This window comes from Ranitomeya imitator, chromosome 7 (assembly GCF_032444005.1).
Source record: "Ranitomeya imitator isolate aRanImi1 chromosome 7, aRanImi1.pri, whole genome shotgun sequence".
NCBI lineage: Eukaryota > Metazoa > Chordata > Amphibia > Anura > Dendrobatidae > Ranitomeya > Ranitomeya imitator.
In genome coordinates, this window is record NC_091288.1 from 10588302 (window position 1) to 10732480 (window position 144179).

Consider the following 144179-nt stretch of genomic DNA (forward strand, 5'->3'; position numbering starts at 1 on the left):
GCCATGTAGGTTGAGTGGTCAGCATGCATGCATACAGGCCATGTAGGTTGAGTGGTCAGCATGCATACAGGCCATGTAGGTTGTGTGGTGAGCATGCATACAGGCCATGGAGGTTGTGTGGTCAGCATGCATACAGGCCATGTAGGTTGAGTGGTGAGCATGCATACAGGCCATGTAGGTTGTGTGGTGAGCATGCATACAGGCCATGGAGGTTGTGTGGTGAGCATGCATACAGGCCATGGAGGTTGAGTGGTCAGCATGCATACAGGCCATGTAGGTTGAGTGGTCAGCATGCATGCATACAGGCCATGTAGGTTGAGTGGTGAGCATGCATACAGGCCATAGAGGTTGTGTGGTCAGCATGCATACAGGCCATGTAGGTTGTGTGGTGAGCATGCATACAGGCCATGGAGGTTGTGTGGTCAGCATGCATACAGGCCATGTAGGTTGAGTGGTCAGCATGCATACAGGCCATGTAGGTTGTGTGGTGAGCATGCATACAGGCCATGGAGGTTGTGTGGTCAGCATGCATACAGGCCATGGAGGTTGTGTGGTGAGCATGCATACAGGCCATGTAGGTTGTGTGGTGAGCATGCATACAGGCCATGTAGGTTGTGTGGTCAGCATGCATACAGGCCATGTAGGTTGAGTGGTGAGCATGCATACAGGCCATGTAGGTTGAGTGGTGAGCATGCATACAGGCCATGTAGGTTGAGTGGTGAGCATGCATACAGGCCATGTAGGTTGTGTGGTCAGCATGCATACAGGCCATGGAGGTTATGTGGTCAGCATGCATACAGGCCATGTAGGTTGAGTGGTGAGCATGCATACAGGCCATGTAGGTTGAGTGGTGAGCATGCATACAGGCCATGGAGGTTGTGTGGTCAGCATGCATACAGGCCATGGAGGTTGTGTGGTGAGCATGTATACGGGCCATGTAGGTTGAGTGGTCAGCATGCATACGGGCCATGGAGGTTGTGTGGTGAGCATGCATACAGGCCATGTAGGTTGTGTGGTCAGCATGCATACAGACCATGTAGGTTGAGTGGTGAGCATGCATACAGGCCATGTAGGTTGTGTGGTCAGCATGCATACAGGCCATGTAGGTTGAGTGGTGAGCATGCATACAGGCCATGTAGGTTGAGTGGTGAGCATGCATACAGGCCATGTAGGTTGAGTGGTGAGCATGCATACAGGCCATGTAGGTTGTGTGGTCAGCATGCATACAGGCCATGGAGGTTATGTGGTCAGCATGCATACAGGCCATGTAGGTTGAGTGGTGAGCATGCATACAGGCCATGTAGGTTGAGTGGTGAGCATGCATACAGGCCATGGAGGTTGTGTGGTCAGCATGCATACAGGCCATGGAGGTTGTGTGGTGAGCATGTATACGGGCCATGTAGGTTGAGTGGTCAGCATGCATACGGGCCATGGAGGTTGTGTGGTGAGCATGCATACAGGCCATGGAGGTTGTGTGGTCAGCATGCATACAGGCCATGTAGGTTGAGTGGTGAGCATGCATACAGGCCATGTAGGTTGAGTGGTCAGCATGCATACAGGCCATGTAGGTTGAGTGGTCAGCATGCACACAGGCCATTGAGGTTGTATGGTGAGCGTGCACACAGGCCATTGAGGTTGTATGGTGAGCGTGCACACAGGCCATTGAGGTTGTATGGTGAGCGTGCACACAGGCCATTGAGGTTGTATGGTGAGCGTGCACACAGGCCATGGAGGTTGTGGTGAGCGTGCATACAGGACATGGAGGTTGAGTAGTGAGCGTGCATACAGTCCATGGAGGTTGAGTAGTGAGCGTGCATACAGGCCATGGAGGTTGTGTGGTGAGCGTGCATACAGACCATGGAGGTTGTGGTGAGCGTGCATACAGGCCATGGAGGTTGTGTGATCAGCGTGCATATAGGCCATGGAGGTTGTGTGGTGAGCATGCATACGGGCCATAAAGGTTGTGTGGTGAGCATGCATATGGGCCATGGAGGTTGTGTGGTGAGCGTGCATACAGGCCATGGAGGTTGTGTGGTGAGCGTGCATACAGGCCATGGAGGTTGTGTGGTGAGCGTGCATACAGGCCATGGAGGTTGTGTGGTGAGCGTGCATACGGGCCATGGAGGTTGTGTGGTGAGCATGCATATGGGCCATGGAGGTTGTGTGGTGAGCGTGCACACGGGCCATGGAGGTTGTGGTAAGCGTGCATACAGGCCATGGAGGTTGTGGTAAGCGTGCATCCAGGCCATGGAGGTTGTGGTAAACGTGCATACAGGCCATGGAGGTTGTGGTGAGCGTGCATACAGGCCATGGAGGTTGTGTGGGGAGTGTGCATACAGGCCATGGAGGTCGAGTTCATTACTTATAGTTTTCTGTGAAACAAATGTACCTGTTGATTCTAGGTCTTTCTGTACATCTCCACAGGTGTCCTTGGCTCCTGGACAACTCTTCTGATAATTATTTACACTCCTCTGTCTGAAATCTTCTGGGGAGCACCTGGTTGTGGCCGGTTTATGGCAAAATTATGTTCTTTCCACTTCCAGGTTATGGTCCCAACAGTGCTCACCGGATCCTTCAGTAGTTTAGAAATTCTTCTGTAACCAATGCCATCAGGATGTTTTGCAACAATAAGGTTATGACGGTATTGAGACAGTTCACTGGTTTAACCCATCATGAGATGTTTCTTGTGTGGCACTTTGGTAATGAGACACCTTTATATAGGCCATCAGTTGATCGACTGATATTTATCACTAAGACTTTAAGCGGCAGGATTGTTTTCTAATTACTGATACATTTCAGTAGGTGTTAGGACTTCCCAGGGATATTTGCTCCTCTCTTTCTCCACGTGTTCAGTACTTTTCCCTGTGTCATTTATCATTATTACATACTTTATGGACATCTCTGGTGATTTATTTCCAGTGTGTATTGGATGTTCCCGACATCTCAATAGCACCTTCAGAAACACTTATTTCTCCCGCTGTACATAAACCTAAACTTCTGCAGTCAGCGCAGCGCTTTCTTTCCGGTGCCCAAGATCTCCCATGAACACGTCTGTCATCCGGCTGCAGGAAATTTGCTCCTGGTGTTTCTTATCCATCAGGACCTGAATCGGATAAATGAGCAGCTGGGAAAGGCCGAGCGGGAAGCTTCCTCATTTATGAGGTGCGTGGTTTACACTGCCCCCGATCAGCGCAGGGATCAGCGCAGGGATCAGCGCAGGGATCAGCTCCTATTCAACCAGATGCAGACAGAACGTCAGCATGTTATTCATGAGACTTGGCAGAGAACGGTGAAATACTTCTGTTATTTGTCATTCACGTCGCCCCGTCTGCCTGCTGCGGGCAGATCACAGATGAGGGGCATCGGAGGGATTGTACAGGATTAGGAAAACATGGCTGCGGCTTTCAGAAACACATCTGTCTGCAGGTAGTGTCTGGTATTGCACCTTATGGGGTTGAGCTGTAATACCACACACAACCTATGGGCAGGGGTGGCGCTGTTTTTTGGAAGAAATCAGTCATATTCTTCATGAAGTCACAAATGAATTGCAGTAAAATTGTAATTATGTTACAACTTTGATGGTTTCCTAAAAATATAATAATTTGCATGTGACTATTAGGAAATATTCAGCTTGAAGTTCCACCATGATTGACACTGCAGGGATTTATGCCCTTATGAAAGTCGCCGTCGTCACAGCTGTAAAAGTGAGATACGGCCGGTGTGGCGAAGCGGGCTCCCGCTACGTGGCGGGTCTGGCGGGGCGCGCTCCCGTTACACGGCCCGTCTCGCGGGGCGTTTCCCTAGGTTAATACCTATGAAGTGACACTAATTGGGCATCTGAGGTTTTCCAGCACATGTGGGGAGTTGGTGGCACCAGTCTGGTCTGAGCCCACAGAAGACAGATGTGCCAGGACACGCAGAGCATAGCAGCCATGACAGCGACATGTACCATGCCCCGCACCGATCTGGCAGGGTCCTAGGTGGGCGAGTGCACGGGGAACATTCATTATCCTGCCGGTGGTCTCAGTGTTACGACGACCCCTGTATAAATAATGCAATGTGGCTTTGCCTGTTAGCTATTGCTCCATGTTATCAGCCATCAGGTAATTAACAAGAGCGGTCTCCCGTCATCGGCATGGTCACATCATGGACAGGCTCCACTGCAGGCCAGGCAGATGCAATGTATTGTTCCCAGTTATCAGCCATATGTGGCTGATGTCAGGTGTACGGTTACTGGCCCTTTAAATGCCCGGTCCATGAAAATCGTTGAATCATTTATCCTTATTCCATCAGTGTCGGACACTCGGATTATATTTTATCTTTTCTGTTAAAATCCCCCCAAAAATAATAAAAATGTTGGCACAGAAAAGATTGGAATATGAGAACCAGATGTGCGACGTCACTGATACCGGGGCCGATAATCGGAAAAGTCGCCAGTCCGGCATCTGTAACATGGCATGACCACACGAGCAGCGACGTCTCCGCTCTTCTGTCCTGAGGCCGTGAGTGAAGAGACGTAAGATGTAAAGCACTAGGTGTCAAGATCTGCTCTAGTCACAGCCAAAGCTGCACTCACAATCCCGTGTCCGGAGGCATTCAGCCCACTAAGACTCCGTGATCATAAAACAAAAGATTCTCCTTATGTATTATTGGTTTTCAAAATCTACGCTTGCTTTCAACGGGTCACATCTTTACTGCACAGTTTTTCAATTAGGCATCAGAGTTACAGGACTAAAAACTTTCTGGGGTCCGGTCATCTTGCTGTGAGCCCCTCGTACACCAAAATCAACCCTCATTGGGTCATAAATGTGAATTGCTCTGAAGTTACTCCTTTCTTTCACCTTCTACCATTGCGTAGGTCAGTCCTTACTGCACTTCAAGCATTCTATTCAAGAACCAGGGGGCTCTGGATGAGCAGTTTTGTCTGCTCTGTATGGACGTAGCTCTTAAGGGCACAGATTCGAATTATCGCCCATTGGTTCAAAACAAAAGAGCTGATACCAGAGAGCAGCAGCGGAACAAAAGTCACAACAAATTGAAACCTTTATTGCAAGGAAGTAAAACAGACGCCCGTAAAGTCAGACTTTATACACATCGTATAAAAAGAGTCGCCGGCAGCAGCTGCGCCCGCACGCTGGGTACCAGAGCCGCCAGCCTGTGCCAATGTATCGCTACATTGTAACCAGAAACACGTTACAGGCCAGAAAGAAAACTCATTACTATTCCTGCAAGGAATATAGGAATTATTCATCGCTGCATCCACCTGCGATCACATCATCCACAGGAAAATTATAAATAGTTTTTAAAGGGGGGGAAAAAAAAAAATAGAAAAATAACCTGAGCGGCGCATTTTGAGAGCTGAGGGTCAGCGGCATTCCACTATCGCAGTGTGGACGGCGCGTCAGATCTGCAGCAGCAGAACCGCGGGTTCATTTGCGGAAGCGCTTGAAGAGCGGGTGCACGTGTTTGTTGCCGGCGCCCTTGTTCCTGGGAGCCTGATATTCCATGTACACCGTGTCGTCTGCCCCAGACATGGAGCTCATGGTGCCGACGCGCCGCGCGACCTGCGGAGGGGAGCACAGAACGAAGGACAATCAGGGAATGTATCACTTGTGTCTGGTTTTTGGCGCATTTTGCAACATTTATTAACCCCTTACTGCTGCAGTCTAATTTACTTTTTTTCCCTTCACTTCTTTCAAGAGCCATCACTGTCCCAAAAGGAGGACGTCGTATGAGGGCTTGGGTTTGTTTTGCAAGAGAAGTTGTTTTGAATGACAATTTCCTTTACTAACAATATACTAAAAACAGCAGGGGGAAAAAAAAAAAAAAAGAAAAAAACCTCAAGTAATAAAATGGGTAAAAAAAAAAAAATAATAAAAATTTGCCATTGATTTTTATGCTCTGTTTTTACAACACTGACGAGATTCATCAGCTATGTGTGTTTCCAGAGATGGCAAACTTGTAGAATGTAGAATGTAGAGTGTAATATATATATATATATATATATATATATATATATATATATATATATATATATATATATATATATATATATTTATTTTTTTTTAAAAGAAAAGCATTATAATAAAAAAAATTAAATTACCGTAAATATTACATTTGTCAACATTTTCACAGACTCCTAACCAAATGTTTTTTTCCTTTATCTTTAAAAGGAGATTTTTTTTTTTACTTTATATTTTCGTCTCGTTTAGGGACTTGAACCCAAGATATTGCAGTGTATAGTGAAAAGTGACGTTCTCAGTTAAAGCTCGGCCACAGGAGACCCAAAAAAAAAAAAAAAAAAAAAACACAAACCAACAAGCCCCACATTCTTCAAAAATTCCCCAGCGCATCATGCAATGTGACGAGTGCCGGTCTATCAGATATTGTGGATTATCAGCCTTCATGATGGGCGACCAATGGTAAGACATCCTCTGGTATTATATTCTGGAAACGAGCACCAGATTATCAGACGCTCCAGATTACTGGACGCTCCAGATTTCCCATTGGCTGGAGTGAGGATTTTTTCACCATCTCAGTCTGGGGGTGGACAGGGCGTTACTGTGGAGTTCCCCTTTAAGACACCGATGTCCACTCATGAAGAGGAGGTTACAAGGCGACGCTCTCGTACTTACGTGGGTGGAAGATTTGGATCCAAACTCTCCGGCCACCACTTCCTCTTCGGCGTCGAGGTCGGAGGCGGCCAACACTTTCTGGAGGAGAAGCTGCTGGTCATTCTTGGTGGAGAAGCTCAGGTCCTCCTCCTCCATGCCGGCCAGCTTTGTGATCACCTGGTCGAAAGGGGACAAGAAAATTAATTGGTCGTCACAGTTATGTAAATGAGCAGCAAGGTCGCTATGAATACTTTATCTCATGGCCCCTCCTCCCTGCAGATGCCACGCCCTCAGGAAGAGCAGTAAACCTGCAGTAGTTACTTTATTTGGCCCCCTTGTCCCCCCATTACCTGGCAGTGATGGAGTTCTGCTTCTATCGCCCCCTCCCTGCTTATCCCCCTGTCTGGATGACCCCTTTAAATACATATAAAAGAGTAGTGGTTGTATCTTCCGTACAGCAGACTGCCTCTCAGTGCTGCACAGACTTGTCGTAGATCTCAGGACCCCTCCTGCCCTTACCTTAAAGCTGTAGCCCTGATCCACCAGGAACCTCTGCCTCTTGGTGGAATAGGCCATTTCCTGAGTGTCCTGCGACACCAGAGAATAGAAGAAGGCGTTGTATTCCTCAGCCACCATTCCTGGAAAAAAAGAAAACACATGACACGTATAGGTATAAGAGGGGTGTACGCCCTGGTAAAGGGGGTGTCCAGCTAGGCGCCCTGGGTCAGGAAATCTGCAGAACAGTGAATATATCATCTGTATGAACACAGGGGAAAAACATAGAATGTGTAAAGCAAAGGGTTAAAAAAAAAACCCCACCCATATGGACCTGTTATTTCACAGTTGAGCGTTTGTTACAATGTATACAGCCAGTGTATGTTGAGCCCAATTCATCAGAAGAACCAAGTCCTTGATAGTTTGCTACAATGTATCAGTGCAGGTACCGTGGATTGTCCGGACAGGATACAATTGTAACAAGCTGTTCAGGATTCACCCTCTGAAGACGATGTTTCCATTCAGTAAAAGCAGCAGAGATGGTGACAAACCTGTGGGATTGGAGACATCATTCTTTTGGTTATCTTACGTTTGCGGAACATTTATTCCGGCTTTTGTAGGTTTTTTCAGCCCCCACATCCTTTAGCTTTAAGGCTATGTGCACACGATGCGGATTTTGCTGTGGATCCGCAGCGGTTTCCCATGCGTTTACAGTACAATGTAAACCTATGGGAAACGAAATTCGCAGTGCACATACTGTGGAAAAAAAACGTGCGTAAACGTAGCGGATTACATTCCGCAGCATGTCAATTCTTTGTGCGGATTCCGCAGCGGTTTTACACCTGCTCCATTATAGAAAACCGCAGGTGTAATTCCGCAGCGGAATCCGCAATAGAAACCGCAATAAATCCGCAGGAAAAATCTGCAGCCCTCACAGATACGTGTGCACGTACCCTTACCGATGTGATTGCGGTTTTCATTATCCGGAGATTTTCGGCTAAATCATTTGAAGATTTTAAAAATTAAGGGCGAATCTATTGGGCGGTGAGAGGACACGTCTCCTCCTACTGAGTAGAAAATGTGACTTTAACCCCTTCATGACCCAGCCTATTTTGACCTTAAAGACCTTGCCGTTTTTTGCAATTCTGACCAGTGTCCCTTTATGAGGTAATAACTCAGGAACGCTTCAACGGATCCTAGCGGTTCTGAGATTGTTTTTTCGTGACATATTGGGCTTCATGTTAGTGGTAAATTTAGGTCAATAAATTCTGCGTTTATTTGTGATAAAAACGTAAATTTGGCGAAAATTTTGAAAATTTCGCAATTTTCACATTTTGAATTTTTATTCTGTTAAACCAGAGAGATATGTGACACAAAATAGTTAATAAATAACATTTCCCACATGTTTACTTTACATCAGCACAATTTTGGAAACAAAATTTTTTTTTGTTAGGAAGTTATAAGGGTTAAAATTTGACCAGCGATTTGTCATTTTTACAACGAAATTTACAAAACCATTTTTTTTAGGGACCACCTCACATTTGAAGTCAGTTTGAGGGGTCTATATGGCTGAAAATACCCAAAAGTGACACCATTCTAAAAACTGCACCCCTCAAGGTACTCAAAACCACATTCAAGAAGTTTATTAACCCTTCAGGTGCTTCACAGCAGCAGAAGCAACAAGGAAGGAAAAAATGAACATTTAACTTTTTAGTCACAAAAATTATCCTTTAGCAACAATTTTTTTATTTTCCCAATGGTAAAAGGAGAAACTGAACCACGAAAGTTGTTGTCCAATTTGTCCTGAGTACGCTGATACCTCATATGTGGGGGTAAACCACTGTTTGGGCGCACGGCAGGGCTTGGAAGGGAAGGAGCGCCATTTGACTTTTTGAATCAAAAATTGGCTCCACTCTTTAGCGGACACCATGTCACGTTTGGAGAGCCCCCGTGTACCTAAAAATTGGAGCTCCCCCACAAGTGACCCCATTTTGGAAACTAGACGCCCCAAGGAACTTATCTAGATGCATAGTGAGCACTTTGAACCCCCAGGTGCTTCACAAATTGATCCGTAAAAATGAAAAAAGTACTTTTTTTTTCACAAAAAAATTCTTTTAGCCTCAATTTTTTCATTTTCACATGGACAACAGGATAAAATGGATCCTAAAATGTGTTGGGAAATTTCTCCTGAGTACACCAATACCTCACATGTGGGGGTAAACCACTGTTTGGGCACATGGTAAGGCTCGGAAGGGAAGGAGCGCCATTTGACTTTTTGAATGAAAAATTATTTCCATCGTTAGCGGACACCATGTCGCGTTTAGATAGCTCCTGTGTGCCTAAACATTGGCGCTCCCCCACAAGTGACCCCATTTTGGAAACTAAACCCCCCAAGGAACTTATTTAGATGCCTAGTGAGCACTTTAAACCCTCAGATGCTTCACAAATTGATCTGTAAAAATGAAAAAGTACTTTTTTTTCACAAAAAAATTCTTTTCGCCTCAATTTTTTCATTTTCACATGGGCAGTAGGATAAAATGGATCATAAAATTTGTTGGGCAATTTCTCCCGAGTACGCCGATACCTCATATGTGGGGGTAAACCACTGTTTGGGCACTCGGCAGGGCTCGGAAGGGAAGGCGCGCCATTTGACTTTTTGAATGGAAAATTAGCTCCAATTGTTAGCGGACACCATGTCGCGTTTGGAGAGCCCCTGTGTGCCTAAACATTGGAGCTCCCCCACAAGTGACCCCATTTTGGAAACTAGACCCCCCAAGGAACTTATCTAGATGCACATTGAGCACTTTAAACCCCCAGGTGCTTCACAGAAGTTTATAACGCAGAGCCATGAAAATAAAAAATAATTTTTCCTTCCTCAAAAATGATTTTTTTAGCCTGGAATTTCCTATTTTGCCAAGGATAATAGGAGAAATTGGACCCCAAATATTGTTGTCCAGTTTGTCCTGAGTACGCTGATACCCCATATGTGGGGGTAAACCACTGTTTGGGCGCACGGCAGGGCTCGGAAGGGAAGGCACGCCATTTGGCTTTTTAAATGGAAAATTAGCTCCAATCATTAGCGGACACCATGTCACGTTTGGAGAGCCCCTGTGTGCCTAAACATTGGAGATCCCCCAGAAATGACCCAATTTTGGAAACTAGACCCCCAAAGGAACTAATCTAGATGTGTGGTGAGGACTTTGAACCCCCAAGTGCTTCACAGAAGTTTATAACGCAGAGCCATGAAAAAAAAAAAAAAAATTATTTTCTCAAAAATGATCTTTTAGCCTGCAATTTTTTATTTTCCCAAGGGTAACAGGAGAAATTTTACCCCAAAAGTTGTTGTCCAGTTTCTCCTGAGTACGCTGATACCCCATATGTGGGGGTAAATCACTGTTTGGGCACATGCCGGGGCTCGGAAGTGAAGTAGTGACGCTTTGAAATGCAGACTTTGATGGAATGCTCTGTGGGCGTCACGTTGCGTTTGCAGAGCCCCTGATGTGGCTTAACAGTAGAAACCCCCCACAAGTGACCCCATTTTGGAACTAGACCCCCAAAGGAACTTATCTAGATGTGTGGTGAGCACTTTGAACCCCCAAGTGCTTCATAGAAGTTTATAATGCAGAGCCGTGAAAATAATAAATACGTTTTCTTTCCTCAAAAATAATTATTTAGCCCAGAATTTTTTATTTTCCCAAGGGTAACAGGAGAAATTGGACCCCAATAGTTGTTGTCCAGTTTCTCCTGAGTACGCTGATACCCCATGTGTGGGGGTAAACCACTGTTTGGGCACACGTCGGGGCTCAGAAGGGAAGTAGTGACTTTTGAAATGCAGACTTTGATGGAATGGTCTGCGGGCGTCACATTGCGTTTGCAGAGCCCCTGGTGTGCCTAAACAGTAGAAACCCCCCACAAGTGACCCCATTTTAGAAACTAGACCCCCCAAGGAACTTATCTAGATATGTGGTGAGCACTTTGAACCCCCAAGTGCTTCACAGACGTTTACAACGCAGAGCCGTGAAAATAAAAAATCATTTTTCTTTCCTCAAAAATGATGTTTTAGCAAGCATTTTTTTAGATTCACAAGGGTAACAGGAGAAATTGGACCCCAGTAATTGTTGCGCAGTTTATCCTGAGTACACTGATACCCCATATGTGGGGGTAAACCACTGTTTGGGCACACTTCAGGGCTCGGAAGTGAGGGAGCACCATTTGACTTTTTGAATACGAGATTGGCTGGAATCAATGGTGGCGCCATGTTGCGTTTGGAGACCCCTGATGTGCCTAAACAGTGGTAACCCCTCAATTCTACCTCCAACACTAACCCCCCCACACCCCTAACCCTAATCCCAACTGTAGCCATAACCCTAATCACAACCCTAACCACAACCCTAATTCCAACCCTAACCCTAAGGCTATGTGCCCACGTTGCGGATTCGTGTGAGATATTTCCGCACCATTTTTGAAAAATCCGCGGGTAAAAGGCACTGCGTTTTACCTGCGGATTTTCCGCGGATTTCCAGTGTTTTTTGTGCGGATTTCACCTGCGGATTCCTATTGAGGAACAGGTGTAAAAAGCCGCGGAATCCGCACAAAGAATTGACATGCTGCGGAAAATACAACGCAGCGTTTCCGCGCGGTATTTTCTGCACCATGGGCACAGCGGATTTAGTTTTTCATATGTTTACATGGTACTGTAAACCTGATGGAACACTGCTGCGAATCCGCAGCGGCCAATCCGCAGCCAAATCCGCACCGTGTGAACATACCTTTAGAATTAGGCTATGTGCACACGCTGCGGAAAACGCTGCAGATCCGCAGCAGTTTCCCATGAGTTTACAGTTCAATGTAAACCTACGGGAAACAAAAAAAAATCGCTGTACACATGCTGCGGAAAAACTGCACGGAAACGCAGCGGTTTACATTCCGCAGCATGTCACTTCTTTGTGCGGATTCCGCAGCGGTTTTACAACTGCTCAAATAGAAAATCGCAATTGTAAAACCGCAGTGAAATGCGCAGAAAAAAACGCGGTAAATCCGCCATAAATCCGCAGCGGTTTAGCACTGCGGATTTATCAAATCCGCAGCGGAAAAATCCGCAGAGGACCAGAATACGTGTGCACATACCGAAACCCTAACCCTAGCCCTAACCCTAACCCTAACCCTACCCCTAACCCTAACCCTACCCCTAACCCTAGCCCTAACCCTACCCCTAACCCTACCCCTACCCCTAACCCTATTCTAACATTAGTGGAAAAAAAAAATTTTTCTTTATTTTTTTTATTGTCCCTACCTATGGGGGTGACAAAGGGGGGGGGTCATGTATTATTTTTTTTATTTTGATCACTGAGATATAATCTATCTCAGTGATCAAAATGCACTTTGGAACGAATCTGCCGGCCGGCAGATTCGGCGGGCGCACTGCGCATGCGCCCGCCATTTTGGAAGATGGCGGCGCCCAGGGAGAAGACGGACGGGACCCCGGCTGGATCGGTAAGTATGATGGGGTGGGGGGGGACCACGGGGGGGGGGGGGGGGATCGGAGCACGGGGGGGGGGGGGAATCGGAGCACGGGGGGGGGGGATCGGAGCGCGGCAGGCGTGGAGCGGAGCACGGGGGGCGTGGAACGGAGCACGGGGGGGCTGGAACGGAGCATGGGGGGTGGAACGGAGCACGGGGGGGTGGATTTGAGTGCAGGGGGGGGTGATTGGAGCACGGGGGGAGCGGACAAGAGCACGGGGGGGAGCGGAGCACTGGATGGAGGGGAGCCGGAGCAGTGTACCGGCCAGATCGGGGGGCTGGGGGGGCGATCGGTGGGGTGGGGTGGGGGCACACTAGCATTTCCAGCCATGGCCGATGCTATTGCAGCATCGGCCATGGCTGGATTGTAATATTTCACCCGTTATAATGGGTGAAATATTACAAATCGCTCTGATTGGCAGTTTCACTTTCAACAGCCAATCAGAGCGATCGTAGCCACGAGGGGGTGAAGCCACCCCCCCTGGGCTAAACTACCACTCCCCCTGTCCCTGCAGATCGGGTGAAATGGGAGTTAACCCTTTCACCCGATCTGCAGGGACGCGATCTTTCTGTGACACAGCATATGCGTCACAGGTCGGATTGGCACCGACTTTCATGACGCATACGCTGTGTCACAGGTCGGGAAGGGGTTAACACCAGTTTTTTTTTTGTTTTTTTTTTATTAATATTTTTATTACGTTTAAAAATGGAAAATAAATTAACAGCGACAACAATCAGAATCATAGAAATCGTGTAATAAGTGTCATCAATGTCCACTGAGGCCACATCAAGAGGAGACTGAAGATTAAAAGACAAAGGGAAAAAAAAATGGCGACCGCATCGTAGTCAGTAACAGGTACGAGCCGCAGCCGGGCTTATAAAGAGGCATAAATCAGAGGACGCAGGCAGAACGCCGGGCGAGGGAGGAGATGAAGGCGGCACGGGGGGGGGGGGGGCCGCAGGGAAAAGTCAGCCCCCCCACATGGTAAAGTCATAGAGTCAGAGGCCGTGAGAAACGTTCAAGCCTATTAGCTGCATTTAATAAGTGACGGAAACGCACGGTCCGGTCGTCTCACCTCGTTCCCCAACTGTGAGCCCAGCTGTGAGACCACGCCGATACGTGGGAATAATCCACCCATAGAGCGATCAAAACAGCAGTGCAAAGCGGAAACTATCAGGGTGCACAAACTTTACAGCAGAGTCATGTGATGGCCGCCAACAGCTCAACACTCAGCTCTCCAGGACTCCTGACCGGCGAACCTAATTATGTGCAGGAGCGACAGAAACAAGACGGCCAAACTAAGCAGTGTAAAATATGTACACAGTGACTGCACCAGCAGAATAGCGAGTGCAGCTCTGGGGTATAATACAGGAGGTAACTCAGGATCAGTAATGTAATGTATGTACACAGTGACTGCACCAGCAGAATAGTGAGTGCAGCTCTGGAGTATAATACAGGATGTAACTCAGGATCAGTAATGTAATGTATGTACACAGTGACTGCACCAGCAGAATAGTGAGTGCAGCTCTGGGGTATAATACGGGCTGTAACTCAGGAACAGTAATGTAATGTATGTACACAGTGACTGCACCAGCAGAATAGGGAGTGCAGCTCTGGGGCATAATACAGGATGTAATGTATGTACACAGTGACTGCACCAGCAGAATAGTGAGTGCAGCTCTGGGGTATAATACAGGATGTAACTCAGGATCAGTAATGTAATGTATGTACACAGTGACTGCACCAGCAGAATAGTGACTGCAGCTCTGGGGTATAATACAGGATGTTACTCAGGGTCAGTAATGTAATATATGTACACAGTGACTGCACCAGCAGAATAGTGAGTGCAGCTCTGGAGTATAATACAGGATGTAACTCAGGATCAGTAACGTATGTACACAGTGACTGCACCAGCAGAATAGTGAGTGCAGCTCTGGAGTATAATACAGGAGGTAACTCAGGATCAGTAATGTATGTACACCGTATCTCTGTAAATTTATACGGTTTGTCTCCTGTGTTGGTATAAGGTGGACATGCATTGATCGGCTGGGATGCAAATATTTGCCTCTGGGATAATTCTGTATATTTAATAAATCTGACTGATAGATATATTGGGAGGGTGTTGCCAATTCCTTGCTCCATAGTTATTTTCCTGTGGATCTTCCTGATTATTAGCCAATATGTGGACCTTGCGAGTCCCACGTGACGGAGCAGCGCTGATCTCCAGGATAGCATTATATGCACTGCAGGTATCTGCTGACAGAGCTTTACCTTTCTTTGCTCTCAGGACACGGCCCAGACGCTGCGCCTCCTGCCTGCGGGACCCTCCGTGTGAGGAGATCTGGATCAGAACATTGGCTTCAGGTAAATCAAAGGAAGTGTCACCAACCTGCCGAAAACAAAATGTACCGAGTGTTCAGCTAAAATACCCAAATATAGAAAAGGAATTGACAACAAATTCCCTCCGGTCATCGGTCAGTGACCCGTTACTCCGAGCAGCCTAGAGTTTAGTTTTATGTATTTTTTGTATCGCTTGCAGTCATTGACTAGAACCTGGAAACCTGTCATTAATATCCGGGCTTTGCTTGTTACTGAGTAGCGGGGAGTATTCTCAGTAGGGTGCTGCAATGTGAATCATGAAACATATGACCGACCCTTAGACCTCCTGAGAGTCCTGCTCATAAATGAAAGCCAACACCGTAACCAGCTTTTCAGATTTTCTTTCCCTTGATCCAGCAAGCAGAGATCTTGAGAATGGTGACAAATGTCAATGAAGGCGATTGGAAAGCAGCAGATATTTGATTTGCCTTCTTACCTTTGATATAAAGATGGTATTGATTTTTGGATTGTGCTTAAAGTTTTGCAGAATTTGCATCCGTTCCCCCTGGGAGGTCGGGCCGTAGATGTAAGGTCTGGGGAAAAATAAAGAAAGTTAGTTTTACGGCGGCCTTAAATCAATGTTTCACCATAGGATCCTGAATGACAGTATTCACATCCAGAGCTGCACTGATAAAGCATGAAGCTATAGAGCAGATCAGATGAAGCTCAGTGTCTGCAGATCCTGTGCACAGGTTTAGACCCGACCTAAGCAGGAACTTACGGCCTCGTCTGTAGGTAACAAGACTCCAATACATGTAAATAGAAAAAGCTTTGAAAACTATTTTGACAGTAAGAGGCCGAGCACGTATAAGGGGTCGCACCCCAGAACGGAGGGATAGGTGACATAACGCTCCGAGGTCATTCCTTGCCCACTCACACGGAACAGTGAACACGTCTAATGACATTCCTCCAGCAGCGCTGCCGCTAATCTCCTTTCGGGCCAATTTGAGAAAGATTAAAGGATCCTTCCCAGAAATTAAAAACAAAACAAAAAAACACAGACTTGTCTGGATTGAGGATCAGCATTCAGTGTCGTATAATAATAACGCACAACGTTGGGTCACGCCAGTGCAAAGCAGAAGAAAGGAAGAGTTGCACATCTGCGGTCGCAACGCAGGACAATTGCCGCCCCGTCAGGTCGCTTGTAACCACTTGTCAGAAACTGATACATTTGTAGACTTAACTGGAAACAATGTATCACTGAGGGGACAGACAAGTAATGACCAGATGGTTTGAAAACGTTTGATACTCTCCAGTGGGGTGTATGTCGCCGCCGGGTAGGAGATGGACCATTTACAGGATCACCGTTATTTTACGAGCACTGATGTCACCCTGTAGCCTTATTACAACTAACGATTGTGAAAAATATAAACGATGGATTTTTAATTACAAACTGCAAGCGACGAGTCCCGAACAGAGTCCCGTACAGAGCCCCGTACAGAGCCCCGTACAGAGCCCCGTACAGAGCCCCGTACAGAGCCCCGTACAGAGTCCCATATCGGGTCCCATATCTGACCCGTTTTTTTGTTTTTACATTCTATTTTCAGGGTTATATGGAGACTTTTGGGCCCCAGAATGTGTCTGACGGCTGCTGCAGTGAAGTCGCACGACTTTCTGGTACGATCTGGCCGGGAGTCGCATGTTGGTCACAATTTGCAAACACAAGATACTTCCATTGGTCTCCCTGCTGCAAAAGTCATTCATGATCGCTGACTACAGCGGGACTTCAGACGTGTCGAATTTGTATCACATCACATGTAACAGAACAGCCACATTTACACTTGGCCTGTTACAATGCAACCTTATCATCTGGGCACTGAAAAACATTGCTGCTTTCTTTAAGAAACACCCCCACATCGGACCTCAGGTTGTGTCTGGTATTGCAGCTCAGCTGCTTTCAACTGAATAAGGCTAAATTTCAAAAGCACTAATAATCTGTTAACAGGTGTGGTGGTGTACTCACAGCAACACTGCTCAGTACTACTGAGTAATGTCCTTTATGCTGCCTCTCTGTAATGTGTGTTTTAGATCATCTAGCGTTGTATTCACAGCTACACTGCTCAGTACTAATGTAAACGTTCTTGCTGCTGCTTTTATTAAGAGCTGGATTCACAGCTACACTGTTCAATAATGCTGCTGCAACGTTTGATCATGTGCTACATACAGACATGGATTCCTGCTTTCTCGTCTGTGTGCTGTGTATGGGAGACATAGCAGTTCATCTACCCCTACAGAGACAACTGAATATTAGAGATGGAGCGGAGGGAAAAACTGGTGCAAAAAGCAAAATACAAGTAAATATAAAAGGCCAGAAATCGTTCTTTCTTAATGTACATACACGAGCAGTCGGCCGTTTTGACAGGTTCACATATTTTTTTTGCATTATTTTCTTTGTTCTCACTACCAAAGCAGAAATCTTTGCACCGCTGGAAGTTTGAAGTCAAACGCCCCAGTAACTGACCCTCTGCTAAAAAAAAAAAGTTTAAAAAAAATCCCATGAGCTTGCGGGGAGCTGGCGGCTCATTGTCATGCAGGGCCACTTACTTGTTGAGCCTGATGGCGTACTCCTTCAGCGCAAACACATTGTCTGCGAACACAATGATCTTGTCATTCCGCCGCTCATGGAACTTAATCAGGAACTGGCAGGCTCGGAATTTATTTGGGTTCATGGTGTATAACAGAATCCGCTTCTTTGTCTTGATGGCGACGTATTCTCTGTAAAACTCGGGGGACATGGGGCACCAGACCTGAGGGAGAAAGGAAGGAGAGGCGGAAGCAGGCGGCCACCATGGAGGCCTAGGCCGTATTCTGTACACACAGCTCGTTTGTCTGGTGAGAGGAAGAAGCTGAATAGACCCCAAAGGTAAAAGCCCCAATACGAGCCGCGGGGTACAAGAGCGGCTCACCACGGCAACAGCCTCCTCCGACCGCCGGGAAGAAAAGACGACGTCTTAATCAGCTCCGAGGCTTTCATGGAATTAGCTGAAGAAAAAAGCAACAACGAAAGCGGAACGAGGAAAAAAGTGACAAACAGAAGAGAGTGTGCAGGAGGGGCGAGGAAAAAGTTATGGGGGGCGAAGACATTTAGGCAGTCAGGAAACGCGTCATACTATGACGAGCTGTGAGAAAGGATATTGCAGTGCAGGTATGACGGAGATTCGGGAGCCGGGACCGCGCCATCCGCAGCCGGAACCAACTTACAGGATCGGAGTAAACTCTGATCTCGGCCACTTAATCCGTCCTACATAAAGGTGGACACCTAGCAGTGTCATAGTGCTCGCAAAAACCTGGCCCCAATCTGGAAAATACCCAGAAGGCTCAAACTGGACAGTGTCTTTAAGGGGGTTAACAAGGCATAAAAGCTCCATAAAATACCACTATAACGCAAGATTTAACTCTTGCATGGACGTCGGCCATTATAACAAGGCTCCACCCCAGCAGACGACGCCTGGCAAGACCCTGCATTGCCCGAGACAGAATAGTAAGACTACACTAACAGCTCGGATAACGATCACTACCACAACACCGACCTATGGGGCACGCCCAGAAATGCCCCAACAGTGCCCTCTCCACTGTGCATAAGAAGGTGACAATGGCGCCGTGCAGACATTGCGGGGCACTCGGTCCTGAAGAAGGCAGGTCCATGATGAATAGGGATGAGTAGCCCCCAACATAACCCACCTGCCCCCTTACCTCCGCGCACTGCACCTTTGCGATGTAGCCGTTGTTCTGCAGCTCCATCCAGTTGGCTTCGTACAACTTTGGGCCAATCAGAAAATTCAGGTCGACTATTTTGTCGTCCTCTCGGACCAGAGTGGCAGTGAGCCCGAGCTTACAGTGAGCCTGGACGATGGTCAGGACGCGGCGGAACATCTTTGCTGCAAGAAATAAAAAGCAGATGCAAATCAACGTAAAGAAGCAGAAGGTTATAGAAGTCTAATCATAAAGACGAGAGAAAGTGCAGCATTGGATGTAACTGGAGTAAAAAACAAACTTTGCTCCTGTGTACCTGGAATGGTATGCACCTCGTCCAGTATCATCAGACCCCACTCCTGACTTTTCAGCCACTCCATCACCCGCTCTGCTTCCCATGACCTCTTGGTTGTGTGCCCCAGCATGGAGTACGTGCTTATGGCGATGGAGCACCCGATGGGCTTGTCCTTGGCGTCGGAGGTGAAGCGACAGATCTGGCTGTCGTCAATGGTCGACCACATCTTAAACTGCGCTTTCCACTGCTCCACTGACACGGCAGAATTACCCAGCACCAGGCACCTTTTCCGCACGGTGCAGGCGGCGGTGACACCAACCAGAGACTTCCCGGCACCTGCAGATAAACGCTCTCATCAAGAACATCAGGTCCAGCTGCAGCACAGATAAACAGGACGAAGAAGAGTCCTGAAACTTTCTATTACACTTGTATTCAGGTATCAAGATCTCTGCTTCGTGTCATTGAATGAAACCATTCCCGTTTACATCAGCACAACAAACTCATCCTGACCCAACATGATACTGCTGAGAGTTTGTTACAATTGCATCCATGTCGTCTAAACATCTCAAACTAGAAGACCTTACCTGCACTAACACATTGTAACAAACTATCAGTGCATAGGATACATAAGATACAATTGTAACAAATCCTCTATTGACAGTAGAACACATTTTGATTGATTTGATACATTGTTGCCACCAAGATCTTAAACAGATCCTGAGGCATTGGGTTAATAAAAGCCTAAACAATTGCATAAATATTGAGCCCCCATGTGGAATAGGCAGCTGGAGAGGAGGGAGCGGCTCTCTGCGACCCTGGATATTGCACTGACCACCTGTGATCCATTGCCATCTGTCCTGCTGAAAACTGCTGGTATATTGCGCCCTCTGCTGGCAGCTCCCCTCCACTGCCGCAATTACTGAAAATGCCCCCTCTGCTGGCAGTTCCAGCTTGCTGCGTCCACCCCTCACCGACCATTGTCAATGGGGTAGAGGGAAATTCTGAGAACTGAAAGTTGGATAATGCACTGACCTGCACTGATCCTGAGCACTGGGTGCAAAGACCATAGGGCAATGTCCGAGCAAGTGCAGGCGTGCGCTCTGCGCCATTCATAGGACAGGGAATAACTTCCAGTTCTCAGAATTTTCAGCGTACGGGTACCACCACATAGGAAACCACTGAAGGCTGAACCGACAAAGACCCTCACCGCAGGGGAGCACAATCACCCCGGAGCGGGCACGGCCGTTGCCGAACATCTTGCGCAGGCTCCTCTCTTGGTAGGGGCGCAGGACAGCGGTGGGCTTCAGGTCAATGTTGATGTCCGGGTTCATGGTGTCATTCCTGAAGTCGTACTCTGCCAGGAGCGGGTACTCCAGGTGGATGCACCGCTTCTGGAGATCCTCAATCAATTCCTGAAAAGGACACCATGGCAGCCATTACTAGTGAGGAAGACGGGAGGCCGGGGAAGACGGGAGGCCGGAGAAGACGGGAGGCCGGAGAAGACGGGAGGCCGGAGAAGACGGGAGGCCGGAGAAGACGGGAGGCCGGAGAAGACCTAGATTTACTTTGCAGCAACTTTGACAATACTTGTGCTTTTTGCTGCCGATGTGGGACCATTATGACCACATCTATCGTCAGGCTAGAGAGGAAAGCAAATCAGAAGTGTAGAAGCGACTCACATCGCTCTGTCTTACAGTCAGCAAGCTGGTGGACCGATGCCTACGACAGCGAGAAACAAATACGAGCGGTTTTACCTGTTTAACCTCGAATGATACCGTCTGTGTCTCTTCCTCCTCCTCTTCTTCTTTGTCCATCTGTTCGTAGAACTCAAACAGGTCGGCCGGGACGTCGGTCTTATTCTGAGCCCCCGGGACCTGGGAAGTGGAGGGGTCCCCGGCCGGATCTGTCGTCTTGGAGATCTGGGAATAAATGCGTCTTAAGAAGAAGTCTCATCTCCGGTCGGCCGCAGAACATACTGCAGTCAGCATCTAAACGTGCACCAATGTGAATGAGCTGCGCTGCAGTGTAAAGCATGGGGGAGCAAGTCTGAGAATACATGAGGTGGAGGGCGAGGACTTCACCTTTCCATATGTGCAGGGACAGTACGTCCGGATGAGGGGCACGTGCTGATTTTGCCTCTTTCCTATTTCTTCTAGAAGTTTCATGAAGTTTCTTTAGTGGCATTTCGTACAGGATAAACGACAATGATCGTTCCTGGCAGACGGGTTCACAGTATAACTCTGCTAGCAGTCAGTGAATGGACTTACCGCGGATTTGCTAGTAAAGGTCTCGGTGATCAGCTCCGTCTCTTCTCCCTCCTCATTCCTCAGTCTGCAGCCGCGGACAACTCTGTCTTTAAGGAGATCCTGGATGACGTCTGGGTGAGCGCTCTCCACGAAGTATCTGCAGGTCATGTGATCATATTTAGGCCACGTGGAAACGCTGCATGTTCTTCCCGGACGTCCCCCCCTCAAATTACACGATAGCAATCTGCTGCATTTATTGTGGTTGTGGTTTTTGCAATGAGTTTTTGATGCAAATTTTGCCGGTCTTAATGCTTTTTTAGAGCAGAAATACAAATGTTTTTAATGCATTTTTTATGTCTCTACAACTATGTTCCACGAAGCACAAATAATGTGTTTTCTGGGGGCGGAATATTCACTGTTTTTACAGTTCAAGCACAGTGTATGCGACTTCATGAAAACTCCTGCCCACCGGTCAAAGAAATGAGAAATTTTCATTTTTTTGTCTCCATAGTTTTATATAAGGAGCCCGAGAAAAAACATTTGTAAATCTGCAATCGCGTATAAATGTAGAATCGTATCATCCACAAAAAACTGTATGAAAAATGCTGACGAAACCTGTAATCGATTGTGTAACACAATGACGTCTGAACTAAACTGCAGCGAAAATGCAAAGAGCAAAGTCGCATATTTTAGTGCGAACAAGAGCGCAAAATGTGCTGGGAAAATACGAGAAAACATGCAGTCTCCACACTTGGGAAGGAGTAAGGGACTACAGTTAATTTAAATTACAAAAAAAACAACTTCAAAGTGAGGTTCTGCAGCATCTTTAAAACCACAGCGGTCAGGAGAGTTCATGGAATCACATGGCTTAACAGCAGCTCAGGATACGTTCACACAACGCGTTTTTGCTGCATTTTTTCTCTGTAGGAAAAACTCAATCACAAGGAAATAGAAGCAGCTAACCTGTATTAAAATATGTATTTCTGATGCTTTTTTGGCAGCACAGTTTAATTGGTCTGTGACAAAAAGAGTTGTAAGGTTATGTTCACACGTGGCGTTTTTGCAGAGACGTTGGTGCGGTTTTCTTTGTGGCAAAAAAAACGCTGCATTTTACAGAACCGGCAGAAAGAATGAGATTTTTTTTAAACCTGCAGCCGTCAATTCCTTCACCTTTTTCTCCCATTCAAATGAATGAAAAGAAAGCAAATAAAAATGCAACCAAAACATGTGTATAGAATGCAGAATGTTTTACTGCCACCACTACACTGTGGTTTTTGGTGTAGAAACAAAACACTGCAAAAATGCAATGTGTGGACATAACCTTAAAACGCTGAGCAAACAAATGCTGTGCTTAAAAAAAAAAATAATAAAGGAAAGGAGTGAGTGAAATTTTAGAAATCTCATTTATTTTGCGGCTACTGGAAAAGCATTAAGCTACTTACTGGTAGCGGCATTTTTCGGAGGCCCATGACAGCACTACGAGAGAGGGGATCCGCCCTTCAGGAACAGGAAACCTACAGATACAAAAGGGCGGTACCTCTCCCTATGCATCAGTTGTATTTCAGAGCCTGAGAGGACTACCGCGGTTAGTAGCACACAAATATACAATACATACAGTTTATGTACAAAAATAATCCATCATATTGAACTATATACCACACGTGAAATCTATCTATTTCATTATACATACTATAGGAAGTGCAACCCCCACGTGAATAGGGAGGGAACTAAGGGTGCTGTCATGGGCCTCCGAAAAATGCCGCTACCAGTAAGTAGCTTAATGCTTTATTCGGATTCCCATGACAGCACTACGAGAGAATTACAGAGATGTAAACTACCTTAGGGAGGGACTATAGCCTGCAGCACCCTTAACCCGAAGGTGAGATCAGAAGAGAACCCCAAGTCCAACCTATAGTGCTTGAAAAAGGTGGAAGGGGATGACCACGTAGCTGCCTTACATATCTGGTCGATCGACACTCCAGATCTTTCAGCCCAGGATGCAGCCATGGCGCGGGTGGAATGTGCCCTCAGATTCTGCGGAGCTGGACCTCCACCTGCAGTATAAGCCAGAGAGATAGCCTCCCTAATCCACTTCGCTAGCGTGTACTTTGAAACTCTAAGACCTTTCCTGGGACCTTGGAAGGATAGAAACAACGCATCCTCCCTCTTCCAAGCATCAGTGACTGATATATATTCTAATAGACATCTCCTAACATCTAATGTATGGAGTAACTCCTCTTTGGAATTAGAAGGATTAGGGAGAAATGACGGTAACACTATCTCCTGAGATCTGTGAAAATCTGAGGCCACTTTAGGTAAATAAGCTGGATCTGGTCTGAGGACTACTCTGTCCTGTAGAAACTCTGTATAAGGGGACAGCCTAGAAAGAGCCTGTATGTCTCCTACCCTACGAGCAGATGTAATTGCCACCAAAAATGCTGTTTTGAGGGATAGTAATTTAAGTGAGGCTGAATGTAAAGGCTCAAACGGTTCTTTAGTCAAGGCTGAGAGGACTAGGTTGAGATCCCAAGGCATTGACCTATTCCTGTGTATAGGTCTGGATCTACTAGCTGCTTTGATGAACCTTGATACCCAATAATTGCCCGCAATGTTACAAGAAAATAGGGCCCCTAGGGCTGAGACTTGTACTTTTAGCGTACTCGTGGATAGATTTAGCTCTAGCCCTCTCTGCAGGAATTCTAGAATCTGGTTGATTGGTATACCCTCTTCAATGTCAAATTTTGAAGAGGCCAAAAACTTCCTCCAAGTTCTAGCGTAGATCTTAGTTGTTATGAGTTTCCTACTCTTCATAAGGGTATCAATGAGATTTGGAGAAAAACCTCTGTTTTTTAACAGTGACCTCTCAAAGACCATGCCGTCAAATGGAGACCCTTCACTTGTGGATGGTTGATCGGACCTTGATGAAGTAGGTCCGGGATGTCCGGCAGTACCCAGGGGTCTTCCACAGACATGGTTCTGAGCCAGGAAAACCAAGCCCTTCGGGGCCAGAATGGAGCGATCAGTATGATTCTCGCTTGATCCTCCCTTATCTTTCTGACCACCAGAGGTATCAGGCTTAGCGGGGGGAACGCATAAGCCAACCGGAAATCCCATCTGATCAGGAAGGCATCCACTGCCAGCGGATATTCCCTGGGATTCAAGGAACAGAATTTTCTTGTTTTTCTGTTGTCCTTGTTGGCAAATAAGTCCACCTCTGGATGACCCCACCTGCGGACAATCTGGTTGAAGATTTTTGTGTTCAGAGACCATTCTCCTTGTCTTAAGGTGTTTCGACTCAGAAAGTCTGCTCTTATATTTTCCTTCCCTTTTATATGTACTGCGGATAAAGATAGAAAATGGTTTTCCGCTATCTGGAGCAGGCGGTCCGCTATTTCCATCAGGGACTCGGAGCGTGTTCCACCTTGGTGATTCACGTAGGCCACTGCCACCTGATTGTCGGAGAGGATTTTGACATGGTGACCCTGTAGATACACGAGGAGTTCCTTAATTGAGAATTCAATTGCCATCAACTCCTCCCGATTGGAAGAGGCTGACGTTTGGGGGTCCCATAGACCCTGAACTACAACGTCATCCATGTGTGCCCCCCACCCCGTGGGGCTGGCGTCCGTTGTGATTACCCGAGTCACCTGTGTCACCCAGGGAACTCCTGCTGACAGATTGTCTTCCTCTAGCCACCATCTAAGAGATGCAAGAACCAATGGACTCAATGTCATCTGACCCTGTAAGGAACCCTGTAAGGCTCTATCATAATGCAGTACGTCAAACTGTAAAGGCCTGGAGTGGAACTGAGCCCAACGGACGGCGGGAATACAGGAAGTTAGGGAACCTAACAAAGACATAGCCTGTCTAAGGGTCATGGATGGTTTATTAATTGCTTTTAACACCTGTTGTTGGATATGAAGTAATTTATCAGGTGGAAGACAGCATTGTTGGGACTCGGAATTTAACAGCAGCCCTAGGAATCTCTGGGTTTTTAGGGGTTGTAATCGGGATTTATCATAATTTATGATCCAGCCCAGATTCTCTAGCCTAGATATAGCCGTTTTAACCTGAGCAAGGCAATGGTCTACTGAGTTCCCAACTATCAGGAAATCATCCAGATAAGGGACAATGAGGATATCGGATTCACGTAAGTGCGCCATGACCTCCGCAACTATTTTAGTAAATACACGGGGAGATGCTGAGAAGCCGAAGGGAAGGGCTCTAAATTGAAAATGGCGAACAATACCTCCCATAGACACCGCCACACGTAGAAACCTCTGGAAGTTTCCGTGGATAGGAACATGATAGTATGCATCCTTTAAGTCCACAACTACCATGAAGCAGTGTTTAAACAACATCTTTATTGCAGAGCTGATTGACTCCATTTTAAAGGTAGTATTAACCAGGTATTCATTAAGGGATTTAAGGTTAATAATAGTCCTGAATGATTTGTCTGGTTTTTGAATCAGAAAAAGAGGAGAGTAGAATCCTCTTCCTCTCTCTGACTCCGGAACCTCAATCAGTACATTTTTAAGGCATAAAGTCATGACCTCTGACTCTAAGGCCGTCTGCTCAATAGTGGAGGAACGTAAGGGGGTTAGCATAAACTTATCCCGAGGCCAGTGAATAAATTCCAACTTTAGACCTTCCGATATAATACCTCGGACCCAGACACTATTTGTGATGTTAGTCCATGCGGAAGAGAAGGCTGACAATCTCCCTCCCACAGGGATCGCTAGTCATTGGTCTGGTTTCTTACGTTCTTTTGAGGAACGGCGGAACATGTAACCCGTACCTCTCCTGCGTCTATCCTCCCATCTAAAATTCTCTCTAGAGGGTGAGGATGCGCGCTTTCTTCCACGACCAAATCTCCTCCTGATGAATGGACGCCGGTAAGAAGCTGATGACAAATTAGGGAATTTCTTCTTATCATCCCCAGCCTTTTCGAGCAGCTCATCCAAGGTTGGTCCAAAGAGATATTCCCCTTTACATGGGATAGCGCATAACTTGGATCTTGACTGAATATCCCCCGACCAACACTTCAACCATAAGGCTCTACGAGCCGCGTTGGAGAGTCCTGCTGCTCTGGCCGCCATTCTGACCGAGTCCACCGACGCGTCTGACAGGAAAGCCGCAGCATCCTGAATCACTGGAAGCGCACTTAGAATAGAACTTCTGGAAGCGCCTTCCTTAAGCTGGGATTCCAATTGTTCCAGCCAGACCATTAGGGATCTGGCTGTACAAGTCGCAGCCACTGCTGGCCTCAGGGATCCGGCTGCCATCTCCCACGTACCTTTAAGGAAGATCTCCGCCTTCCTGTCAAGAGGGTCTTTAAGGGACCCCATGTCCTCAAAAGGTAATGCTGCTTTCTTAGATGCCTTTGCCACTGCAGCATCTAATTTAGGGGCCTTGTCCCAGGTATCCACAGCCGCATCCTCAAAGGGATACCTGCGTTTTAAAGCTGGTGGCAAAGAACCTTTCTTCTCCGGTTTTTTCCATTCCCGGAGAATCAGGTCTTGAATCTTATCATTCACCGGGAAGGATCTGCGTTTCTTGTGTTCCAAGCCGCTGAACATTAGCTCCTGACGGGAAAGCTGAGTCTTAGGCTCTTCCAGGCCCATCGTATTTCTGACCGACTTAACTAGTTTATCCACCCGGTCCAGAGGCAGACAGAATCGGCCAGATTCCTCTTCTGATGACGAGGAAGAGAGAATTGAGCCATAAGAACCTTCGTCCTTATCTTCCTCCGAAGAATCTGAGATCACCGAAGCCCTCTGTTTTGAACTTCCCGCCTGGGACAGAGACCGCAGGGATTCCTTAACTTCCATACAGATCATCTCCTTTAGACTAGCCGTAGAAGCAGATTCTTCCGCTACCTAGGGGAGGACAATAAGGGAGATCCATCTATCTAGCCTGATGTCACTCAACCCCTCCACTCCTGTAGACCTCACCGTCTGTTGTATACAGGAGGCGCACAATTTTTTAGGGTAAGAATCTGGTAAAGGGACTTCACACAGGGCACACTCCTTATGTTTCGACTTTGCACTTCTCTTCCCCTAGAATGACAAAGTATAAGGGGCCCGCGTCACTGAGTGAACATTCACGTAGATCACTTACCAGTGTACGCCAAAGAAAAAGGTACCGGAACACGAGGGGGCTCCTTGCCAGTCGAAGCTCTAGATCCTTGCCTGGACGAGCTTTTACGGCTGGACTGGTCACTTCTGATCTCCTTCCCTACGGCTTCCTGCCGCACTTTATCCAGAAGCTGAGGCTGCTGCTCACCATCATCTGCCATGATGAAGCTGTGGCCAAAAGCAGGGTTCTATCGCCAACACCTGCTTATATCCCCCTGTATTCCGGTCAGCAGGCCATCTGGCGTGCTCCCCATTGGCCCGATGATCAGGCTGCAGCTGGAGGTCAGCGGTGGTAATACAGAAAAAACCGGCGTCCGGACCATGGGCGCCGCCATTTTGGAATGACCGCGCATGCGCAGTCAACCCGTGAACCGGAAGCACCTACCGGCTCCACCCCCGGCGCCCCAGCGTTCCGGAAACGCTCAGTGAGCGATGCAGGACGCCGGGAATGGCCAGCAGTGCTCTGGACGGCGCTCCACTTCCGACGCCGCAACCACACCACCGCACCCCACCGCCGCCGCCCGACCCAGGGGGGGGGAAAGAACTCTTACCAACGCCGGCTTCTGGAGACAAGGAATCCTCCGGACCCTGCTCCCTGCTGCCAACGCCACTGACGTGCAATCCAGCCTGGACCACCGTGGCGTCTCCAGGACTTTCCGCACCGGTCGAGGTAGGAGACCCCCCCGCTACCAGATTCGACCGGCCGGCCTGGGCTCCTTACGAGATGAAATCTGTAGGATCCTGTCCCTCCAGGAACAGGAAACCAACTGATGCATAGGGAGAGGTACCGCCCTTTTGTATCTGTAGGTTTCCTGTTCCTGAAGGGCGGATCCCCTCTCTCGTAGTGCTGTCATGGGAATCCGAATAAAAGCTTCTTTTCCTGCCGCTAAAACAGATTGACAAAACGCTGTGTGAACAAGCCCCAGCACCAATGCCAGCCGCACAGCCCTGAATAAACACATGAGAGTGCAGTGCTGTGAATAGGTGGGGGTCTCGGCAGCGGACCCCTCTAGTCTTTGGTTAGGACTCTCTGTAGTAACTGCAGTGCACAGGAAATCATGGCGCAGCAGCACAGTGAACAGCAGCTACAGCTCCATGGTCGGGCTATGTGCACTCAGTAGGAGAGACGAGCAGCCCTACCGGGGTCTTGCACCTGCTCGGGGTCCACGCAGCGCACGGACCGGCACAAGCTGCAGCGTTAGATCATACCTTACCTGTTGTGCTTCAATACCAGCTTGACTTTCCCATAGCTGACAGTGCAGAGCTGCAGGTGAGAAACACAAGATTTCTATTAACTAGTGGGTCACTGCCATTTCTACCAAGTCCTTTCTTGTCTCGGAGACCCCGATAAAATGAAGGCACCAGTCACTAGAAACTCCTCCTGACTCCTTACACAAGTGCCGAGCTCAAAACAAAACCCATGCGACACTAACACTGCAGCCGTGTCACTGGCACGTAACCGCAGCGCATTTCAGCCTCTGGATGTACAGAAGAATGTATGGTCTAAAGCTACAGAACCTCATTATTATTGGGGTTTCATCTTTATAGAGCACAAGTAGCCTGGACAAATGCTCTTAATTATAGGGGTCCTCCAGTTTTCAGGGTGGTCTCCGAATGGTCCTTCTATAAGTCTGTGCTTACAGAGAATGAACAGTCGTCCACTGATCTCAGTGACCTCGCTAAGGGCAGAGCGTTCTATGGACCAGTATGGGGGAAGCATTTAACACGAGACCAGACCCCCGTCCCGAGCGCTCACCTTGATGAACTGCACGATTCCCTCGGGCACGCCGGTTTTGCTCAGCTTCTGTAGATACTCGATGATGTCTGAGGTCTGCAGCCCAACACTGACGGCAGCGTACAGGGAGTAGGCCGTGAGCTTGTACTCGTGGACGTGCACCGGACGGCAGACGGGCTCCGAGATGGCGACAAGGAAGTCCTGGGCGTATTTATAGACCGGAGAGAAGGCTTCCAAGAAGATGTGTCCGTCTGGGGCCTGGAGGAAACACAGGTCACTGCTGATCACCTGAACTTCCCTCAAAAATGCCCACATTTACAATCCTAAATTCTACAAATCATAATATCACTTAAAGGGAGTGTCACCACCAAAATCCCAAACTATCCATACAGTCCCACAAGGGTCTTAGCCCCTAAAAATCCATCGCCACGGTATAGGAGGTAACAGTTATGAGGGCTCCTCAGTGCCCCCTCAGTCAGCATGCCAGGCAGCGCTCCACAGCACTGGCTCACTACAGAGCCCAGCATTTTTTTATATTAAAGTGGGTGAAATACATGTCTCTTCATTTGTAAATTATTCGGTAGGGGCGCTCCACGGTAATTTAGATTTCCTTTTTCACCCGGTGGTGCCCTTATACCCCAGGTCACAGTAGGTGAGGACCTGGAAAAGAGTCAATTGTCTCATTCATTCCAATTTGTAATAGTTATGAGAAGTGGCCGCTAATTAGCAGGGAATACGCAGGCGGGGGAGGGGGCACACGTCCATTTTATTGCTGGACCCAGACACCTACCACCCAGAGAGGACGGGACGTGTGGTCGCCCTTCAGGGGCATTTCCGATCTGTAATCTTTGGCGTTGTACTCGTCCAGTTTGGTGCTCGCCTCGTCCACTTGCTTTCCAGCCGCGGAGGGCACAGCCTCCTGGTCATATGTGGGCGCCGCGTCATCTTCCTCTTCCTCCTCTTCATCATAGTGACGTTTCTTGGATTTTTTCTTGTCTGTAAGGAGGAAAAACACCGAGGGTTAATATACCCTGCATCGCTGTGAGAAACACTAGACAAAGCTGCATATCCGGCCCCCAGGGCCGACGCCGTGCGGACATTAGGACTGGACAGACCCAGGTGACCGCACTGGCCAGAAAATCCCAGATGGCAGCTGGTTCATAGGGGGCAGCTCCAGGAAAGACGTTCATTCCTGACCTGGGGCAGATATCAGCAAAGACTCGGCGGACCTCCGCAGTGAGGAGCCAGTCAGACATGGGGCAGATATCAGCACAGGCTCAGACACCACAGTGAGGAGTCACAGCCAGACATGGGGCAGATAACAGCAAAGACTCGGCGGACCTCCGCAGTGAGGAGCCAGTCGGACATGGGGCAGATATCAGCACAGGCTCAGACTCCGCAGTGAGGAGTCACAGCCAGACATGGGGCAGATAACAGCAAAGACTCGGCGGACCTCCGCAGTGAGGAGCCAGTCAGACATGGGGCAGATATCAGCACAGGCTCAGACACCACAGTGAGGAGCCAGTCGGACATGGGGCAGATATCAGCAAAGACTCGGCGGACCTCCGCAGTGAGGAGCCAGTCAGACATGGGGCAGATATCAGCACAGGCTCAGACTCCGCAGTGAGGAGCCAGTCGGACATGGGGCAGATAACAGCACAAGCTCGGACCCTGCAGTGAGGAGCCAGTCAGACATGGGGCAGATATCAGCACTGGCTCAGACCCCACACAGTGAGGAGCCAGTCGGACATGGGGCAGATATCAGCACAGGCTCGGACCCCGCAGTGAGGAGCCAGTCGGACATGGGGCAGATATCAGCACAGGCTCGGACCCCGCAGTGAGGAGCCACAGCCAGACATGGGGCAGATAACAGCACAGGCTCAGACCCCGCAGTGAGAAGCCACAGCCAGACATGGGGCAGATAACAGCACAGGCTCAGACCCCGCAGTGAGGAGCCAGTCAGACATGGGGCAGATATCAGCACAGGCTCAGACTCCGCAGTGAGGAGCCACAGCCAGACATGGGGCAGATATCAGCACAGGCTGAGACCCCCACAGTGAGGAACCACAGCCGGACATGGGGCAGATATCAGCACAGGCTCGGACCCCACAGTGAGGAGTCACAGCCAGACATGGGGCAGATAACAGCACAAGCTCGGACCCTGCAGTGAGGAGCCAGTCAGACATGGGGCAGATATCAGCACTGGCTCAGACCCCGCAGTGAGGAGCCAGTCAGACATGGGGCAGATATCAGCACAGGCTCAGACCCCGCAGTGAGGAGCCAGTCAGACATGGGGCAGATATCAGCACAGGCTCAGACCCCACAGTGAGGAACCACAGCCGGACATGGGGCAGATATCAGCACAGGCTCAGACCCCGCAGTGAGGAGCCACAGCCGGACATGGGGCAGATATCAGCACAGGCTCAGACCCCCACAGTGAGGAACCACAGCCGGACATGGGGCAGATATCAGCACAGGCTCAGACCCCGCAGTGGAGGAGCCACAGCCGGACATGGGGCAGATAACAGCACAGGCTCGGACCCCCACAGTGAGGAGCCAGTCAGACATGGGGCAGATATCAGCACAGGCTCAGACCCCCACAGTGAGGAGCCAGTCAGACATGGGGCAGATATCAGCACAGGCTCAGACCCCCACAGTGAGGAGCCAGTCAGACATGGGGCAGATATCAGCACAGGCTCAGAGCCCGCAGTGAGGAGCCACAGCCGGACATGGGGCGGATATCAGCACAGGCTCGGACCCCGCAGTGAGGAACCACAGCCGGACATGGGGCAGATATCAGCACAGGCTCGGACCCCGCAGTGGAGGAGCCACAGCCGGACATGGGGCAGATATCAGCACAGGCTCAGACTCCCACAGTGAGGAGCCAGTCAGACATGGGGCAGATATCAGCACAGGCTCAGACCCCGCAGTGAGGAGCCACAGCCAGACATGGGGCGGATATCAGCACAGGCTCGGACCCCCGCAGTGAGGAGCCACAGCCAGACATGGGGCAGATATCAGCACAGGCTCAGACCCCGCAGTGAGGAGCCACAGCCAGACATGGGGCAGATATCAGCACAGGCTCAGACCCCGCAGTGAGGAACCACAGCCAGACATGGGGCAGATATCAGCACAGGCTCAGACCCCCACAGTGAGGAGCCAGTCAGACATGGGGCAGATATCAGCACAGGCTCAGACCCCGCAGTGAGGAGCCACAGCCGGACATGGGGCAGATATCAGCACAGGCTCGGACCCCCGCAGTGAGGAACCACAGCCGGACATGGGGCAGATATCAGCACAGGCTCGGACCCCCGCAGTGAGGAACCACAGCCGGACATGGGGCAGATATCAGCACAGGCTCGGACCCCCGCAGTGAGGAACCACAGCCGGACATGGGGCAGATATCAGCACAGGCTCGGACCCCGCAGTGGAGGAGCCACAGCCGGACATGGGGCAGATATCAGCACAGGCTCAGACCCCCACAGTGAGGAGCCAGTCAGACATGGGGCAGATATCAGCACAGGCTCAGACCCCGCAGTGAGGAACCACAGCCGGACATGGGGCAGATATCAGCACAGGCTCGGACCCCCGCAGTGAGGAACCACAGCCGGACATGGGGCAGATATCAGCACAGGCTCGGACCCCCGCAGTGAGGAACCACAGCCGGACATGGGGCAGATATCAGCACAGGCTCGGACCCCCGCAGTGAGGAGCCACAGCCAGACATGGGGCAGATATCAGCACAGGCTCGGACCCCCGCAGTGAGGAGCCACAGCCAGACATGGGGCAGATATCAGCACAGGCTCGGACCCCGCAGTGAGGAGCCACAGCCAGACATGGGGCAGATATCAGCACAGGCTCGGACCCCGCAGTGAGGAGCCACAGCCAGACATGGGGCAGATATCAGCTCAGGCTCAGACCCCGCAGTGAGGAGCCACAGCCGGACATGGGGCAGATATCAGCACAGGCTCGGACCCCCGCAGTGAGGAGCCAGTCAGACATGGGGCAGATATCAGCACAGGCTCAGACCCCGCAGTGAGGAGCCACAGCCGGACATGGGGCAGATATCAGCACAGGCTCAGACCCCCGCAGTGAGGAGCCACAGCCGGACATGGGGCAGATATCAGCACAGGCTCAGACCCCGCAGTGAGGAGCCACAGCCAGACATGGGGCAGATATCAGCACAGGCTCGGACCCCGCAGTGAGGAGCCACAGCCAGACATGGGGCAGATATCAGCACAGGCTCGGACCCCCACAGTGAGGAGCCACAGCCAGACATGGGGCAGATATCAGCACAGGCTCAGACCCCCACAGTGAGGAGCCACAGCCAGACATGGGGCAGATATCAGCACAGGCTCGGACCCCCGCAGTGAGGAGCCAGTCAGACATGGGGCAGATATCAGCACAGGCTCGGACCCCCCACAGTGAGGAGCCACAGCCAGACATGGGGCAGATATCAGCACAGGCTCAGACCCCCGCAGTGAGGAGCCAGTCAGACATGGGGCAGATATCAGCACAGGCTCAGACCCCCGCAGTGAGGAACCACAGCCGGACATGGGGCAGATATCAGCACAGGCTCGGACCCCCGCAGTGAGGAGCCAGTCAGACATGGGGCAGATATCAGCACAGGCTCGGACCCCCACAGTGAGGAGCCACAGCCAGACATGGGGCAGATATCAGCACAGGCTCGGACCCCCGCAGTGAGGAGCCAGTCAGACATGGGGCAGATATCAGCACAGGCTCAGACCCCCGCAGTGAGGAACCACAGCCGGACATGGGGCAGATATCAGCACAGGCTCGGACCCCCGCAGTGAGGAGCCAGTCAGACATGGGGCAGATATCAGCACAGGCTCGGACCCCGCAGTGAGGAACCACAGCCAGACATGGGGCAGATAACAGCACAGGCTACGACTCACAGCAGACAGGACAGAGAAGGACCACAAGTCTCAACAAGCCACACCGTGGTAGCACTATAACTCCCAGCATTCCTTATCCCCAAGTTTCTACAGTGTGATTAGCCAACAACTCCTCATCTAACTACAGAGTAATGGGAGAACTACAACTCCCAGCATCTCTTATATGACACAACTGCGGCACTACAGCCCCCAGCAGGCAGACTCCCCTCCCCCAGCTGCGGTCGCACGGCTGACAGGCGCTGTAGTCCCGGAGGCCTCCCGCAGTCTCCTACCTCGGTCTCTATCCTTCTTCCCCATTCCGCGGCCGCAGGTGATGACAGGAAACCAGGACCAGCAGGAGCTGCAGAGCCCCGCCCCCTGCAGAGGACTGGCCAATAACATCGCACAGCAGAAAACGACAACCGGAAACGCCTTCAACTTCCGGCAAATCGTCCAATCAGCATCAGGGGGCGTGGCTTGTCGAGCTTGCGCTTGGAAGGTGTCCGTGTTGTTACAATGTTGCTGTCAGAGGAGACTGAACTGCGCATGCTCCTCATCACTTGGCTGAGTGACGTCACACAGGGTCTTACGAATGAATTATCGCTAATCCGTCACATTTCGCCTCTTTCACACTTCCATCTTTTGTCTCACGTCGAAATCCGTCGATTTTTGAAAATGCTAGACCCTGCAAAAAATTTTTTGGAGGATCCTGCATTTTCCCATAGACTTGTATTAGCGATGGATGGCGATCCGTTTCATCCGTCGTGCACTGGATCCGTCCTGGAGAGAAACCGTTCAGAGGAACTTTATCTGCACGTCGCTCAGCGACGGATCCTGCGCTGTCTGTCGGCTATAGGCTACTTTCACACTTGTGTCGTCCGCTGTACGTCGTGCAGTAAATGACGTGTCGACGTGCGTTAAAAATTGTGAAAACCGTGTGTGATGCATCCTGTGTAATGACAGATGCGTCGTTTGTGCTGTTGCCACAATTTCAATGGAGACATTGGCGGGAATCATGTGTCCGGGGACGAGAGAGAGCGATTCCCGGATTTCAAAATCCTTCCGGGCATGCTCAGAGGGGAAAAACGCGATACGTCGCTGGATTCCTGTGTGTGACGGTCAGCGACGGATCCTACGTCCATAGACTTCCATTATAGCCTACAAGAGGCAGCGCAGGATCCGTCGCTGAGCGATTTTCCGACGTGCAGAAAAAACATTCCTCTGAACGTTTTCTCCACACAATGGGCCGCTATTTTCCGACAGGTCCAGTGCACGACGGATGGCCATCCGTCGCTAATACAAGTCTATGGGAAAATGCAGGATCCTGCATTCTCAAAAATCGACATTGTGACGGAAGCTGAAAACCGCAAGTGTGAAAGTAGCCTATAATGGAAGCCTATGGGCGCGGGATCCGTCGCTGACCGTCACACACAGGAATCCAGCGACGGATCCCGTTTTTTTTCCTCTGAGCATGCCCGGGGAAAAAAAAAATCTCAATCTCTCTCGCTTTCTCCTAGATTCATGCAACTCATCCGTCATAACACTGGATGAGTTGCACACGTTTTCAACTATTTTTGCAACATCCGTCGATACATCTGTTCACTGCACTCTGACGCAGGACGACCGACGGAAGTGTGAAAGAAGCCTAATCAATTCCTATGGGCGTCCAGGCTACAGCGCGGTGGAAACAGTCCTCCCTGTGTGGCTGATATCAGCTGTGTGTATATCAGTGACCAGGCTCTGGGGGCTGGTGCCTGGAGATTATAGGCCCCTAGCCCTATGGAAGGATAAGGCTGGTTTCACATTTGGGTCTATGAACGCAGCGTTTCATCCGCATGTGTCCAGTGTACATATCTTTAACATGGTGTACGCAGGGACATGCGTTTGCATGCGTTCGTCTGCATTTGCATACGCATGCATCGTTTCCCGGTTTGCATTGGGGCGCAGCCAACGCAGCATGTAGCATTTTTTGAGGAGTCAAATATGCACAGGCGGATGAGTGCTTTAAAAAACGCATTAATGTCTATGTGAATGCATGCGTAATTCAGCCTGTGCCTGTCCAGGAAAACTGATTTAGACACGCCCATTGACACGCCCTCCTGGAAATATCAAACGCATGCGCATAAAAAGCACAAACGCTGCATTTTTTTGCAGTCATGCGCAAGCTGGTGCGGATAAACGCTGCGTTAGCGTGCGGATAAACGCTGCGTTAGCATGCGGTTTTGCATGCGTTTACTGTTGCAGATGATGCGCTGCGCACATAGACGCTAATGCGAAACTAGCCTAAGTTCACACTGGGCGCCTTTGCTGGATTTTTATGCTAATGTTCAGCTGCATTTTACAAGACCATCAAAGCCTATGAGATTTCAGAAATGTCATGCACAGTTTTTTGTCTTCAGTATTTTGTGCTTTGCTTTTTTTTTTTTTTTTTACATCAAACGTCACTTTCTGCATTTTTCACCCATTGACTTGAATGGGTGGTGAACAAAACACAAGTATCAGGTTTTGCTGTGTTTTTTGTGCCCAAACCTGATTTCTATTGGAATAGAATTTTTTTCCCAACACTAAATTTTATCAGTATGCACAAGAGACAAATCTACCATGTCAAAACGCACAAATTCACTGCAAGGAAACATGTTTTTTTTCTGCAGCTTCTTTCCTGCCAAGAGATCAGGTTGTGAACTTACTCGAATGGTTACCAGTGCGATGTGTAATGGCCGCTCTCTGCTATCCTGATCACTGACACATCTGCAGGTTGCGCTCAGCTCTCAGGGTGCCAATAGTGTAATACAGCAGAGCCGAGAGAGAAGCAAAACGTGTTTGCAACAAGACAAATTTCATTTCTCCTGTTCTGTGCCGGTTCTGGTCTTACACTGGGAACACCTCCTTCCTGTAAAATAAGCGCTGGAGGCAGAGTTCTCTCCAGGCCCCATTCCCCCAGAGCCTGGAAGTGCTCATTTATATAAAGCGACAAAATATGATTTCTCGGCAGCAGCACAGCTGATATGAGACACGCAGGGTTAACTGTTCGCACTATACACCCATATTACTAGTCTAGATAGGTCAAATTTGGTGCCAGATTCCCTTTAAGGTACTGTGCACACCACCTTACGGTATGGTAATGTTACAGCCATCGCTCCAGGCCTGACTTCAGCTAACAGCCTCACAGATATTAAACAGAATGCCCCAACCTGAAGCAGCGCCACCCTGGTGGCTGTGAGGAGTAGTGCATGAAGAAGGGCAGGATTTCTCTAACAGTGCAGTATTTAGAGCTGGAAGAGGCATCCAGACTATGAAAGCCTACAGCGAGCTATACCTATTCCTCCTGCAGGGCAAAGCATGGTGGTGCAGTCTGAGCACTTGAGGAATCCAAAGCAAAATTCCCTTTAATTAATTTCAGTGGAAAGGAGCCTGGACTGTACATAAAATCTCCTCCCCGTCTTTGATGCTCTACCCCTAATCCTTCCCTCGGTGTTTGAATAACTGTTTATTCAGTGATCTGCCTGCGAGGGGCCGGGGGAAATTGCAGCAGAAACTCAGAGGTGGGGCAGGAAGGCACAGAGAGAAGACTGAGTGCACAGTCCTGCTCCTCTGCATCAAAATCTTAATTAAAACATTTCAAATGGTGATTAAAGAACAAAACAAATTGTATCCATGTAATCTGGATTACAGCCGTGTCTTTACTTTACAAAATCTTGATCACAGGTTCTTTAAAGGGAATCCGTCACCATTTTTGACCTATCTAAATAATTAATATGTGTATACAGGCTATGAACGGCTGAAGACAGCCCTCCCTGTGCGGCTCTTATCAGCTGAGTTGCTGCTGAGATTATCTTTTATCACTTTATATAAATGACCTCTTCCAGACTCCGGGGCGGGGGGTGTCTGGGGATAACTCTGCCTCCAGAGCTGGTTTTAAATGTAAGGCGGCATGACCAGTGTGATGGCCGCTCTCACTGCAGAACTCTGGGTGCTTAGAACTGACTTCTGCAGCTTCGGCTCTCAGCAGACGGTGCCAATAGTGTTACAATACAGCAGAGCTGAGAGCGAAACAAAGATGTATTTGAAAGAAGACTAACTTCATTTCTCCTGTGTTGGTGCCTTGTTTCACACTGGGAACACCTCCTTATAAAACAAGCTCTGGGGGCAGAGTTCTGTCCAAGCACTGTCCGCCAGAGCCTGGAAGAGGTTATATAAAGTCATAACAATAAATAATGAAATTATCTTTTAATCAGTAGAAGTATTTTATGAGTCCAGCTAGAAATATATTCCTAAAATGCACATTTTAATATCAGCGCATTACAGTGATTTCAACATGGATTTTAATGGTAATTACCCCAGCCTCATCAGGACCAAAAACTATTTAATGCTGTAAGTTGAATTTGTACAGATCAGCTTTAAGCATTTTTCAAACACTGGAGAGGTGGCACGGTACGGTGGTCAGAGATTACTATGCACAACCATCAGCATATAACTGTAGTATATACATCTGCATGTTGGACTCAAGACTGCACTGTACAGAGCTGCTGATTGGTGGGGTCCGGATCTGCCACCATCTATGGGGCGAGGGTGAAATCTACGGACTCAAGTCTGAGGGCTAAATAGTTTTCAACCAGGACAGTGCCAAGATGCGATCGTCCCGGCTGAAAACCACTGGTGAATGAGCTGCAGAGCGCGTCACAGTGGTTACCAGTGAAGACATCGCTGGATCGGTGTCACACACGCCGATCCAGCGATGTCAGCGGGAGATCCAGCGACGAAATAAAGTTCTGGACTTTCCCCAGCGACCAACGATCTCCCAGCAGGGGCCTGATCGTTGGTCGCTGTCACGCATAACGATTTCGTTAACGATATCGTTGCTACGTCACAAAAAGCAACGATATCGTTATGTGTGACGGTACCTTTACTAGTTTCACACCATCCTGTAAAACCTGAGAGCAGCATTATTAGATGAAACCGATCCCATGGCCGCACTAAAAATCGCAATGTTACCACCACCGTGTGAGACGTGTATGTCCGATAGGCCATACGTCAGACGGCCGATAGGTAGGAGCATTAGAAAGGGAACCGACGCTCACCCAGTGTGTGGGGGTAAATTTTACTCCAAAAAACCCGACACCTTGCGCATGTATATAGTGTAAGCCCATTATGGCTACCTCATAATCTACAATGAAGATAGCCAAACTCATACATGGCCACCGTCACACCTAATCTACTCCTTTCTTAAGTGCCAGATAGGGTCAGGAGACCCCCATTATACTTATAGGGGTCCTAGACATGCCAACATGATTCACCGTTCGTACACTGTGTTCCAAATTATTATGCAGATGACATTTTTCTCGGATTTTCCTAAATGGTCAGTGCAAATGACAGTCAGTCTAATAAAAGTCATCACCCGTTATACATCGAATTTTATTGAAGAAACCTCCCAATGATAACAGTATAATCTCCAAATAAATAAACCCCCACAATGCACTGCTCCAAATTATTAGGCACAGTAGAATTTCTATACATTTGATGTTTTAAAGAACTGAAAAGTCTCATTTGTGGAATTTGCAGCATTAGGAGGTCACATCCATTGAACAAAAAAGCGTTTTAACTCCAAAACCTCCTAACAGCCAAGTTACATGTAACATAGGAGCCTTCTTTGCTGTCACCTTCACAATTCTCGCCTCCATTGAACTTGTGGGTTTTCGGAGAGTTTCTGCTTGTATTTCTTCCCCCCCAGAGCTGCTGTTTTGATGTGATCGGCCTCCCACCGTCATAGATCTTGTGCTGGATGATCCTCCAAAGGTTCTCTATAGCAGGGGTCCCCAACTCCAGTCCTCAAGGCCCACCAACATGTCATGTTTTCAGGATTTCCTTAGTCTTGCCCAGGTAATAATTGCATCACCTGTGCAATGCAAAGGAAATCCTGAAAACATGACCTGTTGGTGGGCCTTGAGGCTGGAGTTGGGGACCCCTGCTCTATAGGGTTGAGGTCAGGGGAAGATGGCTGCCGCACCATGAGTTTATCTACTTTTATGCCCAGAGCAGCCAATGACTCGGAGGTTTCTTTGCAGCATGAGATGGGGCATTGTCAGCATGAAGATGATTTTGCTCCTGGTTTCTGCTTTTAGACCATGGAAGAAAGTTGTCAGAAACTCTATATTACTTTGCAGAGGTCATGTTCACACCTTCAGGAACCTTAAAGCGTCCTACCAGCTGTTTCACCGTGATTCTGGCCCAAAACATGACTCCTCCACCTCCTTGCTGACGTCGCAGCCTTTTTGGGACAGTGACCTCCACCAACCATCCACTACTCCATCCATCTGGACCATCCAGGGTTGCTCGACACTCATCAGTAAACAAGACTGTTTGGAAATTAGTCTTCATGTGTGTCTGGGCCCACTGCAACCATTTCTGCTTGTGAACAGTGTTTAAGGGTGGCCGAATAGTAGGTTTATGCACCACAGCAAGCCTTTGCAGGATCCTACACCTTGAGGTTCAGGGGAATCCAGAGGTACCAGCAGCTTCAAATATCTGTTTGCTGCTTTGTAATGGTATTTTGGCAGCTGCTCTCTTAATCCAATGAATTTGTCTGGCAGAAACCTTCCTCATTATGCCTTTATCTGCATGAACTCTGTCTGTGCCGTTTCAGTCACAAATCTCTTCACAGTATGATGACCACTCTTAAGTTTTCGTGGAATATCTAATGTTTTCATACCTTGTCCAAGGCATTGCACTATTTAATGCTTTTCAGCAGTAGAGAGATCCTTTTTAGTTCCTATATTACTTGAAACCTGTGTCCTGCTTAATAATGTGGATCATCATTTTTAAGTAGTTTTCCTTTAGTTAGAATCACCTGGAAAACTAATTATCACATGTGTTTAAGATTGATTTCAGTGATCCATTGAGCCCTGAGACACAATACCATCCACGAGTTTATTTGAGAAACAAAACAAATAAATCTTTATGACACTTAAATCCAATATGCATAATAATTTGGAACACAGTGTAGTTACTCACCCGTGCTTCAGAGCTGCGCTCTCAATTTAGTATTGGAAATACACGTGAGCAGACACCAAATAACTATGTCTGTGTCTGGATGGTTGGGGGCCACACAGCTGCATCACAGGACATATGTTTGCCCCCCAAGGGCCCCAAGTCAGTTATGCAAGTGTGAGGGTCTGCACAACCCTATGGGATGTTATCCTTATGTGTCCCAGATGATCAGAATCCCACCATTATCACCGCTGTCCACACATTGAAGAGGGTAAAACCGAATTTATTTAATGCTATAAACACAATTGGACAGGAGGTGCCTGCATGTCAGATTTCTAATTCTTAAGATATCGATTCAGGCAAGCCATTTAATCAAGTGCAACCATTCCATCGGGAGTATAAAAGAAAAAAAAAAAGTCATAAAAAAATTCATCAAAACATAAACTAGTGTTGGATCCAGCCTCAAACACGCGATACAATATGTATTCAAGTCCATTGTGTTTCTTTACTATGACGGGTCACTTAGAACGTGTTGCTGGCACGGCGGCGAGCAGAGAACCTGTCTGATGAGGACCTCTCTGCCCTGCCACACGGGGCGCTATTCACCCCAGAGTCTACAGGGGAGGACAGAGTGGTCGCTCAGGACAGAAGGGGTCTCATTAATTCCGGCGGCCGCCCCTGTGCCAGCAATGCCATAATAAGCTTCAGTACATAATAAAAAGGTACAGTATAAGAACACCCAGAAGCGATTAAGTAGCTCGGTATATTAAAATCTCCATGTTTGACAAGCACAGACAGTAGTACATCGCACGGACGCGTTCACACACACTCACACACATCTGCAGCTGCTCGCAGTTTTACAATCAATGTATCAATTAAAACAAAATCTTAAAAAAATGTGCAAAAAACATTTACAGACTAATAAAAAAAATGCTGTACAGTAAGATATATTTATATAGCTATATATACTATGTATAGTGCCCGACCGCAGGCGCAGCCATAACTGTATAACGGCGGACTGGACGCCGTGTGGATGTCTGACATTATCGGGACGGGTGCGCCGGGGTCCTCTAGGTAAAGCTTAGTCATTCGTTATGAAACGTTCTGCAGCTGTCTAATGGCCACTGATTGCTGTCAATGAATGGACACACTGGGGCAGATTTTGTTTTACTATGTTTGGTTCACTCAACCGTATTAGATACTTTGCATCACATCCATGATGTGTTTTATACTCGCTCAATAGAAGAGGCATCAGAAACAGGGGCAAGGCCTGAAACCGCGATACATCGAGCAAAAAAGTGGTGAACATTACCGGACACAAGAGACGACAAGAAGGTGATGTGAACTCACAACAGACAATATAACAATGTGCCAAATGTATCAACCAGAACGAGACGAAGATCAATATGGCCTCCCTTCCACGTGCAGCCCCCGCAGCTGCCGTAAAGCTACACCCCACCCACAGGCGGCTGCGGCAATTATTTGTAACGAGTATCTCTCAGTCTCTACACGGAGGGGCCCGTGTCTGCCGTGCCGCTTCTATAGAAATGTGGTGACTGCGGGGTCGGAGGTGAACGTTACGCCGAATGTAATTCTGCAAGATGGAAACTGATGAAATACAACTCGCATGAGGGAAGACACTGACTAAACACCGGCCGAAAGACTGGTACAACTCCACTCATAGGTTAAAGAGAGTGTCCTACGATTTAGAAGGGGTCCGTCACCCCAAAAAATGCAAATACAGCAACTTAAACATTTCTATAGAGAACCTAGCCCTCATAAAAAAAATCATACCAGGAATATACTGCTTAGTCTTGTAGTTGCAGTTAAATACATTTATCATCCATCCATATGTAATTTCGGACAAACTAGAGCCCCCTTGTTGTGGTCCATGGCTCGGTGCGCCCTCGTTATGATCCATCGCTTGGAGCCTCCTTGTTATGGTTCATGGCTTGGAGCCCCCTTGTTGTAGTCCATGGCTTGGAGCCTCCTTGTTATGGTTCATGGCTCAGAGCCTCCTTGTTGTGGTCCATGGCTTGGAGCCTCCTTGTTATGGTTCATGGCTCAGAGCCTCCTTGTTGTGGTCCATGGCTTGAAACACCCTTGTTGTAGTCCATCGCTCAGAGCCTCCTTGTTGTAGTGCAACAAGGAGGCTCCGAGCCATGCACTACAACAAGGAGGCTCTGAGCCATGGACTACAACAAGGAGGCCCGAGCCATGGACCACAACAAGGAGGCCCGAGCCATTAGTCCATGGCTTGGAGCCTCCTTGTTGTGGTCCATCGCTCAGAGCCTCCTTGTTGTAGTGCATGGCTCGGAGCCTCCTTGTTGTAGTCCATGGCTCAGAGCCTCCTTTGTTGTAGTCCATGGCTTGGAGCCTCCTTGTTGTAGTCCATGGCTCAGAGCCTCCTTTGTTGTAGTCCATGGCTCAGAGCCTCCTTTGTTGTAGTCCATGGCTTGGAGCCGCCTGGTTGTAGTCCATGGCTTGGAGCCTCCTGGTTGTAGTCCATGGCTTGGAGCCTCCTTGTTGTAGTCCATCGCTTGGAGCCTCCTTGTTGTAGTCCTTGGCTCAGAGCCTCCTTGTTGTGGTCAATGTCTCGGTGCACCATGACGCCCTGTGATTTGCATTTCCAGCAGTGACCCTGATGCTGATGGACAGGGTTCACCTTCTCACAGCAGGTGCTTCCGAAACTCAAATCACTCTTCTTTTGTGTGTGCACCGACGCTGGAGGAGCCCAGCGGTGCAGTCACTGTCAAGGGCAGGCAGTCACACTCCATGTGGATACGCTCTGATCGCCAGCTCATCTCTGAAGACGACGCTCGCCACACTTCTGGGTGTAGTGAGGGTGAAATCCACAGACTGGCAGGAGGCAGAGATCACAGCGTGCTCGCACCTGCACCGACAATGTCAGCACGCCGCTGGGCTCCTCCAGTGTCAGTGCGCATGCAATCAGAGTCTAGGGAGCGCTTGATGTGAGAATTTATCTGCAACTACAAGTCTATAGAAAATTTTTAAGTATCAAAATATGCATTTTGGGGGGGTGGAAGACTGTAAATAGGATATTCATTGAACAGGGAGTAAATAAGCAATAATCCCCACATACATACAGATCCGACATTACTACATACTATAGCAGCATAGTGGAGGACTCGCACGCTCAGCCATCCTCACCTCCACCAGGTCTCTGCACAGTGACAGATCGTCTTCTGCCTGCTTGTCAGGGAAGGAGCAGAGCCTCTGAGGTAAATCCGAGAAGACTCCATCTGCAGGCTGGTAACATGGGAGCAATCAGCTGCCAGAGGGAGAAGGAGACATCCTGTTCACACTACTGTCATAGATTAGTAGCAGTACCAAAAATGATTAAAAAAAAATGTATGCTAGAAACTCTAATGTGTGCATTAGACTCTGTGTGAACCTTATTAGCATTCTCCAATTAGTCAGGGCTCCATATTCTTACCCATAGGGGGCAGTACTGTAATAGCGCACAGGTGAAAGCTCGAGGACAACCACTACATACAGTGAGTACGAGGCTCTCACCATGAAATGCAAAGCTTCCATCGATTGTGAAGAGTTGCACCGAGCCCCGGACCCCCCAATATCCAGTGTCCCTCTACGGTTTGTCTTAGTCTGAACTATATAAACTTTTTCATCAGTTTAGGTTCCTGTCCAGCTACTACCACTCCGCTCAGGCACTAATGGTGGGAACAGCAGATTGTAGAGGGGCCATTACCGTGGCCCCTAATTTCCTGCATGTACAATGGTTATCGTAGTTTATCAGCCGTCATCTCCCAGAATCAGCGCCGACCTCCCTCGATCATTGTGTGCAATCTCCAGTTTAGTATGGCGGTCACTGCACGGCGACCGATGAGAAAACGCACACATCTCCTGCATTGTACGGGGGAGTCCACGGCGTGCCCCAGGGAGGGGAAGCATAGCCTTAACCCATGTGATCTGGACATACCGTGTAATGCCTACAGAGCAGGCACTGGGAAACACGACCCTGTATAACAATTAAGAATGTGAAACACCCACTAAAGACCACCTGAAGCGACTGGGACCACCCTCACTGTATGCCCTCCATTATCTGAGGACCTATGGATCACACGCCGCCCGAGTCCCGGCCGTAGTAAGACCCGACAGCTGTAGTGCGGGGAGTACCTGAGGGGCCGGTGGTGCTTATTAAGATATGGCTGCAAGTAATTCCTGTAATATCACATCCACTGGGAAATCAAGGCTTCTCAGGAGACCAGAGCTCCACAGAAGGGGAGAGGCAGGGAAGAAAGTAATCCTGGTCCATACATCACACATCTTTGGCATTTAAGGGTTAAAAAACAAAACGGCATATATAGTAAAATCTAAGAATTTGGTCAGGACCGACCGTACCGTAATTCTGCATCTGCTCCGAGAAAAAACATAAGAAAGGATAATGGAAAAGTTCAGCAACTTTCCTCATCTCTGCTTGCTGTCAGAAAATGGGAAAATTCTAGAGTCGAGCAAAATGATTTGCAGGAGTCTGGTCCAGCGGACACATCGGCAATCCATTGCCGCCAAACTACAGCCTTGCAAACCTCCTGCCGGCCAACGCTCCTGGCTCCACTACGCATTAGTAGAGCTGGTGTGACGGGGACAAAGTCGTATCAGGACCACTATCAGAACGTCGGCTATAGGAGCAGGTTCACAGGGTTATAGTGTGCCAGCTACACATGACCGATGTCTGGTATTACAAAACTTTCTGTTCATACTTGCACCTTTACTTTCCACAGCTGCGGGTTTGGTGCGGTTGCATCCCATATTAGCAGAAGCATAAATCTCGGTGCCGTGCAGCTGAAACGCGTCGGCCTGGGGTTCATAGCTTTATGCTAAAAAGCATAGGCTGCACCAGATGCAGGTGTAAGCAACCCACAGACAAATGGTGTCTGCACATGTCTAATGAGACTGTCTCCATTCCCTGACAGCAAGCACAGAACGTGTAAATGGTAAGGACGTGAAACAGAATATTATACAAATACAGAAGTTATCACACCATGATTAAACTTCATTTACGCAATACCCCCTTTTAATTGACAGCAGTGATCCTGCCCTGGAAACGGACTGCAATAGTCAACCGCTAAGCATCCATGCACCCCGAGCGCGGCAGGAGTGTACAGAGCGGAGCAGACATTTGGCACTTTCTGCATACACGCAGCCCAAGAGTCGCACACATACGCTCACACACATGCACTTAACACAACCCCCGACAAGGTTACAAAACACAACCACACAGACGTGAGATAAAGGCACTGCGCACGACCAGGACGGTCAGTAATGGCTTTTGAGACAAACCCGCAGCCTGCACCCACATGAAGCAGCCGCAGTAATGAACGGTGAACGTGATACAGACACCCGCGCTGATGTGCCACCGTGACCAACAGAATTTCTAAGGGGCGATTAAAGAAAAAAATAAATTGCAGTTATAGGGCAAGAGAAAAAATTGCACCCCGGAATTATGGCTTCTGAAGATCTCAAAACTGGCAAAGACTTATCAGTGCTGCTGATAACAGCAGGAGAGCTTATAAGGAGGATGAGGCTGCAATATACGAGACAGGAGAGAGCCGCTGCGCCGAGCGGGAGCTGCGCAGACTGGCCGCTGCGCCGAGCGGGAGCTGCGCAGACTGGCCGCTGCGCCGAGCGGGAGCTGCGCAGACTGGCCGCTGCGCCGAGCGGGAGCTGCGCAGACTGGCCGCTGCGCCGAGCGGGAGCTGCGCAGACTGGCCGCTGCGCCGAGCGGGAGCTGCGCAGCCTGGCCGCTGCGCCGAGCGGGAGCTGCGCAGCCTGGCCGCTGCGCCGAGCGGGAGCTGCGCAGCCTGGCCGCTGCGCCGAGCGGGAGCTGCGAAGCCTGGCCGCTGCGCCGAGCGGGAGCTGCGAAGCCTGGCCGCTGCGCCGAGCGGGAGCTGCGAAGCCTGGCCGCTGCGCCGAGCGGGAGCTGCGCAGTCTGGCCGTGGCGCCGAGCGGGAGCTGCGCAGTCTGGCCGCTGCGCCGAGCGGGAGCTGCGCAGTCTGGCCGCTGCGCCGAGCGGGAGCTGCGCAGTCTGGCCGCTGCGCCGAGCGGGAGCTGCGCAGTCTGGCCGCTGCGCCGAGCGGGAGCTGCGCAGTCTGGCCGCTGCGCCGAGCGGGAGCTGCGCAGTCTGGCCGCTGCGCCGAGAGGGAGCTGCGCAGTCTGGCCGCTGCGCCGAGCGGGAGCTGCGCAGTCTGGACGCTGCACCGAGCGGGAGCTGCGCAGTCTGGACTCTGCACCGAGCGGGAGCTGCAGAGTTTGGGCACTGTATGGGATACACAGAGGAACAGTATGCCTCTTTTTACCAAGGGATGCCCAAACTGAACATACCCTTGAAAAGCCACTTCCAGCCACATCCTCCGAAAAACCATATGCAATGTAGATGACCTGTGCAGGTTCGGATGGTAATCAGGCCAGCACAGGCATCACGGCTCTAATTCCCATCTACACCAGTTGTCGGGGCACGTTGGCGTCTGTTTCCCAACATGTGGAGAGCTGCAGATGGCAGACCAGTGATAAAGGGATGGATTATAGGCACTTGAGTGGAGCGGTGCCGCATTTCCCTAGCGCCATTGTGCAGGACAAAAACATGAAAATGATGCAGAGCTAACACACTGAAGTAGTGCCTTTCCTTCTCAGGAGCTGAACCTTCCCCCTTTCCTTGTAATAATAGCCATCAGCCACGTGCCATTACAGGGACATGCGTGACTCTCGCTGCCACCCTCCTTCAGCACATGCGACAGCAGTGACATCCACAGATTAATAATTCATTAAATAGAAGACAAAACAAGTTTCAAAAAATGAAGCCCCTTAATGTGTGGCCATGGGGCCATCTACCTGCCTGAGAAGAATACGGACTCCTGTGGCAGCCCGTCCCACGACCCATGGGGCATCTAGGATTGATTGGCAGCGTGTCGGGGTTGCTCAAAAGCACAACTAAAACACGTGATGAAAGACACACGGCAGCCATGACGGCGTCCTCAGGACAGAGACGGAGCCCACGATCCGGCAAACAGTTATTCAAGTTTCATTCAGACTTGTACCCACCGCTCCCAACACCTCTAAATTCTAGCTTAAATGGAAACCATCAGCAAGAATTGTCCAAACACCTAATAACTGTTGGGCAGTGATCCCACTTACTTCAGAGATGCCCCAAATTGATAATCAAGCACTAGAAAGAAGCAAGTCTCAAGTACCAAGGGTAAACGCCGCACTTCTTGGCACTCATGCCTTAAGTGATTACAGATCACCCTTGCTGATGGGTTCCTACATGTATGACAAACCAAACAGACAACATAAAACACAAACATTGAAAAGCAGCCGTGATCCCCAGCAGTGCCGACCCATGGGGCACATTATAAAGCTGCCACATGTCGGACGTCCGACGTCCTTCACACACATTTTACTTCTCCTTTGTACCAAAAGGTTTCAGTCTCTGCCGGACGGGGGAAGGAAAACCTTATAAAGTGCTTCCACTGGAGTAACGTCGCTGTACCGTGTCAGGGGAAAAAAACAAAAAAAAAAAACAATTTCCGAGTGGGGAAATCAACATCCATCACTAGACCATAAACATCCAGCCTCGGAGGAATCGAGAGGAGTAACAGGACCTCTCTTGTCGTTCTGCGGAGGCTTCTAAAGTGCCATCAGCTTTGGAAGGAAGGAAAAGGAAGAGCTGAACGGAGCCGCTAGTGACACTGGGAGAACGTGTGCCTAAGGAGGTCCTCAGACGATGGCCGGAGCTTAGCCTCCACAAAAATCCTTTTCAAGAAGTCCCGTGTGTGGTCCGAAACATTTGCTGGCAACTGTGGATTGGTGGTTTGAGTGGCGATTTTAAAAATGGCAGCCATGGCCTCAAACTCTGCCCACGGGGGCTTCTCCGTCAGCATTTCCACGACGGTACAACCGACACTCCTGAGAGAGAAAAATAATGAAAAATAAAAGAACTGCGGTATTATAATACAACACATGACTTCAAAGTGACTGCACCAGCAGAATAGTGAGTGCAGCTCTGGAGTATAATACAGGATGTAAGTCAGGATCAGTAATATAATGTATGTACACAGTGACTGCACCAGCAGAATAGTGAGTGCAGCTCTGGAGTATAATACAGGAGGTAACTCAGGATCAGTAATGTAATGTATGTACACAGTGACTGCACCAGCAGAATAGTGAGTGCAGCTCTGGAGTATAATACAGGAGGTAACTCAGGATCAGTAATGTAATGTATGTACACAGTGACTGCACCAGCAGAATAGTGAGTGCAGCTCTGGAGTATAATACAGGATGTAACTCAGGATCAGTAATGTAATGTATGTACACAGTGACTGCACCAGCAGAATAGTGACTGCAGCTCTGGAGTATAATACAGGAGGTAACTCAGGATCAGTAATGTAATGTATGTACACAGTGACTGCACCAGCAGAATAGTGAGCGCAGCTCTGGAGTATAATACAGGATGTAACTCAGGATCAGTAATGTAATGTATGTACACAGTGACTGCACCAGCAGAATAGTGAGTGCAGCTCTGGAGTATAATACAGGATGTAACCCAGGATCAGTAATGTAATGTATGTACACAGTGACTGCACCAGCAGAATAGTGAGTGCAGCTCTGGAGTATATAATACAGGATGTAACTCAGGATCAGTAATGTATGTACACAGTGACTGCACCAGCAGAATAGTGAGTGCAGCGCTGGGGTATAATACAGGATGTAACTCAGGATCAGTAATGTAATGTATGTACACAGTGACTGCACCAGCAGAATAGTGAGTGCAGCTCTGGAGTATAATACAGGATGTAACCCAGGATCAGTAATGTAATGTATGTACACAGTGACTGCACCAGCAGAATAGTGAGTGCAGCTCTGGAGTATATAATACAGGATGTAACTCAGGATCAGCAATGTATGTACACAGTGACTGCACCAGCAGAATAGTGAGTGCAGCTCTGGAGTATATAATACAGGATGTAACTCAGGATCAGTAATGTAATGTATGTACACAGTGACTGCACCAGCAGAATAGTGAGAGCCGCTCTGGAGTATAATACAGGAGGTAACTCAGGATTAGTAATGTAATGTATGTACACAGTGATTGCACCAGCAGAATAGTGAGTGCAGCTCTGGAGTATAATACAGGATATAACTCAGGATCAGTAACGTAATGTATGTACACAGTGACTGCACCAGCAGAATAGTGAGTGCAGCTCTGGGGTATAATACAGGATGTAACTCAGGATCAGTAATGTAATGTATATACACAGTGACTGCACCAGCAGAATAGTGAGTGCAGCTCTGGGGTATAATACAGGATGTAACTTAGGATCAGTAATGTAATGTATGTACCCAGTGACTGCACCAGCAGAATAGTGAGTGCAGCTCTGGAGTATAATACTGGATGTAACTCAGGATCAGTAATGTAATGTATGTACACAGTGACTAAACCAGCAGAATAGAGTGCAGCTCAGGTCAGAATATTAATTTTTCACTCACCAAATGTCTGCTTTTCTGCCATATCCTTCTCCACTGATGACTTCCGGGCTCATCCAGTAAGGGGTGCCGGTGACAGACTTCATCCCAGTACCAGAGAGGCAGATGGTCTGAAGGCGTTTGCTGGCACCAAAGTCGCCCAGTTTGACATTGCCTGAAGAGTCTCTCAGTATATTGGCTCCTGAGGGATGAACACAAGCCCATATTATCACAGGAGTTCCTCAGGATCCCACAACTTTATGAAATAAAAAAATTAAAATATACAGCTAAAAACAAAATGCAGCATGATCTGATGGTCATCACCGGTGATCTGATGGTGATCAGACACACGATCCCTTCAGCTTCTGTCACCACCAGGATGTTGCCGCTCTCACAGATTATATCGCTGGTAATGGCCCCGTATTGGTGATCACAGCTGCTTGGCAGATCAATGCTCAGATCCATATGTAATTGTGGCTACTCACAGAGCACAGAACCTACCTTTAATATCTCTATGTACAATCATATTACTGTGCAAATAGTGGACTCCCTCCAGGATCTGGCGGGTGTATTTCCGGGTCACAAACTCAGTAAGCGCTCCGTACGCTTTAAGTTGGTCCTTTATTGATCCCTAAGAAGAAGACGACATCCAGTTTTAGATTCTCTGATAGGTTCTCTTGTGGCCCGACATTCACCGACACTCACCCCTGGCATGTACTCCATGAATATAGAGAGCGTCTTCTCCAGGGAATCTCTCAAGCAGCCGTAATACTGAACGATGCGCTCGTGAAGGAGGTTTTTCAGCAGCTGAATTTCACACTCCAGCGCATTCACTTCCTGGGAGATGTAGAAAAAAACTATAAGGAATACATTGTGGATCTACTCTACAGACATTTTATGTGCAGGTATTCTTCCCGTGGTCTTGTCTATTCTGCTTTTAATAGCCTGAGAGCGGCCATGGCGCATGCTGAAGGAGGCTTATAACCGGGCATAAGGAGAGCGTCCTGCTTCGTGCCCTGAGCCCCAACCTCCAGTACAATACGCTGTGGAACCACATTACATCCTGCAGTGATGGCCGCGGTACTGAATACGGGGGCTAGGAGATCGCAGGACACGGCCATCCTGCAGCACAGACAGTGGACGCTCTCTACTGCTATTAACAGGCCGGCATTGTGAATCAATCAAAAAAAAAAAGAAAAACTTTTGTAGGATTGATAGACACTCGGATTTAAGGTTTATTGTTTTTATCTGCAGTTTGTTTTATAAAATCATTAAATATCAAAAGTCTGAGACGAATTTGTCCCCAATCAGCCAATCAAATATTGTGTATTCTGATCCTGCAGTCATGCGGTGTCCACCCCCATCGGCCCTCATGACTGCATGAGAACTGCCGTAGCCAATAACCACAGAGACATCATTCTGCATTGGAGCTGCAGACACAAAATACGGAACTTTACAAATATATCTACATGCAGAGATATCGACTGACTTTAAAATTGTAGATCGATTCAAGCAATAAAAATGATTGCAAAAATGACTATGCCCTATAAATACACAAAGGCTAAGAGTTTTGTCAGCCCTCTGAAGTCCTAGCAGAAGTGAGCGTTTGTGCGGACCGCATGCGTGGGTCGTCCACTGGTTACCTTACTGGTCTCTGGGCTGTCGGGATCAAACTGGACTTGTTTCACAGCCAGTTCTCTTCCAGTATCGGCATCGTAGCACAGGTACACCCTGCCGAAAGCCCCTTGTCCTAAGAGTTTCCCAAGCCTCCAGTTAGACGGGGCACGTGGCGCTAAAACAACACACAAATCAATTAATTCCCGACTGTGATAAAGAAGACGACGTGCTATGCTCATCCTGACCGGTTAATATGCAAGAAGTGGCTTTACTGCTGTTACAAAACTACAACTCCCAACATCCAGTTGCCATTTCTGATAGCTGGAGAGCCACCGGCACTTACATCGGCTAGGGGGACTGATGTCCATCACTGTGAGGGTGGGGTTGTCTATGTCACTCCCTCTCCTCCGCAGTCGGCTGTCCTCGTACTCCGGGGTGAAGACGCTGCTACCGCTGCTGGTGCTCAGGGAGTGATCCGTGGGGCTGAAGCTGACAGGAGAGCGGAAGCTGTTCCCTTGGGTTCTTCGGGCTCTTGGAAAAGTTTTGCGACCTAGAATTAAGCAGAAAATTTGCTGATACCAAGTTTGTGTCTCTAAACTCTCAGGGGCTTTTCTACACGTTTGTGTCATTTAACCACAACTGCTGTGCTAAGGATTTCTGGTGACAGCAGCCGTTTTATCAGTCTGTGAAGTCTCAGCTTAAAGAGGACAAGTCACTTGGCTAAAAGAAAATATGCGTGAAATATTTTGCCGATTCTGCTGCGCTATTTCAGAGAAATTCACATTTGTTGCTTTGGAGCGCAGTATGTGAAATCTCTGCTTTTAGTGCAACTGGGTGTGTCCACAGTGTTCTCTGGGGGTGTTGTGCTCCTTCAACCCTTCTTCCAAGAAGCAGCCAATCTCAGTCCGGCAGCTGACCTAGCACACCCGGAGGCTGCCGACCTGTGATTGACAGTATGTGGGAGGAAAGACAAAGTGCAGAAGTGCAGCCCTCCAGAGAAAATTCTAAAAAAAGGCAAAGATGGCCTGCAAGCAGAGATTTCACATACTGTGCTCCAAGGCAACAAATGAGAATATTTCTGCAATGGAGTGACACAGAGTAAAAAGAAAAAGAGCGGCAGAATAAGGGGAGCTCAGGTATTTTACAAGGTATTTCACTCAATTTTTGGGGAAGCAAGTGACTTGTCAGGCATTACACACTGGGGTTATTTCCACTCACCATCGCTGTAATCCTGATGTAGGTATGAGATGTGGTATCTCCGGGGGTATGTGCCACCTTTTCCAAATTTCTCAAACACTGGAATGTCGTATTCTGAAATATGCCACAGAACAGATTAACGATGGAAACAAATTATGGACAGGAGAAGTTTTAGAATGAGAGAATACCAGGACGTGCGCAGTATCCACAGTGGGATGTGAAGGTACTTATATAAAAAAGTCGCCTTAGCATGCCAAATATTCCCATTTTTATACATTTGCCCCCATTCAAAATCCTTCAGAAAATCATTAACGTCATAGGAAAAATGATTCCGTTTATGCTACAACAGGACGTCCTACGGCGAGACGAGCGAAGAAAATGTAATACATTCATTCATACATGAGAAGTCCTGCGCACCTGAGACAGCGCTCACAAAAAGCTAAAAACGCCATTCACGTCTATGTAAGGACGGCTCGCTGCTCATGTTCAGAATTTTAGGAATCTTTCAAATTGCTTATGTTTTACTAAGACGCCACATAGTTAAAAGAAGAGACCGCTCCGTTCTGGAGTCTTCCACTCTAAAGATTCTCCATACTTAACAATACAAGTCAAGGTGAAGCTCAATAAAATGCCCGGCATCTTTTTGAGAATTTTGTCAGCACTTTTAAAAATGAGCTTTTTCTGAAGCGTCTTGTTCTTGAAAACCAGAAGTTATTGGCTGCCTGAAAATAAAACCTGTAGTGTGCACACAGCCTTACGACATGCAGAGTTTCACGATTTTATGGGTTGTTTGTTAAAGGGGTTTTCTAGTGGCAAACTCTTCCGGAAATGCTCCTACTTTGGGGACTTTTTTTTCGTTTCCCAGAACGGATTGAAAGAGTTTTTCAAAGGTTACTGAGTTTTTTCCATAATAATGTTTTGCAGCCGAGTGATTGGACAGAGCAGATTCCATCAGGAGCCGCTTTAAAGCAGTGGCGACATGCACCCGTTTCTCCCAGCAGGAGAAAAGATACTCCATGTGCACAGATCCTTACAATGAATCCTGCAGATTTCCTCTCAGCAAAACATTAACCCGACCTTTTGTTTATGATCTTGTCAATCGGTGCAAAGTGTCGTTTATCTGGAGAGCAGGGGTAACGGGCGGGCGAACCTCACCTGAAAACTCCTGGTAGTTATCCGGGTAGCTCTGAGCTCTCGGCATTCTGGACTTGAGAAAACTTTCTCTGAGGAGAGAAGATAAAAAGCGTCTCATCATCTTCTGGGGAACGACACGGGGACAGGCAGTGCGGACTCTCCACCAATGTACAGTACAAAAGGAAGGAAATGGAGTTCAGCAAAACATCTGCAGATTATCTGGCATGGAGCGGATTTAAAAATAAATAACATGAAAAAAATAAATTGTAAAAAAAAAAAAAAAAAATTCATGCGATTCAAAGTGTGACAATACTACTCCTCTTCTGTAGATTCTGCCATCTGGAATTTTTCCCCAAGACTCAAACAGGACGACTTACCCGTCTAAAGGACTATCGAGTGATGGACAGCTCCCGGAGCCTGAGTTTTCCGGACTGCTGAGAGACAGAGGGTCCAGCATCTACAGTGCGAGAACACACAAGATCGGGCAATCAGCATAAATGCATCTGAAAGAAGCTTTAGCACTGAGCTTTCTAAAAAAAATGGCCTCCAACCAAAGTCTGAGACCTCGAGTTGGCCGCAGAAGAGCCCTGTATGGCCTACAGCTCTGCAGGAGGGTGACGAGGGTCCTACGAGCACAGCTGTATAGACACAGGTATCCTCCCCTAAAACCAGCGCTTCCTTATACCTCTGCTAACAGAAAACCTCCATATAATCCAAGAAATAAAAAGGTGCACCTATACGGCAACCTCCAAAAAGAGGAAAGATGCAACCACATGCTGGGTCCATTTTGATTACCCCTCCCACCAATCGATTAGCAAGGAAGTCTTTGAGCTGTCAATGGATTACTGTATTACGGCAGCTGGGTCCTGATGAAGACCACCATCGCTGCCGTGTTTGTAATCCAATTAATGTTCAAAACAACATTATTAACATCTCTAAATCTGAATACTGAGGTATCGCAGAATATTAGCACAGAGCCATCAAACGCAAGTTCACAAAGCCTAGGGGGAAAAAGTATTGAAATTGCTTTATAACAAAAAAAAAAAAAAAAAAAAAAGGCAAAAAACAGCTGCTTCCCTTTAAGAAAAAAAAATAGAGAAAGTTCTGGTTCACATAACATAGTGCCATAAATTACGACACCAAGTCATTTTTACTTCAAGTGAAATACTGTAAAAACCGTACCCAAAAAACAATGGTGGAATTGTGGGTTTTTGTTTTCTTTTTAGTTTTGTCATTTTTCACCATTTCACCCAGTTTACAATGTGTCAGTTATTATATGGTAAAGCTTCCATAAAGCTATGGAGAGACAAAAATCAAAAAGGCACTTGGAAAAAAAAAAAAAAGGAAAGTTGGTTGGTGACCAGGCCTAAGACCCAAGCACATGGCGGTAGATGCTAGGCAGTTGGCGTGCGGCCTCATCCCTCCATGCAGAGGACACGGACATCACAGGACTGTGAAGAGTCTTACCTGGTCCATAGTCTCAGGAATGAACTCCCCCTCGCTGTTGATGCTCGTGAAGGATCCGTTTCGGACGCCCTGGTGCAGCTCGTCTGGAATGTAACCCGGAGGAGGAGAGCTGCTGTCTCTGGTGTGATTTCCTAGGAATAGTAATAATGGTCAGTACCAGTGATCGTTGCAGCCCTCAGGACGAGCGGCACTGGTCGTCTCCACCTACCGATGATGGGCAACCTGTCTTTTGTCTTGGTCCCCTTAAACACAGAGTTATCCAGATCTTCCAGGGACGGCATGTGCTCCGTATCACACACGTGGGTGGCCTGAAAAGCCAAAAACATCAGTCAGAAAGAGCCGTAATACCCTCAGCTCCTGTCGGATTGCAAACCCTCAGAGGGGATCCCTGGGGGCCCAGGAGAGGGTCCCATCATAAAACCTGGTGTACATTAAGTATATCACAAGAGTGAGTACACCCCGGACATTTTGGTAAATATTTTATTATATCTTTTCATGGGACGACACTGAAGATCTGACACTTTGATACAATGTTCAGTAGTTGGTATACAACTTGTATATCAGTGTAAATATTGTGCGTCCTCTAATTAACCCAACACAGCCAGTAATGTCTAAGCCTCTGGCAACAAAAGTGAGTACACCCCCTTAGTGAAAATGGACAAATCTCACCCAAAGTTTCAGTATTTTGTGTGGCCACCATTATTTTCTGCCTTAATTCTCCTGGCCATGGAGGTTACTAGAGCGTCACCGGTGGCCACTGGAGTCCTTTTCCTCCTCCATGACGACATCACGGAGCTGGTGGATGTTGGAGACCTCGCGCTCCTCCATCTTCCATTTGAGGATGCCCCCAGATGATCACTAGGGTTTAGGCCTGGAGACATGCGTGGCCAGTCCAGAACCTTTACCCTCAGTTTCTTTACAAGGCAGTGGTGGTCTTGAAGGTGTTTGGGGTCATCATGCTACAATACTGCCCTGTGGCCCAGTTTACCGAGGGAGGGGGATCATACTCTGCTTCAATCGGTCACAGTACATGTTGGCATTCATGATTCCCTCAATGACCTGTAGCTCCTCACAGCCGGCAGCACTCATGCAGCCCCAAACCATGACACTTCCACCACCATGCTTGACTGTAGGCAGGACAAACTTGTCTTTATACTCCTCACCTGGTTGCTGACACACACGCTTGACACCATCTGAACCAAATAAGTTTATCTTCGTCTCATCAGACCACATGACATGATGGCAGTAATCTATCTCCTTAGTTTGCTCGTCTTAGCAGTGTTTACGGCTTTCTTGCGCATTATCTTCACAAGAGGACGGAAAATCGCTAATTGGGCACAATTTGGCAATTTTCACTTAGGCGTGTACTCACTTTTGTTGCCAGAGGCGGTGTTGAGTTAGAGGACACCAAATTTACATATTTAGACAAGTTTTACACTGACTGCTGTACATTGTGTCAAAGTGTCAGATTTTTAGTGTTGTCCCATGAGAAGATAGAATAAAATAGGTTTATAAAAATGCTAAGGGTGTACTCACTTTTGTGAGAGAGCATAGATATGGGTGCGTGCGGGCTCTCACCTGGCTGTGAACATGTAGGACCAGCAGGATCTTCAGGCTCTTCATGTGAGCGCTCCTGTCCAGCAGTTCCACTGCTTTGTCCAAATCGTCCTGGGTTTTCAATGGGATCACCAGCTACAGAGAAGGACACCTGGTTAGTCCTGCATAAGGCTAGATCCATGCTATTGCCATGTTCTCTGGAAACCCCTGTACTATCTAGGTGTAAAAGAGTGGGGTCTCCCAGTGCACCCCTTATGTGAGCCTTAGTGAAAACAGCTCCCGTTTCCAGGCAATACTTACCTGCACTGATACACTGTAACAAACTATCAGGACGAGAGAGATTTGAGCTCGGAGGATAGCCTAGGCTGGGGATAACTTACCAAGCCCTCAGTGGGGAGGAATACTGGGCCAGGAGCGCACACGCTCTCATCCTCCAGCATTTCATGAGTTAATCAGTAGCCTCTCACCTCATTATTGCTGTAGTGCAGATCCATGCACTGCCCGAAGGCCACTTTAGCTTTAGCGCACAGATCCTCCAATAGGACCGGCCGGGGGAACTGCAGGATCCTGTAAACAAGTGATTATTGCATTAGTCCGGCTGGTTCGGCCTTCTCACGGAGTTAGCCAGGTCAGAGGAAAACACATTTACCAAGTCACACATCAACACAGTAACACAAACGCCTCCAGAGCGACTGTCTGCATCCGGGACACTGCATGCAGCAGAGCTCAAAATGTGCATGTAGCTAAGTGGGAGAAAACTTGTGTACATGAACATCCAATCTCCCAAATCAGAGATCTAAATCCCTGGATTTCCTTTAAAGCACCACTTTATGTCAGCGTAGGAAAGGTGCAACCAATCTAAGATCTCTGACCCCAGTATCATACTCAACACCCGCTGTCTTCTGCTTCTCCCCGCACCGCTCTGGTTCTGTGCCGCCATTCTGCGACCACAAATTCTGACTGACCAGAAGTCCCAAGCTCTCAATGTAAGTCTATGAGCCTCATTCAGGCCTCAGACTATAGAGTTGTGACTAGTGGATCACTCCAGCAAACACTGCAACGATCCAGAAGTCACAAAGTGCAGAACACAGACCGGAGCGTTGTCGATGAAAGATGAAGACGGCGGCTGGTAAGTGTAAGACTAGGAGCACTGAGATTAGTTCCACCACTGAGATAAAAAAACAAAAATAAGAACGCCGGAGTGGCACTTTAATGACAAATCATGCCTTTCTGAAGGCTCCACTAGGTGGGATAGATCAATGTATTTAGATTTAATATGGAGTTCTATATAGCCTTGCTCTGGTGTAAATCTGTATGTAGTGAGCTCCTCTTAGTGGTGGCTGTGGAAAACTATATGTAGTGAGCTCCTCCTAGTGGAGGATGTAAAATCTGTATGTAGTGAGCTCCCCCTAGTAGTGGCTGTGGAAATCTGTAGGTAGCGACCTCCCCCTAGTGATGGCTGGAGAAATCTGTATGTAGTGATCTCCCCCTAGTGGTGGCTGTATAAATCTGTATATAGTGAGCTCCCTCTAGTGGTGGCTGTATAAATCTGTATGTAGTGATCTCCCCCTAGTGGTGGCTGTATAAATTTATACGTAGTGAGCTCCCTCTAGTGGTGGCTGTATAAATCTGTATGTAGCGAGCTCCCCCTAGTGGTGGCTGTATAAATCTGTATGTAGTGAGCTCCCCCTAGTGGTGGCTGTAGAAATCTGTATGTAGTGATCTCCCCCTAGTGGTGGCTGTATAAATTTATACGTAGTGAGCTCCCCCTAGTGGTGGCTGTAGAAATCTGTATGTAGTGATCTCCCCCTAGTGGTGGCTGTATAAATTTGTATGTAGTGAGCTCCCCCTAGTGGTGGCTGTAGAAATCTGTATGTAGTGATCTCCCCCTAGTGGTGGCTGTATAAATTTATACGTAGTGAGCTCCCTCTAGTGGTGGCTGTATAAATCTGTATGTAGCGAGCTCCCCCTAGTGGTGGCTGTATAAATTTATACGTAGTGAGCTCCCCCTAGTGGTGGCTGGAGAAATCTGTATGCAGCGAGCTCCCATTACTGGTGGCTGTAGAAATCTGTATGTAGCGACCTCCTCCTAGTTGTGGCTGTAGAAATCTGTAGGTAGCGACCTCCCCCTAGTGGTGGCTGTAGAAATCTGTATGTAGCGACCTCCCCCTAGTGGTGGCTGTAGAAATCTGTATGTAGTGAGCTCCCCCTAGTGGTGGCTGTAGAAATCTGTATGTAGTGATCTCCCCCTAGTGGTGGCTGTATAAATTTATACGTAGTGAGCTCCCCCTAGTGGTGGCTGTAGAAATCTGTATGTAGTGATCTCCCCCTAGTGGTGGCTGTATAAATTTGTATGTAGTGAGCTCCCCCTAGTGGTGGCTGTAGAAATCTGTATGTAGTGATCTCCCCCTAGTGGTGGCTGTATAAATTTATACGTAGTGAGCTCCCTCTAGTGGTGGCTGTATAAATCTGTATGTAGCGAGCTCCCCCTAGTGGTGGCTGTATAAATTTATACGTAGTGAGCTCCCCCTAGTGGTGGCTGGAGAAATCTGTATGCAGCGAGCTCCCATTACTGGTGGCTGTAGAAATCTGTATGTAGCGACCTCCTCCTAGTTGTGGCTGTAGAAATCTGTAGGTAGCGACCTCCCCCTAGTGGTGGCTGTAGAAATCTGTATGTAGCGACCTCCCCCTAGTGGTGGCTGTAGAAATCTGTATGTAGTGAGCTCCCCCTAGTGGTGGCTGTAGAAATCTGTATGTAGTGATCTCCCCCTAGTGGTGGCTGTATAAATTTATACGTAGTGAGCTCCCCCTAGTGGTGGCTGTAGAAATCTGTATGTAGTGATCTCCCCCTAGTGGTGGCTGTATAAATTTATACGTAGTGAGCTCCCCCTAGTGGTGGCTGTAGAAATCTGTATGTAGTGAGCTCCCCCTAGTGGTGGCTGTAGAAATTTATACGTACTGAGCTCCCCCTAGTGGTGGCTGTATAAGGCTGTGTATTGAGATTCCATAATTCCTGACAGAACTAAGCTGTGACATATTTTGTGCCATAGATTTGCAATTTGAAATTCTGTAGATCTGCATGCATAGCTACTAATGCACTTTCTGCATGAAGATGTGGCAGCATGTCTTTGTCTCACAATGAGCAGTTCAAATCAGCACGCTTAGGCATCTGCACTAGATTTTAGCAAGTAGTATGGGTCAAAATCCCCATGAAATTCCACCATGTACGGATAAGGATGAATGGGATACCAATTGATTGTGGTCCAGTGATATGTACTTTGGGCATTGTGGATGAAGAATTGTGGTCGCCCTATGATAGGATATTTCTCAGGGAGGTTATAATGTATTTATTGGTAAGAAAATAAAAGCACTAAGATGGATGGTGGAGAAGCCTCCTACTATCAACCAGAGGTTAAAAAATATATATTGAGTGATATAATACCATATGAGAATATATTGTATAGAAATAGAGGATGTCCCCTGAAGCTCCATAGGATATGGTCAGTCTCACGTTACGAGCCCTGGTGTGTGTTCCTTTAGACACATGGATTGTGATATATGATATAGACAGACTAAAGGTGTGTTCTGAATTATAATAAAGAACCAGCTAATTTAGTCCAGAGTGCAATGCTTCATAACGGAACCTGTCCTAATACACTATGCTCCAATCTGTTTGTTCACTTTTCTCCATTTGTTTATTATTGAGAGTGTAATGTTACATCCATGTTCTTGTATTGAATGGGTAAAGGTAAATGTTTGAATCATTCTGACCTTATACTATATTATATGTTTGTAACTTTTTATCCTGTGGAATCTTTCAATAAAAAGTTTAAAAAAAGAAATTCCGCCACGTTAATTTTCCGATATTACTAGCCAAGTGGAGGAGATTCTGCAGTTGGTAAACATTTTTGTGCGGATTTTCAGATCTGCAGTAAGTCAATGCCTGTTGCAGATTTTACCTCTTAAAGTAACAGGGGTGCAATGTCTGATACATGGCATCTACATCTAACATAAGCAGATATTTATGCAGATTTTCTCCTGGCACATGTGGCCTTCTCCTTAAGAAGCGCCCCCACGGATGACGAGATGCCGCAGGGCTGGTTTTGTCCAGGACGTCGCTGTTACGGGCTTACATCATTTGTGGTTTTGCTGCATTTTCCTTGCAGACGCGATGAGATGGTGAAGGTGTTTTTTTATGAAATGTCACTCACGTGCAAAGTATTTGTCACTGACTGACGACTTCAATAAGAAATGTTAACCGCATTGTAACCACAAGTAGAACTTCACGTCCGGCCTTACAGTTCTAGGAACACTTTTTTCTAGAACCAGTTTCTTTTTCAAAAAACCCTACAAAAGCTTCAAGTTCTTCCGCTGCGCCAGCACGGCCCGTGTGATCGGATCCCCAGGAGGATTTACAGCCGCAGTCACGTCCTAGCAAATTATTACTGGAAACTGGAGTTTCACTTGAAGATAAGGACATAATCCTACTGTTCTGTGGGTCCTGGTTCAATAGCACTGAAGGACACTTGGTAGCACATGGTGTGCGGCTGCGGCCCGTGCCGGTAACCTTTGCTCACTGTCATGTGGTGGCATTGATAAGTGCGGTACATACCAACACCAGAGGAATGTGAGGGATCAGCTGCAGTAAAGTGACAGCGCCGGGGGAGAATCAGCACACAGCTTCATGTAATAACCCCTCATAGAATGGATAAGAAATAGCTGGCGTCTTTTCAGCAGACATGATAAATTATTGCACTGTTCCTGCAATATCTGACCCCACAATCATCACACCAGAATGGCACAACACCCTTACCAAACCACGGAGCTTTAAGGGGTTTGTACTAACTGGATAAGTTCCCTCATCTGTCTTATTGGAATAACTTACTAATCTTTGGGGGTCCGATCACTGTAGAGTCCTGTCTGAATAGATTGGAGATCTGATTTATGCACCACTGCTCCAGTCTGTGGGAGCCACCCCACTAGTTGGAGGGACCAGGCTGCCAGGAAACGTGTGCATTCAGCCATCGGAGCAGCACAGGTTGGACAATAACGGACAGTCTGAGCTCCGTGTTTATCCCAGAGGTGTTGGATCAGGCCCAAGTTGGGTTCTTTCACTCTCTGAGCCTCAATTTGTGCCTGGTTCATGGATGTACTTACATGGAAAGAGTATTTCCATAATATGGTTGGAAAGATGAAAACTCACAACTCTAGCGGTCACTGCAGCTATAGGATTACGATTTAGCTAACCCTAAAGGCCCTGAACCATCCTGGCTTCTCCTCCTGACTATGGACATCACAGAATAAGTTGTCCTGGTATCTGCCTCCATTAGACATGATGGCGTGGATGCTCGAGGGTCCAGTGCTAGTGGCTTTACATCTGTACAACCTGGGCTTGGCATTATACATGGTGATCTCAGGCTCGTGTATGGCTGCTTGACCACAGAAAACCCAGACTATGAATCTGCTGCCTTTCCCCCTTCATAGTGACTGCACATGAAGACCTGGGGATCACCAGCAATGAAGCAACACCACAAGAGCACAAGGATAAAGGCGGCAGCCACTACCAGGGTACACAGGATGATAAGGGCTGACTATGGAGACTGCAGTTCTCAACTTTACTTTGCACCAATGTGTGATGCTATAGACCCATTCTCAGGGGGTGGAGGTGCATATACTTTATGTATGTATGTAACCATGGTGAAGGCCAATAATTATAGACAGATCGTTATTTTCAGCTCACCTTTTCTCTCCACGATGTTCAAACTTTACACGGACATCATTCTGCAAAACAGTAAGAAATAAATCAGATAGGTGGAAGTAGACCTGTACCGGAGCTACAGGATTGTGCTCGGAGCTCTGGGTGTGACTGGAGGGTAAGAAACGACAAAAGATCAGAAAAGCACAATCCAAGTAGCTCCAGAGCAGAGTACATATACCTTTATGGGTGCATTTACAGATCTTCAGCTGAAGATTCTGCAAGTAAATTGTGTGTTGATTTGTGGTGGATTCTGATGCAGATTTAACCCCATGTACTGCAAATGGTGAAACCTGCAGTAAAAATCAGCAGCAAAAATCACAGCTGAGAAATTTAAGGGATTTTTTTTTTTTTTTAAACTACAGCCAGGGAACAGGCATTTTACAAAACTCGAAAACCCCTTTAAAGAGGCGAATAGACCTATGTTACAGCATGTTGGGTGTCATGGTCGTCTCCTGCACGCTGACGCCTACCTGCTTCTTGGGAGAGCTGGATTTGGTTGCGCTGGATTCGTGCAGAGACAGGGACGGTCTGCTGGCCTTGTGGAGGACAACCAGGTCTTGCATGATGGAGTCCAGGGCCTGCTGCTCATCTGCAGGGGGAGAGGATAACCATGGATCACTTATACAGACAAATGATTAGAGAAACATTTAGCTACATGTCATCAACTGTACAGAAAAATACACAACGCAGTCACGTTATTCCTACACACACCGCTGTGATAATCCCCATCCCAGGCAGACACCCCCGACTAACCCACATATATGCTGCCTATAAGCAGCGACTGATCGTGAAGCTGCAAAACGAGGCAGATTTATTTAAAGGGCGGAAATCCCAACCAAAATGTAATGTCCATCATTTTATGCACAGGGTCTGACTACAAGATACGCATCAATCCTATAAACGACCGGGACACAACGCTGGTTTTACCCTACATTTTGTTTAACAAGTTATACCTGCCGGTATCAGAACCCCTGGACCTTGGGAGGCTTGTGACCTCTGTGGAAGGGTGTTGTGAGGATCTGGAACGTCGGGAGCCAAGGAGGCCTGGACGGACAGAGGGATCCACGTGTAGTGGCGGCCATTTTCTAAGCGCACGTTCCGACCGGACGGGTCGCAGCGCCAAGCTTAATCAGCGGCAGGATTCCCCCCTTGGGCTCCGAGAGTCTCCCGACATCTGCGGGTGAGTGCTGTGGAACTTTGGGGCACCGGGAGTCTGAGGACCTGGGCGGGCGGCGGTGCCTGTGTGGGACAGCGGCCATTTCTAAAGCGCGTTCCCTGACAGGAGGGGAAGCGACGCTACTTGCCATCATTGCGGTGCCGCTCAGCAGGGGAGCATACATCCTGAGATCATAAGGGGACCTGCGGTGTGTGCTCTGAAGAATTGGGCCCTGTGCTCCCCTATGGTAGACACTCACCCTGCCAGCGCCATTACTTCGGAGGGATTAACCCCCTCCCTGCTGCTGCTCTGTGGAGACGGTGCCCGCTCTGGTGCACGGAACCCGGGTGAAGACTTAAAGCTGCTACATTTACAATTCTTAATATCCCATCTGTCTATCCAGAGTCACTTTAGGATATAAACTCTGCATCTAACCCTGCTGAGTCCGCGACTGGAACGTGGATTCTCCATAAATACAATTGTAATCATTTTGTGGAACCTTGTTGCTGTTAGCCATGCACCATTCCAAGGGAGCAGGAGCTGCTGACAAATTAAAAAGCTATGCCAGGGATGATCCCCCTGATAGTGTACGAACTCTTAGGAACAACACCTCACAGGCCCAGCGAAAAAAACGCCTCTCTGATAGCAATGAGGAGGGTGAACAAGACGAATTGACTATTAAACAGGCGTCTGAGCAATTAATGCAGGCTATATCCCTAACTAGATCATCTCTTACTGAAAAAATAGAGGATGTGCATTCTGAGGTGGGTCGTCTACGGCATGATATGCAGGCCATGAGGGGCGCATTACAGAGGTGGAAACAAGAGTGTCCCATATAGAGATACCATCACCCCTATGGAGGCTAAACTGACGAAAGTGGCTGGCTCTATAAACGCCTGGAAACAAAAGGCAGACGATATGGAGGAGAACAGACTACGCCGAAATAATATCCAAACTATTGGCCTGCCGGAACGTTCGGAGGGTCAGCAACCTGAGTAATTCCTGGAAGACTGGCTCAGGGCCTCTCTGGGGGATGAATTTTCCTCAACATTCTCGGTGGAGAGGGTCCACAGGGTCCCTACAAGACCTCTCCCCCCCTGGAACTCCACCTCGACCTTTTCTGGCGCGTCTCCTTAACTGTAGGGATAGGGATGCAGCTATTCTTCGTTTGGCACGGGGAAAAAAAGGCCCATATCAAATTCAACAATGCTACAATTTCGATTTTTCCGGACTTTTCAATTGAGCTCCAAAAACAGCGGGCACGGTTTATGGAAATCAAGAAGCAACTTGGAGACAAAAATGTCATCTACTCTATGCTCTATCCAGCTCGACTGCAAATTGTCCATGAAGGTTCCTCCATATTCTTTACAGACCCAGCGGAAGTAACTGAATGGTTACGGTCCAACAAGGTGTCTAATGCAAAAGAATCCTAATGTACTAATCCAACAAAATCTTTCTAGTCTAATGGCTAAACAAGCGGAGCTCTCTATACGGGCGCCGAGTCCATCAACAATACCGGACGCTGGATTCACTGAGGGTACCCCCTTTTCTATCTGAGTGTAGGAGTACAGGACTTCACTCCTATACTGCTCGCTTTTGGTCTTTATGTTAGTTTTGTCTGTTATGTGTGTAAAGTCGCCGCCAACAGCATTTTTGTGCTCTGTGTGATGTCTCTGAACTTTGTCCGAGTAGTAATGCACATTATTCTCTCTTTTAAATATAAGTATGGGATCTGAGATTATATGGATGACTTGGAATATACGGGGTATTAAAACTCCCTGGAAGAAAATGAAGGTATTTTCACAGATTAAACGTTAATGTTGTAGCACCGGTGGAGACACACCTGACCAGGGATACAGCCCGATGTGTACAGAAGCCGTGGGTACAGCGGTTTATCCACACAGTCCATACTAGCTATTCGAGAGGAGCTTCTCTGCTAACACAGAGATGTCAGATGGGAAGCTGGGAGGGATCCTGAGAGGCACGGTCTTTGTGCAAGCATTAATCAACTCTCGTGAATATGTGATATTATGTGTCTATAACCTGGACTTATGGAGAATACGTCACCCTGAGACTAGGGGATATACTTGCCACTCATCCACTAGGCGATCTCTCGTATGGACTATATATTTGGGTCCAGTGGGTTGGCATTGTGGGTGGACAGTGTTGAACATGGCAATAGGGGGATCTCGGACCATAGTCCAGTTATTCTGAAACTTAAAATATGGGAACTCAATTAATGGTATGTTCTGGCAATTGAATCCATTGTGGCTGAAACTAATGGATTCTAATGATAGGACGGTTGATCAGTTGAATTGTTTCACCTCAGCTCACCCAGAATATCAGTCTATTTTGGGACACCCTAAAGGCATACTTAAGGGGTGCTTGTCTTCTACAATTTCTTATATCAAAAGAGTGACCGCGAGAGAGGACGATGAGATAGAACAACGGTTGAAAGACTCGGAGGCCGCATATATATCTAATCAAACTAATGGTAATAGGGTGAATGGCTCACTTCTCAAAGGCTATATACTCAGCATGCAGACACTAAGTCTAAACGCAAATTATTCTTTACTCGTCAATTCTATTTTGAACTGGGAAATCAAGCAAGAAAATTTTTGGCTTTCTTAGTGCGTCAACATAATACTTCTAACAACACTGCAGATTTGTGCACCGGATGGCTCATTAGTATCCTCGACTGCTGAAATACTCCATTGCTTTCATGATTACTATAAGTCGTTACATAAATCTAGTAACGGCCTTGATATTTTGGAATGTTTCGATTATCTATCAGATGTAACACTTCCCACATTGAGCTCAGCCCAACAAGCCTTTATGGATGCGGAGTTTACCCTGGAGGACATGGAATATGCTATGGCGGACATGGCCTCTGGGAAGGCCCCTGGAGATCGAGATTGGCTAGCAACACTCCAATTGAAGGTGTTTCGTGGGGTTTGGGAGGGAGGATTTATGCCTGAAACATTTTATGACGCAAACATTATTATGCTCAGGAAAGAGGGGAAGGACCCTTTAATTCTCCGGCCTATATATAAACTGGGACAAATCTACTCTGTTACCTCTCTCATACCCCAATGCCCCGTCTTGAAACTCGCTCGTTGTTGCCTATTGTCTCCAATTTCAAATATCTAGGCATCCACATGTCTCAACATAGTCAATTTAATTTACAACTTAATATCTACCCATTACTAGATTTTGTCAAATCTAAATTTGCAACCTGGAATAAACTCGCGCTCTCTGTTGCTGGTCGTATTAATCTAATTAAAATGATATTGCTCCCCAAACTCAGCTAATGCTTTCAACACAGTGCTGAGCCAATAGCTAAATCCATCGAAAAAAATTCTGTGTGAAGAACATTCTGTAATCCGGACCGAAACATTGTAACAGACTCAGATCAGGAGAGATCAGTGCTGATATCTACAGCTCTACAGGACTGAACTCCAGTGACAGCAGAAATCAGCGAGAAAACCTAACGGTACATAAGAATGGCGCAGAGCCGCGGCTCATCTCTACATTACTAGACCTCCACATATTTATTTGAAGGTGACGAGCCCAGGTGCCACCACAGCCATAACGCGCCAGTGATGAAGTGAACGCTGCAATTATCAACACTTGGAATTCCCGTCTGACCACGGGCACAATGCGAGACATGACATCATGTATTTGTACACCGCAATCCTCCCCAAGGCGCATTTATTCTGCACAGACAATGGCACCCCTCGGCCCTGGCTGATGTGGAAAAGGTAACGGAAACCACTAAAAGCAAGAGGTTCTACAGCAGCAGCTCCGATGGTGAAGAAAACATCAGCACAGCAAGGTCCAGCACCCACAATGCAGGTACTGTGCACCAGTCTGAAGAACAGAGGACGAGAACACAATTCACTGCAAAACTGCACAATCCAACATACAGCACTGAGCAGGTGTTTTAGAAAGGTGTGAAAAAATGCTGCGCAGTAAAGAAGTTATAAGAACAAGAAGGGTTAATAGTTTATTTGTATCAATTAAAAAAGCAAAAAGAAAGAAGAAAAGAGAAATGTAAATCCCATCAATATCTGATGACCGCCCGTCGCCTCCATCAGTGTCTGGTGACCGCCCGTCGCTTCCATCATCAGTATCTGGTGACCACCTGTCATCTGCATCAGTGTCTGGTGACCGCCCGTCGCCTCCATCATCAGTATCTGGTGACCACCTGTCATCTGCATCAGTGTCTGGTGACCGCCCGTCGCCTCCATCATCAGTATCTGGTGACCACCTGTCATCTGCATCAGTGTCTGGTGACCGCCCGTCGCCTCCATCATCAGTATCTGGTGACCACCTGTCATCTGCATCAGTGTCTGGTGACCGCCCGTCGCCTCCATCATCAGTATCTGGTGACCACCTGTCATCTGCATCAGTGTCTGGTGACCGCCCGTCGCCTCCATCATCAGCGTCTAGTGACCGCCCGTCGCCTCCATCATCAGCGTCTAGTGACCGCCCGTCGCCTCCATCATCAGCGTCTGGTGACCGCCCATCGCCTCCATCATCAGCGTCTGGTGACCGTCCGTCGCCTCCATCATCAGCATCTGGTGATCGCCTGTGCGTGGTGATTCCGCATGTGTTCATTGAACCATGCGGAATCACTGCATCCTATACATAGGAAAGTGATATTTATCTTGCGGAGACTGTGCGTCTCCACAAGATAAATTGACTAGAAAGATGAGCCACATGTAAGTCTACACAGGGAAGCCGCGGGTGTCCCTGCACGCATTGTGGATCTGGCTGCTCCGGATTGGATGCTGCAGGTGTACGCCGTGTCCAATCCGCAGCAAATACTGAACGTGGAAACATACCCCAACACAGGAGGTAACTCAGGATCAGTAATGTAATGTATATACATAGTGACTGCACCAGCAGAATAGTGAGTGCAGCTCTGGGGTATAATACAGGAGGTAACTCAGGATCAGTAATGTAATGTATGTACATAGTGACTGCACCAGCAGAATAGTGAGTGCAGCTCTGGAAGATAATACAGGAGGTAACTCAGGATCAGTAATGTAATGTATGTACACAGTGACTGCACCAGCAGAATAGTGAGTGCAGCTCTGGAGTATAATACAGGAGGTAACTCAGGATCAGTAACGTAATGTATGTACACAGTGACTGCACCAGCAGAATAGTGAGTGCAGCTCTGGGGTATAATAAAGGATGTAACTCAGGATCAGTAATGTAATGTCTGTACACAGTGACTGCACCAGCAGAATAGTGAGTGCAGCTCTGGAGTATAATACAGGATGTAACTCAGGATCAGTAATGTATGTACACAGTGACTGCACCAGCAGAATAGTGAGTGCAGCTCTGGGGTATAATACAGGATGTAACTCAGGATCAGTAATGTAATGTATGTACACAGTGACTGCACCAGCAGAATAGTGAGTGCAGCTCTGGAGTATTATACAGGATGTAACTCAGGATCAGTAATGTAATGTATGTACACAGAGACTGCACCAGCAGAATAGTGAGTGCAGCTCTGGGGTATAATAAAGGATGTAACTCAGGATCAGTAATGTAATGTATGTACACAGTGACTGCACCAGCAGAATAGTGAGTGCAGCTCTGGAGTATAATACAGGATGTAACTCAGGATCAGTAATGTATGTACACAGTGACTGCACCAGCAGAATAGTGAGTGCAGCTCTGGGGTATAATACAGGATGTAACTCAGGATCAGTAATGTAATGTATGTACACAGTGACTGCACCAGCAGAATAGTGAGTGCAGCTCTGGAGTATTATACAGGATGTAACTCAGGATCAGTAATGTAATGTATGTACACAGAGACTGCACCAGCAGAATAGTGAGTGCAGCTCTGGGGTATAATACAGGATGTAACTCAGGATCAGTAATGTAATGTATGTACAGTGACTGCACCAGCAGAATAGTGAGTGCAGCTCTGGAGTATTATACAGGATGTAACTCAGGATCAGTAATGTAATGTATGTACACAGAGACTGCACCAGCAGAATAGTGAGTGCAGCTCTGGGGTATAATACAGGATGTAACTCATCTGATAATCGCTGCTATGTAGCTGAGCCGATCGAGTGGTGCCAGCTTCTAGCCTCCCATGGAGGCTATTGAAGCATGGCAAAAGTAAAAAAAAATGTTTTTAAAAATATGAAACAAAAAAAAAAAAAAAAATATAAAAGTTTAAATCACCCCCCTTTCGCCCCAACCAAAAAAAAAAAAAACAATAAAAAAAGTCAAACCTACACATATTTAGTATCGCCGCGTTCAGAATCGCCCGATCAATAAAAAAATGCATTAACCTGATCGCTAAACAGCGCAGCGAGAAAAAAAAAATTGAAACGCCAGAATTATGTTTTTTTGGTTGCCGCCACATTGCATTAAAATGCAATAACGGGTGATCAAAAGAACGTATCTGCACAAAAGTGGTATCATTAAAAATGTCATCTTAGCACGCAAAAAACAAGCCCTCACCCGACCCCAGAAAACGAAAAATGGATACGCTACGGGTATCTGGAAATGGTTTTTTTTTTTGTTTTTTTAGCAAAGTTTTGAATTTTTTTTCACCACTTAGATAAAAAATAACCTAGACATGTTTGGTGTCTATGATCTCGTAATGACCTGGAGAATCATAATATCAGGTCAGTTTTAGCATTTAGTGAATCTAGCAAAAAAGCCAAACAAAAAACAAGTGTGGGATTGCATTTTTTTTTTGCAATTTCACCGCACAGAATTTTTTTTCTCGTTTCCTAGTACAAGACATGGTAAAATCAATGGTGTTGTTCAAAAGTACAACTCGACCCGCAAAAAATAAGCCCTCACATGGCCATATTGACAGAAAAATAAAAAAGTTATGGCTCTGGGAAGGAGGGGAGCGAAAAACGAAACCGCAAAAACGAAAAAGGGCGGCGGCGGGAAGGGGGTTAAAGAACTTTGCAATTGGACTTTTTTTTTTTACCATTCTAGCTGTATATTTCTCACAGCGATATGCTTTGAATATTCATAATCAGTTTAGACAATGTTCTGTGATTGAATCCAGACCAGAGAGTTTAATGCAGGGGTCGGGAACCTATGGCTCGCGAGCCAGATATGGCTCTTTTGATGGCCGTATCTGGCTCGCAGACAGGGGGCCGGCAAGTAGGAAGCGGGGAGAAAAAAAAAAAAAAGACGCCCCTTTAAATCTTCGGGCGGCGCCGTCCGCCGCCATGACCAGCTCCCCCCACCCCCGGGCCCCGCCCCCGCTCTAATACTCACCTCTATTGGTTCCTGCGGCGCCGGCAGCTGCAGCGTCCTCTGACTCTGCGACGTCTCAGAGCAGAGGGCGCGATGACGTGACTCCTGTGCGCGCCGCTCAGCCTCTCTGTCCTGAGCGTCGCAGAGCCGGAGAGACGCTGACTGCACCGGACCTACGCTAGGAACGGGAGAGGTGAGGATTTTACTTTTTTTTTTTTTTTCTTTATGTCTGACTGTCTGTGGGCTGGGGCAATGCTGGACACACTGGGGCAATACAGGAGACTATGGGGCAGATTGCTGGACACACTGGGGCAATACTGGAGACCATGGGGCAGAATGCTGGACACACTGGGGCAATACAGGAGACCATGGAGCAGAATACTGGACACACTGGGGCAATACAGGAGACCATGGGGCAGAATGCTGGACACACTGGGGCAATACAGGAGACCGTGGGGCAGAATGCTGGACACACTGGGGCAATACAGGAGACCGTGGGGCAGAATGCTGGACACACTGGGGCAATACAGGAGACCATGGGGCAGAATGCTGGACACACTGGGGCAATACAGGAGACCATGGGGCAGAATGCTAGACACACTGGGGCAATACAGGAGACCATGGGGCAGATTGCTGGACACACTGGGGCAATACAGGAGACTATGGGGCAGATTGCTGGACACACTGGGGCAATACAGGAGACCATGGGGCAGATTGCTGGACACACTGGGGCAATGCTGGACACTGGGGGTAATATGCTGGACACACTGGGGCAGACTGCTGGACACACTGGGGAAAGGCTGGACACTGGGGCAGATTGCTGGACACACTGGGGGCAGTGCTGGACATACTGGGGCAGATTGCTGGACACACTGGGGGTAATATGCTGGACAACATGGGGGTAATATGCTGGACACACTGGGGCAGATTGCTGGACAACATGGGGGTAATATGCTGGACACACTGGGGCAGATTGCTGGACAACATGGGGGTAATATGCTGGACACACTGGGGCAGATTGCTGGACAACATGGGGGTAATATGCTGGACACACTGGGGCAGATTGCTGGACAACATGGGGGTAATATGCTGGACACACTGGGGCAGATTGCTGGACAACATGGGGGTAATATGCTGGACACACTGGGGCAGATTGCTGGACAACATGGGGGTAATATGCTGGACACACTGGGGGCAGGACTTGAGGCATGGGCAGAATGTAGATACGGTTACTGTGCAGAGTGACACTATATCGCCTTTTTTTCTTCATGTGATGTAATGTAGAAGTTGTGAAAAATTAAGTAATGTGTTCTGCAAGCGGAGCTCGAGATAACTGTGTTATTTCCTGCAGAAACGAGTCCTGGCTGGAAGGAATGATGGCGGTCTGTGCTGGATGAAAGATGAAGGACTTCACCTAGAGACGTCACTGGTGAGTCAGTGTTGCCTATACACTGACACTATATATACACTGTATACTATATACTCAAATCTGGCATTCTCTCAACATCAGGTGGGAAGAATGCCAGCTTCCAGTCATGCGCAGGAAAAAGAAGAAGCCAGACTGCTGGACTGATGTCATGCATCGCAAGCTCACAATGTAAGTTATTTATTTAATTTTTTACTGCTAATTACCATTGTTTCAGTCCAGTTGTGGCTTTATACAGCAGGGAGGAGCATTCCTTGCTGTACTAAGTGAACATTGGAGCGATTGATCTGTCAATGGCCCTTTAAACATATTGCACGGCTCTCGCGGAATTATATTTCAAAATATGTGGCGTTTACGGCTCTCTTAGCCAAAAAGGTTCCTGACCCCTGGTTTAATGCATGCTTCCTGTACAGATACAATGTAACCATTTCACATTCAGGTTGTTTAGACTGAATACAATTGTATCCAATCATCAGATGGATGAATTATTAGTGCTGTACATGAATGTAATCAGGAACATAATTCAGTCAGCTCAAAGATCTTGGGTAAAAGAAACACAAAGTCCATTAATAAGTTGCAGAACATTTAATTCTATAACAAAGCATTAATATGTTTCAAAACCTGACAAAGGGCAAGAAATGCTATAAAAATAAATGATTTCTCAAGTATTCAATCCCTCACCCAACTCCAGTAATCCTGCAGTGATGGCAGCACAGCCATGAATTGTGTGACCACTGCAGCCAATCACCGACCTAAGCAGAAATACCTGGATGTACAGTATGTTATTGGCTGTAATCAGGAGTGAACACAGACAGAAGAGGCCCCCTGTGCAACAACAATAAATTGGCCCTTTAAAGTTCAAAAGCTTCTCATAATGCACAATACCACCTGCTTGGAGGCGATAGTGGCCCCTGTGTGGCCGCACAGGATGCACCAATGGTATGTCCGCCGATAGCTGTAGTGATCATGTGAGGATTATGGATGAGACAAAATACTAGTAATGATTGTTTTTACCGAGTGCAGACAACCCCCTTTTATATATAATATATTGAGTGATTGCTGCAGCAAATACAGCTCCACTGATGTAACTTACCCATGATGGCAGCCTGGTACAAGCAGTCGCCTCAGGGAGATGAGAGTCCCATGTGCAGCGCCCGCCTCTCCTGCAACAAGAGGAAAACGTGTTATATCTAGATGCTTTCTTCAAAATGTACATAAAAGCAAAATAAATCTGGGATCTCCCCAAGGCCAAGAACGATCCTTTATAAGGTGCAGTCCCAGCAGCCAGGTCGGGCACAGCTCATTTTTAGTAAAGCTGCATTGCAATTTGGCAGGTCCAAGTCTTCCCATACATTCCTAGATAACCCACCCCCATCCCCCAGGACCATAAGGGGGTACACGGCCATGGAAACACAATCAGAACAAGTCTGAAACCTGCAAACCAGTCCAGCTGGAAATTCAAGAGCAGCAGCAGGACTTCGGATTCTACCCAAAAAAACATACAACTCATTTTCCCAGGCAGAAGACAGATCGTGTTTCTAGCTCTAATATGGTTGTGCGTGGTTCCTAAAGTATAAAAATAAGATGCAGCAGAACATTACGTGCAGACGGCGGAGCGCTCCGCAGACTAAACACCAAACAAACACTGAAAGTATCGATGCCCCCTGGGACCAGGCCTTCCAGAAAAGTTACTGAGCGCACAGCACAGCCCTCTGCTGAATCTACAAGGTGGGCACCTGGTGTAATGACCCAGGAGGGTCACCCCCATAAAAAACAGGACAGGTGGAAAGAGACCACTAACGTACCAAATAAACCATGTCACATCCAAGCAGACCGAGCTGTGTGAAGTCATGTCTCGACCATTCAATGAGCTCAGAAGCGTCATCCAGGACTACAGTCAGACATTGAGCACATTTTCCACTGCTGATTTTACAGCAGATTTGCAGTAAATCTGCATCACATGTGCAACAAGAGGACTAGCCAAGGATTTGATGAAATGCTGGTGCGTGCAGCTACCCCACTGCAGTTTTGCAAAATTCCTAATATTAATCTATCTTTACATGGGTTGTGCCAAGGTCTCCTGCAGCAGTGTATCACTCCCAGCCGCGTATTTTTGGGGACGGTGAGCCTCTGCTTGATAGACCCTGCAGCATTGTTGTGCCACTGGCCTGAACTGTGCACTCTACCTCACAGCACTGGATGAGGGGCAGGGGCATCGAGGCTGGATTGGGAGATCACAACGTGCCCCCGCAAACCTGCCTGCTTCAGAGCAGTGCTTACAAGCACTATTGGAAAGCGCTTGTAAGCTCTGCATATGTACGGCCACAGCTGCTGAACTGCAGAAGAAAACTGCCAATCAGTTGGTTTAACCCCTTACCGACGTCAGTACCCCCGCTTTGAGGTGGGCTCCAGCGTTGAGCCCACCTCAAAGCCGCAACATGTCAGCTGTTTGCAACCCGCTGACATGTGCCCGCAATAGGCGCGGGCAGAATCACGATCGTCCCACACCTATTAACCAGTTAATTGCCGCTGTCAAACTCTGACAGCGGCATTTAACAAGTGCTTCCGGCCAATACGAGCACTGCTGACTCCCGTCACGTGATCGGGGGTTAGCAGTGCGTCGGCATGACAACCCGAGGGGTCTCCTGAAGACCTCTATGGTTGTTGATGCCAGTTTGCTGTGAGAGCCAAACAAAGTGTGGGATTGCACTATTTTTGCAATTTCACCGCACTTTGATTTTTTCCCCCGTTTTCTAGTACACTACATGGTAAAATCGATGATGTCATTCAAAAGCACAACTCGTCCCGCAAAAAATAAGCCCTCACGTGGCCATAATGATGGAAAAACTAAAAAAGAAATGGCTCTGGGAAGGAGTGGAGCAAAAACGAAAATGCAAAACCGAAAAAAGCTTTGGGGGTTAACAAGCACTTTGCCAATATCTGAACATAGGTTCACTGTAAGGGTATGTGCACACGGTGCGTATTTGCTGCAGATCCGCAGCGGATTTTATCGCGCAGAAATGCTGCAGATCCGCACTGTGATGTACAGTACAATGTTAGTGGAAAAAAAAAAAAGATGTGCAGACGGTGCAGAAAAATCAGTGCGGATTTGCTGCAGATTTCAAAGTAGTGCATGTCACGTATTTTGTGTGAATCTGCAGAGTTTCTGCAACCCCTCCATGTTAAAAATCCGCAGTGGCAAAATCTGCAGCAATTATGCATAAAAAAAACGCACAAAATCCGCATAAAAAACGCGGCTGCGGATTCTGCCAGGAGCTGCGGATTTTGTGCAGAAAATTCTGCACCTCTTTTCTTACGTGTGCACATAGCCTAAAGGGATCTGTGGACAGCACATAGGCACTGGCCAGGTAGGTATATTTGACTGAAACACTGCATCCAAAATCCCAGAGGACCGAAGCGCTCTGGAGACAGATAGGCAGGTCCCTGGCGGCTTCTCCCCACCTCCTGCCCTGGATTGACAGGTCTCTACCTACCTGGGCATATAGGCAGAGACTGTCCCTCTAGGCTAGCGGGTGGGGAGAAGCCACCGGGGACCTGACAATCTGACTAGTGCCCAGCCCGGTTCAGTCTGTGGCAGTCTGTCTTTCTATGAAACCGCAGTGATTCAGAGTCAAACATACCTGGTGAGTTCATACAGCCAGTGAGTACGTATAAGCAGAGAAATTCCCTTTACAGTAAGTTCACACCAGGCGCTTTTTAATGCGCTTTTATGCAAATTTTCAGCTGTGTTTTACAGTACCAGCTACGCATGAGATTTCTAAAATCTCACACATCATGGGTTTTTTGTCATCAGTATTTTGTGCTTTGCATGTTTTTTCCACAATATAGCATGTCACTCGTTTTTTTTCCAACGTTATTCACCCATTGACATAAGTGGTGAAAAAATGCTGAAAATCAGCAAAAACGCAGGTATCAGGCTTTTCTGTGTTTTTTTTGTGCGAAAACCCAATTCTATATAATATGACTTTTTTTTTGCACTAAACTATCAGCATGCACAAGAGAACTCTAGCATGCCAAAAATATAGCAAAAAACGTAAGAAAAAAACAAGGAAAACACTTTCTACAGCTTCTTTCCTGGCAAGAGATCAGTTGTTGCTGCAGAGAAAAAAAAACACCTAGTGTGAACTTACTCTTATTGCAAGTTCCCTTTATTTATAAAGTGCGTGTTGTTTCTCATGACAACTTACCCATGGGCTGCTCCCATCTGAAACATTTAAGAAATATAGAGAGGTGCCCAGAAGAGTTGTCAAAAATGTGGAAGTGGCTGTGCAGAGGCAGCTCTCTAGCTGTTTGGGACATGGGTATTGCAATTCCTCTTTTGACATTTTCCATCCATATTTTAACACTGGGTGCAAGTCCAAAAATCTCAGTGTCGCCCCCACACAAGGAAGCATCGCTCCTGTGGAATCAGCCTGAAGTCCTTGGTAGAAATGATGCAGCCCCCGCCATGGGAAGAACAATGAGGTACAGCACATGCTCTTGTGGTGATGAGCCCCAGAAACACAGGAACACTTGGCCTGAAGCCACAGCCAGACAACCTGTTACTGGCCCAAGAGACACTGCCAGAAGAAGACAATCCAATAAATATCTCTAATAAGAGCTTACAAGATCTCTGCTTGCTATAAATGAATTAACACATTTACATTCAGATGCTGAAAACCCTTCACAGCTGAGAGTTTGTAACAATTGCATCCAGCCTAGATATTGCTCTGTGATATCAGCAGTCTGAACTCCAGACAGATACATTGTATCCACACTCGCATAACAGTAACCAACAAGTTAAGAAATATTATTGCTATAAATGGTTCCCCAAGACTGGACCCTGCGCACGTGCAGAACTCAAAGTGAAGAAGATCAGCTGCGTAAACGCTGCCGTCAGTGGGGAGTAACAGGACCAGCTTTGTCACTTATTTTGTGTTTTTGTTTGATCTACCTTCATATAACAAAGATGATCAGTTCCCTGTGATCCTGCTATCGGATCCATCAATTCTCCCCAATGATCTTTATTGCTGATTTTCTAAATGATGCCATTGACTATAATCGGGCAAGTGCTGCTTATAAGGACTGGGAAAAGATGAGCTGTGTGAATAAGCCCCGAGGCAGGAGTTCTGCAGGCTGCAGATATGTCCTCACCCTGCACAATGTAGCAGAACATGTACGAGGTGCAGAGAAAAGGGAAGTGAGGAGTTCACAGGACACGTTTCATCACACCCGGTGCACAGGACGCATCTACCGTACGACAAGCAGAAACCAGCAGCAGTGGGGCGACAAGACGGGGGGGGCACCTGTGGGGTGGTGAAAGAAGGCTGGGGTGTGGGGTGACAAGACAGGGGGGGGAGCGGGAGTCCACAGTGGGGCGACGAGAAGGCTGGGGAACGGGGGTCCACAGTGGGGCAACAACATAGTGGAATGGGAGGCCCTCTGTGGGACGAAAAGAGAAGGTTGGCGAGTGGGGGTCCCCAGTGGGGCGACAAGAGAAGGCTGGGGAGCGGGGGTCCCCAGTAGTGGAGGAGCAGGAGGTCCCCAGTGGGGCAACAAAATAGCAAAGGGGGAGCAGGAGGTCCTCTGTGGGGTGACAAGAGAAGGCTGGGGAGCGGGGGTCCCCAGTGGGGCGACAAGCCAGAGGAGGAGGAGTGGGAGGTCCCCTATGGGCTGACAAGACAGCGAGGGGAGCAGGGGGTCCCCAGTGGGGTGACAAGGTTAGGATGGGGAGCCCCTAGCCGCTGGGCAACAGGGCAGAAGGGGCAGTGTCAGTAGTGGAGGGACAGGGAAGGCTAGGGCAGGATCACTGCAGGGGAATCCAGTAATCTGCCCCCCACCACTTGCTCTTCCAGGGTCACAGATTTTCTTATTAACTTCTTACATTAGAGACAGAACCTGACGATATTGGGGGCCAGATGTGGGGTCCGTGCAGGAGCTATAGGGCCGGAACCATTAGTGGTGGGGGGACTACTACAAAACCAGCACAGAAATGTTGGCGGTATCGGACGTATCGGCGGCTTCCTCAGTGTCGGCGGTGTATCGGACGTATCGGCGGCTTCCTCAGTGTCGGCGGTGTATCGGACGTATCGGCGGCTTCCTCAGTGTCGGCGGTGTATCGGACGTATCGGCGGCTTCCTCAGTGTCGGCGGTGTATCGGACATATCGGTGTATCGGACATATCGGTGTATCGGACATATCGGTATATCGGTGTATCGGACAAAAAATTCAAAGTTTATTAACAATAAATAGCATAAAACTATATTTTTAACATAATAATACGACAAGAATGCCTCCAATCCAATGAACCGGTGCTAGATGCATTGCAGGTATTTAGCCAGTAATAGTACTAAGGATATACACCAAGAATATTTCCATTTGTCATATGACTTATATCCTACAGCTAAAATATATATTTATGCACAAATGGGCCGCTGAAGCAAAATATCCCACTGTGCTATAGTGCTAGTATAACTATAAAACAAGGGCTGTACCATGGCCTATATCTTTAACTATGAATGTACTTCACTCTGAATTGTGGCCCAAGCACCATGTATACACAAGCACCATGTATACACAAGCACCATGTATACACAAGCACCATGTATACACAAGCACCTAAATACACTCTGTTTATGTGACATAGTGACACAGGGGATTCCCAGCGATAACCTAATGAAGAGACATAATTACCTCTGCACATGCACACAGGACCGGTGCCCGGCGCCCCCGGAAGAAGAATCTTATCGAAACGCGCGTAGGGGTACTGCACCGGTCCTGTGTGCATGTGCAGAGGTAATTATGTCTCTTCATTAGGTTATCGCTGGGAATCCCCTGTGTCACTATGTCACATAAACAGAGTGTATTTAGGTGCTCGTGTATGCATGGTGCTCGTGTATGCATGGTGCTCGTGTATGCATGGTGCTCGTGTATGCATGGTGCTCGTGTATGCATGGTGCTCGTGTATGCATGGTGCTCGTGTATGCATGGTGCTCGTGTATGCATGGTGCTCGTGTATGCATGGTGCTCGTGTATGCATGGTGCTCGTGTATGCATGGTGCTCGTGTATGCATGGTGCTCGTGTATGCATGGTGCTCGTGTATGCATGGTGCTCGTGTATGCATGGTGCTCGTGTATGCATGGTGCTCGTGTATGCATGGTGCTCGTGTATGCATGGTGCTCGGGCCACAATTCAGAGTGAAGTACATTCATAGTTAAAGATATAGGCCATGGTACAGCCCTTGTTTTATAGTTATACTAGCACTATAGCACAGTGGGATATTTTGCTTCAGCGGCCCATTTGAGCATAAATATATATTTTAGCTGTAGGATATAAGTCATATGACAAATGGAAATATTCTTGGTGTATATCCTTAGTACTATTACTGGCTAAATACCTGCAATGCATCTAGCACCGGTTCATTGGATTGGAGGCATTCTTGTCGTATTATTATGTTAAAAATATAGTTTTATGCTATTTATTGTTAATAAACTTTGAATTTTTTGAATGTAAACATTCTGTGGCCTAGTTAATATACCTCTTGGGCTATTAGTGTATCTATATGGTGAATGTGTTCTCAACCCTCTCTTTTTGGACTAATATGTATAAATATCGGGGTATCGGACATATCGGCGGTATCCTCAGTGTCGGCGGTATCGGACATATCGGCGGTATCGGACATATCGACATATCGGGGTCACTCACTTGTGCTCGCTCCGTCCGGTCTTCCTCGGTCTCACCTCCCCCGCCCCCCAGCCCGCTCCTCCCGGGGTCCGGGGGGACACAGGCCCGGGGGCAGCTCTTCTCTCCGCCCGAGGACCAGTCACATGAGTCCGCGGCTCCGCAGCTCTCCAGCGGCCCTGTCACAAGATGGCGACCATTCGGACTCGGCGGCGACTACAGCCAGAGAGGAGCACGCGCTCCGGAGCCGGTGTCGGGGCTGCACGAGGCGGCGGGTCCGGGAGATCCTGCGGTAATCCGGGCGCCGAGGAGAGCGCGCGACAAGCAGCGACCAGAACCGAGCGGCGTCCACACACGTGACGTCACGGGGGGGCGGGCGCTGCCTCCTTCGTGGCGTTCTCTGGCTGACGTCTCACCAGGGGCGTGGTTAAGGGGGCGGGAGTTCACGGCACTTGATTGACAGGTGGCTGCACATTTGCTGAGGTGATCGGTGAACTTGTAAATTGCGCAGGCGCGGTACATTCTCTGCATTCTTCAAGCTTCAGTGCAGATTTCTTACTGTGGACTCGTGATTAAGTGTGAGGCGTCAGGACTAGTGATGAGCGAATATACTTGTTACTCGAGATTTCCCAGCACGCTCGCTCGGGGGTTCTCCGAGTATTTTTTAGTGCTCGGAGATTTAGTTTTTCTTGCTGCAGCTGAATGATTTACATCTGTTAGCCAGCATAAGTACATGTGGGGGTTGCCTGGTTGCTAAGGGAACCCCCACATGTACTTTTGCTGGCTAATAGCTGTAAATCATTCAGCTGCGGCAAGAAAAACTAAATTTCCGAGCACTAAAAAATACTCGGAGGACACCCAAGCGAGCGAGCTGGGAAATCTCAAGTAATGTTTATTCGCTCATCACTAGTTACGACAGAGCGTTCAAAGAAGAACGTGTCCTGTCCATAAAACAGGAGGAGCCACATTTAACCCCATGGCGGTACCACATCTGGAGGACCCCATGGCGGTACCACATGTGTACAGAGAGAACTCAGGTCCAAAGAGGATGACATTTTGATGCAGAATGATGGTAACAAAATGAATGCGGCGTTCTGAGACAGATGAGCGTTGTGGAGAGACCCCTAATAGCCGGTAACCCTGCGATACCTGCACTGGAGGTTTACAGATCGCGGACATCTATGTTGACCAGGATACAGCAGCCAGCTGCAATGATCTGCAGAGACGACCGGTGTACGGTGTGGAGGATCGCAGGGTTTCATCACAGATCATTTTAATGCTATAATTTTGCTTTACTCCTGATACATTTCTGTAGCATTTAGATTTGTCCCGTGTTTTCCTCCACTGCAGCGACCACCTGATAAACACCTGGGATGGGTGGACACACGCTAATATGGTGGCTCCATGTCCTGACGCTTCACACGTCCTCACGTTTACTGTGTCAACTTCACAATAACAATCTGCACTGAAGCTTCGAGGGCGACGTGAATATTTATTCTATGAAAATTTACGGACGCAGCAAAATAAAGTCAAAACCAAAAACATTGAAGCCGGTCTCCAAGACGTCGACAGCCCGGGGCGGTAAAATCTGTTTATATGCAAAATCGAAGCGTTGCCTGTCACCACCAATCAGGTCGCTGCTTTTATTTTCTAACCTCCCTAACAGCTGGAAGCTGATTGGTTGCTGTGAGTGACAGCTGTATTTTCATTACAGATCTACACACATTTTTAGTTTTTCTTTGTATTGAAAATAAATGGAGTTTAACACAACCTTATATTTAAAAATAGCAGTCACTCGTTTATCCCACGCACTACTATATTATATATATTCAGTTCCAGGGAAAACCAGAAAAAGAAAAGGTGCATGGCACTACCAGAAAACAAATCCTGGTGGAAAAAAAATCTCCAAACTGGACACTGAAAGTTACAGAAAAAAAATAATTCAAAGCTTTGCCAAAACGCGCGTCGGGTTGGACACACGTCCAGGTGATTGCTTGCACTGTTACCATTGAGATTAATGTGCTATATCTTCACTAATGTTATTACACAGCTAACCTGCGGTGTAGATAATTACATTGTATGTATACTGTGCCATTCTGCACTGAGCTATGTAGCCATCATTGGATTATTTGATATATGGCCATAGGCCAATACTCGTATGTGATGTGCGTCCACGCTCTCCATGTGTGTATGTACCCTTCCTTCCCCCAGCGCCTGATCTTACAATACACTTTATATTTGGATTATTTGAGGACATTATATCCTTTTTTTCTTTGTTTGTGTCCATTCTGCTATTTAACAATTTGTCCTAATATTTTTAATACGTCTGACTCCATGTTATATTTACTGTTTAGTTTTTATATATACACATACTGTATTGTTTGATTAGTAATCTCCATTACCCCCGGTATATAACCTCCGGCCCCCCGCCATGCCATCGCCTTTACTACCATGTGACTGATCGGCCAGTGTTGCAGAGTTCACTGGTACCAGCGCAGTCCTGTAATAGGAGCCACTGGAGTAACAATTCCGTCCATGACATTTCTTCCTCCATCACCATCCATATTATGTAGAACTTGAAGGAACCGCAGCAACTCAGCCACGAAGTGAAGACCCCCGTAAAACTACTGAGCGGGGGGCCGAATGCTGAGGAGCAGAGGATAGAAAAGTCACCACCGCTCTGCTGACCCCATAACTGCAGAGTCCAGACCTCCACTGTTATCAGCACAAACACTGCGGCCCCCGCCGGGAGCTTCATGGACGAGCAGCTGCATGCAGCCGTACATCACCAAGCACAAGGCCGAGCGTCGGATGGAGCGGTGTAAAGCCGCCACCACTGGACTCTGGAGGAGACGGGTTCTGTGCAGGGACGGATCGCACTTCTCTATCTGCGTCTGATGGAGGAGTCTGGGTTTGGTGATTCCAGGAGGACGTTACCCCCTGACTGCGCTGTGCCCCCTGTACTGATGGTGGAGGGAGATACTGCTATGGGCTGTTATCAGGGGGGACACGGACCCTCAGCTCCAGTGATGGGAAAGCTTAATCTTCAGCACCAGAAATTGTGGACAATTTTAGCTTCAGCTTTGGGGGAAGTTTGGGGAAGACCCTTATCTGCCCCCCATGACTGTGCCCACTGCACAAGCTCCATACAGACATGGAGGGGAACATAAGCAGCTGCACAGAGCCCGGACCCCCAATCCCATCCTCCACATATAATGGAGATTGTGAACCCGGCCTCCCCCCAACATCAGGGTCTGACCTCACAAATGCTCTTATGGATGGAGGCCGCCTCCAAAATCGTGTACAACTCCTTCTAGAAGAGCGGAGCCGTTATATCTGCAGAGGAGCGACTCCATATTAATGTCTATGGATGTAGATGGGGACAGAGAAGCCCCCGGAGGAGGATGTGGGGGGCACATACTTTCTCCATATTAATGTCTATAGATGTAAATGAGGACAGAGAAGCCCCCGGAGGAGGATGTGGGGGGCACATACTTTCTCCATATTAATGTCTATGGATGTAGATGGGGACAGAGAAGCCCCCGGAGGAGGATGTGGGGGGCACATACTTTCTCCATATTAATGTCTATAGATGTAGATGAGGACAGAGAAGCCCCCGGAGGAGGATGTGGGGGGCACATACTTTCTCCATATTAATGTCTATGGATGTAGATGAGGACAGTGAAGCCCCCGGAGGAGGATGTGGGGGGCACATACTTTCTCCATATGTCTATGGATGTAGATTAGGACAGAGAAGCCCCCGGAGGAGGATGTGGGGGGCACATACTTTCTCCATATTAATGTCTATGGATGTAGATGAGGACAGAGAAGCCCCCGGAGGAGGATGTGGGGGGCACATACTTTCTCCATATTAATGTCTATGGATGTAGATGGGGACAGAGAAGCCCCCGGAGGAGGATGTGGGGGGCACATACTTTCTCCATATTAATGTCTATGGATGTAGATGAGGACAGAGAAGCCCCCGGAGGAGGATGTGGGGGGCACATACTGACTCCATATTAATGTCTATGGATGTAGATGGGGACAGAGAAGCCCCCGGAGGAGGATGTGGGGGGCACATACTTTCTCCATATTAATGTCTATGGATGTAGATGGGGACAGAGAAGCCCCCGGAGGAGGATGTGGGGGGCACATACTTTCTCCATATTAATGTCTATAGATGTAGATGAGTACAGTGAAGCCCCCGGAGGAGGATGTGGGGGGCACATACTTTCTCCATATTAATGTCTATGGATGTAGATGAGGACAGAGAAGCCCCCGGAGGAGGATGTGGGGGGCACATACTGACTCCATATTAATGTCTATGGATGTAGATGGGGACAGAGAAGCCCCCGGAGGAGGATGTGGGGGGCACATACTGTCTCCATATTAATGTCTATGGATGTAGATGAGGACAGAGAAGCCCCCGGAGGAGGATGTGGGGGGCACATACTGTCTCCATATTAATGTCTATGGATGTAGATGAGGACAGAGAAGCCCCCGGAGGAGGATGAGGGGGCACATACTGTCTCCATATTAATGTCTATGGATGTAGATGAGGACACAGAAGCCCCCGGAGGTGGATGTGGGGGGCACATACTTTCTCCATATTAATGTCTATGGATGTAGATGAGGACAGAGAAGCCCCCGGAGGAGGATGTGGGGGGCACATACTGTCTCCATATTAATGTCTATGGATGTAGATGAGGACAGAGAAGCCCCCGGAGGAGGATGTGGGGGGCACATACTGTCTCCATATTAATGTCTATGGATGTAGATGAGGACAGAGAAGCCCCCGGAGGAGGATGTGGGGGGCACATACTGTCTCCATATTAATGTCTATGGATGTAGATGAGGACAGTGAAGCCCCCGGAGGTGGATGTGGGGGGCACATACTTTCTCAATATTAATGTCTATGGATGTAGATGGAGGACAGTGAAGCCCCCGGAGGTGGATGTGGGGGGCACATACTGTCTCCATATTAATGTCTATGGATGTAGATGAGGACAGAGAAGCCCCCGGAGGAGGATGTGGGGGGCACATACTGTCTCCATATTAATGTCTATGGATGTAGATGAGGATAGAGAAGCCCCCGGAGGAGGATGTGGGGGGCACATACTTTCTCCATATTAATGTCTATGGATGTAGATGAGGACAGAGAAGCCCCCGGAGGTGGATGTGGGGGGCACATACTTTCTCCATATTAATGTCTATGGATGTAGATGAGGACAGTGAAGCCCCCGGAGGTGGATGTGGGGGGCACATACTTTCTCAATATTAATGTCTATGGATGTAGATGGAGGACAGTGAAGCCCCCGGAGGTGGATGTGGGGGGCACATACTGTCTCCATATTAATGTCTATGGATGTAGATGAGGACAGAGAAGCCCCCGGAGGAGGATGTGGGGGGCACATACTTTCTCCATATTAATGTCTATGGATGTAGATGAGGACAGTGAAGCCCCCGGAGGTGGATGTGGGGGGCACATACTGTCTCCATATTAATGTCTATGGATGTAGATGAGGACAGTGAAGCCCCCGGAGGTGGATGTGGGGGGCACATACTTTCTCCATATTAATGTCTATGGATGTAGATGAGGACAGAGAAGCCCCCGGAGGAGGATGTGGGGGGCACATACTTTCTCCATATTAATGTGTACGGATGTATATGAGGACAGAGAAGCCCCCAGAGGAGGATGTGGGGGGCACATACTTTCTCCATATTAATGTCTATAGATGTAGATGAGGACAGTGAAGCCCCCGGAGGAGGATGTGGGGGGCACATACTTTCTCCATATTAATGTCTATGGATGTAGATGAGGACAGTGAAGCCCCCGGAGGAGGATGTGGGGGGCAAATATTATATTAATGTCTATGGATGTAGGAGGAGGTCAATGAAGCTGGAGGTCCGGCCATCTTCTATCTAATGTGTATGGGGGGCTTCGTTCAGAGAACCAAACACTCAAGGACCAACCTCGGCTAATGCGCTAGTTCTCGAGCGATTTCCTGCATGGACTGATGGACACATTTGCAGAACTTTTCATTCGCATCGTGATTTATATTGGAAAGTCTGGACGATCCCCTTCATAAAATAGATTTATAAAGTGATCCCAAAACATGCGAAAAAAGGAAAATCTAAAAACGTGCATTAAAATAAACTTTATTATTATACTATTACATATTTTCAAAATGAGCATATTGACTTATTCAAAAGTCACAGATCATGAAGTGAAAACAAAATAATTTAGTCATAAGCAACATTGGGGAGGAGGCAGTGTGACATTTCATTTCTCACCACTTTCAAAATTGCTGCTTGCTGTCAGTGAATGGCAACATCTGACAGAAAATCTAAACTTAAAGGGACTCTGTCACCTGAATTTGGCGGGACTGGTTTTGGGTCATATGGGCGGAGTTTTTGGGTGTTTGATTCACCCTTTCCTTACCCGCTGGCTGCATGCTGGCTGCAATATTGGATTGAAGTTCATTCTCTGTCCTCCGTAGTACACGCCTGCGCAAAGCAATCTTGCCTTGTGCAGGCGTGTACTATGGAGGACAGAGAATGAACTTCAATCCAATATTGCAGCCAGCATGCAGCCAGCGGGTGAGGAAAGGGTGAATCAAACACCCGAAAACTCCGCCCATATGACCCAAAACCAGTCCCGCCAAATTCAGGTGACAGGTTCCCTTTAACATCTACGTATTCAGTTCTCACAGCTGAGGGTTTGCTGCAATGTCATCTGCTCTCCAGGAGCCCTTGTGAACTGCTGCACAGACACATTGAAGCAATGTATGGACAGATGGAGGTCACAGGACGTCAGCGAGCCTCCTCCTAGGGGAAGTAATTGGGGCTGTTCTTTAGCCTCTGATTGGAAACCAAATTGTTTACATTCACTGACAGCAAGGAGAGGTCTTGACAGGAGGTGAAGACGTGCGACAATGAGCCACAAAACTACACAATATTTATTCACATAAACTAGAACCCCGTGGGTATTGTCAGCTGTCGTCCCGGCTCTGCTGGGACCCACAGCCATCTTGAAACTTGGGGGTCCCCATCTCAAGGCTGCGGTTAATAGAGAGGAGGCCTTATGTGCAACTTTCTCCATTGATTTCTATGGGAGTTCTGCAAACAGTCGAACCAGCATTTATGATATACCCTTATGCTACTGCCATAAAAGCCTGAGATGAGAATAGCCCTTTAAGGCAGCCATAGCAATAAGGCACTGATCGGTCGGGCATTTTCTTTCCCCCATTACCTGTGTAGTTTTGATAATGTACGACCATTATAAGTACAGGCGGATTTACTGCAATGTTTTAGTTTCTAAGTGCCCCCTCCCCTGATGATCACTATCTGACGTATTAAAGGCCCATTGTACGGGCGCTAATTGATGGTTACGAGACGATCTGCGCTGGTTTATTCACAATCCTGTATGGGGCAGAATAACAGATGATAGGACGGCTCCTGCCCCGTACAGTCTGCGTGCATCCTGCGCATGTGCAGCGCTCAGTGTCTGCATCAGGAACATTGGGCTTAGCTACATCTCGTCCTGTGCAGCTGCTCCTTTATCTTTATGTCTGAGCGCTAAAAATCAATTTTCCCATTCATCTAATAATAAGGCCTGTTAAGAACCTGCAACGCTTTAATCAGTGCTCATTATGCCATTCATTCAGCTCGGCAATTAAGCCAGGCGGCTGCGAGAATCGTGGCTTCGGACATCACAGCTTTGATGGCGGGAGGTCTGCAATCATTTTCTTCAAAGCTTTGGCGTTCTCCCCATCTGGAGCTGGCGGCCATCTATCGTGGTCTGGACAGAAATGACACGTGGCTGGTTAATACCTGTGATCACCACCTAATAAAACACAGATTACATCCCCCACTGCAGCCGGTGGCCATTAATGGTTAATTCCCAACACGGAAAACTACTGTCAGAATGGAGCCACGGATGAGCCTGTGCATCCCCCCCATACTGAGAAAAATGGAGAACTGTTCTCCTCTCCGGAGGTCCCATAAAGAAAGAAAGGAGTGGTGGCAACCATGGGGGTCCCAGCATTCAGAGTTAGTACCCATCCTATGAAAGTGACAACTCAATGTTGGGAATACGCCTTTAATCACATGTGAGACCCTAAAACAGATTTGTATTCATTACCACTGGTCCTCCACTGGGGGGTACCAAAGGACGGAATTTCCACCTCTGATGTTAAAGGCAATGTCCAGAATTAGACAAATATGGCTGCCGTCTGACAAGTCTATCATAGAAGAAGGCCCACTGGAGTGAATGGGGTTGATGTGTCCTGAAAACAGGGGGGTTGGCAACCTCTGGCACTCCAGCTGCTGAGAAACTACAAGTCTCAACATGTCCTGATGGCCGTCTGTGTGATACTATAGAAGAATGCTGGGACTTGTAGTTTTAGCGCAGCTGCTGATCTATGCTGTAAACAGGTGTGGCGCTGTTTTTGAAAACATCGGCCAATGTTTTGTAATCCTGCAAACCCCTTTAATCTTCAATAGCCTCCATGTAATACGTGATCTCGCACGTACCTTCTTTCTAAAAGTAAAAATATTCACATTTCTGTGAGAAACCACGCAATAGCATCCACGTATCACGAGACGTTTATAAGACCCCATGTAATAAAACAGAGATCTGCATATGGCTCCACGTCCTGTGATACAATAATATTTACAACCCAAAATTATATAATAAATGCAACTTCATTCTGCAAGGAAAGATCTCGGAGAATCTCCGGTCTACAGCGCGCGTCGCCTACCTGGCACCTCCCAATGGCTGTGGTACAAGCTCTGCCCGGCGTCCACCTTCACAGTCTCTCCAGAGATGAAGGAGGCGGCAGGAGACAGCAGGAAACAAACCATAGGTGAGATCTGCACAGGAAAGAAGAAGCGGGGACAATTAGGCCTTGTTCACACTAGGTTTTATCGCTTGAGATTACTGTATATACTGGGAAAGCTCAAGACGTACATGTGAGATTTCGGCTCAGACAGATGTCCAAGGCCATGTTCACATTAAGATTTATGGTCAGAAAAAGTTCCCGACATGTTATATAGATGCTCAGACAGATTCCTGAAAGAGACCTCCATCAGTCACAGAGATCCCTCCCGGAGACCTCCATCAGTCACAGAGATCCCTCCCGAAGACCTCCATCAGTCACAGAGATCCCTCCCGGAGACCTCCATCAGTCACAGAGATCCCTCCCGGAGACCTCCATCAGTCACAGAGATCCCTCCCGGAGACCTCCATCAGTCACAGAGATCCCTCCCGGAGACCTCCATCAGTCACAGAGATCCCTCCCGGAGACCTCCATCAGTCACAGAGATCCCTCACAGAGACATCCATCAGTCACAAAGATCCCTCACAGAGACATCCATCAGTCACAGAGATCCCTCACAGAGACCTCCATCAGTCACAGAGATCCCTCCCGAAGACCTCCATCAGTCACAGAGATCCCTCCCGGAGACCTCCATCAGTCACAGAGACCCCTCACAGAGACATCCATCAGTCACAGAGATCCCTCACAGAGGCCTCCATCTGTCACAGAGATCCCTCCCGGAGACCTCCATCAGGTACAGATGGAGATACCTCAAAGAGACCTCCATCAGTCACAGAGATCCCTCACAGAGACCTCCATCCGTCACAGAGATCCCTCACAGAGACCTCCATCCGTCACAGAGATCCCTCCCGGAGACCTCCATCAGTCACAGAGATCCCTCACAGAGACATCCATCAGTCACAGAGATCCCTCACAGAGACATCCATCAGTCACAGAGATCCCTCCCGAAGACCTCCATCAGTCACAGAGATCCCTCCCGAAGACCTCCATCAGTCACAGAGATCCCTCCCGGAGACCTCCATCAGTCACAGAGATCCCTCACACAGACCTCCATCTGTCACAGAGATCCCTCCCGGAGACCTCCATCAGTCATAGAGATCCCTCACAGAGACATCCATCAGTCACAGAGATGCCTCCCGGAGACCTCCATCAGTCACAGAGATCCCTCCCGAAGACCTCCATCAGTCACAGAGATCCCTCCCGGAGACCTCCATCAGTCACAGAGACCCCTCACAGAGACATCCATCAGTCACAGAGATCCCTCACAGAGGCCTCCATCTGTCACAGAGATACCTCCCGACGACCTCCATCTGTCACAGAGATCCCTCCCGGAGACCTCCATCAGGTACAGATGGAGATACCTCAAAGAGACCTCCATCAGTCACAGAGATCCCTCACAGAGACCTCCATCCGTCACAGAGATCCCTCACAGAGACCTCCATCCGTCACAGAGATCCCTCCCGGAGACCTCCATCAGTCACAGAGATCCCTCACAGAGACATCCATCAGTCACAGAGATCCCTCACAGAGACATCCATCAGTCACAGAGATCCCTCACAGAGGCCTCCATCTGTCACAGAGATACCTCCCGACGACCTCCATCTGTCACAGAGATCCCTCCCGGAGACCTCCATCAGGTACAGATGGAGATACCTCAAAGAGACCTCCATCAGTCACAGAGATCCCTCACAGAGACATCCATCAGTCACAGAGATCCCTCACACAGACCTCCATCTGTCACAGAGATCCCTCCCGGAGACCTCCATCAGTCATAGAGATCCCTCACAGAGACATCCATCAGTCACAGAGATGCCTCCCGGAGACCTCCATCAGTCACAGAGATCCCTCACAGAGACATCCATCAGTCACAGAGATCCCTCACAGAGACATCCATCAGTCACAGAGATCCCTCCCGAAGACCTCCATCAGTCACAGAGATCCCTCCCGGAGACCTCCATCAGTCACAGAGATCCCTCACAGAGACATCCATCAGTCACAGAGATCCCTCACAGAGACATCCATCAGTCACAGAGATCCCTCACAGAGGCCTCCATCTGTCACAGAGATACCTCCCGACGACCTCCATCTGTCACAGAGATACCTCCCGACGACCTCCATCTGTCACAGAGATACCTCCCGACGACCTCCATCTGTCACAGAGATCCCTCCCGGAGACCTCCATCAGGTACAGATGGAGATACCTCAAAGAGACCTCCATCAGTCACAGAGATCCCTCACAGAGACATCCATAAGTCACAGAGATCCCTCACACAGACCTCCATCTGTCACAGAGATCCCTCCCGGAGACCTCCATCAGTCACAGAGATCCCTCCCGAAGACCTCCATCAGTCAGAGATCCCTCACAGAGACATCCATCAGTCACAGAGATCCCTCACAGAGACATCCATCAGTCACAGAGATCCCTCCCGAAGACCTCCATCAGTCACAGAGATCCCTCCCGAAGACCTCCATCAGTCACAGAGATCCCTCCCGGAGACCTCCATCAGTCACAGAGATCCCTCACACAGACCTCCATCTGTCACAGAGATCCCTCCCGGAGACCTCCATCAGTCATAGAGATCCCTCACAGAGACATCCATCAGTCACAGAGATGCCTCCCGGAGACCTCCATCAGTCACAGAGATCCCTCCCGAAGACCTCCATCAGTCACAGAGATCCCTCCCGGAGACCTCCATCAGTCACAGAGACCCCTCACAGAGACATCCATCAGTCACAGAGATCCCTCACAGAGGCCTCCATCTGTCACAGAGATACCTCCCGACGACCTCCATCTGTCACAGAGATCCCTCCCGGAGACCTCCATCAGGTACAGATGGAGATACCTCAAAGAGACCTCCATCAGTCACAGAGATCCCTCACAGAGACCTCCATCCGTCACAGAGATCCCTCACAGAGACCTCCATCCGTCACAAAGATCCCTCCCGGAGACCTCCATCAGTCACAGAGATCCCTCACAGAGACATCTATCAGTCACAGAGATCCCTCCCGAAGACCTCCATCAGTCACAGAGATCCCTCCCGAAGACCTCCATCAGTCACAGAGATCCCTCCCGAAGACCTCCATCAGTCACAGAGATCCCTCCCGGAGACCTCCATCAGTCACAGAGATCCCTCCCGGAGACCTCCATCAGTCACAGAGACCCCTCACAGAGACATCCATCAGTCACAGAGATCCCTCACAGAGGCCTCCATCTGTCACAGAGATACCTCCCGACGACCTCCATCTGTCACAGAGATCCCTCCCGGAGACCTCCATCAGGTACAGATGGAGATACCTCAAAGAGACCTCCATCAGTCACAGAGATCCCTCACAGAGACCTCCATCCGTCACAGAGATCCCTCACAGAGACCTCCATCCGTCACAGAGATCCCTCCCGGAGACCTCCATCAGTCACAGAGATCCCTCACAGAGACATCCATCAGTCACAGAGATCCCTCACAGAGACATCCATCAGTCACAGAGATCCCTCACAGAGGCCTCCATCTGTCACAGAGATACCTCCCGACGACCTCCATCTGTCACAGAGATCCCTCCCGGAGACCTCCATCAGGTACAGATGGAGATACCTCAAAGAGACCTCCATCAGTCACAGAGATCCCTCACACAGACCTCCATCTGTCACAGAGATCCCTCCCGGAGACCTCCATCAGTCATAGAGATCCCTCACAGAGACATCCATCAGTCACAGAGATGCCTCCCGGAGACCTCCATCAGTCACAGAGATCCCTCACAGAGACATCCATCGGTCACAGAGATCCCTCCCGAAGACCTCCATCAGTCACAGAGATCCCTCCCGAAGACCTCCATCAGTCACAGAGATCCCTCCCGGAGACCTCCATCAGTCACAGAGATCCCTCACACAGACCTCCATCTGTCACAGAGATCCCTCCCGGAGACCTCCATCAGTCATAGAGATCCCTCACAGAGACATCCATCAGTCACAGAGATGCCTCCCGGAGACCTCCATCAGTCACAGAGATCCCTCCCGAAGACCTCCATCAGTCACAGAGATCCCTCCCGGAGACCTCCATCAGTCACAGAGATCCCTAACAGAGACATCCATCAGTCACAGAGATCCCTCACAGAGACATCCATCAGTCACAGAGATCCCTCACAGAGGCCTCCATCTGTCACAGAGATACCTCCCGACGACCTCCATCTGTCACAGAGATCCCTCCCGGAGACCTCCATCAGGTACAGATGGAGATACCTCAAAGAGACATCCATCAGTCACAGAGATCCCTCACAGAGACATCCATCAGTCACAGAGATCCCTCACACAGACCTCCATCTGTCACAGAGATCCCTCCCGGAGACCTCCATCAGTCATAGAGATCCCTCACAGAGACATTCATCAGTCACAGAGATGCCTCCCGGAGACCTCCATCAGTCACAGAGATCCCTCCCGAAGACCTCCATCAGTCACAGAGATCCCTCCCGGAGACCTCCATCAGTCACAGAGATCCCTCACAGAGACATCCATCAGTCACAGAGATCCCTTACAGAGACATCCATCAGTCACAGAGATCCCTCACAGAGGCCTCCATCTGTCACAGAGATACCTCCCGACGACCTCCATCTGTCACAGAGATACCTCCCGACGACCTCCATCTGTCACAGAGATACCTCCCGGAGACCTCCATCAGTCACAGAGATCCCTCACACAGACCTCCATCTGTCACAGAGATCCCTCCCGGAGACCTCCATCAGTCATAGAGATCCCTCACAGAGACATCCATCAGTCACAGAGATGCCTCCCGGAGACCTCCATCAGTCACAGAGATCCCTCCCGAAGACCTCCATCAGTCACAGAGATCCCTCCCGGAGACCTCCATCAGTCACAGAGACCCCTCACAGAGACATCCATCAGTCACAGAGATCCCTCACAGAGGCCTCCATCTGTCACAGAGATACCTCCCGACGACCTCCATCTGTCACAGAGATCCCTCCCGGAGACCTCCATCAGGTACAGATGGAGATACCTCAAAGAGACCTCCATCAGTCACAGAGATCCCTCACAGAGACCTCCATCCGTCACAGAGATCCCTCACAGAGACCTCCATCCGTCACAAAGATCCCTCCCGGAGACCTCCATCAGTCACAGAGATCCCTCACAGAGACATCTATCAGTCACAGAGATCCCTCCCGAAGACCTCCATCAGTCACAGAGATCCCTCCCGAAGACCTCCATCAGTCACAGAGATCCCTCCCGAAGACCTCCATCAGTCACAGAGATCCCTCCCGGAGACCTCCATCAGTCACAGAGATCCCTCCCGGAGACCTCCATCAGTCACAGAGACCCCTCACAGAGACATCCATCAGTCACAGAGATCCCTCACAGAGGCCTCCATCTGTCACAGAGATACCTCCCGACGACCTCCATCTGTCACAGAGATCCCTCCCGGAGACCTCCATCAGGTACAGATGGAGATACCTCAAAGAGACCTCCATCAGTCACAGAGATCCCTCACAGAGACATCCATCAGTCACAGAGATCCCTCACACAGACCTCCATCTGTCACAGAGATCCCTCCCGGAGACCTCCATCAGTCATAGAGATCCCTCACAGAGACATCCATCAGTCACAGAGATGCCTCCCGGAGACCTCCATCAGTCACAGAGATCCCTCACAGAGACCTCCATCCGTCACAGAGATCCCTCACAGAGACCTCCATCAGTCACAGAGATCCCTCACAGAGACCTCCATCCGTCACAGAGATCCCTCACGGGGTCCTCCATCAGTCACAGAGGTCCATCACGGAGGCCTCCATCAGCCATGTGCAGGTCCTTCCTTCTATTTGCACCATATTACAGACATGTCAGGAGCTTTTCCAGATTGTTGGGAGATTTCACCCGCAGAGTGACAGACACAGAAGGGAGGCCACCTTTCAACGGCTCCATCATTAAACAGCTACGATAAAGCCTCCATTACTGACAGGCGGTGGCAGATACATTTTTTTTTACTAGACCTTGTAGGATTAAGAAGCAGAGTCTACAAAACAAATGGATTCATTTTTGCAGCAAGACAAACCACAATGGCCCTCGGGACAACATAGCCCTATGGAAACATTCAGCATTTCCATCAGGAGATTTCACCAGTGACCTCAGAGGCTCCCACTGTGGCTGTGGGGCACCAGAAGGACCCGAGCTGACACCTTAATGTACAGATGAAAGTTGCTCCAACTCAATGATTCCGGTCAAACATCTGAATAATCTGATAATCGGGTCTCAACTCTCCAAAGATTGTCGGGGATAGAAGGATTGGGCAGTTCTGATTTCAATGCAAGACCCACATGTTCACTTAAGAGATAAGATGGGGACAGATGAGCCCCCAGAAAGGGGCAGACGTGATGCCCAAAGGGGTGACATGAGTCACCGTAGAGGAGGGGGGATTCAGACGAGCCGCCCAGAAGAGGGGTGGGGAGGACAACACACGAGCCGCCCGGAAGGGGAGAGACGTGACGCCCGAAAGGACTGGGGGTGGGGAAATAGGGACAGACAAGCAGCCCCTGAAGGTGGGAGGGAATGATGACACACAAGTGTGAGAGGAGACGAACGAGTCGCCCGGAAGGGACAGATGAGCTGCCCGGAAGGGACAGATGAGCTACCCAGAAGGGACAGATGAGCTACCCAGAAGGGACAGATGAGCTACCCAGAAGGGACAGATGAGCTACCCAGAAGGGACAGATGAGCTACCCAGAAGGGACAGATGAGCTACCCAGAAGGGACAGATGAGCTACCCAGAAGGGACAGATGAGCTACCCAGAAGGGACAGATGAGCTACCCAGAAGGGACAGATGAGCTACCCAGAAGGGACAGATGAGCTACCCAGAAGGGACAGATGAGCTACCCAGAAGGGACAGAGGAGCTACCCAGAAGGGACAGAGGAGCTACCCAGAAGGGACAGAGGAGCTACCCAGAAGGGACAGAGGAGCTACCCAGAAGGGACAGAGGAGCTACCCAGAAGGGACAGAGGAGCTACCCAGAAGGGACAGATGAGCTACCCAGAAGGGACAGATGAGCTACCCAGAAGGGGGAAGCACAGACAAGCATGGCCGCACCCCTCGCATGCACAGCTCAGGACCGCTTAGCTGAGCGTTCTTGTGTCTGGGGATCCAAGAGAGGAAGGAGTTGGAAGAACGCACGGCCGACATCTCTCTTGGGCCTATTCACTTGTCTGCCCCAGGGTGGAGGTTTGTTACAGTTACTTCCAGTGTATTACATGGATGACAGGGGAGCCGCAGACCTCGGCCTGGGTAACATCCTACCTCCTCAGGGAGGCCAAGTCTCTTGGCTGGAATTTTAGGGATGTAATTATAAAACATTGCAGGCCCGCCATCTTTATAATTCTCAACGGCAGTCTTCGAAAAGATGGTTCCCTGCAAAAAAAGAGCAGGAACACTGTGAAATGAAACTGAAGCGACAATCTGCAATGGGTAGATGAGATGCACGTATGGGGAACACGTCCCCGATCCAAGCAGTCGCTGGTATGGTGAGAGTAAAAGTAGCAAACATCCAGATACTTACCGGAGCAACAGAATTTACCCGGACCCCAGAGTGAGCCCACTCAATAGCGAGGCTTTTTGTCAGGTTGTCCACAGCGGCTCGTGCTGCTCCTGTGTGACTGCCGACAGCAAACACAACAATGAATGGAAGTGCTGAACACAGAGACCACAACCCTACTCATGCTCCGCAAGAAATGGGCCATCATGTAAAGATCCTCAATTTATTACAAAGAGAGTTTTAAGAATTATGCTCCAGAGCAGTATTCACAGTTCAGTTTTAAGCCACTGCAAACAGTCAGCAATCTTGTCATCAGACATGCACCTAACAGCTTAGCAGAGCTCCTACAATGCAGGCTCGGGGGCTACATAACATTAAAGTAAGAGGTGATAAATTATATCTTACGCCATGATGGGAAATCCACGCCACATGTCTGCTACAATATTCACTATGGCGCCGCCATGTTCTTTCATCCAGGAATTGTACACTAGAAGAGGACACAGATCATACTGAGTGACAATCCGACAAGTCTGCCACCGGCAGGAGAACAGAGGACATCTGTATGGATCCTTATAATGTACTAAACCCCGTGATATTCATGGCCACTGCCCAATGGGCAAGACTGTTCAGTTCTGGTGCACTGCAGCCCCGTCACGTACTATATACTCCAGAGCTGCACTCACTATTCTGCTGGTGCAGTCACTGTGTACATACATTACATTACTGATAATGAGTTCCCTCCTGTAACATTCTCCAGAGCTGCACTCACTATTCTGCTGGTGCAGTCACTGTGTACATACATTACTGATCCTGAGTTACATCCTGTATTATACTCCAGAGCTGCACTCACTATTCTGCTGGTGCAGTCACTGTGTACATACATTACATTACTGATCCTGAGTTACATCCTGTATTATACCCCAGAGCTGCACTCACTATTCTGCTGGTGCAGTCACTATGTACATACATTACATTACTGATCCTGAGATACCTCCTGTATTATACCCCAGAGCTGCACTCACTATTCTGCTGGTGCAGTCACTATGTACATACATTACATTACTGATCCTGAGTTACCTCCTGTATTATACCCCAGAGCTGCACTCACTATTCTGCTGGTGCAGTCACTGTGTACATACATTACATTACTGACCCTGAGTTACATCCTGTATTATACCCCAGAGCTGCACTCACTATTCTGCTGGTGCAGTCACTGTGTACATACATTACATTACTGATCCTGAGTTACATCCTGTATTATACCCCAGAGCTGCACTCACTATTCTGCTGGTGCAGTCACTGTGTACATACATTACATTACTGATCCTGAGTTACATCCTGTATTATACTCCAGAGCTGCACTCACTATTCTGCTGGTGCAGTCACTGTGTACATACATTACATTACTGATCCTGAGTTACCTCCTGTATTATACCCCAGAGCTGCACTCACTATTCTGCTGGTGCAGTCACTGTGTACATACATTACATTACTGATCCTGAGATACCTCCTGTATTATACCCCAGAGCTGCACTCACTATTCTGCTGGTGCAGTCACTGTGTACATACATTACATTACTGATCCTGAGATACCTCCTGTATTATACCCCAGAGCTGCACTCACTATTCTGCTGGTGCAGTCACTATGTACATACATTACATTACTGATCCTGAGATACCTCCTGTATTATACCCCAGAGCTGCACTCACTATTCTGCTGGTGCAGTCACTGTGTACATACATTACATTACTGATCCTGAGTTACATCCTGTATTATACTCCAGAGCTGCACTCACTATTCTGCTGGTGCAGTCACTGTGTACATACATTACATTACTGATCCTGAGATACCTCCTGTATTATACCCCAGAGCTGCACTCACTATTCTGCTGGTGCAGTCACTATGTACATACATTACATTACTGATCCGGAGTTCCCTCCTGTAACATTCTCCAGAGCTGCACTCACTATTCTGCTGGTGCAGTCACTATGTACATACATTACATTACTGATCCTGAGTTCCCTCCTGTAACATTCTCCAGAGCTGCACTCACTATTCTGCTGGTGCAGTCACTGTGTACATACATTACTGATCCTGAGTTCCCTCCTGTAACATTCTCCAGAGCTGTACTCACTATTCTGCTGGTGCAGTCACTGTGTACATACATACATTACTGATCCTGAGTTACATCCTGTATTATACCCCAGAGCTGCACTCACTATTCTGCTGGTGCAGTCACTGTGTACATACATTACATTACTGATCCTGAGTTACATCCTGTATTATACCCCAGAGCTGCACTCACTATTCTGCTGGTGCAGTCACTGTGTACATACATTACTGATCCTGAGTTCCCTCCTGTAACATTCTCCAGAGCTGTACTCACTATTCTGCTGGTGCAGTCACTGTGTACATACATACATTATTGATCCTGAGTTACATCCTGTATTATACCCCAGAGCTGCACTCACTATTCTGCTGGTGCAGTCACTGTGTACATACATACATTACTGATCCTGAGTTACATCCTGTATTATACCCCAGAGCTGCACTCACTATTCTGCTGGTGCAGTCACTGTGTACATACATTACATTCTGTATTCTCCTCCTGACATATTTACCGGCTTTGCAGCAGTAGAAAGTACCGGTCAGGTTGGTCTCCACCACGGCGTTCCATCCTTTAGAATTAATCGCTTCACTTGGACAAGGGAATTGACCTCCTCCATTGTTGACTAAGAAGTCGATACGGCCGTAGATGCTCAGTGTGGACTGAACCAGCGATTCTACCTGTTCTCAGAAGATAGCAAACCAGAATGAAAACAAGGAGCCAGCATTGCAGAGGTTAACACGTCTGCACACAAAACCTTATAGTTCTACAGGAGCTCAATAAAGTGTAACTCCTTGTCTCACAGCCCCCACATCATCACAGGAAGGGACCGAATCCCAAAAGATCAGCAAACGTTTCTCCTGAAATACTCTGCACAGCAGGCCTGCTGCCGCCGCACTCCCATCATGATCCACATGCACAGAAGAAAGAAGCTGTTCAGCGTCCGCTCACCTCCTCCTCTTTGCGGATGTTACACTGCAGCGCTGTCACCATAGACGGGTTTGTGGGGGAGATCAGGGACACAAGGTCATTGGCGGCTTTCTTCAACCTGTCAAGTTTCCGAGAGGCAATCACCACACTGCAACCTGCGAAGCACAAATAAAGGATAAGCATGGATGATGGGAGTTACAGCCGTGGAGCCCCCAATCCCCAGGATCAGCAGCCTGCGAGACCACTGCAGCCACAAGACAAATCGTCATTGAAGCTAAATGTATGCCCTCCGAGCAGGGGAGAGTAACAGCACATTACAGCATGGGCAACCCCTGAGGACATGTCTGACACATCCCAAATATTCCCTGCTCCTCCCACTCTCCTGAGATACTCTGTGCTACTGTGACCCTGCTCCCCCACTCTCCTGGGATACTCTGTGCTGCTGTGACCCTGCTCCCCCACTCTCCTGGGATACTCTGTGCTGCTGTGACCCTGCTCCCCCACTCTCCTGGGATACTCTGTGCTGCTGTGACCCTGCTCCTCCCACTCTCCTGGGATACTCTGTGCTGCTGTGACCCTGCTCCTCCCACTCTCCTGAGATACTCTGTGCTGCTGTGATCCTGCTTCTCCCACTCTCATGAGATACTCTGTGCTACTGTGACCCTGCTCCCCCACTCTCCTGGGATACTCTGTGCTGCTGTGACCCTGCTCCCCCACTCTCCTGGGATACTCTGTGCTGCTGTGACCCTGCTCCCCCACTCTCCTGGGATACTCTGTGCTGCTGTGACCCTGCTCCTCCCACTCTCCTGAGATACTCTGTGCTGCTGTGACCCTGCTCCCCCACTCTCCTGGGATACTCTGTGCTGCTGTGACCCTGCTCCCCCACTCTCCTGGGATACTCTGTGCTGCTGTGACCCTGCTCCCCCACTCTCCTGGGATACTCTGTGCTGCTGTGACCCTGCTCCCCCACTCTCCTGGGATACTCTGTGCTGCTGTGACCCTGCTCCTCCCACTCTCCTGGGATACTCTGTGCTGCTGTGACCCTGCTCCTCCCACTCTCCTGAGATACTCTGTGCTGCTGTGACCCTGCTCCCCCACTCTCCTGGGATACTCTTTGCTGCTGTGACCCTGCTCCCCCACTCTCCTGCGATACTCTGTGCTGCTGTGACCCTGCTCCCCCACTCTCCTGGGATACTCTGTGCTGCTGTGACCCTGCTCCCCCACTCTCCTGGGATACTCTGTGCTGCTGTGACCCTGCTCCCCCACTCTCCTGAGATACTCTGTGCTGCTGTGACCCTGCTCCCCCACTTTCCTGGGATACTCTGTGCTGCTGTGACCCTGCTCCTCCCACTCTCCTGAGATACTCTGTGCTGCTGTGACCCTGCTCCTCCCACTCTCCTGAGATACTCTGTGCTGCTGTGACCCTGCTCCCCCACTCTCCTGAGATACTCTGTGCTGCTGTGACCCTGCTCCCCCACTCTCCTGAGATACTCTGTGCTGCTGTGACCCTGCTCCCCCGCTCTCCTGAGATACTGTGTGCTGCTGTGACCCTGCTCCTCCACTCTCCTGAGATACTCTGTGCTGCTGTGACCCTGCTCCCCCACTCTCCTGAGATACTCTGTGCTCCTGTGACCCTGCTCCACCCACTCTCCTGAGATACTCTGTGCTGCTGGGGGGAATTACTACACCCTTGTCATAAACAGCCTTGCTACAAAGGCCGTTTCTGCATTAGAGACTGTATCCAATTAAGACAATCCCTTGTGATACAAAGTGAAGACTCCAGACTGATACATTGTAACAAACTATCAGGACAGCATTGAGATTGTCACAGTACACACTGACGCTGCTACAAGTAGGAAGCTAAAATCACCAGAAACCCTACAGATAATTGGAGAGTGCAGACCTGACGTCTTAGGCTACTTTCACATTAGCGTCGGTTTGGGGCCGTCGCACTGCGTCGGCCCGACATACCGACGCATACTGTGCAAGCGCCGCACAACGGGGGCAGCGGATGCATTTTTCCAGCGCATCCGCTGCCCCATTGTGAGTTGCGGGGAGGTGGGGGCGGAGTTCCGGCCGCGCATGTGCGGTCGGAAATGGCGGAGACAACGCAGCAAAAAACGTTACATGTAACGTTTTTTGCTGTCGACGGTCTGCCACAACACGGCGCATCCGTCGCACGACATTTGCGACGTGTGGCAAAGCGTCGCAATGCGTCGCTAACGTAAGTCAATGGAGAAAAAACGCATCCTGCAAGCAATTTTGCAGGATGCGTTTTTTCTCCTAAACGACGCATTGCGACGTGCAGTGCACGACGCTAGTGTGAAAGTAGCCTCATACAAAGCCTCGACTACCAGGAAGGCGTAACGTCCACGTCGCTCCGATCCTTGGAGGCCACGGCAGGACGTCGCCATTGCACATGTTATGTGCTGCGGTGATACTGGAGATTGCCCTGAACTTTGCACATCTCAGACACCTCCAGGAGCAGAGCACCGGCCTCCCCCGACCGCCACGCTCCCCTCCATATAATACAGCATACACTTCTCGTACTGGAATACCCCTTTAATCCATGTACACTGGATGCACCAATACATTAAAGGGGTTTCCCACACTATACCATCCACGAGCTGTAAGCAGCATTGGGCGTCCAGGAGAGCCACATACTTAGAGCTATAGCGGCAGTATTCAGATAAATAGCGCTTACATCTGGTCTTCTGCGGCTGCAGGGAAAAAAACGACGTTTTATTGTCCTTGCAGCCGATGGCTGAAGGCCGGCTCTGCAGCGCATGCTCCTAATCACTGTGACGGGGAGCGACTGCAGCTGAGCCCCCATATACAGAACAGTGACGGTTACTCCTCCATGTATGGCTGGAAGCGAGCGCCTGCAGGGAGATTACATCTTCATTTTCTCCCTGCAGCTGCTGCCCACAGTATAGAGAGCAGTGACTGTTACTCCTCCCTGTATGGCTGGAAGCGAGCGCCTGCAGGGAGATTACATCTTTGTTTTCTCCCTGCAGCTGCTGCTCCAGTTCCCTTACAAGGGACACAAGACTCCTCTGCATTTCTGAGATACGGCCCTCTCTTCCTTGTAAATAACTCTAGGAAAGGTTTTAAGCCAAGTGGGTGTGGTCTACTCCTCTGAATGACCACGCCCTCTCAGTGCAAAAGACTGGATTTACATACCGGACAGAAGAGGAATTCAGGAGGACGCATTTACTGCCGGGGAGAACATGACATAACGGAAAGTGTCAGGGAGAGATAACGAGGGGTCGGGACCTGGAGAGATGGCTTTTAGGGTGCGCACCCCCCGATCAGTAGTTTGGAGGCAGCGACAATACGCTGCGTCCAAAGCGGTGCGATTTCCTGACCGCGGGCACGTACCTTACCATTTTCTTGCGGTCCGAGGCGGGGCCTTACACTGAGCCTTGTATTGACCCCTCACAGGTCAGAGGTCGCGTCCTTAGCACAGACGACATGATCGTGCCGTTCTGACCCCGGCAGAGACGCCCTCCGCAGCCGAGGGCCGCGACAACTGCTTCTTACTAGGGACTGAGGACAGACACCGGCGGTGACAGGACCCTACACTGCGGCCAGCGAGGACGGAATCGGGGTATTCTGTCCAGAAGTACGAGGGGACATAAAGGCTGAGGAAACGATATCGCCGACTATAAAGCCGCTCTCTGCACGTGGCAGCCGCATAGTGGACAGCCCCTTTAAGAACAACGCTCTGCACTGGCGGCCGCACCCAGAGAACATTGGTATCCGCGGCGTCCATGTACCAGGGGCACAATCAGCCTCCACCGCCACAGACACGAGTGGGGCTGAGGCCTCCCCTCACAGAGGACACGTCCCGGCCTCCACCCTCACAGAGGACACGTCCCGGCCTCCACCCTCACAGAGGACACGTCCCGGCCTCCACCCTCACAGAGGACACGTCCCGGCCTCCACCCTCACAGAGGACACGTCCCGGCCTCCACCCTCACAGAGGACACGTCCCGGCCTCCACCCTCACAGAGGACACGTCCCGGCCTCCACCCTCACAGAGGACACGTCCCGGCCTCCCCCCTCACAGAGGACACGTCCCGGCCTCCACCCTCACAGAGGACACGTCCCGGCCTCCACCCTCACAGAGGACACGTCCCGGCCTCCACCCTCACAGAGGACACGTCCCGGCCTCCACCCTCACAGAGGACACGTCCCGGCCTCCCCCCTCACAGAGGACACGTCCCGGCCTCCACCCTCACAGAGGACACGTCCCGGCCTCCACCCTCACAGAGGACACGTCCCGGCCTCCCCCCTCACAGAGGACACGTCCCGGCCTCCACCCTCACAGAGGACACGTCCCGGCCTCCACCCTCACAGAGGACACGTCCCGGCCTCCACCCTCACAGAGGACACGTCCCGGCCTCCACCCTCACAGAGGACACGTCCCGGCCTCCACCCTCACAGAGGACACGTCCCGGCCTCCACCCTCACAGAGGACACGTCCCGGCCTCCCCCCTCACAGAGGACACGTCCCGGCCTCCACCCTCACAGAGGACACGTCCCGGCCTCCCCCCTCACAGAGGACACGTCCCGGCCTCCACCCTCACAGAGGACACGTCCCGGCCTCCCCCCTCACAGAGGACACGTCCCGGCCTCCCCCCTCACAGAGGACACGTCCCGGCCTCCCCCCTCACAGAGGACACGTCCCGGCCTCCCCCCTCACAGAGGACACGTCCCGGCCTCCCCCCTCACAGAGGACACGTCCCGGCCTCCCCCCTCACAGAGGACACGTCCCGGCCTCCCCCCTCACAGAGGACACGTCCCGGCCTCCACCCTCACAGAGGACACGTCCCGGCCTCCACCCTCACAGAGGACACGTCCCGGCCTCCCCCCTCACAGAGGACACGTTCCGGCCTCCACCCTCACAGAGGACACGTCCCGGCCTCCACCCTCACCGACACATTGTGGCCATTGGTCTCATACACAAAAGCACAGCAGCTGAAGAACTACAAATCCCAGCAGAGCACACCGACCTCCCACAGCGCGGTTCCCACTGTGTCACCAGCATGGCATGCCGGGACTTGTAGTTCTACAACTAGCTGAGCGGCGCCGGGCCTCTCTGCTGTCACCGCGAGGAATACCGGCAATGAAAGTGTTAACAGCCGCCGCACACCGGACCTAGTCCCAGCAGCTCCGCCGCTATGGCCTTCCCGATGCCGGTGCCGCCTCCGGTCACAATGGCGACTTTGTTCTTGAACAGTCCAGGAGAGAACACACTGGGGGCCGCCATGATCGCAGCAATCACGTGACGCTTCCGGATCAGGGGTCACGTCACAGTGTTTCCATGGAGACCAATGCAGCCTTAGCAACTGCTAAAGATGTCCCAGAGCAACCTGTGAGCCGGAAATACATCCCATAATAATGTACAGGCTACAGCGCATAATATATACACCCCGTAATGGTGCAGGGGCCATAGATGCATCCACAGATCCCCCATAACAGTGCGTCCCCCACAGATCCCCCATAACAATGCGTCCTCCACAGATCCCCCATAAGTGCATCATCCACAGATCCCCCATAACAGTGCGTCCCCCACAGATCCCCCATAACAATGCGTCCTCCACAGATCCCCCATAACAATGCGTCCTCCACAGATCCCCCATAAGTGCATCATCCACAGATCCCCCATAACAGTGCGTCCCCCACAGATCCCCCATAACAGTGCGTCCCCCACAGATCCCCCATAACAGTGCGTCCCCCACAGATCCCCCCATAACAGTGCGTCCCCCACAGATCCCCCCATAACAGTGCGTTCCACACAGATCCCCCATAACAGTGCATTCCCCACAGATCCCCCATAACAGTGCGTCCCCCACAAACCCCCATAACAGTGCGTCCCCCACAGATTCCCCATAACAGTGCGTCCCCCACAGATCCCCCATAAAAGTGCGTCCCCCACAGATCCCCATAACAGTGCGTCCCCCACAGATCCCCATAACAGTGCGTCCCCCACAGATCCCCCATAAGTGCGTCATCCACAGATCCACCATAACAGTGCGTCCCCCACAGATCCCCCATAAGTGCGTCATTCACAGATCCTCCATAAGTGCGTCATCCACAGATCCCCCATAACAGTGCGTCATCCACAGATCCCCCATAAGTGCGTCCCCCACAGATCCCCCATAAGTGCGTCCCCCACAGATCCCCCATAACAGTGCGTCATACACAGATCCCCCATAAAAGTGCATCATCCACGGATTCCCCATAAGTGCGTCCCCCAGAGATCCCCCATAAGTGCGTCATCCACAGATCCCCCATAACAGTGCGTCATCCACAGATTCCCCATAACAGTGCATCATCCACAGATCCCCCATAACAGTGCGTCATCCACAGATTCCCCATAACAGTGCATCATCCACAGATCCCCCATAACGGTGCGTCCTCCACAGATCCCCATAACACTGCATCATCCACAGATCCCTCATAACAGCCCACAGATCCCCCATAACAGTGCGTCCCCCACAGATCCCCCATAAGTGCGTCATCCACCATAACAGTGTGTCCCCCACAGATCCCCCATAACAGTGCATCCTCCACATATCCCCATAACACTGCATCATCCACAGATCCCCCATAAGTGCGTCATCCACAGATCCCTCATAACAGCCCACAGATCCCCCATAACAGTGCGTCCCCCACAGATCCCCATAACAGTGCGTCCCCCACAGATCCCCCATAACAGTGCATCCTCCACATATCCCCATAACAGTGCATCATCCACAGATCCCCATAACAGTGCGTCCTCCACAGATCCCCCATAAGGGTATGTGCACACATTGCAGATTCTCTGCGGATCCGCAGCGTTTTTCGCGGTGCAGAAACGCTGCAGATCCGCAATTGATTTACAGTACAATGTAAATCAATGAGTAAAAGAAAATGCTGTGCTAATGGTGCGGAAAATCCGCTGCGGAAACGCTGCGGTTTAAAAGAAGTAGCATGTCACTTCTTTTTTGTGAATCTGCAGCGTTTTTGTACCTAACCGCAGGGGTAAAAAAAGTAGCAAATCCGCAAGAAAGCCACAGCAAAAACGCACAAAAAACACTGCGGAACCGCACAAAAACCGCAACAAATCCGCAGGTGCGTTTTCTGCCAGTAGAGGCAGAATCCGCACCAGAAATTCCTAAGCCTAAACCGCAACGTATGCACATAGCCTAAGGGTATGTGTCCACGTTCAGGATTTGGTCAGGATTTTATGCAGGTAAAATCCTGACCAAATCTGCACCTAAGGTCACTGGCAGGTCACCCGCACTGTCCTTGCGTTGTTTTTGCAATGTAAGGACATGATGCGTTCTTAAAAGACGCGCCGCATTTGCATTTTCGCGGGTCTGCCGCATGCGTTTTTACTGCATAGTGGAGACGGGATTTCATTAAATCCCCTCCACTGTGCTGTAACATCTGGACGCTGTGTGTTTGACGCTGCGGCTCAACACTTGAACGTGGAAACATACCCTAATAGTGCATCATCCACAGATCCCCATAACAGTGCATTATCTGCAGATCCCCCATAACAGTGCGTCCTCCACAGATCCCCATAACAGTGCATTATCTGCAGATCCCCATAACAGTGCATTATCTGCAGATCCCCATAACAGTGCATTATCTGCAGATCCCCATAACAGTGCATCATCCACAGATCCCTCATAACAGTGCATCATCCACAGATCCCCATAACAGTGCATCATCCACAGATCCCCCATAACAGCGCGTCCTCCACAGATCACCATAACAGTGCATTATCTGCAGATCCCCCATAACAGTGCGTCCTCCACAGATCCCCATAACAGTGCATTATCTGCAGATCCCCATAACAGTCCATTATCTGCAGATCCCCATAACAGTGCATCATCCACAGATCCCCATAGCAGTGCATCATCTGCAGATCCCCATAACAGTGCATCATCCACAGATCCCCATAACAGTGCATCATCCACAGATCCCCATAACAGTGCATCATCCACAGATCCCCATAACAGTGCATTATCTGCAGATCCCCATAACAGTGCATTATCTGCAGATCCCCATAACAGTGCATTATCTGCAGATCCCCATAACAGTGCATTATCTGCAGATCCCCATAACAGTGCATCATCCACAGATCCCTCATAACAGTGCATCATCCACAGATCCCCATAACAGTGCATCATCCACAGATCCCCCATAACAGCGCGTCCTCCACAGATCACCATAACAGTGCATTATCTGCAGATCCCCCATAACAGTGCGTCCTCCACAGATCCCCATAACAGTGCATTATCTGCAGATCCCCATAACAGTGCATTATCTGCAGATCCCCATAACAGTGCATTATCTGCAGATCCCCCATAACAGTGCATCCTCCACAGATCCCCATAACAGCGCATCCTCCACAGATCCCCATAACAGCGCATTATCTGCAGATCCCCCATAACAGCGCGTCCTCCACAGATCCCCATAACAGCGCATCCTCCACAGATCCCCATAACAGCGCATTATCTGCAGATCCCCCATAACAGTGCATCCTCCACAGATCCCCATAACAGCGCATCCTCCACAGATCCCCATAACAGCGCATTATCTGCAGATCCCCCATAACAGCGCGTCCTCCACAGATCCCCATATCAGTGCATTATCTGCAGATCCCACTGCTCTGGATGGGACACTTTCTGGGGTCTCATTTTCTTGCTTCCCATCATCAGCGTTAGGCCAGTGATGAGCAGCAGCTGGGGTCTGTGCCTGCATGACGTCATGTGTAAGCGCTCAGGCCCCTCCCAGGGATGTGCCCGGTGGGCGGGGCTATGTCTGTAGAGGGGCTACACTCTGGTCTTTGTGCAGGGAGGAGCAGTCCTGGGATGGACACTGCTATATCCTGATCTACCTCACATATGGGGGTCTCCATCACCCAGGGGATAGCAGAAAAGACCCCCTTGGCTTGGTACCAGGTGAGCAGCACATGTATTCCTTCCTCACAGTCTCCTGTCCAGCAGCTTTGCTGCAGATCACTGCACTGACTATTGCTTCCATTAGGAGGATGAGGAATAGGAAGCTTTTGTAAGCAGCTAATTAAATGTCCGCCTCATTAATTGCTGAGGGATTTATAATTAAATTACTGGAGTGTGTATCTGTGGGAGGAAGAGGTTAATAGGCGCATATGTAAAGCGCTGCGGAATATGTTTGCGCTATATGAATAGATTATTATTATTATAATATAGTGCGCTGTGCCATTACAGGCTGAGGGGAGGAGGGAGCACAGTAAATATTTCTGTTCCACTGATACAATGTTTATAGAACAGCACAATGTGGATACAATGTATCAGTGCAGCCAGTGCCCCACAGATCACGTGATGGGGCTGGTAATGTGGATGATACAATGTATCACACTGGATTTAAATCTGAATAGTGTTTATTATAGCGATCTTTGCTTCATGTAGCTCTTACAGTGACCCCTTTATATATCTCATTACTCCCGAAATAATCACCAGAATTGCAGTGAATAGAATAGGGAGTCGTCTGTTTTCCGCTGAGGTCTTCGTTCTGCCTCCCAGTGAGGGAATTTCCTATCTATTATTATATATGGCCCTACAGTCGCGCTCCCCATCCCCCCCACCTTTAGGCCACATACACCAAATTTCCCCTATTAAGAGATCATGGCTCCAATATTTTATTCTGTATAGGAAAGCGTGTTTGATATTTGGTCAGTAGGAAGACTCTGCAAAAATTGTATGAAATAATTTGTGCATTGCCTTTAATTCCCAGCCAAATATTAAAGTGATAATGAGCCTTACAATGTAATTATCCCATCTGTAGACTGGTTTTCCATTGTTTCATCAGTGTAATCCCCAAGTATCATTCATAAAATGAACGCTGCACTTTAGATTGAGGATGATCACATGGCTCAGATTGGAGGCTGTAATTTCAGCTCTTCCCTACATGTGAATGTGGTGCAGCAGGTGCATGGATTTCTGCAAGTCCCAGTGTGATGAATGAGACAGACGCACCAATGTCTGCATCAGACCTGCCACTCATGACTTTAGCTCCATGAAGGAGTGTTCATTGTACTGCAAAAATGGTAAAAACCACAAAGCAGGTACCATAAAACTCATCGTATGGCCACCGGAACCGCTCCAGTCAGTTGTCCTACAGCTACATAGGATCCTGGATTGCTGGCCTGAGTGGCGATGCAAAGCAGGGGGACAATGCAGGGATGTTATGCATGTATGGACCCCAACCAACCGACTCAAATGTTTCCTAGCAGAATTTTCAATGTGACAGAAGAGGGCAACTCAAGGACTTTTATATTTACAGAGAATTCTTCTATTTTTGGAATTTTTATCGATCTCCATAGGATGCAGCCGCATGAAACTCATGAAAGTCCATAATTTGCAGCTAAATCCATATGTGTAACACATTTGCTTAGCTTTGATCATTTGCCTTGTAAATTCATGATGCACTTGATATGTTTCTCATTTGAAAATCTACATCATAAGTTACTTTTTTTTTTCTTCCAAAGGCCATTTGATTCCATTATATTGCATTTGCCTCAAAGCCAGCACTAAGGCTATGTGCACACGTTGCAGATTCGTGTGCGGATTTTGAAAAATCCGCAGGTAAAACGCCCTGCACCTGTGGTTTTTGTGCGGATTTCACCTGCGTTTTTACACCTGTGGATCCCTATTGAGGAGCAGGTGTAAAACGCTGCGGAACCTGCACAAAGATGCGGATTTTGTTTTCCATAGGTTTACATGGTGCTGCAAACCTCATGGAAAACTGCTGAGAATCAGCAGCCAAATCTGCAACATGTGCACATACCCTAAAGGTTTCCCCACACAGGAATGATACCGTGCAGAAAACTGGACATGGAAAACAACAACCAACCATGTAAAAAAAAAAAAAAAAATTTTGCTGAAAATGCTGCAGTTTTGGCCCATTGCAGAGTGCAAAATCTGCAGTGAAATTTCTCTGCATGAATTTATATACTGCAGATTAATTAATGTAAACAGAAACACATGGGCTACTTGCACAGTGAACAAGTCTGTATGATCATGTTCACACACCACCAAGAAACCTGAAGACACAAAAGAGAATAGTAAAACCAAAAACACTCAGTTTGAAAAAAATGTTGCAGTAATCCGCAAGTGCTAGTAAAAGATGTAAAAAACAGGGTATTTGGTTGATACGTTTTTTGCAAAAAATGTATACTAAGCTGCTCTACCAATCTTCACGGTATACCCTTATCAGAGCAGTCCTAACTAATGTATGCAATCCCTATCTGATGTATTTAAAAACCTGATCATCTGTATATAACCTGTGTGAACAGGGTTCAGAGAGGAAAAAATCCATGTGTGCATACAGGGTAGAACAGCTTTTGTGCAGATAGCCCAAGAGGAGTGGTGGAACTCCCCAGTCTTGTAGACACAAGAGAACAATTATGGAAACAGAAACACATGGGCTACTTGCACAGTGAACAAGTCTGTATGATCATGTTCACACACCACCAAGAAACCTGAAGACACAAAAGAGAATAGTAAAACCAAAAACACTCAGTTTGAAAAAAATGTTGCAGTAATCCGCAAGTGCTAGTAAAAGATGTAAAAAACAGGGTATTTGGTTGATACGTTTTTTGCAAAAAATGTATACTAAGCTGCTCTACCAATCTTCACGGTATACCCTTATCAGAGCAGTCCTAACTAATGTATGCAATCCCTATCTGATGTATTTAAAAACCTGATCATCTGTATATAACCTGTGTGAACAGGGTTCAGAGAGGAAAAAATCCATGTGTGCATACAGGGTAGAACAGCTTTTGTGCAGATAGCCCAAGAGGAGTGGTGGAACTCCCCAGTCTTGTAGACACAAGAGAACAATTATGGAAACAGAAACACATGGGCTACTTGCACAGTGAACAAGTCTGTATGATCATGTTCACACACCACCAAGAAACCTGAAGACACAAAAGAGAATAGTAAAACCAAAAACACTCAGTTTGAAAAAAATGTTGCAGTAATCCGCAAGTGCTAGTAAAAGATGTAAAAAACAGGGTATTTGGTTGATACGTTTTTTGCAAAAAATGTATACTAAGCTGCTCTACCAATCTTCACGGTATACCCTTATCAGAGCAGTCCTAACTAATGTATGCAATCCCTATCTGATGTATTTAAAAACCTGATCATCTGTATATAACCTGTGTGAACAGGGTTCAGAGAGGAAAAAATCCATGTGTGCATACAGGGTAGAACAGCTTTTGTGCAGATAGCCCAAGAGGAGTGGTGGAACTCCCCAGTCTTGTAGACACAAGAGAACAATTATGGAAACAGAAACACATGGGCTACTTGCACAGTGAACAAGTCTGTATGATCATGTTCACACACCACCAAGAAACCTGAAGACACAAAAGAGAATAGTAAAACCAAAAACACTCAGTTTGAAAAAAATGTTGCAGTAATCCGCAAGTGCTAGTAAAAGATGTAAAAAACAGGGTATTTGGTTGATACGTTTTTTGCAAAAAATGTATACTAAGCTGCTCTACCAATCTTCACGGTATACCCTTATCAGAGCAGTCCTAACTAATGTATGCAATCCCTATCTGATGTATTTAAAAACCTGATCATCTGTATATAACCTGTGTGAACAGGGTTCAGAGAGGAAAAAATCCATGTGTGCATACAGGGTAGAACAGCTTTTGTGCAGATAGCCCAAGAGGAGTGGTGGAACTCCCCAGTCTTGTAGACACAAGAGAACAATTATGGAAACAGAAACACATGGGCTACTTGCACAGTGAACAAGTCTGTATGATCATGTTCACACACCACCAAGAAACCTGAAGACACAAAAGAGAATAGTAAAACCAAAAACACTCAGTTTGAAAAAAATGTTGCAGTAATCCGCAAGTGCTAGTAAAAGATGTAAAAAACAGGGTATTTGGTTGATACGTTTTTTGCAAAAAATGTATACTAAGCTGCTCTACCAATCTTCACGGTATACCCTTATCAGAGCAGTCCTAACTAATGTATGCAATCCCTATCTGATGTATTTAAAAACCTGATCATCTGTATATAACCTGTGTGAACAGGGTTCAGAGAGGAAAAAATCCATGTGTGCATACAGGGTAGAACAGCTTTTGTGCAGATAGCCCAAGAGGAGTGGTGGAACTCCCCAGTCTTGTAGACACAAGAGAACAATTATGGAAACAGAAACACATGGGCTACTTGCACAGTGAACAAGTCTGTATGATCATGTTCACACACCACCAAGAAACCTGAAGACACAAAAGAGAATAGTAAAACCAAAAACACTCAGTTTGAAAAAAATGTTGCAGTAATCCGCAAGTGCTAGTAAAAGATGTAAAAAACAGGGTATTTGGTTGATACGTTTTTTGCAAAAAATGTATACTAAGCTGCTCTACCAATCTTCACGGTATACCCTTATCAGAGCAGTCCTAACTAATGTATGCAATCCCTATCTGATGTATTTAAAAACCTGATCATCTGTATATAACCTGTGTGAACAGGGTTCAGAGAGGAAAAAATCCATGTGTGCATACAGGGTAGAACAGCTTTTGTGCAGATAGCCCAAGAGGAGTGGTGGAACTCCCCAGTCTTGTAGACACAAGAGAACAATTATGGAAACAGAAACACATGGGCTACTTGCACAGTGAACAAGTCTGTATGATCATGTTCACACACCACCAAGAAACCTGAAGACACAAAAGAGAATAGTAAAACCAAAAACACTCAGTTTGAAAAAAATGTTGCAGTAATCCGCAAGTGCTAGTAAAAGATGTAAAAAACAGGGTATTTGGTTGATACGTTTTTTGCAAAAAATGTATACTAAGCTGCTCTACCAATCTTCACGGTATACCCTTATCAGAGCAGTCCTAACTAATGTATGCAATCCCTATCTGATGTATTTAAAAACCTGATCATCTGTATATAACCTGTGTGAACAGGGTTCAGAGAGGAAAAAATCCATGTGTGCATACAGGGTAGAACAGCTTTTGTGCAGATAGCCCAAGAGGAGTGGTGGAACTCCCCAGTCTTGTAGACACAAGAGAACAATTATGGAAACAGAAACACATGGGCTACTTGCACAGTGAACAAGTCTGTATGATCATGTTCACACACCACCAAGAAACCTGAAGACACAAAAGAGAATAGTAAAACCAAAAACACTCAGTTTGAAAAAAATGTTGCAGTAATCCGCAAGTGCTAGTAAAAGATGTAAAAAACAGGGTATTTGGTTGATACGTTTTTTGCAAAAAATGTATACTAAGCTGCTCTACCAATCTTCACGGTATACCCTTATCAGAGCAGTCCTAACTAATGTATGCAATCCCTATCTGATGTATTTAAAAACCTGATCATCTGTATATAACCTGTGTGAACAGGGTTCAGAGAGGAAAAAATCCATGTGTGCATACAGGGTAGAACAGCTTTTGTGCAGATAGCCCAAGAGGAGTGGTGGAACTCCCCAGTCTTGTAGACACAAGAGAACAATTATGGAAACAGAAACACATGGGCTACTTGCACAGTGAACAAGTCTGTATGATCATGTTCACACACCACCAAGAAACCTGAAGACACAAAAGAGAATAGTAAAACCAAAAACACTCAGTTTGAAAAAAATGTTGCAGTAATCCGCAAGTGCTAGTAAAAGATGTAAAAAACAGGGTATTTGGTTGATACGTTTTTTGCAAAAAATGTATACTAAGCTGCTCTACCAATCTTCACGGTATACCCTTATCAGAGCAGTCCTAACTAATGTATGCAATCCCTATCTGATGTATTTAAAAACCTGATCATCTGTATATAACCTGTGTGAACAGGGTTCAGAGAGGAAAAAATCCATGTGTGCATACAGGGTAGAACAGCTTTTGTGCAGATAGCCCAAGAGGAGTGGTGGAACTCCCCAGTCTTGTAGACACAAGAGAACAATTATGGAAACAGAAACACATGGGCTACTTGCACAGTGAACAAGTCTGTATGATCATGTTCACACACCACCAAGAAACCTGAAGACACAAAAGAGAATAGTAAAACCAAAAACACTCAGTTTGAAAAAAATGTTGCAGTAATCCGCAAGTGCTAGTAAAAGATGTAAAAAACAGGGTATTTGGTTGATACGTTTTTTGCAAAAAATGTATACTAAGCTGCTCTACCAATCTTCACGGTATACCCTTATCAGAGCAGTCCTAACTAATGTATGCAATCCCTATCTGATGTATTTAAAAACCTGATCATCTGTATATAACCTGTGTGAACAGGGTTCAGAGAGGAAAAAATCCATGTGTGCATACAGGGTAGAACAGCTTTTGTGCAGATAGCCCAAGAGGAGTGGTGGAACTCCCCAGTCTTGTAGACACAAGAGAACAATTATGGAAACAGAAACACATGGGCTACTTGCACAGTGAACAAGTCTGTATGATCATGTTCACACACCACCAAGAAACCTGAAGACACAAAAGAGAATAGTAAAACCAAAAACACTCAGTTTGAAAAAAATGTTGCAGTAATCCGCAAGTGCTAGTAAAAGATGTAAAAAACAGGGTATTTGGTTGATACGTTTTTTGCAAAAAATGTATACTAAGCTGCTCTACCAATCTTCACGGTATACCCTTATCAGAGCAGTCCTAACTAATGTATGCAATCCCTATCTGATGTATTTAAAAACCTGATCATCTGTATATAACCTGTGTGAACAGGGTTCAGAGAGGAAAAAATCCATGTGTGCATACAGGGTAGAACAGCTTTTGTGCAGATAGCCCAAGAGGAGTGGTGGAACTCCCCAGTCTTGTAGACACAAGAGAACAATTATGGAAACAGAAACACATGGGCTACTTGCACAGTGAACAAGTCTGTATGATCATGTTCACACACCACCAAGAAACCTGAAGACACAAAAGAGAATAGTAAAACCAAAAACACTCAGTTTGAAAAAAATGTTGCAGTAATCCGCAAGTGCTAGTAAAAGATGTAAAAAACAGGGTATTTGGTTGATACGTTTTTTGCAAAAAATGTATACTAAGCTGCTCTACCAATCTTCACGGTATACCCTTATCAGAGCAGTCCTAACTAATGTATGCAATCCCTATCTGATGTATTTAAAAACCTGATCATCTGTATATAACCTGTGTGAACAGGGTTCAGAGAGGAAAAAATCCATGTGTGCATACAGGGTAGAACAGCTTTTGTGCAGATAGCCCAAGAGGAGTGGTGGAACTCCCCAGTCTTGTAGACACAAGAGAACAATTATGGAAACAGAAACACATGGGCTACTTGCACAGTGAACAAGTCTGTATGATCATGTTCACACACCACCAAGAAACCTGAAGACACAAAAGAGAATAGTAAAACCAAAAACACTCAGTTTGAAAAAAATGTTGCAGTAATCCGCAAGTGCTAGTAAAAGATGTAAAAAACAGGGTATTTGGTTGATACGTTTTTTGCAAAAAATGTATACTAAGCTGCTCTACCAATCTTCACGGTATACCCTTATCAGAGCAGTCCTAACTAATGTATGCAATCCCTATCTGATGTATTTAAAAACCTGATCATCTGTATATAACCTGTGTGAACAGGGTTCAGAGAGGAAAAAATCCATGTGTGCATACAGGGTAGAACAGCTTTTGTGCAGATAGCCCAAGAGGAGTGGTGGAACTCCCCAGTCTTGTAGACACAAGAGAACAATTATGGAAACAGAAACACATGGGCTACTTGCACAGTGAACAAGTCTGTATGATCATGTTCACACACCACCAAGAAACCTGAAGACACAAAAGAGAATAGTAAAACCAAAAACACTCAGTTTGAAAAAAATGTTGCAGTAATCCGCAAGTGCTAGTAAAAGATGTAAAAAACAGGGTATTTGGTTGATACGTTTTTTGCAAAAAATGTATACTAAGCTGCTCTACCAATCTTCACGGTATACCCTTATCAGAGCAGTCCTAACTAATGTATGCAATCCCTATCTGATGTATTTAAAAACCTGATCATCTGTATATAACCTGTGTGAACAGGGTTCAGAGAGGAAAAAATCCATGTGTGCATACAGGGTAGAACAGCTTTTGTGCAGATAGCCCAAGAGGAGTGGTGGAACTCCCCAGTCTTGTAGACACAAGAGAACAATTATGGAAACAGAAACACATGGGCTACTTGCACAGTGAACAAGTCTGTATGATCATGTTCACACACCACCAAGAAACCTGAAGACACAAAAGAGAATAGTAAAACCAAAAACACTCAGTTTGAAAAAAATGTTGCAGTAATCCGCAAGTGCTAGTAAAAGATGTAAAAAACAGGGTATTTGGTTGATACGTTTTTTGCAAAAAATGTATACTAAGCTGCTCTACCAATCTTCACGGTATACCCTTATCAGAGCAGTCCTAACTAATGTATGCAATCCCTATCTGATGTATTTAAAAACCTGATCATCTGTATATAACCTGTGTGAACAGGGTTCAGAGAGGAAAAAATCCATGTGTGCATACAGGGTAGAACAGCTTTTGTGCAGATAGCCCAAGAGGAGTGGTGGAACTCCCCAGTCTTGTAGACACAAGAGAACAATTATGGAAACAGAAACACATGGGCTACTTGCACAGTGAACAAGTCTGTATGATCATGTTCACACACCACCAAGAAACCTGAAGACACAAAAGAGAATAGTAAAACCAAAAACACTCAGTTTGAAAAAAATGTTGCAGTAATCCGCAAGTGCTAGTAAAAGATGTAAAAAACAGGGTATTTGGTTGATACGTTTTTTGCAAAAAATGTATACTAAGCTGCTCTACCAATCTTCACGGTATACCCTTATCAGAGCAGTCCTAACTAATGTATGCAATCCCTATCTGATGTATTTAAAAACCTGATCATCTGTATATAACCTGTGTGAACAGGGTTCAGAGAGGAAAAAATCCATGTGTGCATACAGGGTAGAACAGCTTTTGTGCAGATAGCCCAAGAGGAGTGGTGGAACTCCCCAGTCTTGTAGACACAAGAGAACAATTATGGAAACAGAAACACATGGGCTACTTGCACAGTGAACAAGTCTGTATGATCATGTTCACACACCACCAAGAAACCTGAAGACACAAAAGAGAATAGTAAAACCAAAAACACTCAGTTTGAAAAAAATGTTGCAGTAATCCGCAAGTGCTAGTAAAAGATGTAAAAAACAGGGTATTTGGTTGATACGTTTTTTGCAAAAAATGTATACTAAGCTGCTCTACCAATCTTCACGGTATACCCTTATCAGAGCAGTCCTAACTAATGTATGCAATCCCTATCTGATGTATTTAAAAACCTGATCATCTGTATATAACCTGTGTGAACAGGGTTCAGAGAGGAAAAAATCCATGTGTGCATACAGGGTAGAACAGCTTTTGTGCAGATAGCCCAAGAGGAGTGGTGGAACTCCCCAGTCTTGTAGACACAAGAGAACAATTATGGAAACAGAAACACATGGGCTACTTGCACAGTGAACAAGTCTGTATGATCATGTTCACACACCACCAAGAAACCTGAAGACACAAAAGAGAATAGTAAAACCAAAAACACTCAGTTTGAAAAAAATGTTGCAGTAATCCGCAAGTGCTAGTAAAAGATGTAAAAAACAGGGTATTTGGTTGATACGTTTTTTGCAAAAAATGTATACTAAGCTGCTCTACCAATCTTCACGGTATACCCTTATCAGAGCAGTCCTAACTAATGTATGCAATCCCTATCTGATGTATTTAAAAACCTGATCATCTGTATATAACCTGTGTGAACAGGGTTCAGAGAGGAAAAAATCCATGTGTGCATACAGGGTAGAACAGCTTTTGTGCAGATAGCCCAAGAGGAGTGGTGGAACTCCCCAGTCTTGTAGACACAAGAGAACAATTATGGAAACAGAAACACATGGGCTACTTGCACAGTGAACAAGTCTGTATGATCATGTTCACACACCACCAAGAAACCTGAAGACACAAAAGAGAATAGTAAAACCAAAAACACTCAGTTTGAAAAAAATGTTGCAGTAATCCGCAAGTGCTAGTAAAAGATGTAAAAAACAGGGTATTTGGTTGATACGTTTTTTGCAAAAAATGTATACTAAGCTGCTCTACCAATCTTCACGGTATACCCTTATCAGAGCAGTCCTAACTAATGTATGCAATCCCTATCTGATGTATTTAAAAACCTGATCATCTGTATATAACCTGTGTGAACAGGGTTCAGAGAGGAAAAAATCCATGTGTGCATACAGGGTAGAACAGCTTTTGTGCAGATAGCCCAAGAGGAGTGGTGGAACTCCCCAGTCTTGTAGACACAAGAGAACAATTATGGAAACAGAAACACATGGGCTACTTGCACAGTGAACAAGTCTGTATGATCATGTTCACACACCACCAAGAAACCTGAAGACACAAAAGAGAATAGTAAAACCAAAAACACTCAGTTTGAAAAAAATGTTGCAGTAATCCGCAAGTGCTAGTAAAAGATGTAAAAAACAGGGTATTTGGTTGATACGTTTTTTGCAAAAAATGTATACTAAGCTGCTCTACCAATCTTCACGGTATACCCTTATCAGAGCAGTCCTAACTAATGTATGCAATCCCTATCTGATGTATTTAAAAACCTGATCATCTGTATATAACCTGTGTGAACAGGGTTCAGAGAGGAAAAAATCCATGTGTGCATACAGGGTAGAACAGCTTTTGTGCAGATAGCCCAAGAGGAGTGGTGGAACTCCCCAGTCTTGTAGACACAAGAGAACAATTATGGAAACAGAAACACATGGGCTACTTGCACAGTGAACAAAACACTCAGTTTGAAAAAAATGTTGCAGTAATCCGCAAGGTTTCTTGGTGGTGTGTGAACATGATCATACAGACTTGTTCACTGTGCAAGTAGCCCATGTGTTTCTGTTTCCATAATTGTTCTCTTGTGTCTACAAGACTGGGGAGTTCCACCACTCCTCTTGGGCTATCTGCACAAAAGCTGTTCTACCCTGTATGCACACATGGATTTTTTCCTCTCTGAACCCTGTTCACACAGGTTATATACAGATGATCAGGTTTTTAAATACATCAGATAGGGATTGCATACATTAGTTAGGACTGCTCTGATAAGGGTATACCGTGAAGATTGGTAGAGCAGCTTAGTATACATTTTTTGCAAAAAACGTATCAACCAAATACCCTGTTTTTTACATCTTTTACTAGCACTTGCGGATTACTGCAACATTTTTTTCAAACTGAGTGTTTTTGGTTTTACTATTCTCTTTTGTGTCTTCAGGTTTCTTGGTGGTGTGTGAACATGATCATACAGACTTGTTCACTGTGCAAGTAGCCCATGTGTTTCTGTTTCCATAATTGTTCTCTTGTGTCTACAAGACTGGGGAGTTCCACCACTCCTCTTGGGCTATCTGCACAAAAGCTGTTCTACCCTGTATGCACACATGGATTTTTTCCTCTCTGAACCCTGTTCACACAGGTTATATACAGATGATCAGGTTTTTAAATACATCAGATAGGGATTGCATACATTAGTTAGGACTGCTCTGATAAGGGTATACCGTGAAGATTGGTAGAGCAGCTTAGTATACATTTTTTGCAAAAAACGTATCAACCAAATACCCTGTTTTTTACATCTTTTACTAGCACTTGCGGATTACTGCAACATTTTTTTCAAACTGAGTGTTTTTGGTTTTACTATTCTCTTTTGTGTCTTCAGGTTTCTTGGTGGTGTGTGAACATGATCATACAGACTTGTTCACTGTGCAAGTAGCCCATGTGTTTCTGTTTCCATAATTGTTCTCTTGTGTCTACAAGACTGGGGAGTTCCACCACTCCTCTTGGGCTATCTGCACAAAAGCTGTTCTACCCTGTATGCACACATGGATTTTTTCCTCTCTGAACCCTGTTCACACAGGTTATATACAGATGATCAGGTTTTTAAATACATCAGATAGGGATTGCATACATTAGTTAGGACTGCTCTGATAAGGGTATACCGTGAAGATTGGTAGAGCAGCTTAGTATACATTTTTTGCAAAAAACGTATCAACCAAATACCCTGTTTTTTACATCTTTTACTAGCACTTGCGGATTACTGCAACATTTTTTTCAAACTGAGTGTTTTTGGTTTTACTATTCTCTTTTGTGTCTTCAGGTTTCTTGGTGGTGTGTGAACATGATCATACAGACTTGTTCACTGTGCAAGTAGCCCATGTGTTTCTGTTTCCATAATTGTTCTCTTGTGTCTACAAGACTGGGGAGTTCCACCACTCCTCTTGGGCTATCTGCACAAAAGCTGTTCTACCCTGTATGCACACATGGATTTTTTCCTCTCTGAACCCTGTTCACACAGGTTATATACAGATGATCAGGTTTTTAAATACATCAGATAGGGATTGCATACATTAGTTAGGACTGCTCTGATAAGGGTATACCGTGAAGATTGGTAGAGCAGCTTAGTATACATTTTTTGCAAAAAACGTATCAACCAAATACCCTGTTTTTTACATCTTTTACTAGCACTTGCGGATTACTGCAACATTTTTTTCAAACTGAGTGTTTTTGGTTTTACTATTCTCTTTTGTGTCTTCAGGTTTCTTGGTGGTGTGTGAACATGATCATACAGACTTGTTCACTGTGCAAGTAGCCCATGTGTTTCTGTTTCCATAATTGTTCTCTTGTGTCTACAAGACTGGGGAGTTCCACCACTCCTCTTGGGCTATCTGCACAAAAGCTGTTCTACCCTGTATGCACACATGGATTTTTTCCTCTCTGAACCCTGTTCACACAGGTTATATACAGATGATCAGGTTTTTAAATACATCAGATAGGGATTGCATACATTAGTTAGGACTGCTCTGATAAGGGTATACCGTGAAGATTGGTAGAGCAGCTTAGTATACATTTTTTGCAAAAAACGTATCAACCAAATACCCTGTTTTTTACATCTTTTACTAGCACTTGCGGATTACTGCAACATTTTTTTCAAACTGAGTGTTTTTGGTTTTACTATTCTCTTTTGTGTCTTCAGGTTTCTTGGTGGTGTGTGAACATGATCATACAGACTTGTTCACTGTGCAAGTAGCCCATGTGTTTCTGTTTCCATAATTGTTCTCTTGTGTCTACAAGACTGGGGAGTTCCACCACTCCTCTTGGGCTATCTGCACAAAAGCTGTTCTACCCTGTATGCACACATGGATTTTTTCCTCTCTGAACCCTGTTCACACAGGTTATATACAGATGATCAGGTTTTTAAATACATCAGATAGGGATTGCATACATTAGTTAGGACTGCTCTGATAAGGGTATACCGTGAAGATTGGTAGAGCAGCTTAGTATACATTTTTTGCAAAAAACGTATCAACCAAATACCCTGTTTTTTACATCTTTTACTAGCACTTGCGGATTACTGCAACATTTTTTTCAAACTGAGTGTTTTTGGTTTTACTATTCTCTTTTGTGTCTTCAGGTTTCTTGGTGGTGTGTGAACATGATCATACAGACTTGTTCACTGTGCAAGTAGCCCATGTGTTTCTGTTTCCATAATTGTTCTCTTGTGTCTACAAGACTGGGGAGTTCCACCACTCCTCTTGGGCTATCTGCACAAAAGCTGTTCTACCCTGTATGCACACATGGATTTTTTCCTCTCTGAACCCTGTTCACACAGGTTATATACAGATGATCAGGTTTTTAAATACATCAGATAGGGATTGCATACATTAGTTAGGACTGCTCTGATAAGGGTATACCGTGAAGATTGGTAGAGCAGCTTAGTATACATTTTTTGCAAAAAACGTATCAACCAAATACCCTGTTTTTTACATCTTTTACTAGCACTTGCGGATTACTGCAACATTTTTTTCAAACTGAGTGTTTTTGGTTTTACTATTCTCTTTTGTGTCTTCAGGTTTCTTGGTGGTGTGTGAACATGATCATACAGACTTGTTCACTGTGCAAGTAGCCCATGTGTTTCTGTTTCCATAATTGTTCTCTTGTGTCTACAAGACTGGGGAGTTCCACCACTCCTCTTGGGCTATCTGCACAAAAGCTGTTCTACCCTGTATGCACACATGGATTTTTTCCTCTCTGAACCCTGTTCACACAGGTTATATACAGATGATCAGGTTTTTAAATACATCAGATAGGGATTGCATACATTAGTTAGGACTGCTCTGATAAGGGTATACCGTGAAGATTGGTAGAGCAGCTTAGTATACATTTTTTGCAAAAAACGTATCAACCAAATACCCTGTTTTTTACATCTTTTACTAGCACTTGCGGATTACTGCAACATTTTTTTCAAACTGAGTGTTTTTGGTTTTACTATTCTCTTTTGTGTCTTCAGGTTTCTTGGTGGTGTGTGAACATGATCATACAGACTTGTTCACTGTGCAAGTAGCCCATGTGTTTCTGTTTCCATAATTGTTCTCTTGTGTCTACAAGACTGGGGAGTTCCACCACTCCTCTTGGGCTATCTGCACAAAAGCTGTTCTACCCTGTATGCACACATGGATTTTTTCCTCTCTGAACCCTGTTCACACAGGTTATATACAGATGATCAGGTTTTTAAATACATCAGATAGGGATTGCATACATTAGTTAGGACTGCTCTGATAAGGGTATACCGTGAAGATTGGTAGAGCAGCTTAGTATACATTTTTTGCAAAAAACGTATCAACCAAATACCCTGTTTTTTACATCTTTTACTAGCACTTGCGGATTACTGCAACATTTTTTTCAAACTGAGTGTTTTTGGTTTTACTATTCTCTTTTGTGTCTTCAGGTTTCTTGGTGGTGTGTGAACATGATCATACAGACTTGTTCACTGTGCAAGTAGCCCATGTGTTTCTGTTTCCATAATTGTTCTCTTGTGTCTACAAGACTGGGGAGTTCCACCACTCCTCTTGGGCTATCTGCACAAAAGCTGTTCTACCCTGTATGCACACATGGATTTTTTCCTCTCTGAACCCTGTTCACACAGGTTATATACAGATGATCAGGTTTTTAAATACATCAGATAGGGATTGCATACATTAGTTAGGACTGCTCTGATAAGGGTATACCGTGAAGATTGGTAGAGCAGCTTAGTATACATTTTTTGCAAAAAACGTATCAACCAAATACCCTGTTTTTTACATCTTTTACTAGCACTTGCGGATTACTGCAACATTTTTTTCAAACTGAGTGTTTTTGGTTTTACTATTCTCTTTTGTGTCTTCAGGTTTCTTGGTGGTGTGTGAACATGATCATACAGACTTGTTCACTGTGCAAGTAGCCCATGTGTTTCTGTTTCCATAATTGTTCTCTTGTGTCTACAAGACTGGGGAGTTCCACCACTCCTCTTGGGCTATCTGCACAAAAGCTGTTCTACCCTGTATGCACACATGGATTTTTTCCTCTCTGAACCCTGTTCACACAGGTTATATACAGATGATCAGGTTTTTAAATACATCAGATAGGGATTGCATACATTAGTTAGGACTGCTCTGATAAGGGTATACCGTGAAGATTGGTAGAGCAGCTTAGTATACATTTTTTGCAAAAAACGTATCAACCAAATACCCTGTTTTTTACATCTTTTACTAGCACTTGCGGATTACTGCAACATTTTTTTCAAACTGAGTGTTTTTGGTTTTACTATTCTCTTTTGTGTCTTCAGGTTTCTTGGTGGTGTGTGAACATGATCATACAGACTTGTTCACTGTGCAAGTAGCCCATGTGTTTCTGTTTCCATAATTGTTCTCTTGTGTCTACAAGACTGGGGAGTTCCACCACTCCTCTTGGGCTATCTGCACAAAAGCTGTTCTACCCTGTATGCACACATGGATTTTTTCCTCTCTGAACCCTGTTCACACAGGTTATATACAGATGATCAGGTTTTTAAATACATCAGATAGGGATTGCATACATTAGTTAGGACTGCTCTGATAAGGGTATACCGTGAAGATTGGTAGAGCAGCTTAGTATACATTTTTTGCAAAAAACGTATCAACCAAATACCCTGTTTTTTACATCTTTTACTAGCACTTGCGGATTACTGCAACATTTTTTTCAAACTGAGTGTTTTTGGTTTTACTATTCTCTTTTGTGTCTTCAGATTAATTAATGTGCAGATTTTTCCCACAGTGTGCATGAGACTTCATATAACCTTATCAACCTTGCTGCCACTGTAATAATATGCAGGACTTTTTCCTCCAGGAATATCCTGATGCAAAGGCCACAGAATATCTGTCCCATGTGAACATGGCCCTAAAAATCAGCATGTGTGAATTTGACCAGATAAAGGGATGACTCATTGTCCGGGCGCTGCAGATATTTCTTTATGTTCTCTGAATATCCTGTGTTACAGCTCATTGTATAGGAAGGAAGGATCAGTCATTGATTTTTCCTCGGTGAAATCTTTCTACTTTGCCTCATTGTGCAGCTCACACTTTCCTGTTTATGCAAGTAATTTTCAAACCAAAAAGGCAGCAGTTGCTTGGGGCTCATATGGAGCCATTACTAGTGCTAGGCGTTTGTTTCCAACTTCCAGTCTGAAATCTGCTTTTCTGGGCATCAAGTGTCTTGCTACAGCTGCAGATCTCTTAAATTGCAAATTTGAGGACGTACAGGCTTTGGAGGGATAAATTGACTACTATCAAATTGGGGAGAACCCCAAATAAACACTCAATAAAGAAAGCCTAAGGCTATGTGCACACGTAGGAAAAGAGGTGCAGAATTTTCTGCACAAAATCAGCATCTCCAGGCAGAATCCGCAGCCGCGGATTTGCCGCGGTTTTTATGCGGAATTGATGTGGATTTTGTGCGGATTTTGTGCGGTTTTTGCCACTGCGGATTTTTAACATGGAAGGGTGCAGAAGCGCTGCAGATCCGCACAAAAGAAGTGACATGCACTTCTTTGAAATCCGCAGCAATTCCACACCGATTTTTCCGCACCATCTGCATAGCTTTTTTTTTTTTTTTATCCCATTGAATAATATACTGTACATCACAGTGCGGATCTGCAGCGTTTCTGTGCGGAAAAATCCGCTGCGGATCCACAGCAAATCCGCATTGTGTGCACATAGCCTTAGAATTAACTTTTAATTAAATTTGATTAAATCATTAAAAATGAGTTAGGTACATAAAATATATATGTCCCTAATCTACCTATATATCCTTATATTATTATATTGCTCACTGTTAGCTTTTAGAGCAAATTCAGTAGCACCCTGGGGTGCCAGCCCCTACTTGGCAGAATAGGACATAATTGTCAGAGGGTCACTTCCGTCTTTCTGTCTGTAACGGAAATCCCGCGTCGCTGATTGGTCTCGCCAGCTGCCTGTCCTGGCTGCCGTGACCAATCAGCGACGGCCATAGCCCGGCCGAGAATTAGTCCCTCCTACCCCCGTCCAGTCAGTGCCCGGCGCCAGCTCCATACTCCCCTCCAGTCACCGCTCACACAGGGTTAATGGCAGCGTTAACGGACCGCGTTATGCTGCGGGTAACGCACTCCGTTAACGCTGCTATTAACCCTATGTGTCCCCAACTTTTTACTATTGATGCTGCCTATGCAGCATTAATAGTAAAAAGATCTAATGTTAAAAATAATAATAAAAAAAAACCCTGCTATTCTCACCCTCCGTCGTCCAACACTTCCGTTCCCAGAGATGCATTGCGAAATTACCCAAAAGACTATTTTTTTATTTTAATTATTTTCTTTAACAGGGATATGGTGCCCACACTGCTATATTCTACGTGGGCTGTGTTATATACTGCCTGGCTGCTATTTACTACGTGGCCAGAGTTGGATACTATGTGGGCTGTGCTATATATTACGTGGGTTGTGTTATATACTGCATGGCTGCTATATACTACGTGGGCTGTGTAATATACTACATGGGCTGTGGTATATACTGCATGGCTGCTATATACTACGTGGGTTGTGTTATATACTACGTGGGCTGTGTTATATACTGCGTGGCTGCTATATACTGCATGGCTGCTATACTACGTGGGCTGTGTTATTTACTGCGTGGCCTGTATTAACGCATCGGGTATTCTACAATATGTATGTATGTATATAGCAGCCACATAGTATATAGCAGCCACACAGTATTTGTCTGCTATATACTACATGGCTCCTATATACTACGTGGCAGGTGTTATATACTATGTGTCTGCTACATACATACATACAATCGAGCCACCATCTAGTAGGACATGAAGTTTAGCACACTAGTTCCCCCCAATATGTTTCACCGCAGCGTCATCAGGGGATCATTTCTAGCCTATGTCCCATCCCCTGATGACGCCGTGGCTGCGGTGAAACGTTGGGAGAACTATATGAGAGAATCGCAGCACAGCTGAGGACACGATGGAGAGTAAGATTTCTCCATTGTGTGAGCCGGTGGACATTGGAGTGCAGTACGGGGTTTTCGACGCACACAGTGACTTGAATGGTTGGGTGTGATCCGATTTGCGCAGCTGAATTGTCAGGAGAAGAAAAAAATCACTAATCGGCACTGCCCCATAGTATAACATGGTCCGAGTGCTATCCCATAAAACATCAGCAATCTCCGGTGGGCATGCTCCTGTGAGCGAACACTTACCATGAAAGATTTTCTAGTTCACTTTAGAATAAAAAATAACCTGGCGTCTCCTATTCTCTACAATGTTAAATGCCGTCCATGCGCTGTCCGTTGTTGTGTGCTGTCCACGAGTAATATTGTAAGTCTATGTTCACACAACTGTACTTCTCTGTCTGAGCGCTGTCTGTGGAAAATACTGACTGTGCTTGGGAAAATGTTCTTCAGTAGGGCCGTTCAGGTGAACGTTTGTTGTGTGTCTGATTGAGGCCTTAAACTGCAAAACTTCGATCCTTTTTCTTAATTTTTTTCCCATCAGTGAATGACCACGGATCATAAACTGAAACAGTGACCAAACGCTGATGAACCTCTGATTCCAAACATTGGTGAACAAATGTTCATGTCTTTTCACACGAGAAAAAATTTTTTGTGTTATGCAAAAGAAAAGAAATGGCCATGTGAATAATGCAGACATTATGGGTACGGCTATGTGCACACGTTGCGGATTTGCCTCAGGAATTTTTTGCGTGGATTCTGCATCTCTTGGCAGAAAACGCAGATGTGAATTTGACGCGTTTTTTGTGCGGATTTACTCCAGATTTTGTGCGGATTTACTGCATTTTTTTTACCCCTGCGGATTTCTATAATGGAATGGGTACAAAAACGCTGCAGATCCGCACAAAAGAATTGACATGCTACTTCTTTTAGTCCGCAGCGTTTCTGTGTGGAATTTTCCGCACCATTAGCACAGCATTTTTTTTTCCCTATTGATTTACATTGTACTGTAAATCACTTGCAGATCTGCAGCGTTTCTGCACGGCAAAAAACTCTGCGGATCCGCAGAGAATCCGCAACGTGTGCACATACCCTTAATGTTCTGTCCAAGATTCACAGGCTTGTACATGTAGCCTCACACTCATGAAGGAAGTTCTACAATTCTGGGATGTCTTTTCTGTGGGACCTAACAGGACTTCACCCTCGTTGCACTATGTGCACATGTTGTGGATTTCCTGCGGATCCGCAGCGTCTTTTTTCCGTGCAGAAACGCTGCAGAACCGCAAGTGAATTACAGTACAATGTAAATCAATGGGGAAAATAAAAATGCTGTGCTAATGGTGCGGCGGAAAATTCCGTGCGGAATCCGCAGTGGATTTAAAAAAGGACCATGTCAATCCTTTGTGCTTTTCTGCACCCTTCCATTATAGGAAAACGCTGGGGTAAAAACGTACGAAACCAGCACCGAATCCACAGTAAAAACGCACAAAATCCGCATAAAAAATGCACAGATTCTGACCTGCGTTTTCTGCCAAGAGATGCAGAATCCGCACAACAAATTCCACAGGCAAATCCGCAACGTGTGCACATAGCCTTATAGCCAGTGTGGATCTGTCCCATCCTCTGCTTCCTTATCATCCCAGTGACCAGACCCCTAGCATCCCCTAGTGCTCCCTCCTCCGCTGCCCTGAGAAGTCACCGCCGGGGTCACATCTGGTCTGTGATGGTCACATTCTTCTGTGGTGGAAATTAATGGTAATTCCTGAAGCCACATTCATCATTGTCTATAGATAGCAGCCCTCACATAGCAGACCATGGGCTGTCGTCCCTTAAAGGGGAACTGTCACTTCTTGTTAATATCTTTATAGGGATAGTTAGATTTTGTCTTTGTGCAGAAGGACAATTGCGCAGTTCGGTATGGAGCCAAACTACCAGCCATATTTAACAAGGTGATCAGAAACATCAATGTTATATATCGCTCAGTAGATTTTATTGTTCCCTGGTATCAGCCATTGCAGATTTTATAAATAATAAAAAAAATTGAAGCCTTCCTTCCACGGCGTCTCCAGACTCTGTCACGTCTGTCATGTGGTCAGTGTGAACCTGCGTTCATCTGTGAAGAGCACAGGGCACCAGTGGTGAATTTGCCAATCCTGGTGTTCTGTAGCAAATGCCAAGCGTCCTGCACGGTGTTGGGCTGTGAGCACAACCCCCATCTGTGGACGTCGGGCACTCAGACCATCCTCATGGAGTCGGTTTCTAACCGTTTTGTGCAGACACATGCACATGTGTGGCCTGCTGGAGGTCATTTTGTAGGGCTCTGGCAGTGCTCCTCCTGTTCCTCCTTGCCCAAAGGCTGAGGTAGCGGTCCTGCTGCTGGGTTGTTGCCCTCCTACAACCCCCTCCACGTCTCCTGGTGTACTGGCCTGTCTCCTGGTAGTGCCTCCAGCCACTGGACACTACGCTGACAGACACAGCAAACCTTCTTGCCACAGCTCGCATTGATGTGCCATCCTGGATGAGCTGAACTACCTGAGCCACTTGCTGCGCCTGTGCGGATGTCCTGCCTGTGAATCCCAGCCCCGTAGTATGAATAAATAAGAAGACACTGCGGGGCTGGGATTCACAGGCAGGGCGTCCGCACAGGCGCAGTCAGCTGGGCTGCATATGAGGACAGACTGGCAGCGCTCACTGCGCTTGCCCAAGGCAGGAGAAAAGAGCGCAGGCGCCGGCTCATTTCAAAATAGCGATGAGGAGGCGGCGCCAAGAAGATTTGAGTGACGGCTGTGAGGCGTCTGCAGCAGGGGGGAAAGGCCTGCCTCCTTGACTGAAGAAAAGGTATTCAGGACAAATTACAAAACTGATTATTTCGGCAGTTACAGCACCCAGAACTAAAAGAGCCACCTTGTCAGAATGCAGCATTACTGCTGCACATGGTGGCTCTTTTAGTTAAAAACGCCTGGGGGGGGGGGGGGGGTGACAGGTTCCCTTTAAGAGGAAAAAAAAAGAAACAGAGAAGCAAACTAGAAGCAAACTTAGGAGGCAAAGTCAGACCACGATTTCAACTTTTTTAATTCATGTCTTATTCTCCAGTCACAGCCAGAGCTGCATCTAAAATACTGCCGGCTGCCCTCTAACAACACTCTTAATGATGACTGGGAACCTGCAAAACTGTGATTGCAGCTCTGGAGGTGACTGGAGCAGATGGAAAATCCTAAGATAAGAATTTGATTAAAAGGGCTTGTCCACTACCAAGCTGCAGCGGATCCCTGGCTTCATCTTCATGTTTGAGTTCTCTGATGGTGGAGACAGTGACGCCATCGCCGATGAGGCGCTGGCGTCATGTGTCACAACAAATACACAGGAGCCCCTGGAGAACGAGCGCTGACTCTGCGGGACGGCGCCGGCACGGGAGGGGAGTATAGGCTTTATTCTGTTATCAGGGCCTAGCGAGGGGAATGAGGAGTTCTCCAAGTAGCGGACGACGTGTTCAAAGTGCATGCGAGGTTACATTATATTCAAATAATAAGGAAAAAAGTTAAAAACGTTTTATAAATTCCAACATTTAAAGTGATTGATACTTTGTAGAAACTGTTGCTACATACATTGATCGTACTGCACTGTTGTTTTCTGGGGTCGTACTGCTCACGTGCAGCATTTTTGCACCCTGTGTTATGTCTTTACATGCTTTTACTGATATGATTTTTTTTTTTTTTTTTTTTTTTTAAGGTTGATCACTGTGGATGGTCCGGATGACTAACATAACTAGGGTTTACAGAAGCTTCCAGCCATCATGCAGGGCGAGGTCATTCCCAATGATGCTGGGATAGAGGAGACTGCCCCAAAACCAAATAAGAGCGCCCCAAACAGTCCGTTACGGGACACTCTGCGGAGAGCCGCGGCTGCCGTGTCCTTTGAGGGCGTGACAGGAGAAGCAAGTATAGAGAGGAAGAAGAAGAAAAAGAAGGAGCCTCGTCCAGAATCGATAATTGTGTATCGCTCCGATAATGAAAAGGTCCTGGAGGACGAGACGGCGGCAAATCAGGAAACTGGAGAGAGAAGCACAGAGGAAGGATCAAGATTTCTGGGGACTCCGCTGAGTGATGGTAAGTAATATACACCAAGAAGAAGAAGTGACATGTATTCTAATCCTAATAAGAGTAACAATTGTATCTGACGTGTAATAATCACATCACCCACTGTAAACCAGACTATAGCTAGTGTACCCTATGTACAAGAATATAACTACTATAATACTGCCTCTATGTACAAGAATATAACTACTATAATACTGCCCCTATGTACAAGAATATAACTACTATAATACTGCTCCTATGTACAAGAATATAACTACTATAATACTGCCCCTATGTACAAGAATAGAACTACTATAATACTGCCCCCTATGTACAAGAATATAACTACTATAATACTGCCCCTATGTACAAGAATATAACTACTATAATACTGCTCCTATGTACAAGAATATAACTACTATAATACTGCTCCTATGTACAAGAATATAACTACTATAATACTGCCCCTATGTACAAGAATATAACTACTATAATACTGCTCCTATGTACAAGAATAGAACTACTATAATACTGCCCCTATGTACAAGAATAGAACTACTATAATACTGCTCCTATGTACAAGAATATAACTACTATAATACTGCTCCTATGTACAAGAATATAACTACTATAATACTGCTCCTATGTACAAGAATATAACTACTATAATACTGCTCCTATGTACAAGAATAGAACTACTATAATACTGCCCCTATGTACAAGAATAGAACTACTATAATACTGCCCCTATATACAAGAATAGAACTACTATAATACTGCTCCTATGTACAAGAATAGAACTACTATAATACTGCTCCTATGTACAAGAATAGAACTACTATAATACTGCTCCTATGTACAAGAATAGAACTACTATAATACTGCTCCTATGTACAAGAATAGAACTACTATAATACTGCTCCTATGTACAAGAATAGAACTACTATAATACTGCTCCTATGTACAAGAATAGAGCTACTATAATACTGCTCCTATGTACAAGAATAGAACTACTATAATACTGTCCCTATGTACAAGAATAGAACTACTATAATACTGTCCCTATGTACAAGAATATGACTACTATAATACTGCTCCTATGTACAAGAATATAACTACTATAATACTGCTCCTATGTACAAGAATATAACTACTATAATACTGCTCCTATGTACAAGAATATAACTACTATAATACTGACCCCTGTGCACAAGAATATAACTACTATAATACTGCCCCTATATACAATAATATAACGACTATAATACTACCCCCTATGCACAAGAATATAATGGGAATGTAACGCGGTTGTTGTGTCTGACAGGCGGGTGGAATATGCCTCCAGACAGTCGCTATGTCACTTTAACTGGAACAATCACGCGTGGAAAGAAGAAGGGGCAGATGGTGGATATTCACGTCACGTTAACCGAAAAGGAACTTCAAGAACTCACGCGATCCAAGGAGCCATTACAGGACGAGCCCGTGGAAGGGAAGAAGACTTGTTCTGTGGGGCCGGATCGGGGGCCGCATGTTCTCCTGTGGAGTGTTCTCTGCGTGCCGGTCGTGTTTGTTCTTTCCTTCGTTCTTTCCTTTTATTATGGGACCATTACTTGGTACAACATTTTCTTGGTCTACAACGAAGAGAGGACTTTCTGGCACAAGATCACCTGCTGCCCGTTCCTAATCATCTTTTACCCCATCCTCATCGTGGCGGTGTCTTTGTCTCTGGCCACGTACACGGCCGTGACTCAGATCTCGTGGTTGTTTGCGGAATGGTGGCTCGCGGTGAAGGACATGGAGAAGGGCTTCTGCGGGTGGCTCTGTAGCAAGCTGGGTCTCGAGGACTGCTCTCCGTACAGTATTGTGGAATTGCTGGACTCGGACAATATATCGGGGAGTTTGTCTGTGAAGGGCTCTACGCTGGGGGTGGAGACCTCGGCCGTGTGACCTCTTACCCATTATTTAATTAAGGAATGCTGATGTATGGAGAGTCCTGTGCCATATGGTTAATGCTGGTGATTAGTGAACCTGTGCCACTGCCTATTGCATGCTGGGATTGCGACCTAAGACAAGTTCATTCTTTAAGGTGACCCATCACCCAGACCCCTTGCCTTAGTATCGGGGCATTTGTTGGATGTCCTACAGAAGTAAGTCTAGTGAGCAAATTTGCACCTCCCCCAATGATCCCTCAATATGCCAGTTATGCATGTAAAGGTGGTAAGCTCCACCCACTGGACCCTGAGCACTTCCTGTTTCTGCAGGGAATGTCACGATTGCTGTTGTCTGCTGAATGAGAAGGCTGATGGAGCCGAACTGCAAAAAATGTGGGCTAGTTTGTGAGTACAGGTGTGCCCCATCTAAGGTGACCGGTTCCCTTTAAACAAACTGACATGTAATTATTATTTTTTTTTGTATTGTACACAATGAATCACTGCATGAAGGCAGCAATCACTCAGTCAATCACTGCACCCACTGCGCAGCGGGTCCTCACCATCCATCGCTGCACCCACTGCGCAGCGGGACCTCACCATCCATCGCTGCACCCACTGCGCAGCGGGGCCTCACCATCCATCGCTGCACCCACTGCGCAGCGGGACCTCACCATCCATCGCTGCACCCACTGCGCAGCGGGACCTCACCATCCATCGCTGCACCCACTGCGCAGCGGGACCTCACCATCCATCGCTGCACCCACTGCGCAGCGGGGCCTCACCATCCATCGCTGCACCCACTGCGCAGCGGGACCTCACCATCCATCGCTGCACCCACTGCGCAGCGGGACCTCACCATCCATCGCTGCACCCACTGCGCAGCGGGACCTCACCATCCATCGCTGCACCCACTGCGCAGCGGGACCTCACCATCCATCGCTGCACCCACTGCGCAGCGGGACCTCACCATCCATCGCTGCACCCACTGCGCAGCGGGACCTCACCATCCTTCGCTGCACCCACTGCGCAGCGGGACCTCACCATCCATCGCTGCACCCACTGCGCAGCGGGACCTCACCATCCATCGCTGCACCCACTGCGCAGCGGGACCTCACCATCCATCGCTGCACCCACTGCGCAGCGGGACCTCACCATCCATCGCTGCACCCACTGCGCAGCGGGACCTCACCATCCATCGCTGCACCCACTGCGCAGCGGGACCTCACCATCCATCGCTGCATCGACTGCGCAGTGGAGTCACACTTTCCATCATTGCACCGACTGCTCAGCGGGACCTCACCATCCATCTCTGCACCCACTGCGCAGCGGGACCTCACCATCCATCTCTGCACTGACTACGCAGCGGGCTCTGCGTAATGAAACATTTATGTCTTCAGATTAGTGTATTAAAAGGGATGTTCCACCAGTGTTTACTGGCACTCCACAAGATACATGGAGAATGTACGATTTCTAGAGAAGTGTGACCATGAAAGTGAAAGTCCCCCGTGTAAATGTAGCGGAGTGCACATACGTCCTCACAGCTATAGCATTATGCAGTGTCCACGCCTTCTGAGGACAGGATGGAGAGGTGGTCACGCATGCACTAGACCCCGGTGAGGATTGTTGGTGGGAGTCCCAGCTGTGAGACCACTTCCGATCAGACGTTACACCTTTTTGTAGGTGGGTGAGAAATCTTGGTGAGAAATCCCTTTTCTAGCCGCTCCGACTATGCAGCATTATGCGCCGACGTCTGTTAATTCTGCCACAGAAGGTGAGTAGCGCTAACGATGGACGGCCGACGGTGGCTTCCCGGGACGCACGTGGCCCCCGGAGTCTCCGGTCTATGGGATGTCGTTGGCAGCGCTCGCCTCCCAATGTGGAATGAGCCGCCCCGGGGCGAAGCTTTAAGACCGCAAACTACAATCCCTCTATGTTTATTGCCCTTTTCAGAGTTTTTATATTTGTCTGATGCAACAAAAAGTTTGTTTTGTTTGTTTTTTTAACAAGCGGAACAATAATTTATTTTTGTCTCTGTCTATTAGTGATAAATGTCGTCCACTACTTTAAAACACATTCTAAATAGGACCAAGGCGTTGGGGAAAAATAAACTCAATCCTCATCTACCAGACTGGGGCCGCTCCTCCGTACTCTGCACTCTAGGACCCCCGCCGGTCCCATGGCTGCAGCGGTGCATCATATGACCCCTGCAGCCAATCAGTAGCCACTGACCGGCACAAGCTGTGAACATTCCATCCGAGCTAGAGGAGGGATCTGGGGTGCTGATTGGTTGCAGAGGCCACATGACGCCCCCTACTGGAAGAAGCAGAGATCGGCAGGGTAGACCATGCGGAGTACAGAGGAGCAGAGTCAGTCTTGTAGGCGAGTATCTGATTTTTTTCCCTTGTTGTTCCCATCTACTTTGGCTCATTTTAACATGTGCTTTAAAGTAGCGGACGACCCCTCTAATGTTCTGACACCGCACAGAATTTTACTAGTCTGCACTGCACCTGAAATAAAATAAGAAACTTCTCAATGAACCTAAATCCTTGAGTCGTCGCTTCTTGTAAGTTGTGGATGGTTTTGTGGAGCCGTCTCTTACTTGTATTTTGGATGGGACCCTGAGCCTGTTGCAGCCCCCACTGGGTGGTCGCCCATCGCTTCTGCTCTCCCTCGTCACTTACTTTACCCGTAGATCTGATGGCTTATTACCTACTTAAACTGTAGGGTGAAATCTTCTGCAGCGTCCTAGAATACTTTGGGCCCAATTCATCATTTGTGTTTATTGTAAATTACTTTTCTTTCTTGACTTGTGATCTTTGTTGCCGCTTTTTTTTTTTTTTTTGCACCATGATCTTTAAAATGGCACACGAGGGGTTCATGAACTTCACGAAAGATCAAAAATATTGTATATTTTTTTTTTTCCCCCTTTTTTGTAACCTTTTGCTCTAAAAGGGATTATCTGGACTATTTAAGAAAGTAGCTGCTAACTATCTGTCTGTTCTGCCCGGCACTGGCTAAAAATGATCCCGCCCCGCTCCTGCCGGTGAATCTGCTGCTTCATTCGATTTCACGCCAATAGAGCTGCCCTACAACTTCCAGACTGTTCTGGGCATCACTGCAGATGTCACTCTGACAGCTGGCTCCCTGCAGTGAGGCAGCGGGGAGCCAACTGTCAACATGAAATCAGCAGAGTGAAGAGAAACAGCTGCTCACCAGAAGCCACAGAATCGCAGGCAGGAGCGGTCTGTGTATCCAGCTGTAAGCAAGAAGGATTCACGTCTGCACCACAGGCGATGTCTGTGCATTTAGTGAATATTTGTATCATGATGGTTAATATCCGTACAAGAAGCATTTGTGGATTGCCTAGTAAAGCTAAAACTGTGAAACTTCAGAATATGATTTGTTTTATTGAACAGAAGAGGGCGACTCTGGTATTATAATTTGTATAAAAACTGATCAACATATTCCATTAATCATACTGCAGAGCTGTAGTCGCAATTCTGCATGCCTCAAAATTGCCCAGGTGCCCTGCTTGTTCAGTGAGTGCACAGAGCTGGTTAATTATGATTTTTTTTTAACATAGGACACCGTACAGTAAACTGAAAAAATGAACTACTCCTGTATTCTAGGATCTCAGCTAAGCTGTTTAGGGATGTCAGCTAATATACAATTCATGATAACATCCAGCAGAATAGTGAGTGCAGCTCTGGGGCATTATACAGGATGTAACTCCGGTACAGTAATGTAATGTATGTACACAGTGACTTCACCAGCAGAATAGTGAGTGAAGCTCTGCAGTATAATACAGGAGGTAACGCAGGAGCAGTAATGTAATGTATGTACACAGTGACTGCATCAGCAGAATAGTGAGTGCAGCTCTGCAGTATAATACAGGAGGTAAGTCAGGATCAGTAATGTAATGTATGTACACAGTGACTGCACCAGGAGAATAGTGAGTGCAGCTCTGGGGTATAATAGATATAACTCAGGATCAGTAATGTATGTATACAGTGACTGCACCAGCAGAATAGTGAGTGCAGCTCTGGGGTATAATACAGGATGTAACTCAGGATCAGTAATGTATGTACACAGTGACTGCACCAGCAGAATAGTGAGTGCAGATCTGGAGTATAATACAGGATGTAACTCAGGATCAGTAATGTAATGTATGTACACAGTGACTGCACCAGCAGAATAGTGAGTGCAGCTCTGGGGTATAATACAGGATGTAACTCAGGTTCAGTAATGTATGTCCACAGTGACTGCACCAGCAGAATAGTGAGCGCAGCTCTGGAGTATAATACAGGAGGTGTTGTGAATTCTGTGGCTGAATTCACTCCTGTGGTCACAAGTGGTACTGCAGCTTCTGGGCTTCCTCCCTCAGGTGTTCTGGTGAGCTCGTTGGCTGCCTTGTTATTTAACTCCACCTGATTCTGTCTTCCTTGCTCCTTGTCGATGTTCCAGTGTTGGATCTGAGCTTCTGGATCTTTCCTGTGGCCTGCTGCTCTGCTTAGATAAGTGCTTCTTTGCTTTTGTTGCTGTTTTTTCTGTCCAGCTTGTCTATTCGTTTTTGCTGGAAGCTCTGAGACGCAAAGGGTGTACCTCCGTGCCGTTAGTTCGGCACGGTGGGTCTTTTTGCCCCCTTTGCGTGGTTTTTTGCTTTAGGGTTTTTTGTAGACTGCAAAGTTCTCTTTGCTATCCTCGCTCTATCTAGAATATCGGGCCTCACTTTGCTGAATCTATTTCATCCCTACGTTTTGTCTTTTCATCTTGCTAACAGTCATTATATGTGGGGGGCTGCCTTTTCCTTTGGGGTATTTCTCTGAGGCAAGTCAGGCTTGTATTTCTATCTTCAGGCTAGTCAGTTCCTCAGGCTGTGCCGAGTTGCATAGGTAGTGTCAGGCGCAATCCACAGCTGCCTTTAGTTGTGTTTAGGATAGGTTCAGGTATTGCGGTCTACAGAGATTCCACGTCTCAGAGCTCGTTCTATTGTTTTTGGGTTATTGTCAGATCACTGTATGTGCTCTGATTGCTGGCACACTGTGTCACTGGATTGCCTTCATAACAAGGAGGTAACTCAGGATCAGTAATGTAATGTATGTCCACAGTGACTGCACCAGCAGAATAGTGAGCGCAGCTCTGGAGTATAATACAGGAGGTGTTGTGAATTCTGTGGCTGAATTCACTCCTGTGGTCACAAGTGGTACTGCAGCTTCTGGGCTTCCTCCCTCAGGTGTTCTGGTGAGCTCGTTGGCTGCCTTGTTATTTAACTCCACCTGATTCTGTCTTCCTTGCTCCTTGTCGATGTTCCAGTGTTGGATCTGAGCTTCTGGATCTTTCCTGTGGCCTGCTGCTCTGCTTAGATAAGTGCTTCTTTGCTTTTGTTGCTGTTTTTTCTGTCCAGCTTGTCTATTCGTTTTTGCTGGAAGCTCTGAGACGCAAAGGGTGTACCTCCGTGCCGTTAGTTCGGCACGGTGGGTCTTTTTGCCCCCTTTGCGTGGTTTTTTGCTTTAGGGTTTTTTGTAGACTGCAAAGTTCTCTTTGCTATCCTCGCTCTATCTAGAATATCGGGCCTCACTTTGCTGAATCTATTTCATCCCTACGTTTTGTCTTTTCATCTTGCTAACAGTCATTATATGTGGGGGGCTGCCTTTTCCTTTGGGGTATTTCTCTGAGGCAAGTCAGGCTTGTATTTCTATCTTCAGGCTAGTCAGTTCCTCAGGCTGTGCCGAGTTGCATAGGTAGTGTCAGGCGCAATCCACAGCTGCCTTTAGTTGTGTTTAGGATAGGTTCAGGTATTGCGGTCTACAGAGATTCCACGTCTCAGAGCTCGTTCTATTGTTTTTGGGTTATTGTCAGATCACTGTATGTGCTCTGATTGCTGGCACACTGTGTCACTGGATTGCCTTCATAACAGTACAAGGAGCCAAACTAATGATTCTCAATAGAGGGAAAAAAGAAGTTCTGACATCATTTTTTTTTCTCAGCTCTGTGTTCAGTCTTTTTTTTCCCCTAGACATTTGGGTGCTTCAGGACACAGCTGTGGACATGGATATTCAGGCTCTGTGCTCTTCAATGGATAATCTCGTTATAAATGTACAAAAGATTCAAGATACAATTGATCAGAAATCTATGTTAGAACCAAGAATTCCTATTCCTGATTTGTTTTTTTGGTGATAGAACTAAGTTTCTGAGCTTCAAAAATAATTGTAAGCTATTTCTGGCCTTGAAACCTCATTCTTCTGGTAATTCAGTTCAACAGGTTTTGATTATTATTTCTTTTTTGCGCGGCGACCCTCAGGACTGGGCATTTTCTCTTGCGCCAGGAGACCCTGCATTGAGTGGTGTCGATGCGTTTTTCCTGGCGCTCGGATTGCTGTACGATGAGCCTAATTCAGTGGATCAGGCTGAGAAAAATTTGCTGGCTTTGTGTCAGGGTCAGGATGATATAGAAGTATATTGTCAGAAATTTAGGAAGTGGTCAGTACTCACTCAGTGGAATGAATCTGCGCTGGCAGCTTTGTTCAGAAAGGGTCTCTCTGAGGCTCTTAAGGATGTCATGGTGGGTTTTCCTATGACTGCTGGTTTGAATGAGTCTATGTCTTTGGCCATTCAGATCGGTCGTCGCTTGCGCGAGCGTAAATCTGTGCACCATTTGGCGGTACTGCCTGAGGTTAAACCTGAGCCTATGCAGTGCGATAGGACTATGACCAGAGTTGAATGGCAAGAACACAGACGTCTGAATGGGCTGTGTTTCTACTGTGTTGATTCCACTCATGCTATTTCTGATTGTCCTAAGCGCACTAAGCGGTCCGCTAGGTCTGCCGTCATTGGTACTGTACAGTCCAAATTCCTTCTGTCCATTACCTTGATATGCTCTTTGTCATCATATTCTGTCATGGCGTTTGTGGATTCAGGCGCTGCCCTGAATCTGATGGATTTGGATTATGCTAAACGTTGTGGGTTTTTCTTGGAGCCTTTGCGGTGTCCTATTCCGTTGAGAGGAATTGATGCTACACCTTTGGCCAAGAATAAACCTCAATACTGGGCCCAGCTGACCATGTGCATGGCTCCTGCACATCAGGAAGTTATTCGCTTTCTGGTGTTGCATAATCTGCATGATGTGGTCGTGTTGGGGTTGCCATGGCTGCAAACCCATAATCCAGTATTGGATTGGAATTCTATGTCGGTATCCAGCTGGGGTTGTCAGGGGGTACATGGTGATGTTCCATTTTTGTCTATTTCGTCATCCACTCCTTCTGAGGTCCCAGAGTTTTTGTCTGATTATCAGGATGTATTTGAAGAGCCCAAGTCCGATGCTCTACCTCCGCATAGGGATTATGATTGTGCTATCAATTTGATTCCGGGTAGTAAATTCCCTAAAGGTCGATTATTTAATTTATCCGTGCCCGAACACGCCGCTATGCGCAGTTATGTGAAGGAATCCCTGGAGAAGGGACATATTCGCCCATCGTCATCACCACTGGGAGCAGGGTTCTTCTTTGTAGCCAAGAAGGATGGTTCGCTGAGACCGTGTATTGATTACCGCCTTCTTAATAAGATCACTGTTAAGTTTCAGTATCCCTTGCCATTGTTATCTGACTTGTTTGCTCGGATTAAGGGGGCTAGTTGGTTCACTAAGATAGATCTTCGTGGTGCGTATAATCTGGTGAGAATCAGGCAAGGAGATGAATGGAAAACTGCATTCAATACGCCCGAGGGTCATTTTGAGTATCTAGTGATGCCGTTCGGACTTGCCAATGCTCCATCTGTGTTTCAGTCTTTTATGCATGACATTTTCCGTGAGTATCTGGATAAATTCCTGATTGTTTACTTGGATGACATTTTGATCTTCTCGGATGATTGGGAGTCTCATGTGAAGCAGGTCAGAACAGTTTTTCAGGTCCTGCGTGCTAATTCTTTGTTCGTGAAGGGATCAAAGTGTCTCTTCGGTGTGCAGAAAGTTTCATTTTTGGGGTTCATCTTTTCCCCTTCTACTATCGAGATGGATCCGGTTAAGGTCCAAGCCATCCAGGATTGGACTCAGCCGACATCTCTGAAAAGTCTGCAAAAGTTCCTGGGCTTTGCTAATTTTTATCGTCGCTTCATCTGTAATTTTTCTGGCATTGCCAAACCATTGACCGATTTGACCAAGAAGGGTGCTGATTTGGTTAATTGGTCTTCTGCTGCTGTGGAAGCTTTTCAGGAGTTGAAGCGTCGTTTTTGTTCTGCCCCTGTGTTGTGTCAGCCAGATGTTTCTCTTCCGTTCCAGGTCGAGGTTGATGCTTCTGAGATTGGAGCAGGGGCGGTTTTGTCACAGAGAGGTTCTGGTTGCTCAGTGTTGAAACCATGTGCTTTCTTTTCCAGGAAGTTTTCGCCCGCTGAGCGTAATTATGATGTGGGCAATCGAGAGTTGCTGGCCATGAAGTGGGCATTCGAGGAGTGGCGTCATTGGCTTGAAGGAGCTAAGCATCGCGTAGTGGTATTGACTGATCATAAGAACTTGACTTATCTCGAGTCTGCCAAGCGCTTGAATCCTAGACAGGCCCGTTGGTCGTTATTTTTTGCTCGCTTCGATTTTGTGATTTCGTACCTTCCGGGCTCTAAAAATGTGAAGGCGGATGCTCTGTCTAGGAGTTTTGTGCCCGACTCTCCGGGTTTATCTGAGCCGGCGAGTATCCTCAAGGAAGGAGTCATTGTGTCTGCCATCTCCCCTGATTTGCGGCGAGTGTTGCAAAAATTTCAGGCTAATAAACCTGATCGTTGTCCGGCCGAGAAACTGTTCGTCCCTGATAGGTGGACTAGTAAAGTTATCTCTGAACTTCATTGTTCGGTGTTGGCTGGTCATCCAGGAATCTTTGGTACCAGAGAGTTAGTGGCTAGATCCTTCTGGTGGCCATCTCTGTCACGGGATGTACGTACTTTTGTGCAGTCCTGTGGGATTTGTGCTAGGGCTAAGCCCTGCTGTTCTCGTGCCAGTGGGTTGCTTTTGCCCTTGCCGGTCCCGAAGAGGCCTTGGACACATATTTCGATGGATTTCATTTCTGACCTTCCCGTTTCTCAAAAGATGTCAGTCATTTGGGTGGTCTGTGATCGCTTTTCTAAAATGGTCCATCTGGTGCCCTTGGTTAAATTGCCTTCCTCCTCTGATTTGGTGCCTTTGTTCTTCCAGCATGTGGTTCGTTTGCATGGCATTCCTGAGAATATTGTTTCTGACAGAGGTTCCCAGTTTGTTTCAAGGTTCTGGCGAGCCTTTTGTGGTAGGATGGGCATTGACCTATCCTTTTCCTCGGCTTTCCATCCTCAGACTAATGGCCAGACCGAACGAACCAATCAGACCTTGGAAACATATCTGAGATGTTTTGTTTCTGCAGACCAGGATGATTGGGTGTCCTTTTTGCCGTTGGCTGAGTTCGCCCTTAATAATCGGGCCAGCTCGGCTCCCTTGGTCTCTCCATTTTTCTGCAATTCTGGGTTCCATCCTCGTTTCTCTTCAGGACAGGTTGTCTTTGGACTGTCCTGGTGTGGATTCTGTGGTGGACAGGTTGCAGCAGATCTGGACTCAGGTAGTGGACAATTTGACCTTGTCCCAGGAGAAGGCTCAACTTTTCGCTAATCGCAGACGCCGTGTGGGTCCCCGACTTCGTGTTGGGGATCTGGTTTGGTTATCTTCTCGTCATATTCCTATGAAGGTTTCCTCTCCTAAATTTAAACCTCGTTTTATTGGTCCGTATAGGATTTCTGAGATTCTCAATCCTGTGTCCTTTCGTCTGACCCTCCCGGACTCCTTTTCCATACATAATGTATTCCATAGGTCGTTGTTGCGGAGATACGTGGCACCTATGGTTCCATCTGTTGAGCCTCCTGCCCAGTGGCGTAGGAAGGGGGGTGCGGTGGGGGCGGTCCGCCCCGGGCGGCACAATGCCGGGGGCGGCCGCGGCCGGCGCTGCAGGAGAAGAAGGAAAAAAAAAAAAAAAAGAAGACGCCCCTTTAAATCTTCGGGCGGCGCCGTCCGCCGCCACGACCAGGGCCAGCTCCCCCGGGCCCCGCCCCCCGCTCTAATACTCACCTCTCCTGGTTCCTGCGGCTTCAGCGTCCTCTGACTCTGCGACGTCTCAGAGCAGAGGGCGCGATGACGTCACTACTGTGCGCGCCGCTCTGCCTCTCTGTCCTGAGCGTTGCAGAGCCGGAGAGACGCTGACTGCACCGGACCTACGCTAGGAACGGGAGAGGTGAGGATTTTACTTTTTTTTTTTTTTCTTTATGTCTGACTGTCTGGGGGCAATGCTGGACACACTGGGGCAATACTGGAGACCATGGGGCAGATTGCTGGACACACTGGGGCAATACTGGAGACCATGGGGCAGAATGCTGGACACACTGGGGCAATACTGGAGACCATGGGGCAGAATGCTGGACACACTGGGGCAATACTGGAGACCATGGGGCAGAATGCTGGACACACTGGGGCAATACTGGAGACCATGGGGCAGAATGCTGGACACACTGGGGCAATACAGGAGACCATGGGGCAGATTGCTGGACACACTGGGGCAATACAGGAGACCATGGGGCAGATTGCTGGACACACTGGGGCAATACTGGAGACAATGGGGCAGATTGCTGGACACACTGGGGCAATACAGGAGACTATGGGGCAGATTGCTGGACACACTGGGG

The 144179-nt window shown here is 47.5% G+C and overlaps 4 protein-coding genes across 5 annotated transcripts; 1 reads left to right on the forward strand and 3 right to left on the reverse strand.

Annotated features, from left to right (window-relative positions):
* Positions 1 to 5025: 5025 nt before the first annotated feature.
* On the reverse strand, positions 5026 to 34378 carry ERCC3 (ERCC excision repair 3, TFIIH core complex helicase subunit). Its single transcript, XM_069732677.1, has 15 exons — positions 34304 to 34378; positions 29906 to 30111; positions 29137 to 29373; positions 28595 to 28644; positions 21265 to 21400; positions 20752 to 20916; positions 20205 to 20409; positions 19019 to 19333; positions 18703 to 18887; positions 17554 to 17756; positions 15446 to 15542; positions 14902 to 15019; positions 7134 to 7252; positions 6636 to 6791; positions 5026 to 5564 (listed from the first exon to the last, which is right to left on the reverse strand). The coding sequence occupies exons 1-15, from the start codon at positions 34326 to 34328 to the stop codon at positions 5430 to 5432; spliced, it is 2352 nt and encodes a 783-aa protein (XP_069588778.1). The 5' UTR covers positions 34329 to 34378; the 3' UTR covers positions 5026 to 5429.
* Positions 34379 to 41261: 6883 nt separating this feature from the next.
* Positions 41262 to 81106, reverse strand: MAP3K2 (mitogen-activated protein kinase kinase kinase 2). Of its 2 annotated transcripts, XR_011314608.1 has the most exons (18): positions 80764 to 81106; positions 74152 to 74221; positions 63696 to 63814; positions 63208 to 63248; positions 57935 to 58034; positions 57489 to 57602; positions 56119 to 56218; positions 55911 to 56041; positions 54821 to 54900; positions 54465 to 54532; positions 53331 to 53423; positions 52456 to 52662; positions 52139 to 52287; positions 51201 to 51332; positions 50997 to 51126; positions 50520 to 50697; positions 43486 to 48938; positions 41262 to 43371 (listed from the first exon to the last, which is right to left on the reverse strand). XR_011314608.1 is itself a non-coding variant. In XM_069732678.1 (17 exons), the coding sequence occupies exons 2-17, from the start codon at positions 74153 to 74155 to the stop codon at positions 48713 to 48715; spliced, it is 1872 nt and encodes a 623-aa protein (XP_069588779.1). In that variant the 5' UTR covers positions 74156 to 74221; positions 80764 to 81106; the 3' UTR covers positions 41262 to 48712. The 2 variants fall into 2 exon arrangements, 1 of the variants encoding a protein (XP_069588779.1); XM_069732678.1 differs by having other exon boundaries at positions 41262 to 48938.
* Positions 81107 to 86882: 5776 nt separating this feature from the next.
* On the reverse strand, positions 86883 to 105460 carry PECR (peroxisomal trans-2-enoyl-CoA reductase). The gene is made up of 8 exons (XM_069732679.1): positions 105305 to 105460; positions 100163 to 100296; positions 99726 to 99891; positions 97509 to 97590; positions 97128 to 97224; positions 96869 to 96979; positions 89502 to 89613; positions 86883 to 88540 (listed from the first exon to the last, which is right to left on the reverse strand). Exons 1-8 carry the CDS (start codon positions 105414 to 105416, stop codon positions 88452 to 88454), a joined length of 903 nt encoding a protein of 300 aa, XP_069588780.1. The 5' UTR covers positions 105417 to 105460; the 3' UTR covers positions 86883 to 88451.
* A 3487-nt stretch (positions 105461 to 108947) lies between these two features.
* TMEM169 (transmembrane protein 169) lies at positions 108948 to 137184 on the forward strand. The gene is made up of 3 exons (XM_069732680.1): positions 108948 to 109104; positions 131222 to 131598; positions 132893 to 137184. The coding sequence occupies exons 2-3, from the start codon at positions 131286 to 131288 to the stop codon at positions 133513 to 133515; spliced, it is 936 nt and encodes a 311-aa protein (XP_069588781.1). The 5' UTR covers positions 108948 to 109104; positions 131222 to 131285; the 3' UTR covers positions 133516 to 137184.
* Positions 137185 to 144179: the final 6995 nt, after the last annotated feature.

Excerpts from the sequence above, each read along its gene's own strand:
- ERCC3 (XM_069732677.1), bottom strand. The coding sequence starts at position 34,328 with ATGGGGAAGAAGGATAGAGACCGAG. Across the intron at positions 28,645-29,136 it reads GAATCGTGCAGTTCATCAAG|CTCTGCACTGTCAGCTATGG; the intron begins GTGAGCGCTCGG and ends TCTCACCTGCAG. Across the intron at positions 5,565-6,635 it reads GATCCAAATCTTCCACCCAC|GTCGCGCGGCGCGTCGGCAC; the intron begins GTAAGTACGAGA and ends TCCCCTCCGCAG.
- MAP3K2 (XM_069732678.1), bottom strand. Across the intron at positions 58,035-63,207 it reads GAACATCGTGGAGAGAAAAG|GATCCTGCAGTTCCCCCGGC; the intron begins GTGAGCTGAAAA and ends ACTTGTTTACAG. Across the intron at positions 53,424-54,464 it reads TAACTACCAGGAGTTTTCAG|AATACGACATTCCAGTGTTT; the intron begins GTGAGGTTCGCC and ends GGCATATTTCAG.
- PECR (XM_069732679.1), bottom strand. The coding sequence starts at position 105,416 with ATGGCGGCCCCCAGTGTGTTCTCTCCTGGACTGTTCAAGAACAAAGTC. Across the intron at positions 97,591-99,725 it reads TTTCTACTGCTGCAAAGCCG|TGTACAATTCCTGGATGAAA; the intron begins GTAAATATGTCA and ends GTCCTCTTCTAG. Across the intron at positions 88,541-89,501 it reads CAGCCATTGGGAGGTGCCAG|ACCACGATAGATGGCCGCCA; the intron begins GTAGGCGACGCG and ends ATTTCTGTCCAG.
- TMEM169 (XM_069732680.1), top strand. The coding sequence starts at position 131,286 with ATGCAGGGCGAGGTCATTCCCAATGATGCTGGGATAGAGGAGACTGCC. Across the intron at positions 131,599-132,892 it reads GGGGACTCCGCTGAGTGATG|GCGGGTGGAATATGCCTCCA; the intron begins GTAAGTAATATA and ends TGTGTCTGACAG.